This window comes from Thermobia domestica, chromosome 8 (genome assembly GCF_964235325.1).
Source record: "Thermobia domestica chromosome 8, izTheDome1.hap1.1, whole genome shotgun sequence".
Taxonomy (NCBI): domain Eukaryota; kingdom Metazoa; phylum Arthropoda; class Insecta; order Zygentoma; family Lepismatidae; genus Thermobia; species Thermobia domestica.
The window spans coordinates 213,561,834-213,706,012 of record NC_137461.1 but is presented as its reverse complement, the minus strand read 5'-3'; the positions used below and the strand labels follow the sequence as shown (position 1 = coordinate 213,706,012).

The following is a 144,179-nucleotide window of genomic DNA, read 5'->3' as shown; positions in this document are numbered from 1 at the left end:
ATAGTATAGGAATCAACTTGACAGAAGTGCTCTCCTTTTCGTGTTTAAGGGAAAATCATGTAACAATTTGACATCCGATATTTTTTGAATCTATACCCATCACTGATCACAAAAATGACGAATGCCAGAAAAAATACCTCACCTGAGGGGAGGGGAAGGGCTGAAACCCGAAATTTTAGCCGTTTCTATTATTCACTATATCTCCGTAATTATTGTAGTTAGAGCATCACACCTTTTTTTAATTTTGTTTGCCTAATTATATTCTACAATTTCATTCTAGTGCAATTTTGAGCTCAATATAATAGTTTTCTTCTTATTTTCATTTGCACTCAATATTGGTTGCGCGCGACGTAAGATTTTTAGCCACAGATTCTTTACAAGATCGAATTCGAAAAAAATGTTTCCTCTAAACATTTTTTGACATTTTATACTCTTTCAAAAAAAATGTATACTTATATTAGCGTGGGACTAATAGTGCCTGAGTTATAAGCAAACTTTATTCTGTCGTGTGCGGAACTGATCACAACCCGTCAAAAGAGTTACCTTCCCACAAAGGTAGATATTAGTAGCTGATGATGATTAATATATATGAAATCTTGTCTGCCTGCAAGTGTATAATTCTGATGATTAAGTCTGTCTATAATCTAAATAAAAATATACATTTATAATATCAATTGAGGGGCTTTTCGGAAAATAACCCTTGTCAAAACACAAAATTTCTCGAAGAACGAAAAGAGAGCTTTCTCCAGTACACACTATGAGAAACTCCGCAAATCTGTCTCTTTACACGTGTTTGTAATATCTTCTAAACCATGCACAAGCATGCAGCTTTCTACTCATTTTTCTAAAAAAAATCTTGTTTTCACAAGAGTTTTTTTTTTTTTTTGCTACAAGTTTTTTCTATTTATGTACTACAATGGTAGTGAGCGAAATAAAGCAGGAAAGAGATTTCAAAATTACCTTGAAGAGAGAATCATGAACAATTTGCCTCCACGTTTTTTTATATATTACCACCTTTCCCTCTTAATAATTACTGTAATGGTAAGAAAAAAGCAAATAAAGGGAAAAAAAGATATGCCTAACGTACTTAATAAATGATCTGTTTTTAAACTGTTAAATCTTATTTACAGAAGAAGCACTTGCCTAAAATTGTTTACACTTGCTAGAATACAATAAATCTATAATAAGCATCGTAATACAAGGAAACCATATACTTAAGAAATCTCTACACAAGTGAACAATTTTTTTATTTCTTTAATTAGTTCTCGGTAATGTTATGGTACTCTTATATATTATGAAGATAAAGAAATTTGTGATGTCTTTAATGCATCAATTAGTCTTCATCATTCTGTTCATTAACTGATATTGAATTTTTATGCTCTCTCGGACAACTACACATTGGAGTGTGCAAGAAACAGCGATCACTACATTTGCATTTCAAACTTACATACTTAAATTTCTGACATTTACATACGGTAATCTCTAAACATGCCTTGGGAATATATTCGAGTGTTTTCAAAACTAGTCTTAGAATTTGGTCCTTAAAATATCATACGGAGTCTTCCTGCCTTGGTAGATAGATCTCACACTTATCAGCGTTTTCCAAGTTGCTGTTTAATAATGAGTATCTCTTTAAATGTTGTTTCAGAGCATCAGTAGTTGGAGGTAATTTCTCCAGGCTGCATTTTCCTGAAAATAGGAGCCTAGCTCCAGTACAGATCTTCACATTAACCTTGAGGAGCTTTGTGAAAAACAGTTCTGCAGATTCAATAGAGTTTGCTGATAAAGGAAACTGCTCTAGGGAAAATAAACGGTCACAGTTCTCTGAGTAAGTAGGGCATAAGTGGATTATCGCCTGCATTGCTGAAATTATCACCTTATCCCTTTGTTGTTATTTCTGATAAGTTTAAAGATCAGAAGACTGTTAAGTCAAACTTCGAGATCGATGCTCAAAATCTTGAAGGAAAGCATGAAGAATGAGATTCTGGAATGATACTTCATGCTGTGAATCACAATTCCGAAAGAGTTGTTGTGAAGAGTAGAGCCACCAATGTTTTCGTGCTTTTAATACACCCTTATGATAGATTCTTTTTGGTAAATAATTGTATATGATGGCGGGATTTCAAAGACAAGAAGGTTTATTACAGTTCACCACCTCTGCTACCAGTCATCTGAGAATGAGAAGATAGGAAATTGCTTGATATGCTCCACTTGGATGAGACATAACGTCATATCCAGTTGGAAGATAACAGATCAAGAACTGTCTCCTTCCTCATGTCAGAGAACTGTGACCTTTTTTATTTTCCTTAGGACAGATTCCTTTATCAGCAAACGCTAATGACAATAACTGTTTTCACATAACTCCTAAGATTAATGCAAAGATCTGTGATGAAGCTAGGCTCCTACGTTTAGGAAAATGCAGCCTGGAGAAAATTATCTCCAACTAGTGATGCTCTGAAACAACATATAAAGAGATCCCATTACCAAACAGCAATTTGGGAAATGCTGAAAGACTGAGATTGATCTACCAAGGCCAGAAGACTCCGGATGGTACTTGGAGGATCAAATTCTGAAGCTAGGTTTGGAAACACTCGAAGATATTCCCAAGGCTTGTTTAGAGATTACTGTGTACCTGTTGGAAACTTGAGTGTGTAAGTTTGAAATGCAAATGTAAGAATCGCATTTTTTGTGCAATCCAATCTGCAGTTGTTCCAGCGAATATAAAAATTTAATATCAGTTAATAATCAGAGTGATGAAGAAGACTAAGTGGCACATTAAATACATCACTTCTTTTTATCTTTTTCGAAATATAAAGGTGACCAAGAAACTTCTGTAGTTTTTTGTGGAGGTCTGTATTCAATTGGCTCTCACACCGTGAGTTGATTGCGAATGGAGATAAGGCGAAGTTCAGTTGTTGGTGTGGACATATCCAACATACTACCTGGTTGTGGCAGTGCAGTTACACCGTGTACTTGCGTAAGAACAGAGTGAACATGGGAACTCCATAGAGAGTCATAAGAGCGTGTATTCTCTACGAGTTCAATCTGGTGAGGGTGTCATGACTTCGCGGACAGTGCAGCGGTGGTTTAACAAGTTTAAGAACGGTGACGAAACACTCGAAGACGTTCAACGTGCCGGAAGACCAACACATGCACAAAGCAAATATCTTCAGGCAGCAATTGAGGCAAATAGTGGCCAAAGTTTGTGAGAAATTGGCACTACAATTCAGCGAGATTGGGAAACCATTTGGCAACATCTCCATCAACTTGGGAAGCACTACAAGGTGGGTCGATGGGTCCCACATGATTTGACTCCGGGCCAGAAAGCAAGTCAAGCAGACACCTGTTTCTTTGCTGTCTCGTCTGAGGAAGGAGCAATTTCAGAACAGGTTGTTGACATGTAATGAGAAGTAGGGCCTGCACGAAACTCCACGGGGCCGTCAACATTGCTTACCATCCCATAAACTGGTTCCAAACTAGCACTGCACTAGAAAAGGTCCTTTTGTGTTTTTGGTGGACTGCTCGCAGCATTTTGCATCGGGAACTGCTACCAGCTGGTCAGAACATCAATGCTACTTTGTACTGTCAGCAGTCGAGCTTTGTTTAAGAAAAACTCAAAACTCTGAAGCCATCACTTCTGAATCGCAAAGAGGTCCTTCTGTTACAGGAAAGCACTACGCCCCACGTGGCTAGGATGGTCCAGGACATCATTCTACGTCTTAGATGGAAAACACTATTCCATCCGCCATACTTCTCAGATAATTGCACCGTCCGGTTATGACTTGTTCCATTCCTTGGATAATCACCTTAGAGGACGCCAGTTCAAATCTCTAGTAAATGTGCAAAATGCACTTGATATTTTCCGTTTCACGACCCACGAAGTTCTACCGCGATGGAATCTCTGGCCTTCCAGAATGTTAGCAAACGGTCATCGATGTTGTTGGAAAATATTTTTGATCTTTCAGGTACGTCCTAGGAAACATATCGATGTTCGAAAGTGACAGAACTTTCTTGGTTACCTTTATAAAAGAATGACATAACATTATTGAAAACTAGCTTTTGAGATCAAATAATTTGTTCTCTTGTCTAGTGATTTCTTAAGTATATGATTTCCTTGCATTACGTTAATTATTATAAATTTTTATAGCAACTGTATTCAATCTTAATAATAGGCAAGTGCTTCTTCTGCTAATAAGATTTGTATTACTGACCATTTATAAAATGTGTTAGGCATATATTTTTTGCTTTCTTTCTTACCGTTACAGTAAGTATTAAGATGGAATGGTGGTAACAAGATTTTGTTTTAAAAAAATTCAATAGAAACCTGCATGTTTGTGCATGGTTTAGAACATATCACAGACACGTATAAAGAGACAGATTTACAGAGTTTCTCATAGTGTGTACTAGAGGAAGCTCTCTTTTCATTCTTTAGATTAATTTTGTGTTTTGACAAGGGTTATTTTTTTTTTTTGAAAATCCCCTCAATTGATATTAAAAATGTATATTTTTAATTAGATTATAGACAGACTTAATCATCAGGATTATGCACTTGCAGGCAGACAATATTATATATACAGTATATATATATATATATATATATATATATATATATATATATATATATATATATATATATCATCATAAGCTGCCATTATCTACCGTTTGTGGGAAGATACTCCTGGGCCGCGCTATGATCAGTTTCGCACACTGAAGAATAAAGTCGCTTATAACCCTTGCACTGTTAGTCCTACACTAATATAAGTATACATTTTTTGAAAGAGTATAAAATGACTAAAAACTTTTAGAGGAAGCATTTTTCCGACTTCGATCTTCTAAAAAATCTGTGGCTAATAAAACTTACTTCGCGCGCAACTAATATTGAGTGAAAATGAAAATAAGAAGATAACTATTATATTGGGATCAAAATTGCACTAGAATGAAATTGTAGAATATAATTAGGCAAACAAAATGAAAAAAATTGGATGTTCTATCAACAATAGTTACGGAGATATAGTGAATAATAGAAAGGGCTAAAATTTCGGCTTTCTGTCCCTACCCCTCTCCTCGCCTGAGGTATTTTTTCTGGCATCCGGCATTTTGGTGATCAGTGATTGGTTTATATTGAAAAAAATATCGTATGCCAAATTGTGACATGATTTGCCCTTAGAACTCAATTTTTAAGCTCCAATGCCCAGACTAATACAGGAATAACGACATATAATACTAGAAGATGCATTTTCTGACTATCGTTTTACGAACGTGTTAATATTGAAAAAGAAACAATCAGTTAGCATGTAATGTACACCAAGCAACGTACTAATCGTAAACTCAAATATTTTTTTCCTAAAGAATTGACCAAATATAAATTCAATGTTTTGATTATTTTTAACAAATTTATACATTTAGTTTCTTAATATATAGTACTATATTGTCATGAATTTACTTTCTCCTTTCACGTATCTTAATTTTAGTTTTGTCTCTATATTTCTTTAAAATATTCAGAACTTTAACATAATTATTGATTATGTTATAGGACATGTATAATATGGTAACAAAATGAAAATAACGTCTATTATTTGTTCTTTGCAAACAAAGCACTCATTAGACTTGTACTGTTTCAAAACTTTCTTGTAGTTTATTGTATTAAATTTGCAATAATAATAATATACTAAAATTATAACCATATTTATTTTCTATTTAAAGTTTATGACTGTGTCGTACCAGAAAGGACCTACATACAGAGCTCTCCAAATCAATTCGAGATATAATACAAGCTACTGGTATGCCTTTGACTATTATCAACCTCAGTATTCAGAACCTAACAAGTATAACATCGCAGGTAAGATACTAAAATGTAAACAGTGAGTAAAGAATAAAGTAACGACAGTTTATTACTAAACAATTCGTAATGTAAAGAATCAAAGAGAAATGAGGGAATCAAATTCAGAAACAACTGTTTTCTTCGTATTATTTCATTAAAACAAGAACGCACGATTTATCAAATATACTATATTATCGTTTATTAGAGCCTGGCCAGATGAAAGTACGCTACTGATGAATTGGTAGTGAGCTCTATTAGACTCAAGGGAGTGAGTGTACCTAGGTATATAAATTTACAATTTTAATATTGTTTTGCATTTAGTTGAACATTGTTATGATAAATACGTACTAAAATCAAAGTACTGGCCAATGCACTCACCTTTTCCGTTTCAATTCCTTAAACTAAATCATGATACGTTTTCAGAATACTTCACCCAGAGAAAACTTACTCCCAAAAGAAAACTACCCCTGGTTTTTTTCCATAAAAGTGACTTATGTAATATGTTAGGGTTATTGATGATATATTTGTTTTTAAAACATCAAGAAAATCGCATATATCGTATTTCATAAAAGTATATAAAATTTCGCTCTCAAGAATAAACTACTCTTCGTTGATATTATTTTGGAAGTGATTTACACAAAACATTATAGAGATAATAATGGAATATTTACTTATGAAATATGAACAAAATCTTCTTAGTTGTTTTGGAGAAAATGATCTAAAAAGAAAGCCACCCCCGAGAATTTGACGTTCTTTCGTAAGAAGTAATTTACACAACGTTAGATAATTATTCATGAAATGTTTATTTATGACGTATAAACAAAATTGCCTGAATCATTTCTGAGAAATAGTTCGAGAGAAAGTCACTCGAAGAAAAAACTCATTCCAGACATTTTCAGGACAAATGAGTTATGCCATATTGTCAGGTTATTATTGAAATATTCATTTGAGAAATATTAACAAAATTGAGTTAGTCTTTTTGAGAAAATTCTTCTGAAAAATCATCCGAAGAATAATCTTTCGTAGGCTCTTTCTGGCCAAACGAATCACACCATATTGTAAAGTTATTACTAAAATATTTATTTATAAAACTTGAACAAAATCGTCTTAATCGCTTCGAGAAAATCATCCCAAAATAACTCACCACAAGAATAAATTGCCCTTCCCTATTTTTGCCACATAAATGACTTGTACCATAATATGGGGTTCTTAATGTAATACCGACTTATTATCTATAATCAAAACCTTTACAGCCGTTTTGAAGAAAATATTGAAAATATTAAATTTTTATTTTCACTCTTTAGTACAGCGTTTCCCAACCTTTTTCAACTTGCGGCACACTACGGGTGTAAGCTGAATTCTCGCGGCACACTCATAGATATTATTATTTATAAATATAAAATACCGTGGTATTTTTTTTTCTGTGATTAATGGTCTTTCTCACAGAGAAGTAAGATCACTGGTTTTTCCCCGTGGTCAAGGGCGCCCAAAAGGTGGGCAAGGGGGGGGGCGATCGCCCCCTTGAAGAAATTGTACTTCGGAATATCGGAAACTCAATTCAATTTTTAGAAAACAATTCAATGAAATATTGGACTCAGGTTTGCAAAGCTACGCTTTCTTTTTCGAAAACTGTATCCAACCGTTCACTAAGAAGATAGATCACTAAATAACGAACGGACAAACAAATCTCTTTTACTTTTAAAACACAAATCTAGGTAATTTGTATTCACATTTGCTTTGTCGAAAGTATTGAATGATATTTTAAAATTTCAGGTTACGAAATAGTCTGCAACAATAAAGGAGCAACAAAGGTCATAACAATGATAACAAATACTTTTTTCAACATTAAAATCGTACACGGTATGAAACTTAAAATTGTAGATTCATAGTAGAGGTTCATAGTAATGTGAAATACAAATATACATTTTCCCTTATGTCTTGCAATCTGATTGTTGTAGAATTAATAATTTTGTTTCGATTTCCCCCGCGGCACACCAGCGGCCCATTCACGGCACACCAGTGTGCCGCGGCACACCGGTTGGGAAACGCTGCTTTAGTAAAATATCCTTACGTTTAGGGGTAGGAAGAAAATTCCAAAAGAAAGTTGGAAAATCACATAAAACTTTATGTTTAAAATTTAGTCCAGATTCGATGCCCCTAGACAATTTACATAAGATAGAGTGGTAGAGCAAATAGTTGTGGAAAAATAACTTTTCCGGTATCTTTGGGCATGAAACATGCAAATCCGTTGAAATTTCCAATTTGATTTTTTCGGTATCATTATACATGCCTTTCGTTATTTGAAAGTAATGAACAGTACAAAGTTGTAAATACGAAAGACGAAATTAATTTCGCTGTAAACACACATGTAAACCTTGAAACTAATTATTGGGTTAGATTTGGTGCAATGATGTAAATGAATATTATATTGGAGTTTTAACGTATAAACATTATGTGTCAAATTTAGAAATACATTGTTGGAAAATATAATTTCAACTATTAATCATAATCTGCAAGACAGTTTTCGTATTGCATATTTATAAATATAATACCAAAATTATAATAATTTGAAAATTAACGCAAATAATATTAACAAATGATTATTCTAGACGAATCTATTGTTCTAGAGAACCTTGAATGTATTTGTCGAGAAGCTTAATTAAACATAAAATATATTTTATTATGATAAGAAATTACTTATATGTTCTCTTATAACATTATATAATTACTTCATACTGAATGATCATTAGATAATACTTTTGTTTCATATATTTTAATAAAAAAACTGTTGTTTGGATATCTTTCTAAGGTGTTCCTCATTCTGCGGAGTTGAAATACCTTTATCCTAGAGATGAAAGAGGTGAACCACTGGACGATGAAGGACAACAACTGTCCCGTAGATTAGTTAGATTATTTGCCAATTTTGCTATATATGGGTAAGCATATATGGGGTTATTAGTACTGTATGTTACATTGTTCTTTTGCCGTTAATTTTTAAACAAATTCATTATCATGTTTTTCAGAATATATGAGAAACTTTTGAGTATTAAACTCGGCGATAGTTTATAATATCATACAAATGAATCACAGAAGCCTTTAAGACTTCATCTGCTTTCTGAAAGTACTGGTCAATATGAGATAATCGTCGAGAACAATTCTACTCTGTAACAACTAGCAATGTCTCTTGTACACAACGTGAAAGAGTTTGGTTTGTCTGTCGTGATATTTCTTTAATTAATATTGAAACAGGAAGTGGTAACAGGCTTCTGCAACATCCAGTTTTAATGGAGAGATTAGAGTAGAGATTGAATTTATTCCTGGGACGCTCAATTTATCGCAGAAAACTCCTGCCTTACGTAACCGTTTTTATTCTGTAACAATCAATGTTGAAACCGGGAGGGTTTAATTTCTACCCCTCCCAGTTTAAAACATATCCATGAAACGCTTAATTGATTACCGAAAACCTCTTCTCTCTATACGGAGTGTTTCAAAACAACACCGACAACGTTTGGGAGGTTCTTCTTGACACCAATATAAGACAATAATTATAGACCAACCTTGCTCAAATGCTTCCTTTCGCAGTTTTAAGCTGTCGTAAACTCTAAAGAAAATGAACGTTAAAGATCTATAGTTCTAAAGCTGTAGGGTCTACCGTAATTGGGTCAAGACTTCACTCAGGAACTAGTATGAGTCCTATCCAAAAATACATGTTACAGAATCCTGCAATACTTCTGCAACAATTTTTATAGTGGTAGTTGATGAGTACTTGAAGTTATATGACGGTAGAAAAACACCCTCTATAAAAATTGTTGCGTGAGTACCTTAGGATTTTGGAACATGTATTTTTGTATAGTGCACACATTAGTTCCTAAGTGAAGTTTTGATCCGACTACGGTAGACTCCACAGTTGTGGAGCTATGGACCTTTAAATTTCATTTTTTCATATTTTCGGCAGCCTACAACTCCGAAAGGAAGCATTTGTGCACCCAGGTTGGTCTATACGTTTCGTCTTATCTTGGTGTCCTGAATCATCTCACGTCTCATGTTGTCGGTGTTGTTTTGAAACACCCTGCATATGAAGGTTTTCATTCTATAGTAATCATAATTACGAGAAGTTATTGATTTTCTTCGAGTTTCGGTTTAGTAGAGAGATTAGAGTCGAGATGGAATATATTCTTGAAACCCTTAAATAATTGCAGCAAACCATTTTTCTCTATCTACTATTGTATTTGTTCTATAGCGGCCAATGTAAAAACAGGAAACAGACAATTTCTACCCCCTTCCGGTTTCTGAATCGCTCCATCAACTAATAACTTTCATTTCTTTTGATCCTCTACATTCTGAACAAATTTGTTTAGTAGTGACTCATTAGGTAGTTCTTTAAGATATTTCGTCACACGGGTGGGTGAATAGGATAAAGTTTTGTTTAAACCAAAATTTTCAAAGATTATTATACAATTTAAGAATCCGATTTGATATGTACGTTTTAACGAATGATTACATTAGTTGGGTCTGGTGTGGCTTAGTGGCATTGCTAACCTCTGAGATGTGGGTCTCCGTTTCGATCACAGCTACCGCCTATCGGGCTTTGTGCTAAGTAAGCACAGTGTGATTGGATTTCTTTCGTTATTCTACAATCATCACTAATCCTACCGTCGCCATATTCCTTAGACTAGTTTTATAATCATGGGACGTGAAACTCTAGAGAATAAAGAAGTTATTTACTTGGCCGAGAACACAAAAAGAGTCTGACGAAGAATGTGTTAAAAAATAATGAGTGACTTTCACATACGTATTGCCTTAATGAGTTTTATCGTGTTAATTCATTCGATAAGAAAACATATTAATATTAAATTTTTCTCTGTATCGTAGTATATATTTTTTATTTATTTATTTATTTCTAGATACAATAGAGTATATAGGCTACATTACCCAATTACAGTGTCCGTTACATATATTAAACAACTATAAAATCTTCATACATTCATATTATTATACACTTATAATATGGTTGCAATATTATTAATGTTCTTTCATCTACAATTATTTCTTATTACGTCACAAAGAACTGCCTTGAATTGACTTACGCTGTTAATATTAATATCCAAATCTATTGTATATAGGTGTGTAAAATTGGCCTACTCAAATTAGCTTACCCACTTTTATCTACGTGAGCCGTTAGTTCCTTGTTAGTTCCCGTTAGTTCCGCGATTTTAAAGAAATTATACACAAAAAGCCATGAGTAGGCCAACTTCATATGTAAAGTTGGCATACCCAACGACCTTTGCCACACTTTTCGGCATAAATCGATAGTTCCTCGTTAGTTCCCGTTAGTTCTGACAAAAGTTCGTTAGTTCCGCGATTTTATACAAATTAGAGAATTAATAAAAATGTTGTGTGGGCTAACATCACATGTGAAGTTGGCGTACGCAACAAGCTCTCTCAGATTGTTCGACTTCAATCGTTAGTTCCTCGTTTGTTCACGTTAGTTCTTACTAAAGTTTCGTTAGTTCCTTGATTTTATACAAATTAAAGCATAAATAAAAATGTGTGGGTAGGTTTACTTCACATGTGAAGTTGGCGTACCCAACAAGCGTTCCCACATTTTTCAACATGAATCTTTGGTTCATTCTTACATCCCGGTAGTTCTTACAAAAGCTCCATTAGTTCTGTGATTTTATACAACTTAGAGCATAAATATAATTTATGCATAGGCTAACTTCACATGGGAAGTTTGGGTCAAAACGTTTTCTCAGATGTTTCGACATGAGTCGTTAGTTTCTCCTTATGATACGTTAGTTTTCACAAACGTTCCGTCTATTTCGCTATTTTATACAAATTAGAGTATAAGTAAAGTGGGTGGGTAGGCTGACTTGAAATGTTAATGTGGCGTGCTCAAGCAGCTTAAACACATTTTACTACTTGATTCCTTAGCTCTTCTATAATTCCCTTTAGTTCTTATCAAAGTTCCGTTAGTTCCGCGATTGTATACATATTAAAGTATAAATAAACATTGGTTTGTACGCTTCCGCGATTGTATACATATTAAAGTATAAATAAACATTGGTTTGTACGCTAACTTCACATGTTGGCGTACCAAAAAAACCTACGCAGGTTTCTCGATATGAGTCTCTAGTTCTCCGTTAGATCTTATTCAAGTTACGTTAGTTCCGCGATTTTATACAAATTCTATGTAAATAAAAATGAACCCTTTGCGTTCCAGATGCCATTTTCGTATGTGCATGCTATAGCATTTCATGACATGCACGTGGACGACAATGGAAGTCAAAGGGTTCATGGGTACGCTAACTTTACATGTAAACATGGCACACCGAATAAGTTTACATGAATCGTTAGTCATTTTTAGTTCCCGTTAGTTCTTACAAAAGTTACGTTAGCGGAACTTTCTGTAACAACTAACGAGGAACTAGCGATTCACGTCGAAAAATCTGGGAAAACTTGCTGACCCGAACTTCACGTGTCAAGTTAACCTATTCATAAATTATATTTTTGCTTTAATTTGTATAAAATCGCGGAACTAACGGATCACTTTTAAGAACTAATGAGAATTAACTAGGAACTAACGACTTGTGTCTAAAAATATGGCAAAGCTTGATGGTTACGTCAAATTCACATGTGAAATTGCCCTACCCTTTGGTTTTTGTGTATAATTTCTTTAAAATCGCGGAACTAACCTAACGTTTGTAGATAAAACAGCTCAAGTAGATAAAACTGGGTAAGCTAATCTGGGTAGGCCAACTTCGCAGACCTATTGTATAATTTGTTAAACTATTGTAGTCTGTACTCTATTTCTATACTGGTGACTTCTTGTTTGAGTTCGTGTGTAATCTGTCGCAGTGAAAGAAATTGAAATTTTCGAGGCGAGCTACATTCGTATGAGTGCGTATTTTAAATTCTTGCAGTAAGTTGGTGCAGTCGATTTTATTCTTAAAAAACGTATGTAGAAACAACATATCTTGCGTTTTTCGTCGCTGTCCTAAACTTAATGTATTAAAGTTTAAATTTAAAGATTGACTATTATATGTTTTCGGATATACTTGTGTCTCCCTATATGTCAAGTACCTTAGATATTTATTCTGAACTTTTTTCTATATTAATTATATATATTTTTTGTTTGTCTGTTTGCGGGTTCCATATATTGGCTGTGTATTTGAGTTTTGTATGAACGGAGTGCTCATATAGCTGTCGGATAGCGGTAATACTACTAAACTCTTTACTGATCTTGATTATGAATACAACGTTACTGTACGTCTGGTCAATCATGTTGTTTATGTGATTGTAAAATGTGAAATTTCTGTCATATACGATCCCTAAGTCCCTGACAGCATCAGAGGTTGGTAAAGTGATGCTATTCATCTTATAGGAAAATTTCTGAAGAGTTCTACGATTTGTAAAGGACATTACATTGCATTGGCTAGTGTTCACGTTTATAATGTTCTCTTTGGACCATTCTATCAGTTCATACAGGTCATTTTGAAGCATGTTACAGCCATTTAATGTTCCTATTGCCATTAATGTTTTAACATCATCTGCAAATATAAACGTGTGAGAGCTTTGTATACTTCGCGGTAGATCATTGATAAACAGTAGAAACAACAATGACCCTAAATTTGACCCCTGTGGCACCTCTGACATTTGTACATACTCCTGACAATTACAACCTTTGTACACGACGAATTGGTTTCTGTTTTCCAAGTAAGATTTAAATAGATCAATTATTTCTGCCAATCCTCAATCCTCAATTTATGTTCCTTTCTGTCATCCGCATTCAACACCAAAAGTGTATGACTCACGCACTTACGATTTTACATGGATTCCGAGTATATAGAAAATCACCAGAAAGCGAACTTTGTTCTCTTCTCTAGTCAAGTGGGTAATTCATATTATCCTGTGTTCAGTTCGTGGTAGGATTACTTCCTTTAAATAGAACCTGAGTTGTTGTCGTGGTCCCACATAAAACGTAGACTTCATCTCATATAGTCTTGGCGCTATAAAGCTTGTTTTACATTAAGAGAAAGTTAATTTCTAACATTTTCTTACAGAAACCCAACAGCACCAGAAAATCCTGTTGATGGAGTTCCAGACTGGCCTCCTTACACATCAGGAGAAGAGGAGTATTTGAGGATTGACAAGGAATTTGCCATTCTTCGGAATTTTAAGAACGAGTTTACTATTTCGATTCAAGAAGGTCTACCACAACCACAAGAAACACAAAATTAATGTTATAGTTTTCTAAATATGGAAACATATTAAATTTAAGATAATTTGAAATCTAATTTGGATAAAGTATCCACAGAGTACATTGTTTTAAATAGAAGATAACGATGTTGAAAGTTTTATTTGTAAAATTTAAACACAATGGCAAACATATATTTTTCAAAGTTCTTTACTGATTATTATTACACAGTAATTGCAAATTATTACACTTCATAAGCAGAGAAAAACATATAAATACATGTCTATAATATGTGAGAGTATTCTACATACGTACATTATTTACGAAAATAAATGATCATCAAAAACCACGAGAACACATTTTTATTTAACAAAATAAAAGTATACATGCAATTTATTTTTACCCTTTAAATGTTATTGATCATTAATTTATGAGTTTGCATGTTACGGATTATAGGAACTGGGAAGTTAAATTTCTATAAGTGTTCGATTTCAGTTAAAAGATATTAAGTCTGCTTGAAAGTGTGAATTGTTCTATAGGATTTCAGTTAAGTTTTCAGCTCATTTTAAACTCTCGATCGTAATATACACGCTGCTACGGTTATTGTATTATTTAAGTATTTAGGAAACGAATTATTAAACATGTCGAAAGATATCATCTTATTTTTGTTTCAGTAAACAGAACAACTAACTTGATTTTGTCGCTGTCTCTAACGCAAAATCAAATATTCCCAAAATTAAGTAACTTCGTGCATCTTGCTCAAATAATGCCGTGAGAAAAAAATACTATATGTACTAAATCTTCATAATTGATTTATTAATGTAATAAAAATAATACGGAAATCAACAACAAATCAATAATTCGATCTACCAAACAAGGAGCATTGTTTCACATTATGGAATTACGGCAGACTTCTAAACTATAGGGTTCTAATATTCTAACAACAAATTATAGATTCATCAGTTTCCGTTTCAATGAGTGCATATGGGGAAAAGATGAAACCTATTGTTGGAATGCTAAATCTACTGTGTTTCGCAACGTATAACACGCACTTTTATTTTGAGACAGGAACTTTAGAAAAAAGTTGAAAAATTACAATGCGTGCCATACATATAAAGTTGTTGAATCAAGTTTTATTCATCATCGAAATACTATAATACTTATCAGTATGAACATTTTTCTCATCACATCGAAACTCACATCGGTTAGCTTGTTTTCATCTGTGCCTGAAGACGAGTCATTGTTCTCACATATTACTTCATCTTAGTTCTAAGACATTTGAAATGTCATACTTCTTAAATGACCTAGCCTTAACATTATCCCAGGATCTTTCCACATAGATACAATCTTCTTCTATGGTTGTTTTCTCACTCTTTGTACTGATATCAAATTGTCTCCAGAACACTTTATTAATTGAGTCTATTCTCCTCTTGGCACAGCTTTGAAGCATGTGATGGAAGCTCGCATGTCAAGCTTCCAAGTATAACGGCAAGTTTTGTCTTTTGCTCTCAGCAATCTTCTTTGTGTTTTCTTTTATGTGCGTGTTTTGAACTGATCAAGTATCGATAATGCAGGTTTGCGTAAGAGTGCATCTCTGGTGTTCTGCTACAAACTTTACCAAAGCAGATATTCATACCATCTTCATCTATCCAACCATTGATATGAACATAGAAATGTTTTTAAATCAGCGTTGGAGGAAGCTTGGTTTCATCTGCACAAGAAGCTAGAATGACTACGTAAAGGCTTATTTTTATGACCATTTGTCTTCACTTTTACTGTTTTCACTCTCTTCTTGTCAATAGTGCTGTTACTTGGGACATGAAATTGAACGGAGATTTCTTCCACATTAGTGAAACTGATGTGCCCGATGCAGTGTGGAACTCATGCTGGATGGCAGATGCATTTGACGCAAACGCGGAATACCAGTCGTTTCAACTCTCTCCGGTCCCCATCGCACTCTCCAGTTCCTCGTTTCCACACTGCGTCGGGCAAATAAGTTTCACTGAACATTGACGAAACTGCATGCAGTTGCTTTCCATGCTAGAGCAGCTGCGCACAAGTCACACACCACTCCAACGAACTAAGCCAGGAGATTGGCATGATATAAGACCGATCGAAATTGGATCCTAGACCAATGTAAACATGTGTTATGGAGTGATGAACGCTACACGTGTTCGATGTCATATTTTCAGGTGTTCGTTGGTGACACCCCGGGGAACGCTTCGTACCAGACTGCATTGTACCAACAGTGAAACTTGATGGTGGTGGTGTAATGGTGTTGGGTGTATTGGTTTGGCATAGACCCGATTGTTGTTATGCCTGGTATCATGACGTGTGCAAATTATCTGGACATTTTGGACAATTCAGTGCTTCCCACATTCTGTAAATTATTTGGAATGGACCCATGTTACTATCAGGATGATAATGCCCTTTTCCATAAAGCTGCCAATGTTATGTGGTGGTATGGGTAGAACAATGTGAAACGACTTCAGGGGCTTGATGTGAACCCCGTGGAATATCTGTAGGCTGAATCGGAGTGGCGTTTATGGTCAAGAAGAACTTGGACCAAATCCCAAGGAACTAAGGCGCAAATTCAGTAGCCGCACTTCGAACCGTCTTGCAGGAGGAGGGGCTGTCATCCCACCTGATACCTACCAACAACTGATGGAAAGCCTTCATCGGAGGATACATACTATAATTCAGGCCAAAGAAGGCCCTACCTGATATTAGGTAGCCATGATTGGCTACATTCCGAAAGTTGTGTGGATCTGTGGGATAACCGGTGAATTGTTTGGTAGAATATATATATATATATATAATCAGAAAAAGGGTTTATCCTTGACCTGCTGAATCCATAGAAAAACGTTTCTAGTTTTTAGAGTATTTCCTCGATTGTGAATAACAATGAAACCGTAAATAATACATATCAACTACTTCCGATTGGAATAAAAACCTAAGAACAAAGAGGAAACTTATTTTTTGGATACTAAATCTGTATTAAAAAACTGCTTCCAGCAATCTCTTACCGTATCCGTCTTATATTTGTCCATAGACGGATGTAGCCGCATTGAAAGACTGCCATTAGTTATACACATCATAGTTCCGAAATTTGAAAGCTGTTTTCATGCGTCTATTCAATCATGATAATTTCACAATTTTACCTATCTGTTTCCACTTTAGCGTTAATCTATTTTTAAAGGCTTAAATATCAATTTTATTCAATTTGCTTAGTTTTCTGCAATTTTGTTCATACGTTATATAATTTTATCTGGTTGCTATTAAAATTATTATTTTAAATGTTTCTGACTTTTCTTTTCCAATCAAAATTAACCTACGTTTTTCCATAACCATCCTAGAAAAAGAAAAATACACCACAGGGTGAGTCAAAAGTCATTGTACACCTGCATAAGTTTGAAAATCGACGGGAAAAGTAAAACGTGATGATGGTAACAGAGGTTTGATGAGGAGCTGCAACGTTTGGAGTGTGTGTTATTCATGGCCGTCATCTTGAAATCCGCCATTTTGGATTCAAGTCAATTTTTTTAAATGAAAAGGGGGGTGTATGACACATCAAATAACACTCACTTGAGCTCAGAAATTTAGTGATGTAATTTGTTTATTTTTCTATCTTGTACAGTTTAGAAGTTATTAATGTTCAAAGGTGGGAAATTACCTTGATACTGACCCAGTTCTCTCTTTGTTCCAGGCGATCTAAAATGGGTCTGACACGTGAACAGAAGACCGAAATCATCCTTATATCAGGGGAACGCAGCTACCGAACAATAGAAGCTGACCACAACAGACGGCACCCAGACAGGGAACTGGTATCGCACAGCACGGTGGCTCACGTGATCACAAAATTCTGGCAGACGGGCTCTGTTCAAGATAGGGCACGTAGTGGGCGACCAAAGACTGCCACCAATGAGGAAACTGCAACGGCGGTTGTTGAGTCGTTTGTGAAAAGTTCTAAAGGAAGTACCCGTCGTGCGTCCCTAGCATGTGCAATAAGCCAATCCTACGTTGTCCGGATATTGCACGCCAATCAGTGGCATCCTTACAAGCTGCACACGCAACATAAACTGAACGAGGATGACCCTGATCGCCGGTTGGAGTTCTGCATGTGGGCTACTGAACAACACGAACTGGATCCTGTGTTCGCCAAGGGTATACTGTTCAGCGACGAGGCGTATTTCACTTTGAACGGGGAGGTTAATCGACATAATTGTCGATACTGGTGTGACGCAAATCCGAACTGGGTTGACCTGAGTCGAGAACATAGTCCAGTGAAGGTGATGGTGTGGTGTGGCATATGGGACACCCGCATCATTGAGCCATTTTTCATTTACAACACTTTAACTGCACCATAGTATCTGATGCTGCTGCAGGACCTTGTGTTCCCTACCACACTGAACGCTGACGGCATTTTCCCATCTTATTTTCAACATGATGGAGCCCATCCACACTATGGACTTGGTGTCCGTGAATGTTTGGATGAACAACTGTCAGGGAAGTGGATTGGTCGCCGTGGTAACGTGGAGTGGCTGCCCAGGTCCCCTGACTTAACGTCCCTTCATTTTTATCTATGGGGACATCTTAAGCAGATACTGTATGCTGAAACAATCCGTGATTTGAGACACCTGGATGAAAGCATCCAACAAGTCTGTGACCAAATTTCAGGAGACATTCTTCTCCGTGTGCAGTCAGAGTGGTTGTGGCGACTACAGTTGTGCATTGCACGGGATGGACAACACGTACAACATGTGTTGTAGCATTCAGTATCAAGGTAATTGCCCACCTTTGAACATTAATAACTTCTAAACTGTACAAGACAAGAAAAAACAAACAAAAAAAAAAAAAAACAAATTACACCACTATATTCCTGAGCTTAAGCTAGTGTTATTTGATGTGCCATACATCCCCTTTCCATTTAAAAAATGACTTGAATCCAAAATGGCGGATTTTAAGATGGCGGCCATGAGTGACATACACTCCAAAAGTTGCGGCTCCTCATCAAACCTCTGTTTTCATCATCATTTTTTTTTTACTTTTCCCGTCGATTTTCAAACTTATGCAGATGCTCAAGGACTTTTGACTCACCGTGTATATAAAAATAATTACTAGTGAGACAGGATATCAATTAAACAGAAGAAAAAAACATTGCTAAGAAGAGCATGACAACAAAAATACATTTAATTAAAAACTTTGGTATACGCTTATACCAAACAAGTCAGATTTTGGTTAAATTAAAATTGTTTCATATTATATCTATTCCTGTAGATACATTAAGCTTATAACTAAATGAGAAAGCTCTCCTTTTTCCGCACAATTTTAACTGAGTTTTTGACCATAATACTGAATTTAATCATGCAAATGGTTTTCGTAAATCTAGTGTTTCTTCTCATGATGTTATTTTAAGTATATAATTAAATTTTAATATTCAAACTTGTGGATCTGTCGAATAGTTTTTGCCTTTTCCTCTGGAAAAAAGCAAAGAAACAGTGAGGGATGTAAACATGAAAGTTTTGTCGCTTATTGCAAAACGCTGCAAATGGAATTATCTTGTGATTAATGCTGTTCTTTTTATGCTTGAAGTACTAATGTTGGAAGGTGAAGCAAATTTCACAACGTTTAATGTCGAAACATCACGAAACTTTTGTTTCTCTAGGAGAAGTTTAAAACGGCATTCACACTAATATGTCACAAACAGTCGGAATGTTTCGGTTACATATCACATATGTACTAACAAGCAGGCTAACAGGAATTTATTTCGGAAAGAGTTTTAATTCTATATGAGGATAAATTATATATAAATTTGTAAACTTAACTCTAAAATTAGTCTAAATTTACAGAAAAGTCGGGATTTCGAGCGACTTTTACCAGCAGGAACAACCCCTGGTTGGTGAAATGTGTGAACAGTGATTAAGACAAAGTATGAGTTTAAACATCCAAGGCAGTCGATGAATAGATGTTACTCCCGTTCTTGCGACCAAAGTAGCTTCACGCTCAGAAAACAGCAAAGAAGTTCATGAATTTAATTTTCGGTGACCAAGACGGTATTCCGTTTGTGGATTATCTATCTTGGGACTCTAGAATGGCCGCTCAGTGTTACACCTTCCTGTTGGACAACCTCCACGAGGGTTTTAGAAAAAAATGAAACAGAAATATATACTCGCAAAAGGAATTCTTTTTTTAGCTTGGTAATTGCTCAACGTAGTAGCACGGTAGCATACGCATTCTGCACTGTTGTTGCTAAATTCAATGTCCTGTGATTCCAATCGATCCACCATCACCTTTATTCGCCTGATGTTGCTCCCAGGCCCGTGCTGGCCCACCGGGACACCGGGACGTGTCCCGGTGCGCCCTTCGAAGTATCACAGTATAAATAAAGGTACAAGTTTTTAGTAATACATTCTTACAGTTTTATTGGTAAAGAACCCGCGAAAGGTGCAGTGCGCCCTTTACATTAGGCGCCTTTCCGAGACCACATAAAAGAAGAACGATTTTATTTACTCTTCTGGTATAGCACAGTTCTGTACAATAAATACATACAGTTACTCTTGGCGAAGAACCCGTGAAAGGCACAGTGCGCCCTTTACATAAGGCGCCCTACGAAACATCACATTATAGATAAGTGGTTTTAGTTATCCTGTATACTAGCTTTGTTTAATAAATTCAAATACTGACTGGTAGTACAGAACCTGTGAAGAATACAAGGCGCCCTTTACATAAGATGCCCTGCGAAATATCATTTTTTTAAAAAAAATATATATTTCATTCTTCTGTATTTCAGTTTTGTATTATAAATTCGTACAGTTGCTATTGATAGAGAACAGGTAAACAGTATAATCACTTACAAAAATATTATAAAGTTATATAGCTATAAAACGAAACAATGTGATACATCAAGAATAGTTCGGATAGTCAAATGTACGATGCATTTATGTAATACTACACTGACACCAGTCTCTAATTTACGATTTTTACGGCATCGAAGCTTTCACAGTCTTAATATGCATCCATATATCCAAGCATATTGATTGTTTCTGTGTGTTTTAAAGCAGTGTTTGAATAATCAGTACCTGTTGTATTTCTGAAATATAGCTGTATTAATTTCCGTAAAATGTGGTCTTCCTGTCACCACAGCACGGCGCGTCCTCAGGTTGTGGATCGAGGATATAGAGGTCGAAGGCCTCTGGGATATAGAGGTTGCTGCGAATATACTGAGTAAGCAGTCGCGGACAGACAAGGGGTGATAATCCAGCTTGAGAATTTGGTGTGAGGCTAACAACCTCATTCTCAAAAAAAAAAGTTTGTTCAGATTGTTCTTGTTGGAAGTTCGCAGAATCTTCGGATCAGAACTCATAACTTGGCACGAACTCCGCAAAGTAAAATCGACATGAGATTTGGAACATGAAATATAAGAAGTCGCTATAGGGTAGGGGCGTTAAAATTTGTAAAAAAATGAGTTTAGAAATAGAGGTTGGACCTATTGGGATGAGAAGGAAATGGAGGAGTCAAGTCGGGAAATTTTACGTTCTTTTACGGAGAACAAATTAAAAATTACCAACTAGAAACAGGGCTTTCCCTTCACAAACGAATACGTAAAATCAGCAATTACATACGTTGAATTTGTAAATGATAGATTTTCTTTTACTTCTCATAAGGGTCGGTTGTGTAATATTATTGTTTTAAATGCACATGCCCCAACAGAAAATAAGAATGGCGATTACAAAAATACAATTTTTATGAAAGGATAGAACGGGTATTTGATCATCTTCTACAATACCATATGAAAATTCTGTTAGGCGGTTTCAATGCGAAGGTAGGACCAGAGGGTATTTTCAAACCGATTATAGGGAATAAATGTTTGCATAAGGAAGGTTGTGACAACGGCGTTAAACTCGTGAACTGTGCAATATCCAGAAACCTTATCGCGAAGATTATTAAATTCCAACATTGCGACATTCATAAATATAATTGGACTTCATCAGATGGAAAAACACATATTCAAACTGATCATATTTTAGTAGACAGAAAAGAACAGTGTAGCACAACTGATGTTCGATCGTTCAAGGAGTTGATTGTAATAGTAAGAGAGAGACTATCGTTGAATAAAGGAAATATTCAATATCTGAAAACGGAGCGTTTTTATTATTATTATTTAATAGAGGAGAGTCAGGTGAGAGGGGAACTAGATTCAAGTGTCGAATAGATTCTCGGTTTTAGAAGGTTCGGAGTGCACTAGTGTTCAAGATTCTTGGTTGAAATTATTTGCGGGAGCTCATGTGGTTCGGATTCCACGTTAATCAGTAGGTCCACGTCTCATATAGCCTCGCTGCTGAAAGGGACGCTAAACTAAAATCACCTCACCTTGGTTGAAATTAGAGATAACATTAAAATTTCAGCAGAAGAAATATTGGAGCACGCAGAAATACGTAGGAACAAACCATGGTTCAACCAGGAATGTACTAAAGTAGCAGAGAAGAGAAAACAGAAGAAACTGCGTTGGCTACAAAATCCGAACGAAATAACTACATAAAATTTCATTGTCATCTGGCAGGAAACTTCTAAAACTTTTAGAACAAAGAAACGCGACTTTTGAAAGTTGAAATTAATTAACTTGAAGATAATAGTGAAAACAAAAACATTCGGGACATGTATAAATGCATCAACGAACTTCAGAAAGGCTATCAACTTCGTGCTTATATATTAAAGAAACCTAAAGGAACAGTTCTCACTGATACAGATAGCATCTTAAATAGATGGAAAGATTTCTTTGACGATTTGCTTAACACATAGCCAAAAACTAATGCGCGTGTAGAAAATTAAATGCATGCAGCATAACCGTATATTCCAGAACCTAACCACGCAGAAATAGAAATCGCTATTTAAAAAAGTTAAACACACATCTCCGGATGTAGACGAAATTCTGGTTGACTTAATTTTAGCTGGAGGGGAAAAATTGTAGAACAAGATACACAAACTCATTTTCATTATCTGGAACAAGGAGGAATTACCACAAGAGTGAAGAGAATCAATCATTGTTCCAGTTCAGAAGATAAGAAACAAAGCAGATTTAATAATTATCGAGGCATTTCTCTTCTGTCAACATCCAATAAATCCTCTTAAACATTGTATTAGCAAGATTGACTCCATACACAGATGAAATTATTGGAGATTATCACAACGGATTTAGGTAAAATCGATCAACTATTGACCAGATATTTACCATTCGACTAATACTTGAAAAGAAATGAGAAAATACAACATCCTGGCATATCAATTGTTGACTTTAGACTCTGGTAGGAGGGCAACATTGTACAACATGCTTACAGAATTTCCAATACCGAAAAAGATAGATTAATTAAGATATGTTTAAATGAATTTCAAAGTAAGGTTCGAGTAGAGAAATCCTTGTTCACGAGCTTTCACGTTGAGAATGACCTGAAACAAGGAGATGCGTTGTCGTCATTATTATTCAACTTTGTTCTAGAGAACACGATAAGGAAAATCAAAGACAGCAATCAGGTCCTAGAGCTGAATTGTATTTGCCAGGTTATAGCGTATGCTGATGATGTAAATTTAATAGGTAATGATAGAATAATAGAAAGGAATGCAGAAATCTTAATTAACGCTTGCATGGATATAGGCTTAAAAGTAAATGCAGAGAAAACTAAATAAATGGAAGTTTGTCGGGATCGTAATACTCCATTTTATGGATGCGTTAAAATTCCAAATAATACTTTCTTTCGACAAAGTGGATACTTTCAAATATCTAGGATCATTATTAACAGACCAAACCCATAATCACTAAAAAATTTGATGACAACTGAAAGCAGGGATTTCGTGGTATTATTCAGTTAAAAATCTTTTGCTGTCACTAATTCTGTTGAGGAATTTGTAGCTCAAAATATAAAACGATAATCATGCCTGTTGTGCTGTATGGTTGCGAAACATGGTCACTGACTCTGAGGGAAAATCGCAGACTGAAAGTATTTGAAAACAAGATTCTTAAACCAATATTCGAACTCCGAAAGGAACGGGAATGGGGAAAGGCGGAAACTTCATAAGGAGGAACTGCATAATTTTATACCGTTTACCAAACATTGTTAGGGTCATCAAGTCTAGGAGGCTCAAATGGTCAGTTTATGTAGCCAGAATGGAAGAAATTAGAAACGCTTTCGAAGTTGTAACTGGAAATCCAAATAGGAAAATGACCGTTAGGAAGACCGAGGCGCAGATGGGAGGACAATATTAAAATGGTTCTCGCAGAGATTAAAATATAAAGTAGAAACTGGGATCAGTTTTCTAAGGACAGAAATCAAAGGAGAGCTTTTGTAAGCGCGGCAATGAGCCTCGTGCGTCCATAGGCGTGCGTGCTATATTAAGTTGTTGATACATTTAGCTTCTTTTTATTTGACAGAAATGTTATTACAGGAACTAAAAAGTTTTTCTGTAGTAAAGAGGATTTCGATTCGAGGTTAAAATGGCACCCATACTTTCTTTCAGTCTCTCTCTCTCTCGATATATATATATATATATATATATATATATATATTCCCGTTTGTATGGGCGCCCTTTTAGTAGACTTGTCCACCGCCCTCATTAGTATCCCAGCACGGCCCTGGTTGCTCCCAACGACTATCATCTGTTAACTTCAAGGAGAAACACTTCAACGTATCGTGGCGAACACAAGTCATTGATCAGGTAATGGAGACAGCTTTGAAACAAATGCAGAGTATGAGAATTAATAGTGTCATATCTGTAGTTTCGTGTGGAGAAGAAACAAACTTGTGAAACAAAGGTTTAAGAACGACTCAAGTTATTAATATAAACAATGCCGAACATTATTGACTTATATCATCATAAAAGAAATACAAAAGACGTTTTGAAACCAAGAAATATAAGATACAACTTCGGAAGCGAAGGCAAAGCAACCTAATGTAACCAGACTAAAGACGAATCGTGTACCACGTAGTGATCATGGTTTAGTGGTGAAGAAGCTCGACCACGGGCAAGTATTTTCCTCTTACTTTGGGATTTTTGATGGCGATTGATCAACGATGACATACGTCTTATTATATTAAGATATTTGAATATTCGGATGTTTCAATACTTGAACTATCAAATCTACAGGAATAATAATAGTAATAATAAACTAATAATAACAATAAATATCTCGCGAAGATTAAAAATTAGGAACTTATTATCGGTGAGATCAAACCATTACGAGCAAAAATGAGACATTTGACTAAAAAAATCGGTTTTGTTTAATGTTGCCCACGAGAAGAGAAATGTCTCATCTCGTTTCTAAAACAAACCAAACAAAATTGGGACAAGAATTAACATTTTACATTCGAGACGGGACAAGGCTAACTCAAATTCTCGTCTCGCTTTGGAGATAAGAATCGAGACGAGGCGAGAGGTATCGTAAAAATTTCTTGTCTCATCACTATTCTCGAAATAGTGTATGTCTACTCTTTAAGTAACAATTGTTCTTTAGACTGAATCTTATACGCTATTTTCAGAGCTCATTGAATTATGGTCTGTGTAGGTATTTTTGTAGCAGAGCTTTCATGACATGTGCATATCCTAAAAGTTAGTTTATTATACGTCTTACTGTTCAATGATATTCAGTTAGTCTTAATACAGTCAGGTTCCTTAAAACATACAGTAGAATACTTTAGTGGAAGAATACTACATGAAACTTTATTGGAATGCTTTTGTTTAAAATTTGAGTAATAGTAGAGGTGTGTCTTGGAGGTACGGACCATACTTCCCGAAATCCCTACTTTTAAGTAAATTTTGCCTTATTTTAGGGCAACTTTAAACTTTTAATACCGTTATTATTATTATTATTATTATTATTATTATTATTATTATTATTATTATTATTATTATTATTACCGAAGTGCTTTGAATTTAATGGTTCACCCTGTTCCACCCAGCTCCCGCCTAGTGGGCATTGTGCTGGACAAACACCGTGTTTGTATATTTTCTCCGGGTTCCGCTTTTTCCCACTTTCCTTATTCCAATATTACTTTGTAAGCTGTCGTCCCCATCAATACTCGATAGTTTGACAACATAAATGATCTCATCACTTGTGCATGACAAATCCGCTCGTGAGTTTGATTTCTTAAATTATCCATGCCATAATCAGGAAGTTGTGTCGAACTTGTCACAAAATCTGCAGGAAAAGTGTACGGACAAGAAAACTAATATGGTGACATTAGATCAACTTTGCTCTCAATACTCACAATGCCAAAATTAAATTTTAAAAAAATCTGAAATTAAGACAAAAATCCTTGATTAAATCAACATAATTTTGCACATCCTAATTGACTGGAGAGTTGTGTAAATTGTGAGTGGAACTCGAATTGCAGCCACCTAATCGTGATGAGTTCTTTGCCATTTTAAGGGAAAAACTTTGAGAAATGGGCGAAGAGCTGCAAAATCATTATGAAAGTAAAATGTATAAAATTACTCACATTAGCAAACTATTAACACACATGACCTCCCACAGCTAAAATAAAATACTTGGACGCTATTGAAATGACAAAAAGTAATCCATATATATCTTACTTAACGTAAATTTTAGTGTTTTTTGTCATTCTTTTCAACTTTAGGCCATTTGCACGAACTGAAGATCCATAGTGTGACTATCTTCGTTAATTTCCCATTAATTAGCACGCAAACACGCAAGTTTAGAGTTTGGTAATAGAAAATCTGAGTTTTTAGCACAAAGGTAAATTTTGGTGTTTTATGTCATTTTTTCAAACTTTAGGGAGTTTGTGCAAACTCAAGATAAAAATTGTGATTATTTTCGTTATTTTTCTGATCATTAGCACGCAAATACGCACCTTTGAGCCCTATTAGAATTCGATACTCAAAAATATGATTTTTTCGCATAAAGTTAAAATTTGGCGTTTTTTGTCATTTTTGTTTCAAATTGTAGGCCACTTGTGCAAACTGAAGATCCAAAGTATGTACTTTTTCGTTATTTTCTATTAATTCATGCGAATACGCAACTTTTGAGCCCCATTAAAAAATCGATATTCTAAAATTTCATTTTTTCGTTCCATCCTTATATATACAGGGTGGGCTATAAGTCCCTTACCACACCTTGTAAAATCCGTGTTCGTAGAAAATAGTAAACAACAACCATGTAGTAAAATAATAGGCTGAGAGGAAAGTGATGGTTACCAAGATGGCGGCCATCTTAAAAACCGCCATCTTGAATTCACGTCTAGATTTTTAATGGAAACATGTTCATGTGGCACATCATTTTAGGCTAGAAGTCAAAGAGAAACAGAAAAGTGCAATTGGTTTGTTGATATCTTAATGTGTTCAAAAGTTACATGCAATTCAATTTGCTAATTTTACCATTCTCTTTCTGTTGTTGCAGGTGAATAATTATGCCGCTAACGACAGCAGAGAGGAAGGAGTTGATCAGGGCATGGGGAGGAAGAAGTACAAGGGCTGTAGCACCTGAATTCAATACCAGGCACCTAGATCGATATACTTTGTCCCAATGCCTCACCAACTCTTCCAGAAGTTCATGGACACTGGTTCCATAGCAGATGAACCCAGGTGTGGAAGACCCACGACCGAAACAGATGAAGCCACATCAGTAGCAGTTCTGGCATCATTTGCTAGATCACCACACCGCAGTACCCGTCTTTTGTCCTTGGAATGTGGTGTCAGCCGTATATCCACCAGACGTATCTTATAGGAAAGCAAGTGGCATCCGTACAAATTGCAACTTCAACATAATCTATCTGAATATGACCCTGATCGTTGTGTGGAATTTTGCGACTGGGCCCTTGCACAATTGCAAACGGATCCCACATTCCACACACAAATTTTATTTTCCGATGAGGCCAATTTTTATGTCACAGGGGAAGTAAAAAAGAAAAACTGTCGCTGTTGGTCCCCGACAATTCCTCAGTGGGTTGACCCTTACAAAATGGTAGGTATAGGCAAATTAATGGTGTGGTGTGGTCTATGGGGCACCAAATTAATTGGTCCATTTACATTCCTGGTACCCTCACTGCTGAACGATCTCATCCTCCCTTCCATATCGTCCGAGGGCGGCACATTTCCACTGTTTTTCCAGCAGGATGGTGCTCCTCCGCATTACTGATTACAGGTCCACACCTATCTGGATGAACAATTTAATGGACTTTGGATTGGGCGCCGTAGTCTCATTGAATGGCCAGCACGATCACCTGATCTGTCGCCTTTGGATTTTTATCTGTGGGGCCATCTGAAGGCAAAGGTATACGCCGAAAAGATCCGGGATCTTGAACACCTGGAAAAACGCATATTTGCAGCCTGTGCCGATATTTCACCAGAAACTCTTTTGAGGGCCATGGACAATTGGGTTAAACGACTTAACTTGTGCATAACTCGGAATGGGGGCCACGTAGAGCACGTGCTTCGCCATGCGTGACAGATAAAGTTAGCAATTTGAAATGCCTGTAACTTTTGAATAAATTAAGATATCAACAAACCGATTTCACAATTGTGTTTGTCTTTAAATTCTAACCTAAAGTAATTTGCTGCATGACCATGTTTCCATTTAAAATCTTGACATGAATTCAAGATGGCGGCTTTCTTCGTGGTCGCCATCTTGGTCACTATCACAATCCGACTTCTCCCTCGGCCTACTATGTTACTACATGGTTGTTGTTCACTATTTTCCACGAACACGGATTTTTACAGGGGGTGGTAAGGGACTTATGGCCCACCCTGTATATTAGGGAGGGCCGAATTTCAGAATGTCAGATTTTTTTCAGAATTTTTAGTCAACGTCTTCATGTGCCGCATCGAGGTTTTATGAAAATGTATGCAATCCTCACTACACGGTACAATATTTCATGTTTTTGGCTGTGTGGAACTCATATATTCTCGTTTTTTTAAAAAGATTCAGCCATAGGAGCAGCTTGAACTATACCTAATTCACCTTCCCAAAGCCCACTTAGTTCTTCGCAATGCTGTTGTTCGCTTAAGTTGGCTAAATTTCAACGCTCAAGGCAAGAAGATTGAGTTTTTTATTTGTATGTACAAAAAATTGATTTGTTTTTGTTTAGCCTAAGAGTATAGTTTATTTAATTATTACTTTATATATTTATTTATCTTTTCCTCTAATGCAATTAATTATCAACATTCACGATCATTTATTCTTTGCCCAGAATAACACAGAACTCACCACGAGGAGCTGACAACACTTCGAGTTCCACCCATTTTTAGTTAAGCCTTGTCTAATTTTCTGCCATGGCCTTACTTGCGTCCTCACTTACTTCCCAGACAACACGTACCTGTACGGCACATGTGCCCTTTCCATGCATAAGCCGTACATGCGCACATGTTCATTTGTGTGGATGATGCATACATACATAACGCGTGCTTAAGCCGTACATGTGAATTTGCGTGGATGAAGCACAAATACAGAGCCCAGGCAAGCGCACATGTGCATTTGCGTGGATGAAGCACACGCACATAACCCGTGACTAAGTCGTACATGTGCACATGTGCAGTTGCATGGATGAAACACACATTTATATAACCTGTGCTTAAGCCGTTATCTGCACATGTGCATTTGCGTAGATGAAACACACGCACATAACCCGTGATTAAGAAGTACAGGTGCACGTGTGCATTTGCATGGATGAAACACACATTTATATAATTCATACATAAGCCGTTATATGCACATGTTCATTTGTGTGGATGCTGCACACGTACATAACCCGTGATTAAGCAGTGCAAGTGCACATGTGCATTTCCATGGATGAAACACACATTTATGTAACCCGTGCTTAAGCCGCTATATGCACGTGTGCATTTGCGTAGAATAGGCACACGTACATAATCAGTGATTAAGATGTGCACGTGCACATGTGCATTAACATGGATGAAGCACATATTTATATAACCCGTACCTAAGCCGTTATATGCACATGTTCATTTGTGTGGATGCTGCACACGTACATAACCCGTGATTAAGAAGTGCACGTGCACATGTGCATTTCCATGGATGAAAAACGCATTTATACAAGACGTGGTTAAGCCGTGATATGCACATGTGCATTTGGGTGGATGAAGCACACCCACATAACCCGTGATTAAGTCGTACATGTGCACATGTGCAGTTGCATGGACGAAACACACATTTATATAACCCGTGCTTAAGCCGTTATCTGCACATGTACATTCGCGTAGAATAGGCACACGTACATAACCAGTGATTAAGATGTGCACGTGCACATGTGCATTAACATGGATGAAGCACATATTTATATAACCCGTACCTAAGCCGTTATATGCACATGTTCATTTGTGTGGATGCTGCACACGTACATAACCCGTGATTAAGCAGTGCACGTGCACATGTGCATTTCCATGGATGAAACACACATTTATGTAACCCGTGCTTAAGCCGCTATATGCACGTGTGCATTTGCGTAGAATCGGCACACGTACATAATCAGTGATTAACAAGTGCATGTACACATATGCACTTGCATGGATGAAGCACACATTTATATAACCCGTGCTTAAGCCGTTATGTGCACATGTGCATTTGCTTAGATGAAACACACGCACATAACCCGTGATTAAGAAGTGCACGTGCACATGTGCATTTCGATGGATGAAAAACGCATTTATACAAGACGTGGTTAAGCCGTGATATGCACATGTGCATTTGCGTGAATGAAGCACACCCACATAACCCGCGATTAAGTCGTGCATGTGCACATATGCAGTTGCATGGATGAAACACACATTTATATAACCAGTGTTTAAGCCGTTATGTGCACATGTGCATTTGAGTAGATGAAACACACGCACATAACCCGTGATTAAATCATACATGTGCACATGTGCATTTGCATGGATGAAACACACATTTATATAACCCGTGCATAAGCCGTGATATGCACATGTGCATTTGTGTGGATGCTGCACACGTACATAACCCGTGATTAAGAAGTGCACGTGCACATGTGCATTTCTATGGATGAAAAACGCATTTATATAACACGTGCTTAAACCGCTATATGCACGTGTGCATTTTCGTAGAATAGGCACACGTACATAACCAGTGATTAACAAGTGCATGTGTGTACTTGCATGGATGAAGCACATATTTATATAACCCGTGCTTAAGCCGTTATGTGCACATGTGCATTTGCGTAGATGAAGCACACGCACATAACCCGTGATTAAAAAGTGCAAGTGCACATGTGCATTTCCATGGATGAAAAATGCATTAATATAACACGTGCTTAAGCCGTTATGTGCACATGTGCATTTGCGTAGATGAAGCACACGTACATAACCCGTGATTAAGACGTGCACGTGCACATGTGCATTAGCATTGATGAAGCACACATTTATATAACCCGTGCTTAAGCCGTTATGTGCACATGTGCATTTGCGTTAATGCAGCGCACGTACATAAACCGTGATAAAGAAGTGCACGTGCACATGTGCATTAGCATGGATAAAGCACGCATTAACATAGCACGTGCTTAAGCCGTTATTTGCATATGTGCATTTGCGTAGATGAAGCACACGCACATAATCCGTGATTAAGAAGTGCACGTCCACATGTGCATTAGCATGGATGAAGCACACATTTACATAACCCATACCTAAGTCGTTATGTGCACATGTGCATTTGCGTAGATGAAGCACACGCACATAAGCCGTGATAAAGAAGTGCACGTCCACATGTGCATTAGCATGGATGAAGCACACATTTATATAACCCGTGCTTAAGCCGTTATGTGCACATATGCAGTTGTGTGGATGATGCACACGCACATAACCCGTGATCAAGAAGTGAATGTGCACATGTGCATTAGCATGGATGAAGCACACATTTATATAACCTGTGCTTAAGCCGTTGTGTGCACATGTGCATTTGCAAAGCTACTGCACATGTGTATGACACATTCATAGTACCGTGCAAGTGTATTTAGTTTCATTTTCCTAATATTTACAACATTAAATATGGCTGTAGTATTTTTGATTGAAAGTTCAATTTTTTAAAAATTATTATATTACTCATTCTAAATAAACAATATAATGTAACCTGCATTTTTCGTAGGCTTAAGTACATTCGAATAAATATTCAATCAGATAAATCTACACGCTATAAATAGGCTCCCTCAGTAGCATAAAGAATGTGCAGTGTTCGATATAATAATCTTAATAAGATTATTATTGTTTGCAAGTAAAACATTATTTTTATCTATTCGTTATTAATTTAATTTTTATTTGGAATCGCGCATGCGCACTGGTTGGAGCTGTGCATTAGCCATGCGCGCTCATTTGTGTGGTCGGGTACGAGCTGTTGTGTGGTGGTGTTGGTTTCATGTGATTGAAGGCGAAGAATTCAACATTATTTGGTCTAGGAATTAATTCGTGCGGGTGGACAAGAGATGGCGCAACGAACGGAGCGTCCCACAGTTCCGTGTATCCACACATGTGTTGCAAACCCCTGTCATCGCGTATCGTTCGTAGTATAGGGCAGTGGATTAAAGCGTCAACAACACCAGTTTGTAGTTAAGTGAACATGGCGCAATTTGTGCCTGATAAAGTGTTTTTGCGGGGTGTCCTGCTGCATTACTTTAACATGCAGAAAAGTGTGACTGAAAGTCATCGTATTTTGGTGGAAGTGTATGGTGACCATGCTCTAGCTGAGCGAACGTGTCAGAAGTGGTTTGCACGGTTTAGAAGTGGTGATTTCGGCTTGGCAGACCAAGAGCGAGCTGGACAGCCAAAAAAAATTTCAAGACGAAGAATTGACAGAATTGCTCGAGCAGGATTCGTGTCAAACGCAGGAACAACTTGCAGCAGCATTAGGCGTTGATCAAACAACAGTCTCCAAACGCTTGAAAGCCATGGGAATGATTCAAAACATGTCACATTGGGTTCCACATGAATTGAAACACAGAGACGTTGAAAGACGAAAAACCATTTGCGAATTGCTGCTTCAACGACAGAGCAGAAAGGGGTTTCTGCATCGAATTATTACGGGTGATGAGAAGTGGATCCATTACGAGAACCCTAAACGAAAAAAGGCCTGGGTGAAACCAGGTGAACCAGGTCCATCACAACCAAAACGAGATATTCACTGTGCAAAGGTTATGCTGTGCGTATGGTGGGATATGAAAGGTGTGGTGTACTATGAGCTGCTGCAACCGGGTGAAACTATGAATGGAGAACGTTATCGACGACAATTAATGCGTTTGAAGCAAGCTCTGGCCAGAACACGACCAGAATGGGAGAACAGACATGATAAACTTATTGTTCAACATGATAACGCTCGCCCACATGTCGCAAAACCGGTCAAAACCTATTTAGAAAATGTCGGATGGGAAGTTTTACCCCACCCGCCGTATTCACCAAACGGAGCTCCTTCGGACTACTACTTGTTCGATTGCATGAACAACGATTTGATTGGACAGCGGTTTACTTCTTCAGAAGATATCGAAACATGGGTCTCTGACTGGATCGCTTCCAAGGATGAGGACTTCTTTCGCCACGGAATCCGTACATTGCCTGACAGATGGGCGAAAGTGGTGGCTAGCGATGGACAATATTTTTCTTAAGGTATTTATGTATTTTGTGTTTGTACTACAGCTTCAATGTGTGCGTACCAACCGCACGAATTAATTCCTAGACCAAATATATTATAATCAGGTGAGTGATGAAATTAATTTTAGTTTGAATTTGTAAAATTTAATAAAGCACCAGTTTAAATAATAAAACAGGCGTTAATGTTGCCGTATACACATGCATCCTGTTCTTCACAAGCAGTATTTATTAGTTGACATTTTATGTTTTTGGAGGGGACAGATGAATAGAATAGAATAGAATAAAACATTTTTATTGTCGTTAAACAACATTTGTTGCAATAGATAACGTCAAGAGAGTATACAAAATATATACATTGAATATATAGGTATATAGCTAGTCACTTTTTATTTTTTAATTCTTTCTCAAATTCTAAAACGCTTACACAGCTGTTTGAATGAGCCGATATTTACAGTGTTTCTCAGTTTCTATTACACATACCACGAATTTCTGTAGGTAGAAGATTATACATCTTCATCGCAGTATATTTATAACTCTTTTGTGTTTTACTTAACCTGAAATATGATGTATCGAGGTCATCCCGTATCTTGTGTTATAACAATGAATTTTATTTCGGGTACTGATAATTTCCAAGTTTTCTTTAATATACATGAGACAGCTATGGACAGTGGCGAAGGGAAGGGGGCAGAGGGGCCGCCCCCCCAAAGAGGTCCGACAATGTACTTTGGTACTTTGATGTTTGTAATTTTTTAAAAATATTTTATGTGTATATATTTTTTGTTTTTAATTACTCATATGTACCTATAACAGCACTTGCCCCCCCCCAAACACACATCCTGGCTACGCTACTGGCTATGGATATACATTGAACGCACTGTCATGATTTGCATCTCTTTAAAGAAAGGTCTGCAAGAGTCATTATCACGTAGTCCCTTTAACATTAAATAATATATGCATACATAACCCTACATTTGAAGGGAGGTAGTGTTCCAACGGCAGAGCCTCCGAGATAATTTACAATCACAAGCAAGGTATGCAAGTATCATTACCAAATCCAGAATGGGAATTAGGGGTAATAGTTAAAATAGAACCTGATAGTATGCATGTATTTTTCTTGAGCCATATTTTAAGAAAGGTATAAAGGCATTACTCGAGCAGACAGTTCTACCAAATTTACACGCATTTATTGCATTTTTCCGGTTTCTTTTTGCAGAACATGCACTAAATGAGGAGCTAGTGCATAAACCACGAACCAACTTGTCTAGGTGGCCACTAAAAAGCACGAATGCTATCTAACCGAATCAGGGCAGGAGCGCAGCAGGAGGCCCGAGCGGAGCAAAGGGGTGCGTCCGTAGGGAGCAGGCGGGTCAGCAACAAGGGCATACGCATAAACGAGGATAGTGGAAATTTATATTAAATATCTGCAATAATTTTTACCTTCAAAAGCACTTATATAATAGTAGTAATTCTTAACTTCAAAATGTCTTCACTGCTTTCCCGCGTACAAATGGTCTGCTGCGAGGAGAAATTCGTCTGCTCTGAATTTTTACTTTTCTACACTTCGCACAGTTGATTGTAGGTTTCAACGTACCATGACGCTTGAAAAACTATAATAAGACGCTCTTTATCACACAATTCTTCGTAATAAAATCGTATGCTTACATTACATCTATCGCAGTCGTCCATTGCTAACACGAACGGAACATTCCCGCCGTTTATATTCACCTTCTTTGCATTCTTGTATTCTTCCGCTTCAGTAAATAGTTACATGTAGAATACGTTCACTACCATTGAAAATGTGTTTCAATACGATATCCACTGACAGAAATTACTTATATTTACACTCTGCTTCTTTTACGAAAAGTATTTCACATCGTATTTTACCTATAAATTTTGTTTTCGGTAGAACCGTCTGCTCGAGTGAACCCATACAAGCATTTGAAGATCTTATTGCAACATGCAATACTTAAAAAGAATATCTGAATATAGCTCGAATTGATTCAGGATATGGCTTAAGGGCAACTCTTTACTGTAGGTCACACATGTCACATCTCCACTGTGACTTACTTCACAAAATATAACTCTGCGAGGCAGGGTTAGCTGGTTTAAACCAAGGTGGTTTAAACAAAAAAAACAACCAAAAAAAAAAAAAAGTTGTTTAAATCGTGTGAACTTCATGGTGACGTTTCCACATATCAAACTCCGCATTACGTTTATCTACTTTTCACCTTTTAATCGAGGGGTCCCGTGTTCAATTCTCGGTCGAACCCATCTTTCAAGTGTAAACCAAGTAGCAATTCGAGGTGTCTCTTTAAGCGAAAGTCTTCTCCGTGATAACGTTGGTATTTCGTAAGGAATTTAAGCCTAAACATACGAAATGAAACCAAATTATATATTTCTACTTGTTTTGTAAAGAAGCCAAGGTTGCTTAAACATATTGATAAAAATTGGCAAAATTTATCAACTGCCTACGTAGCTTCCAACATCAGCTTGGATTTCACTTTGTTTTAATTTTATTGAATATCTACATACCCAATTTTTAATTTAATACCTCAGTTTTAGCGTAGTGATTATGATACGTTGACCTTCAAATTTTACACACAAATACATTTAAATAACAGGATTTTCCCAATGGCTAAGGCGGGAGTTTCCCGATTTATATATATATAATTCTGTATAATGTTTTTACTTGTGTAACTGTTTGTCTTTTAGTCCTTCTGAAATGACTCTTGACAATTATAGCTATTAACAAGCAGGCCTATGTAAAGATCAGTACAACGTATTTTTATCAAGAGTCCTTCGTGAGTGAGTCGGCAATCACATTTGTGACCAATTAGCCCCGGTTTCGTGTCCAAATGGACAATTTCTCTTGGATGTAAGCCGAGAAGCGGTTTGGATTCCGCTTTAAGCTTATGTGACCCCTTCCAGCTTAACCTTGTTGTTACATAATAACACCAAGGCGAAACAAACTAATTTCTGTCCATATCTAATATAAATACATAGAGTAAATTATTTAAACAAAAAAAAATGGTTTAAACCCAAAAAAAGGGTTTAAACCAAAAAACCTGTTTTGTTTTTTTTAAATAAAAACCATGGTTTTTGCCAACCCTGCTGCGAGGGAAGGGGGTTAGAAGACTTATGGTAACTCTTTACTTTGGGTCGCTAGTAGTAGGGCTGGTCAGAAGCCCCGCAGGGCTTGTTATGTTCTGTTCTCGAAATTAGTACAAGAAATAGTAGTAGTAATAGTAGGGCGGGTTAGACGCGACTGAAGTCACTCTGTGACCCGAAGTAAATTTTCTTCTTACAGGGCTCATTGTCGTCTACCTTGGCATTTATGTTAACCCAATTTCAGCAATCTTCAATACAGAGAGGCAGTGGGAGGTGGGGGGGAAACCGGAGCATAAACTTCTCTGTACGCTGTATGCGAAATAGTTTTTCTTTATCTGTTCCGTATAAAAATTGCGTGAAGTATTATACTCTCGTAAATACAGCAAATATCATCTCATTACCAAGGTATCATTCAAACGGAAAAGAATTGCATATCAAAATTGTTGTTAGGGTTTCTCTTTCTCACTTTTGATGTTCTTATTTTAGGATTTAAATTTACTAATGAATGTATAACTTCATATATATCAACATAGTCATATGTACATTTTTTTCTAGCATCTGCAAAGAAATTATATCCTGAGTGTTCGGAGGAGCAAATCAGGGAAGCGATAAGCGATTGGCTGCACCACGCCAAAACAAGAAGGTCACGAAAGTACGTATCACCTCTGATGTTTGGTTTTCATGTATTCGTAAGCCTTTATTTTAACATTTACATACAATTTTGCAGCAGTTTTCAAAATAAGAACGGATAACAAGTGGTCTCCAAGCTTTAAATTCTCACTATGATCTACATCAGAAGTCGGCAGCAGGGCAGACATTTTTGCATACTTCGGACCTAGCGGGCAAGAAGGTGCGGAACTGTGCATTTACTCTGAAGTATGTGCGAGTAGCTAACGGAGTGTAAAATGTGTTTGCTCTCGTAGGTAATTTATAAGCAGTTAAAAAAAAAATCCTTTGACGTAGTCATTCTTTCAACTTTATTCTCTATAATTTATACGCACCTATTCTCAACGTGTATATTAACGCTCTCCAGCGGCGTTCTCATTTCCAAAGGAGACACTAGAACAAAACTGGGCCATTCGGGGGTGTTTGAGATTTCATGATCTTTAAAACTTTTTTCTTATTGTGCGAAAACGATTATGTATTTTACAAACTATTAGAAATTTTTAGACTTTTTAGTAAGTTATATTATGACACAAACACTTTTTTCTTTCTTTTTTTTAAAAGGTTAATATCGATGGAAAAGAGAGGAACATTTCATTTTTTTTTTCGTCTTGTACAGTGTTCAACATAAATATCGCAACTCGACTACAGTCTTAAGATTTTATTTTATGCAACACATTTGAAATCAATGTTCTGCAGGTTGCTACATAATCAATCTAACCTAAAACTAACGCCTGGTAGGCAGGTAACCAGCGAAATATTGATTTCAAATGCATAAAATAAAGTATTGTACTATTATAGAGTTGCGATATTTATGTGGAACACTGTACCACCTAATGATAAAAAGAAATTGACTCATTGATAGTAACAGAAATGTTTCTTAAGAATCTTACTAGTATTGTCCCGTCGTTACTAGTATTGGGTGATATCAATAACAATAAGTCACTACTCCTGAGAAGTCCAGCTCGTGAATCGGAGTAACTACAGCTGGAGTAATCTCCTCCCTCAATTTCGTATCAATAAAAGAAGCCACTACTCAGGTCTAGACTGCTCCAGATTTATGAACGTTCACTCGCGTTTCTTCTGCGCGTAGTAGTGAGTCGTATCAATAAAAGAAGTGATTACTCATTTCTCCCATCCGTCGCGCGTCATTTCGTTGTTTTTAACCTATGACGTAGTATCTTAAAAGCCATGAAACGGGCAAGTAGCAATGACAGCTTCAATCAAAGTGCATTTGTGGATATTATAAAAGAGTTTCCAGTGGTACTTTCAAAGTCACAGCTACCAGAAAGTAAACGAAGGAAAGCCGAAACTTTGAAGGTAGTTACAGTGAAATGCAACGAAATATCAAATACATCTACGACTGAGACACAAATTCAAAAGAGAATCTTTAATATTCGAGCGAGAATAAAACAAAAATGAAAAAGAAGAAAAAAATTTAAAAAAACGGGAAAGAAGAAAGTAATACTGAAACCATGGGAATGAACCTATTTGAGCTGATGGATGTTGATTTGAATCCAGCAATATCAAGATTAACATGACAAGCGCATATCACGTGTTGTCCAAGGTCTTTGTAGATTGTTTGGCTTTAAGAACCAAATCAGACACTTGACTCCTTTGTTTTCTTTTTTAAAAAAGTCCAGCCACTCACGTCATAAAGCACGTCCATCTGATTGCGTTTTCCGCACCATACGTGTCCCCTTTCGCCTTGACATAAACAAAATACATTCTCATGTATACACCGTTTCTATCAACGCTGAGTTGAGTTGATTATTAGTTTAACGTCCTTTTCAGTAGCGTGCCTATATGAGACGGAACCCACTGTCTAACGTGGAATCCGAACCACATGAGCTCCTGCCGGGAATCGAACGCGGGTCTCCTATGCCAAAGGCACGTACGCTAACCGCTTAGCCACGAAATAGCTCTTCCTATTAACGTATTACTCTCCAAAATACTAGATTTCTTTAATGCCACTTGTGTATAGTCAAGTGCTCCGATAGCACCCGGAAATGTATATTGTTCTTGCCACTCTGCCTTTGATGTTTGCATATTACGCACACTTCCGGAAACAATCCATTTTCAGGTAGTCATAGACACAGTACTTTGAGCCACACCAGAATCCCCTGACATTCCGACCTGGAATCTCGGATCACTCACGTAACGCAAGAAAACCAAGGGCACCGATTTCTCTGTTAATTTGAAGGGGAGCATTCAGATGCAGAGGTATATATATCAGGATTTTAAGACAAATTGCACTCTAATTATGCCAAATATTGTATATTCATAAATACAATAGGGGGCCCCACATGAGCTTTGGAGGGGCCCTTGCCCCCTGGCCCCCACAGGATCGGCGCCCTTGAAGAAAACCCGCATCTTTTCATCATTACGTAGTGCACCACCCCGAATTTCGGTTGATTCTCCTTAAAAATGTTGTGCTAACCACTCTACATTTTCTTTCATAAACTTATAATGCTTTTTGTAATCTCCATTTCCAACATTTCTATGCAGTTTATAAGTTTTTCTGCGTAGTAAAACAATCATATACTCTGCCATATTTCGCACGGAGTCACCTATTTAGCTTGCTCCACAAATTTGGAGAAGTTAGTAGCATCACAGAGGAGTCTTTGATTTTTATTGATATCAAACGCGGAGTAGTTACTCGTCTCGAGAATAGAGGTGTGGTTTCTCCAAAAGGGCGGGGCTTCTCCGAGGTCAGCCGAGATGAGTAGTAGTCAGTTCTCTTTTTATTGATACCAATGCGAGTAACTACTACAAAATAGGGAATAATGAGTAACTTCTCCGTTTTATTGATATCACCCATTGTTTAAATTCAAAATTTACATTATGTTAGTTAAGAAAAAATACGTCAGAATTGCAACGCTGAGTTAGGAAGGAGGATAATCCGATGTCCCGTCATTGCACTATGCCAGTGATGGGCAAAACGATTCATTTCGGAGAATCGATTCATTTACTTTGATTCACTAAAATGATTCGATCATTTAATTCGTTCATATGAATTGGTCGTCCGCGCATTCCTTTCGCGCAAGTGAATTGGTTGGGAATGATTCGATCATTGAATCAGTTAGGTTTTTGCGCATCTCTTTTGCGCAAATGAGTTATTCGATCATATGAATTGAGTGGGAATTATTCGATCATATGAATCGCTTGGACTACTGCACTTCTTTTCTGCGCTTCATAAATTCCCTGTGAGGAAATGCAATCTCGTGTATCATCTTTGCCGCATGACACGGACTGCGTTGTATTGGTGTGAGTGGAGTGGCTCGGGAACTCGTAAGCCTTCCTTCTACCTCCAACGAGGTTTTTTTTTTTTCCCTTAAAGGCACAGATCTTGCATCCTTGATTGCCTATATCCTGAAATTGAGATTATAAAATTTAGTATTAAGTAGGATGTTGCAATCTCCACGTTTTTCTGCCAACTGAAGTTTTTCGAGGAAATATTTTGTTGAAATATACTTCATAAGATTTTCACGGGATACGAGCAGTTATAAAAATTTATTTTCAAGCTCTTACCTCAGGTGCGTGTGGTCCCTGGTTTGATCCACTGCTAAGTTAGTTTGTAATGTACATCATGATGTTCGTGGGTTTGTTGGGGTACTCCCGTTTCCTCCCACACTCTCATTCCACCTATTCTTCTATAATCATTTACTTGCATTAATCATTCGTTTTCCTTACGCTAATGGACATAAACGTGGAACGTTAAACTGCAAGATTTCTGTTTTATTCTATTATATTCTAAAATATGTTCCAATTTATTCTTGACTGGAAAAGATACTGATCTTCGAGATAAAGAAAAAGAGGGAGTTGACACATCAACATATATTTAATACTATTGTGATCATTTTAAAAGGTTTAGCTCGAGGAGACTTTGAATAAACGCGAAATGATATGAAATCTTAAAGTTTTACGTTCCATTATTTTTTCATCGTGTAAACTAAAGGAAACGATAATGTTGAGAATGAATGAAATGGTGAAATGAAGTGAGCGAAAACAAGAGAACCCCGAGAAAAACCCAGCATATGGTGTCTGTCCACCATAAATCCCATTTGGCGCAAATAGAAGAAAGCCAGGGACAGGGGCGTCATTTCATACTTTGCTTGAGAGGGGCAAAGTAGAGTAATCTTCGTTTCTCTACCACTTTCAATTAGTGTTTCTACCTTTTTAAATTAGTTTCAGTACATACTCTAGGTACTCTATGTACATATTGTCGTTGAAGTAATAAATTGAAGTACAAAGGTTCAATTGAACTTGAATTATTATGGCTTTTTTACCAGTATTTTAGGAACAATTACTGACATGTAATTATGCTGTACCGGACTGTAGTCTCATTACTTCGCGTATGTAACATTGAAACTACTTAGTTTTTGTACTTATACTCATTACCTGTAACTAGTATTACCTATGTGTACTTACTGTATTGCCCTTTGAACATATGTAACCTCCAAAGTACTTACACTTTCATTACCTGTATGCAACTTACCTTTTCACGTATGTAGTTTCATTGCCGAACTGTAATTGAAGTTCATAAGTACCCGTAATGTACCTTTTATTTGAATTAAACTTGTGGTAGCATGCTAATTACTAACCTTTTGCCATTAATATTAACATACGGCTCAAGGACAATTACTCACCCTTCATACTCACCCTTCCAGGACAGCAGGAAGCATTCTTTCTTCTTTGAAGACCATTAACTTCCAAGGTCAAAACCGGGTCGGTTTAACTGCTTCGTACTCTCTTATATTCATATACGGAGCTGATTTGTATGTAAGAAATATAATTAGTGATCTTTTGTAATTGTTTGGTAGGGATTATCATATTTCTACTTTTACATAAGTTCAGAATAATTTTGTTGCGTGTAATGACAATATTTAAGTACATAGGGTTATGTATAAAGAATTAGTAATAAATTAATTTAATATTTAATTGTATTACATGGATGTGATACAGCATAGTAATTCTCTTTACTTGGTTGAAAGAGAGGGAAAAAAACGTGAATGAATTCTTTAGCGATTAGCACGCGGAAAGACGGAACAGAAAAAAAAGGATGAAAATCATTTTTTTTTTCTTTGGCGCAACTGAATAAGGTCGCCGAGGGTTTATGTTAATTTATTTTTTGTTTTGTATTGTCTGAGAGAAAACTTACATCTTTGAATTGTCTGCAGAATGTAATTTATATGAATTCATGTCATTGTACCACCATAGTCGCTTAGTTATATTTACTAAGAAAACGATTATACAGGTACAATAGCAGGGACAGCTGATTGGGTTTTTGTAACAGGTAGCAACGGTCTTATTTCTGTTTTCACTTTCTCTCTTTCTCTCTCTTTCTTCCTCTTTGTATATGTGTGTGTGTGTGTGTTTGACCTTCAGAACTCTCACACAAAGGATTTTTTTTTTTACCCGTTAGGAAATATATGTTGTATATTAGCTGGAGTAGTTGGGATATTTTGATTAAAATATATTTCATTATTTAACTGTACATAAACGCACAAATAGTTAATAAGACATATGAAGAAGAATGAAAACACACTTATTTCTTACTGATTGTGTATTAATGTTTGACGTAAAGATATGTACGTGTTTGTATTTTGAAAGTAAAATGAAATATTTGAAGTTTTACGTTTAACGAATATACTGGCTAGACTAAAGGAGACGGTGATGAGAAATTAATGAATATGGTGGAATGAAGAAAGTGGGAAGAAGTAGGAGAACTACGAGAAAACCCACGCACATAGTGTTTGTGCACCAAAAAGCTAACTGGAAACAAGCTGGGATCGAACCAAAGACCCCATGCACCAGAGGTTAACGCTGTATTGCGTACCCACCATAGCTTTTTCTATGTATTATATTTTGGATAAAGTACGCATTTATAAGTTGGTGGAACGAGAATGTAGGAGGACATGGGAGAACTATTGGCACAATATTTTGTATTAGAAATACACTCGAAATAAACGAAAGCATTTCGTTTCAGAAGTGACTTAGTTTATGGACAGTACTATTAACTGCTTACGAAGTTTTGGTACCAAACATTTTATAAGGAAAGAAACGTATTGTAGGTAAATAATGTTGCAAGCGTAATATGGCACAGTTAGCGGATAAAATTCTGAATATGGAATTAGATTTTTATGTATCTGTATACATAATACAGTAAGTTCAAGGAAATGGATTGAAAATAATAAATTGTGTTATATTATTGAAGTTGAATTGAATTTCAGTTTAGCGTCCGTTTTAACAGCGAGGCTATATGAGACGTAGACCTACTGATTAACGTGGAATTTGAACCACATGAGCCCACCGGGAATCGAATTCGGGCTTTGTATGCTTACCGCTTAGCCACGGAAGAGCTTATTATTGAAGTTGATTCCTTGACTGAAGGATATTGCTCTTAACACTGAAAACATACAATTATTTTCCACTGAGAGTTCAATAGCGACTATATGTATAAAAAAAATATAGATTAGTAAAGGAAATATATGTAATGCACGTTAGGACAACTTTGGTATCATCTAATCAGTGTAGGTAGCGACATTAATAGTGTGTTTGTTTTTATTAGGATTAGCTTTGTATACAAATTGAAATATTCAATTTACAATAAGGGATACCACTTGGAACACTATAGTTTAGTGAAATTGTTTTACAGCGTCAGGTAGAAGGCAAACAGCAGCACAATTGACGACAACTATTAGCGTGACTAAATTATAGGATATAGTGTGAATGAGAGACCGGGATGCCTTGTGTATGTAATAATAATAATAATAATTATAGTTAATGTTTACACCTAGAAAATTATGCAATTAGCATTTCATAACTGTTTGGAGGGTTGCATATGATATTCACAGACAGCCTGATACGTTTTTAGTTTAGAAGTGTGCTTAAGTATTGAATGTGTTATATTTTTTTTTCGTGCTTTTGAATTAAGAATAGAATATGTTAGATAAATTAGAAATATTTTCACCCATTGCTATGCTGTTGGATTGAAATGTTGAATTTAATTATTTTAGGAAATTGTTGAGTTACTGTTTTTACTGGTTCTTTGAATGACTAAAATTTAAGATCAAGGCTACATGAGAAGGGTACTGTTGTTTAAAGTGGAATTTGAACTATTACTGTGATTTATAACCGAGGAACGTAGTCCATTTAGAAATAGGAAGAGGTGGACTTAATTCCAAGCAAATGAGAAGTGGCTTGTTTGAAGATAGTACTGGATAAAGCATACCCTTTAACTGGCCAACACACCATCTACATGATGTAACTAGCTTTATTAAGAGTTAGGATGGGTTGCATTTTAGATATAACGAAAGCTTTACGCAGTATACTTAACATCTATGCTATGTAAAAATAACGTATTTTTAAATAATGTTTCATAAGTTTTTTTTTTGTAAGTTTGTAATTTTTGTGATAAAAATTTGCATCAGGAACTGTGCTGCAATCTATTTTGTATTTATATAATTATTACTATAATTATATTTGATATACTTCAAACAAAATTGAGACTTAGGCCTAATAAATGGCTGCTTAATATTTTTAACAAAACATATTGCATTTAAATTGCTTTGTTTGAAATATAATTGTGTTCTTATATTTGATATTGAGGAATTTCCGGCTGTACTATGATCATAAGACTTCTAAGAAGGAAGTGAAGAATAGCAAGCAAAACGAAAATGGCCCCAAATGTGTGTAAATCAGCAATTCACAATTTTTAATGCAAGTTGGCTACTAGTATGTAACTGACAGATTGTTAGAATTTAGCAGATGCTCGCTTGCTGCTAACTTAGAGATCAGAAAACTTTTTAAAGTTTCGCAAGTCTAGTGCAAGTGAAGCGCAAACTTATGCTATGTAGGTTGTAACATACTCTGCAATGAAGCAGAAACGGAACTGGTGGGTCACATACCTAGAACAGATAGACGATGGACGAGAAATAACATACACTGGATTTTCTAGAGATAAGAAGCGATGTACATAGAAGACAATCGAATACAAAATGTATAGATATAACCTGTCGTTTAGCAGAAACTGTACAAATGGAAAAGATTAGCTGATGGAAACATGTAGAAGAAAATGATGGAGACCTTCGTTCACCAGATGATTGATATCATCTGAATACATATGAAAGTTACACTTTTATATTTAAGCTGAACGTTACAATTTTTCTACAGCGATAGGAAAATGATCTATCAGTTGGCAACACTGAAAAAAACGTTAGAAGCACCAACGGTGAATGGTTTAAATTATTTATTTTTACGTCCTAATAGTTTTTAGTCTCACATACATTAATTGTATTTTCGTTTCTTTATTATAAACATGAACATGCAAAGAATTTTGTTTATACGGTTAGTTTTAATTATTTGGTATTTGATACTGTACTGATTGGTATATTATTTCAATTACTAGAAGATACTTGAAAAGTTTTGTGTAGCTAGACGACTATGGAAACCTTAGAGTATTGTGATATGAACATGTTTTAAGTTACAGAAGAAGGGTGAAACAGAATTATGATGAAAATTTGTAGAAGGAGAATGTGTAAGGAAATAAGAGATTCGTGAATTTAGAGAGACAATTGAAATCATATTTAGTTATTGAACTAAAATATTGATAAAGATTTTTAAAATTTTCTATAATTTTATCTGACATATCGTTAAAAATGCGCTCGTTATTCACAAGTAATGTAGTTAGACACATATTTGAAGACATTTAGTGGTACTTTGATACATTTTTAAAGATATTTCTGAATATTATTTTAACGATATATAATTGTTTGACTACATAGCTGAAAATCAATCATACTGATATGTATTTTGGTTATATGTTTTGTTTTCCAAGGCCCTAATACGTGATATAAGCTATTCAGAATTTTATGAACTTATTTTGTGCATCCACTACTAAATTACATCCATCAGTTGCACATTTAAATCAGTAAATTTTTAACTTATGAACCAACTAGTTATTAGTGTGAAGAATACGTTACATCATAGTAAATTATAATTGACCAAATCAATTATTTGTAAGTCTTTAGTAGTGGAGGTTCAGATGTTAACTATCTCAATTGTTCAAAATTGGATTCCAATTGTAAGTGCACTTGTTATGATTACTTTTGATATTTTAGATTCATATATAAGTTTGTTTGTTTATTATCTATAGAAGTAAATGTTTGTATTCATACTATTTAAAAGTTCCTATAACAAATTTTCAACGAAAGAAAACTTTTCGGCATTTTAGTTTATCCGGAGAAACAATATGTAGTGTATTCCCCTGCAAGAGAAATGTTTCTGAAATTCAGTTTAACAGAAAAAGTTGGTAACAAAATATGTTAATAAAAAAATTTAGTGCAAAAGTTAATGTATATTGTAACCAAAACGTTTCTACATTTTAGTTTCTCAGAAGTTAGAAAAAAAAATGTTGTGTCAATTTTCTGCAAGAAAAGTTTCTGGAATTTAGTTTAACAACAAAAAATAAAGGTTTGTAACGAAATGTTAGTAAAACATTTTTAGTGCAAAATTTATTTGTATAGTGTTATAACAAAAAAGTTACCGAAAAGTTTATCTATTTTTAGTATTTCAGAAAAGTTAAAAAAGAATATATAGTGTAATTTTCTGCAAGAAAAGTTTCTGGAACTTCGTTTAACAAAACAGTTTGTAACAAAATATGGTAATAAAAAATTTTAGTGCAAAAAGTTAATGTTAACGTTGTAACAATAAACATTCTGCATTCTAGTTTATCAGAAGCGTTAGAAACAATATGTGGTGTAATTGTCTGCAAGAAAAGTTTCTGAAATACAGTTTATCAGAAAAAGTTTGTAACAAAATATGTTAATAAAAATTTTTTAGTGCAAAAAGTTAATGTTAACGTTGTAACAATAAACATTCTGCATTTTAGTTTATCAGAAACGTTAGAAACAATATGTGGTGTAATTGTTTGCAAGAAAAGTTTCTGAAATACAATTTATCAGAAAAGAGTTAGTAACAAAATATGTTAATAAAAATTTTTAGTGCAAAAAGTTAATGTTAACGTTGTAACAATAAACATTCTGCATTCTAGTTTATCAGAAACGTTAGAAACAATATGTGGTGTAATTGCAAGAAAAGTTTCTGGAACTTCGTTTAACAAAAGAGTTAGTAACATTATGTTAGTAAAACACTTTTAGTGCAAAATTTATCTGTATAATGTTGTTGCAATAAACATTCTTCATTTTAGTTTATCCGAAGAAACATTATGTAGTGTAATTTTCTGCAAGAAAAGTTTTCTGGAACTTCGTTTAACAAAAGAGTTAGTAACATAATGTTTAGTAAAACACTTTTAGTGCAAAAGTTAATGTTGTAACAATAAACATTCTGCATTCTAGTTTATCAGTAATGTTAGAAACAATATGTGGTGTAATTGTCTGCAAGAAAAGTTTCTGGAACTTCGTTTAACCAAGCAGTTAGTGACAAAGTATGTTAGTAAAAAAAAATTAGTGCAAAATTTACTTGTATAGTGTTGTAACAATAAACATTCTGCATTTTAGTTTATAAGAAATGTTACAAACAATATGCACTCGAATGTTTTGCAAGAAAAGTTTTCTGGAATTTCGTTTAACAAAAAAGTTAGAAACATAATGTTAGTAATACCCTTTTAGTGTATCGTATCCACGAAGTAAAATTTCTCGAGTTGCTAGTCGCCAAATTTCACAAGTTTCGTGGATACGATACACTGCTTCATTGCAGAGTATGTCACAACCTACATAGCATAAGTTTGCGCTTCACTTGCACTAGACTTGCGAAACTTTAAAAAGTTTTCTGATCTCTAAGTTAGCAGCAAGCGAGCATCTGCTAAATTCTAACAATCTGTCAGTTACATACTAGTAGCCAACTTGCATTAAAAATTGTGAATTGCTGATTTACACACATTTGGGGCCATTTTCGTTTTGCTTGCTATTCTTCACTTCCTTCTTAGAAGTCTTATGATCATAGTACAGCCAGAAATTCCTCAATATCAAATATAAGAACACAATTATATTTCAAACAAAGCAATTTAAATGCAATATGTTTTGTTAAAAATATTAAGCAGCCATTTATTAGGCCTAAGTCTCAATTTTGTTTGAAGTATACCAAATATAATTATAGTAATAATTATATAAATACAAAATAGATTGCAGCACAGTTCCTGATGCAAATTTTTATCACAAAAATTACAAACTTACAAAAAAAACTTATGAAACATTATTTAAAAATACGTTATTTTTACATAGCATAGATGTTAAGTATACTGCGTAAAGCTTTCGTTATATCTAAAATGCAACCCATCCTAACTCTTAATAAAGCTAGTTACATCATGTAGATGGTGTGTTGGCCAGTTAAAGGGTATGCTTTATCCAGTACTATCTTCAAACAAGCCACTTCTCATTTGCTTGGAATTAAGTCCACCTCTTCCTATTTCTAAATGGACTACGTTCCTCGGTTATAAATCACAGTAATAGTTCAAATTCCACTTTAAACAACAGTACCCTTCTCATGTAGCCTTGATCTTAAATTTTAGTCATTCAAAGAACCAGTAAAAACAGTAACTCAACAATTTCCTAAAATAATTAAATTCAACATTTCAATCCAACAGCATAGCAATGGGTGAAAATATTTCTAATTTATCTAACATATTCTATTCTTAATTCAAAAGCACGAAAAAAAATATAACACATTCAATACTTAAGCACACTTCTAAACTAAAAACGTATCAGGCTGTCTGTGAATATCATATGCAACCCTCCAAACAGTTATGAAATGCTAATTGCATAATTTTCTAGGTGTAAAAATTAACCATAATTATTATTATTATTATTACATACACAAGGCATCCCGGTCTCTTATTCACACTATATCCTATAATTTAGCCACGCTAATAGTTGTCGTCAATTGTGCTGCTGTTTGCCTTCTACCTGACGCTGTAAAACAATTTCACTAAACTATAGTGTCCCAAGTGGTATCCCTTATTGTAAATTGAATATTTCAATTTGTATACAAAGCTAATCCTAATAAAAACAAACACACTATTAATGTCGCTACCTACACTGATTAGATGATACCAAAGTTGTCCTAACGTGCATTACATATATTTCCTTTACTAATCTATATTTTTTTATACATATAGTCGCTATTGAACTCTCAGTGGAAAATGATTGTATGTTTTCAGTGTTAAGAGCAATATCCTTCAGTCAAGGAATCAACTTCAATAATAAGCTCTTCCGTGGCTAAGCGGTAAGCATACAAAACCCGGATTCGATTCCCGGTGGGCTCATGTGGTTCAAATTCCACGTTAATCAGTAGGTCTACGTCTCATATAGCCTCGCTGTTAAAACGGACGCTAAACTGAAATTCAATTCAACTTCAATAATATAACACAATTTATTATTTTCAATCCATTTCCTTGAACTTACTGTATTATGTATACAGATACATAAAAATCTAATTCCATATTCAGAATTTTATCCGCTAACTGTGCCATATTACGCTTGCAACATTATTTACCTACAATACGTTTCTTTCCTTATAAAATGTTTGGTACCAAAACTTCGTAAGCAGTTAATAGTACTGTCCATAAACTAAGTCACTTCTGAAACGAAATGCTTTCGTTTATTTCGAGTGTATTTCTAATACAAAATATTGTGCCAATAGTTCTCCCATGTCCTCCTACATTCTCGTTCCACCAACTTATAAATGCGTACTTTATCCAAAATATAATACATAGAAAAAGCTATGGTGGGTACGCAATACAGCGTTAACCTCTGGTGCATGGGGTCTTTGGTTCGATCCCAGCTTGTTTCCAGTTAGCTTTTTGGTGCACAAACACTATGTGCGTGGGTTTTCTCGTAGTTCTCCTACTTCTTCCCACTTTCTTCATTCCACCATATTCATTAATTTCTCATCACCGTCTCCTTTAGTCTAGCCAGTATATTCGTTAAACGTAAAACTTCAAATATTTCATTTTACTTTCAAAATACAAACACGTACATATCTTTACGTCAAACATTAATACACAATCAGTAAGAAATAAGTGTGTTTTCATTCTTCTTCATATGTCTTATTAACTATTTGTGCGTTTATGTACAGTTAAATAATGAAATATATTTTAATCAAAATATCCCAACTACTCCAGCTAATATACAACATATATTTCCTAACGGGTAAAAAAAAAAATCCTTTGTGTGAGAGTTCTGAAGGTCAAACACACACACACACACATATACAAAGAGGAATAAAGAGAGAGAAAGAGAGAAAGTGAAAACAGAAATAAGACCGTTGCTACCTGTTACAAAAACCCAATCAGCTGTCCCTGCTATTGTACCTGTATAATCGTTTTCTTAGTAAATATAACTAAGCGACTATGGTGGTACAATGACATGAATTCATATAAATTACATTCTGCAGACAATTCAAAGATGTAAGTTTTCTCTCAGACAATACAAAACAAAAAATAAATTAACATAAACCCTCGGCGACCTTATTCAGTTGCGCCAAAGAAAAAAAAAAAAGATTTTTCATCCTTTTTTTTCTGTTCCGTCTTTCCGCGTGCTAATCGCTAAAGAATTCATTCACGTTTTTTTCCCTCTCTTCCAACCAAGTAAAGAGAATTACTATGCTGTATCACATCCATGTAATACAATTAAATATTAAATTAATTTATTACTAATTCTTTATACATAACCCTATGTACTTAAATATTGTCATTACACGCAACAAAATTATTCTGAACTTATGTAAAAGTAGAAATATGATAATCCCTACCAAACAATTACAAAAGATCACTAATTATATTTCTTACATACAAATCAGCTCCGTATATGAATATAAGAGAGTACGAAGCAGTTAAACCGACCCGGTTTTGACCTTGGAAGTTAATGGTCTTCAAAGAAGAAAGAATGCTTCCTGCTGTCCTGGAAGGGTGAGTATGGAGGGTGAGTAATTGTCCTTTAGCCGTATGTTAATATTAATGGCAAAAGGTTAGTAATTAGCATGCTACCACAAGTTTAATTCAAATAAAAGGTACATTACGGGTACTTATGAACTTCAATTACAGTTCGGCAATGAAACTACATACGTGAAAAGGTAAGTTGCATACAGGTAATGAAAGTGTAAGTACTTTGGAGGTTACATATGTTCAAAGGGCAATACAGTAAGTACACATAGGTAATACTAGTTACAGGTAATGAGTATAAGTACAAAAACTAAGTAGTTTCAATGTTACATACGCGAAGTAATGAGACTACAGTCCGGTACAGCATAATTACATGTCAGTAATTGTTCCTAAAATACTGGTAAAAAAGCCATAATAATTCAAGTTCAATTGAACCTTTGTACTTCAATTTATTACTTCAACGACAATATGTACATAGAGTACCTAGAGTATGTACTGAAACTAATTAAAAAAGGTAGAAACACTAATTGAAAGTGGTAGAGAAACGAAGATTAGTCTACTGGGCAAGAGCACCACCAACATAAGACTTTCACGTTTTATAGTAGTATAGTAGTACACAATTGATATAAAGTATATGTATTTTTCAAACTCTTGGATTGCCCCCTCCTGCCTCCCTAAATGACGCCCCTAGCCAAGGACCCCATCCAAAAGAAGTGAATGCTTTCCCACTGAGCCACCACTACTTCAATAAGCAAGAGGTGAACATATATTTGCGAAAATACTGGTAACCCCAGTTGAGCCCAATCTGAGAAATGCCCCGGGGGGACTTCTTAACTCGGCGGATTTTCTCCAAAGCCACCCCTGAAATCATCAGTGTTTGTCTACATTCCTAAGAGAAAACCATTAGTCAGTTAAATTTCAGTTGAGTTCATTTTCAGTTTAACGTCCCGTTCAGCAGCGAGGCTATATGAGGCGTGGACCTACTGATTAACATGGAATCCGAACCACATGAGCTAACGCCGGGAATCGATCCCGGGTCTCCCACATCTCTTTGTCCACATGGAAGCTCAGAAAACCATTTGTATCTTCATGTCTGTTTCAATAGAAGTAAAGCGAAAAGTAGGTACCACTAAACTTTGTTCCATGTGGACAAGTGTTTCTACTGAAAGATGCAATACATTATCTTCCCAGAAAGATCTTTGTTCGTCTTTCTATACACACACACATATATATACATTTTTAAAATCAATTATGTACAGTACAAATAATTTACAGTGCACTTTTTCTGTGTATTTACATTGAAAATAATATAGTACTTTGAGTTAATTATGAAACATTAGAAGTGACCTTTTTGGCTAGTGTACTTCAAAGTGAGGAAAATAATTTTATCCAATGCACATATAGTATCTCAATAAAATGGATAAATGCTCATCAAGAGTATGTTGATATTAACTACGAAACCGTATTGTACCTAATTGAGCAACACTGTCAGTACTTCACGACAAGAAGCAAGCAACAAGAAAGTTTATTCTGAAAGTAATCTGTTTCTAATAACGCGGCTTCCTTTCTTCGTAGGAAGCAAGCCTGCCACAGAGGAAGAAAAAACGCACGAATCTACGAAAGCAGAAAAAAAGCACGCGTGTGGTTTTCATTGTTTTTTCACTCCCCGTGGATTGCAAGCGCATTTCCAGAGCAACCCTACCAACTCTCTCACACAAGTAGGCAGTTTGTGATTCTCAATTCATTTCGATCACGGCAAGCAATTCATGAAAAGTACAAATGATTCATTAGAAGAATCGGTTCATTTGTGAAGAGAATCATAATTCATTTGATTCACGCCATGATTCGTTCATAATGATCGAATCGTTCATGATCGACACAACACTACACTATGCGATTTGCAGGCACCCAGACAGAGAATATGGATTTTGCCGATAGCTTATCTAGGATATAGGATGTTTTTTTCTAACACAAATTTGCCACGGTGTTTTTGCATATTTTGGGTTAAATTTTAAGCAGTACTTAGTCTTCCAGTGTCTCAGTATCTAGTAACATGACTTGAAATGTGAATATCTAAATAAATTTATTAATAATGCCATTGTACTTGATAGCATTAAGATGTATAAACTTGTTTCACTGTGAGTCATATAAGTCACGGGCGCACTGACAGGAAGTCCGTCGGATCTGAACGCCTATAACGTTTAATTTTTATGAAAATGAATATAATTTCAAGGGCAGATACGTAACTTATTTGCATTTCGTACTCTAAACCATCCTCGGCCGCTCGCAGAGAGGAATACAGAGTGCACTACTGTATATACTTCTGCCTATCTTGCATAACGTGGTAGAGATCAGCCAGTTATATACAATTGATAATATGGAAAAGGCAACGTTTTTTATTGGTTGTTCATGCCACAAAAATAAATCCTTTTTCAGCTTGTTTGCTTCTCAGAATATTGTTTCTTACTTTCAACCCACTTCCGCTAGCATAGGTAACATAAAACTTCCATTTGTGCTAGATTTTTTCGTTATGCGTTGCCTCACAGCTTTCGTCTTCATTTTGAACTTTTCAGAAGGCATTCGAAGTGTAGTGTTTCGATCATCCGTGAACATTCACCTCAATTTCTCTACCAAATTCACTTCTCATAGTTCTTACTGCATCCAGTCTTCAGTTTATTCTCATCCTTCACTGTCCGTACGAATGAGCACGGGGTGAACAAGCGTGCTCATACATTTACTCCTGTTGTAATAACTCAGTTTTACGTGTACTTAAACCCACACTTGTCAATGTCATTCAAGGTCAGTGCATTTAGTATCATTTACTCATGAGATATTCTACCCGTGTTTTCAACACACGTTTGCACAGGATTGCCACCTGTCGATAAAAAGTCAGCCTCGTTTTCAAATTGCTAATTTAAATAGGCTACTCTTACTGGAATTAATTCAATACGCTAAGAAATCTTATTTCAGAGATGCTGATGGTGGTGATTTATTGAGGTTAAATGATAGTCTTTAGCTTTGTTTCTGGAGAAAATGGTATGGCATGTATAATTTGGATGCAGCATATTTAAATTCTTAATCTCAAACTATGCTAAGAATATTACTGTGATTTAGTTTAAATAGATTGATTTAGTGTCTGCACTTACTGTATTACTTTTAAAACTTCTCTTTACAGGATGCAGAGGACTGAGGCCAAGGAATTATCGGAGAAAGTAAATTAAAAGAAAAAAACTACAACCATCTTGTAGATTACTTTTTATATTTAATAAGAAATAAATGTATAGATATATATATATAATCAGTTGTTATCAATGTTGTAATACCTACTATTTCCATAAAATTACAGCGGAGTTGCACCAAGTTACGGTTATAAACATTTTTGCACTTCGATGTTTTTAAAATCTAATTTAACTTGTGATTGAGTTGACGCCACTTTGCTTTATCATGCATATATTTTAAATCTGAAATAGCTCCATGATGGCTTTTGATAAAATCATACTATGTAAAAGCTATGTTGACAAACAAAGCACTGTATTAAAAGAAAGAAAAAATATATGCAAACTACAACTGTTTATAAGTTCAGAACCTAATTATTCAGGCAAGTATGAGTTTTTTCTTTCTTAATATTTTCAGTATCATATATAGGGCTCGGAAGTTAAAGACAGCTTTTCCCAAGTGCCCGAAGGTAAGGAACACCATAATATATGTTCATTTTGGGTCATTTTAGGCCAGGAAATGCTTAGTTTTAAGTCATATTTGGCTTATTGGTCCCCATTACCCTTTAAGTCTTAACAGGTGGTTTTGGTACTTGACCTTTTTTCAACTACAGTTTTGCTGCCCATTCTCAATTAGAAACTCTTAAACATAGTTTTCTGTAGTAATCTAAATAAATTTGATTTATCTCTGACAATAGTAACCCTTGAATGACTGAAGCAGGTATAGTATGTATGACCAAACAGTAGATGCTTGCGAGGATTGAAGTCCAAAGTAGTTCAAAATGAACAGCAGAAACAGGGTGATGAAAATACAAATTAAAAGTTTTTTTTTTTTGCTGTGCAACATATCGCCAGAATTGTGGATTATTTAAATATTATACACATTAAGTGTATCATTATTGATTTTATCACATTTTAAGTATTTTTTTTTCAAATTTTAGGTCATTTTCTTAATATGTTTAGACTTTTTAAATATGTTTTTAGGTAAGGTCTTCAACTTCCAGGCCCTAATGGTACGATACTCAATATGCTGCATAGCAAAACGAAAAGTCTATAATAATAGATGTGTAGCAACAAAGAAAAATATTGTCTAAATGCTCGTGACAGTGGTTTGTTAATATACTGATAAACAAAGTTTCGACAGAGTACCATATTGTCTCGTCTTCAGGTGACGAGAATATGCTGTAGCTGCCTTTTGAGGGGGGGATTGAAATCTAGAACTTTGAGATTACTGGCCTGGAACGTTAACGGTGCGGTAGAGTACTGCACGAGTCAGTAATTTTGGGTAAGTATATAATTGCTTTTTCGTTACATGTAACTCTAAGTTACTTTTCAAGAAGACGTTTACAATGTTGTATTTGAACTGCGTAAGGCACCAAATATATAATTTTTTTTCGTTACATCTCTAATATGCTTTTACATCGCCTCTACACTACGAGGAAATCACCTGTGTCCTACATGTAAGTCATCTGGGTACTGAGTGTAAATCATCTCTGTCCTACATGTAAAAAAAAACCTGGCTACTGCGTGTAAATCAGCTCCGTCCTACATGTAAAATAATCTGGCTACTGCGTGTAAATCAACTGTGTGGAAGGTGGAAATCATTTGTGCAGGACGGGTGCACTGCACATGTACTGTGCACGTGAAGATGTTGAATAGGACCTGTTATGCTTATGTGCATCACATGTACAGACGTGCATTTATACAGATGATGCACATGTTGCATCCGTGCAATTGTACATGTACCACGTGTAAACCACTTCTGTCCTACATGTAAATCGAATACGTGCTACGTGTAAATCAACTGTGCGGAAGGTGTCAATCACTTTTGCAGGACGGGTGCACTGCACATGTACTGTGCACGTGAAGATGTTGAATAGGACCTGTGACGCTTATGTGCATCACATGTACAAGCGTGCATTTAGACAGATGATGCACATGTTGCATCCGTGCAATTGTACATTTGCTACGTGTAAATCACCTGTGTGCTACGTGTAAATAATCCTCTGTACTACATGTAAATCGAATACGTGCTACATGTAAATCAACTGTGCGGAAGGTGTAAATCACTTGTGCAGGACGGGTGCACTGCACATGTACTGTGCACGTGAAGATGTTGAATAGGACCTGTGACGTTTATGTGCATCACATGTACAGGCGTGCATTTATACAGATGATGCACATGTTGCATCCGTGCAATTGTACATGTACCACGTGTAAATCACCTCTGTCCTACATGTAAATCGAATACGTGCTACGTGTAAATCAACTGTGCGGAAGGTGGAAATCACTTGTGCAGGACGGGTGCACTGCACATGTACTGTGCACGTGAAGATGTTGAATAGGACCTGTGACGCTTATGTGCATCACATGTACAGGCGTGCATGTTGCATCCGTGCAATTGTACATTTACTACATGTAAATCACCTGTGTGCTACGTGTAAATCACCTCTGTCCTACATGTAAATCGAATACGTGCTACGTTGAAATCAACTGTGCGGAAGGTGTAAATCACTTTTGCAGGACGTGTACACTGCACATGTACTATGCACGTGAAGATGTTGAATAGGACGTGTGACGCTTATGTGCATCACATGTACAAGCGTGCATTTATACAGATGATGCACATGTTGCATCCGTGCAATTGTACATTTACTACGTGTAAATCACCTGTGTGCTACGTGTAAATCACCTCTGTCCTACATGAAAATAATCTGGGTACTGCGTGTAAATCATCTCTGTCCTACATGTAAATCACCTGTGTGCTACGTGTAAATCACCGCTGTCCTACATGTAAATCACCTGTGCACTACATATAAATCGAATACATGGTACTTGTAAATCACCTGCGCGGTAGGTGTATATGACTTGTGCAGGACGTGTACGTGTGCATTGCACATGTCCTGTGCACGTGAAGATGTTGAATAGGACTTGTGATGTATATGTGCAACACATGTACAGGCGTGCATTTATACAGATGATGCACATGTTGCATCCGTGCAATTGTACATGTACTATACGGATACTGTACTTGCATTGTGCTGTCTGGGTTGCTTTACTGTCCAGACTTACGACGAAATTACTGAAAATATGTTTTATTTCTGTAATTGTTCCTGGATTGTATCTTTTTCCTTTATTAGTGGGCACTAATTTCTCTCTAGGCCGTCGAATAAGTCAATTTCGTTGTGTACTTTGGTTCGTTTCAAAGATCAGGGCTAAAGTAAGTAATATTTGGCTTGTAACTTCAGGTGGCATGAAAGTGTAGGGGTAACGTAATGGCCTTATGAATATTAGAGCTGTCGAACGCAGGTTCAAATCCTGTTTACGCCAAAGTTGAATTTTTACAAAGTGATTGTGAAGAATAGACTCATTATACTAGACAAGCAATACATAAGAATGTTGAAGCAAATACCTGTATCTTGATAGAAACGATTTACGAATGCTGGTTGGGAAAGGGCAAGGGAATTACCAGGATATTCCAAATTACCAGGATATTCCTTTTCTTGTTATCGTTCTCAGAAAGAAACACTACACCATTTGTTAAACAAAGTTTGGCTAAAGCAATTGCTGTTGTAGCGGTAAAGTGCCAGACTTCCAAATGGAAAATCTAGGTTCGATTCCAAAACAGCTAGTATGGTTTTTTTCGCATAAAATAATGACTGTAGAGATTTATCTTCTGATGGAGAACTTACAAGGTATCACTGGCGATAATTCAAATAAACAGTGTTTGCGTTCTATATCATACACTGTAATAAGTATGTTTCATATGTATATTCATCCCCATCTCTCTCTGCCTTGACATTTCCCTACCCTGTCTTTGCATCTTTCACTTCTCCCCCCCTCTCTCTCTCACACACACACTTCACTCTCCTCCGTTCCAAAGTTAAAACGGAGCAAGAGCCCGATATACCTGTTCTCGAGAATCTAATTAATTGTTAACTTCGGCGTCGTGTTTTTCATAATCTGGGGAAAACATCTCCAGTCCTAGTCATCTCTGACAGAAATACTGTTTAAACTCAAGCGAATAAGTTAAATCTCTTTTCTATCCCCTGAGTTACCGAGTCTCAGTCGAATTACCGGGTCACTACGGATTAGAATCCTCGACCCAGTGGTGGTCTATAATCTAACCGACATCATCCGACTGACACGATCATCCGTTTGAGCTTTTGCGTGTTCATTGTATCTGTGCAAATTACGTTATATTCGGAAGAGATTAAATCAATACTGGATGTTCGGAACAGATAAATCTTCGGAACAGACTAGAAAATGGTAACTCTGGTTATTTGAAAACATTTTATTTATACTATTTCGACACAAAATACGTTTCCATCCTATAATTCAATGTTTTTTTCGCTTTGAAATTTGAAACATGCTACATCTATGAGGAATATAAACTTTTCCTTTCAAAATGTGTAACTTTTCATTACGATACAGTTTGGGCTTTTAATATAGGGTATTTCTGATAGAAATTTAATAGTAAAATAAAACTGTCTTCTATTTTCTCTTTCTTTCTCTTTTCCTTTGTTTTCATTTAGTTTTTTTTCTGTTTTGTTCAGTTTGCATTAGTAGTCTGAAGTGGAGGATATGATCAATGCTATATACAGGGTATATTAGAATGTATTTTGGAACAGTACGTCCAATGAACACTGCCGAATTTGAAATCGAACCACGCGGAAGCAAGGTATATGTGTTACACTTTTGACATTATCCCAGATGTGTCTCGGAGATATACAGTTCTACTTGAAATTGAGTATGCTATCCACTATGAAAGTGACATAATGAATGTTTAAAGCATCCTCTATATATTCGAATAGTTCTGAACAAATATGTAAAAACAAACGTTATTTCTATATTACTGTTGGATTTCTGGAACCGGAACTTTATAATGTTAGGTTCTTTTCTTACTACGTTTGAATTCAACAGTTTTATTTGTTCTCCCTTTTCTTTTTCTTCTTCTCTCCTTTTCTCTCTCTCTCTCTCTGCCTCATTTATGAATCTCTGTGTAATAGACATCCATTGGTTTCAATTTTTCATTGTGTGTGTTTCAGTTTCTCCCTACATCAACCTATGAATCTTGTTTCGTCTCGGTTTTGTTATTTCATTTTATCGAAACTAATACATGTGTAGTTTGAAATAAGAATTGCGCTCATGTTGTTAGCTAACTTTAGTATAGGTGAATAGAAAGGAGAATAGAGAGGGGTTCTCTTTACCCGGCACGATTATGGGATAAGAAGGTGTATATTGGGTGGCCTAACTGCAGGGCGTTAGGTGTCGCAATTTTTTTTATGCGGAGTGTACCACAGAATAAGTATTTGTAACAATTGAGGACCTGAGTTGCATAACATCCCAAGTGCAATCTACTTCTTCGTATTTTACGTTTTTTTATGTTAGCATCTATGTTTTAAGTGGTATTCACTTGTATAATACGTCCAAATCAAAACCTTTAAAAATACCAAAATAATTTCAGCTAAACAGAATAGCATGCCAAGTATAGTGTTCTTGTATTTCTTCTAAAATCACAAAAGTACTCCGGTGGACTTGGGATGTTATGCAATTCAGGACTTTAATTGTTGATCTAAGATTGAGGTACAAGCATCTTGCCTCTATATAGGACGAGTTGATCATAGTTTCTCGAAAAGACATACTTTTAGTAATATGATTGTCATCGAGCATTACAATGATTGTAGTAGTGTATACTAATCCGTTCTGTGGAAGGATTTGGATTTGGGTCTGCAATGTCAGTACGGAACAGGACCAGATTGATACAGGTACTCATCTGAAAATCTAAAGCAAATAAAAGCTTGTAATTATAATTGGTGATCATCAGTGCTCAAGACAACATCCTGGGAAATTGTGTCATAATTCCACAATATAAAGAAAAACTGAAAACACGGAAAGAGATGTTTGATTGAAATCTTTCAGATACCAAAACCGACAGAAAAAAATGGCTACGCCCACCATAACTTTTTGTTCTCCAGAAGGGTTAAGTAATGAACTATGGAGATCCATTACCAGGAATTGTTTATAGAGAAATAGTAAGGATATAAAACGTTGATAAAGAATAATATCATGCAACAAAGAGTGTATAAAAATTTGAGAATACCTTTTTCTAAAAAGTAATGAGCTGTGTTGTGCATAAATGATTCATTAATAGAAATAAAGTCACAATTGAGTAGATGAGGATTTTGTAAAGACAGAAATATACAAAATAGATGCAAACGAAATTTGGTGCTTTTCTGGTTGTACGCTTTCATCTTATAACACAAGCGTCCATAAAATTTGAACCTTTTATAAAATAAATATAAACGTTTTATGGCTATGAATTTTTACGTGAGGAGAGTTACGCGAACATTTGTTTATGTAACTCGATGCTACACCACATTTTGAAACTCCATAAGAATTCTCCAGAATGATGAATTGGACACGGAGATCACACCAAATCCTTACCACGAAGTTTATATCTTAACACATGTGATTATTTACTATGGGATAAGCAAGAGAAATTCTAAATGTTAAAGTCTCTTTTCATCACTGAGGCTATAAGAGGCATGCACCTATAGTTTAATGTGGATTCTGAACCACCACAATGCGTCCAAATGTTAGTGCTCTCCCAGCAGAAATCGAACCGAAACTACGAACACAAGTGACACACTTGCTAGCATTTATACAAGTTATTTTATGGTATGAAATAGTTTAGAAAAGCTAATTATGTTACTTTAGATTTAGACTGATAACTATACACCCTAAAGATTTTTTTCTTTAGCAATGACTTAAATCAAAATAAAATGTAATTAGGAAGAAGAAGAATAAATGTTATACAATTCCCTGTGTTAAAAGTATATCATAAGATAAGCTTTCGTAAAAACAAGAGAAGATAATATATTTATTAGTTTTATCTTGAACTTGAAGATATTGAATTTTATCAAGATTGACCTACAAAATATACACGCAAATGGGTTTCTAAATGTAATCGCTGATAAAGTTTAATCACCTGTATTGACTTGATTGTATTGATACATACGTTACTAAGAGGAGTGTCTGGCAAAAGTATAATCATTTCTGTTATCTTACGATACGAACTTGATTTTTCATGATTGAATTATGTCATAGATTGGTTACATTTAAAAACTTTATATAAGAGGAACGATTTGCTTTTACAACGAAAGCAAGGTAACAGTTTGTTCGTAAAGATGATTCAGCAGTGGATAGTTTTAGCTATTGCTCTGGTTGTATATGCCCAAGATGCACCGGTGGTGGATCTTCCAGGCTTAGGGACGTTGAGAGGAACAAACCTTGTAACAAGAGGGAACAGAACTGTACAATCCTTTTTGGCCATTCCTTATGCTAAGCCACCAAGCGGGGACAGAAGGTTTCTGGTACGTACATGGCATGCTTCTGAAAGAGTGAAGAATTCTAGCATATACCTCAAATAAAGCGCATTATTGAAAACTTGTAAATATTATTAATTATACTTATATACTATTATAATTACGAAAATTTTTAATTACTTGAATACAAACTTAATCAATTTTTTCAAGCATTTACTTCATGAAAGCAGCGATAACTAGGATATTCGCAATGCTCAATCGTTAAACACAAATTTGCATTTTTAGTTCTGTCTACACATTGTTTATTTTACTACAGATACATGGATATTTTTGATTTTACGAAGGATTTTCATTCTTATCCCTTACTCTTTTTTGTTTCAATTAATAAAATAATAATAGAGAAGTGATAATTGAAGCAGATAGTTTATTAGGTTATATATTTAATGGATGTCTGTTACTTGATGGATAACTTTTTAAATACCCAACTTTTTTCCATTAACATCTGACGTTCCAGGTGTCATTTTACTATTTACATATTACAACCAGGTTTTCATTAACTGTTGAAAGACTGTCTAGATCATTATATAGGGCATAGTTATTGTGCATACGCGAGGAAGGCATTCATATTACTGATAAAAGAAATGTTTGCATTGTGGAACATTTGGAAAAGAAAAGGGAAATTTTGATGTTCTGAAGGAATTTTATTCTGTTTCAGGTTGGTATCACTTTGACTCAAATACAGTTTTTTTCTTTCGTTTTTCCTATCTCGGAAAACGATCTTAAACTTGCTAATTATTTATCGTCAAAACAAAGACATATGTGTCATAATTGTATGCTTCTTAGGCGTGTCATCTACGGAGACAATATTTTGTTGTTTATCGTTGCTTTTTTGTCAGTGATGCCGCCACCTAAGGAGAAATAATAGAACTAAATCGTGTCTTGCATTAACTAAAGAAATCATCATCTTCAGGATTAATACAACTCTTAATAAAGAATAAGTTTTCATGACATCCTCTGGATGTCACTGGTATTTTGAAACATCCCCATGGAAACGGTGTATTTTAAAACATCCCCATGGATGTCACTGGTACTCAATAGGTCAATTTCAGAGTATACACAAAAGTTTAAGAAATCAATGTATAGTTAAATTATCAGCACACTAAGATAGTTTCCTTAGTTTTATTACTCCTAAAGTTCCACAATTCCCCTTTCCAAGTATATATAGGCTCGATCGTTTATCTCGGAACTTCTTCGAACTAATAAATAAAATACACTAAAATTTTGTACGAGGGAAATGACAGAATGGGACATTATGAAATATACGCCAATACGACCATATTAACTGGTTTCCAACTCAATATAAAGATGTATACGGCTTTAAAATGATATATGTCGAAAAGTATTACAACAATGCATTTGTGCTACAGTTGCAAGAAAATAACACTTTTGAAAGTTTAATTTCTGGTAATATTTCTGCAAAATATATTAACTTTTAGAAAAAAATCACTGAAAAAGAAGCGATAATAAATGCCTCCTGCTCTACCTTACGACAGCGGTAAAAGAGGAAGGTAAATAAAATACAGTTTTATTTATATATATTAGGGTGGTTCTTAAATAACTACAAAAAAATGTTGTCCCAGTCTTTGGGGCATCTTGCCATTTTGATTTGTCATATAAACGAGAGTTACTGTAATATTTTAGATTTTTAGACTAATGTTTAAAGTTCGCTACCACCTTGTAAAGTTTTCATTAAAAAACTCATAATAATTCATTAAAATTTAGTTACAAGAGAAGTTAAATTTTTTTTAGCAAACCCTTAAATCGCTTAAGCAGCAAAATGACAGTCCCTAATGAAGCTCCAATCGACTTACTAACAACTTCCCCAAGCATAATTTCCAGGATATGATGTCGGAAAGCCAAATAAAGTAATTCTTTTTTAATCTTTTGCTCTAGAAGGATTCATGCTCCACTACGTAACCCAGTATATGCTGATGTAGTATCAAAACATATAAATTTCACTTGGTCTGTAACTCTCCAGGATTCCAAGGTTTCATTAATAGCACACGCTATTACTTCCCCTGTTTTTAATTGAAGTTTTCTAACAGCTAGTAACTGCTCAATGACGTTTCCTGAAACAACAATTGCTAATCTATCAACCATTTCAATACCTGAAATATCTTCTTAGAGTTTTCCAGTTAATTACAGTGAACGGTCAAACGCACATTAGCTGTAAATTCACTCTTTAAGTCTTGAGCTTTCTTTTCTCTGCCTCTGATTCTAAGATGGCGAATAGAAGATTTCTTCACATTATACTCGGAAGGGCCCATCCCTCACTTTTTAGTGTATTAGTCAAAACAACAGCTGATTTTCTGTCATTTAACGCTTCAAGGCTTGCAGCTACGTTACTGTCTAAAATATTCTTTCTACCTCATTTATTTTGGCAGGATCACAAGATGAAACCACTTCTTCATGTATTGAACTACTTTCACTTTCAGTTTAACTGCTTTGTTCACATGCATCTAAAGGAATTAATTTTCGTTTAAAAAGTAATCATTTATTTTCTTTTTCATTCTTTTTCATTTTTAACAAACGTGCTTTCCTCCCTCTTGAATTTGCTTCTATCTTTACAAATTTCATATCAACATTTTCCATTTTGATCTTGAAGTTTTGCTGCCGTGAACTATGAATCCAATGTTGTCGGGATTGCTGCCAGAGAGAATGTTGCTGTGCTGAGCTTTCGTTACCATACAGCGGTAATATCTTCAGAGCTATGGGTTGGAGTGTGATGGTTGTACAATTTATATTGTAGTATTAGGGAATTGTTGTGTTTCTATTGGTTGTTATTATTGGCCAATAGCGTGCTCTAATGTTGCCGGTGGAAACCGTTCTCTGATTGGCTGATGGTTTTTCGTATGAGAAGCTGAAGCCAGGTATCAGGTATATGATAACCTTCGTCTCTGTTGATGGAGGGCTGTGTGTACGAATGAATAGAGTTTCATGTATTTTCATGTCCCAGAACTGTTTGCTTTTCTTTAGAAATTCAGTTTGTTCCCACATCGCCGTATGATTGTATTGTATGCAGTGTTCGGCTATTGCAGACTTTCCAGTTGTTCTTTCATTCTGTCTTCAATATTCCTTCCCGTTTCACCTATGTAAGTGGCGTTACATTCACATGTGATCCTATAGATACCCGTTGTCTTTAATCCCAATGGATCTTTTTGAGGTTTGTAGTAAACTGTTTATCTTCTGTGGCGGGCAGTGTACCGTCTTGATGTTGAATTTCTTCAGTAATCTTGCTAGTTGATTGGACGTTCTTTCCATGTATGGGATGGAATATTTCCCATTTTACCTGATTATCCTTTTCGTCTCTGAGCGATCAGAAAATCTTTATCTTCTGTTTAATCATGTTGAGGGCATTAGGGTGGACAATATCAAAAAGATCTCCCAGAGCCATTTTCTAATAATGTTCTTTCTTCTTCAAACTTTCTAAGCGCTTGTTTTTTGTTTTCTTTGTTCTTTTCCAGTATTTGCTACTCCTCGAACAGATTTTCAATTTTATTAACCAGATGTTATTTTAAACTTGCAGGAATGTTAGTCCAAATCTGAATCACATCACTAGCAGCACAATGAGCTGAGTCCCTTAAATTTAATTCCTTTTGTGTAATCGAAGAAACCACTAAGAACTACTTTTTTAGATGGTAACTTTGCATGATTCAGTGATGGAGATTTGACTAACAATCCAAATATTTGTAGATGCTCTAATTGCAATGGTCTTACTACTACTTGCCATTCTTAAATATCTCAAAGTGCAATCACCAAAGAGCGAGAAATAGTTCCAAACTCACATACTTAACAAAATAGTCAATGTACTTTTGTCCTAAGGCTTACAACTCTCTTCGGCTAATAACTTAAACTAGTTTTTGATAAACTTCAGTGTACTAAACTAGGCTAAAGTAAATGAGATAAAGTCGACTTTAACAAGTTACTGTGAACTGGAATAATATGTTTTTGCAAACAATTTAATGTATTGTCTTTAAGAATAACATAGAAGAGAATATTTTTCTAAAAAAAATGCACGAACACTCTTCAAACTACAGTAGCTAATAAGGAACTGAGCTCTCAGGTCGGGCCTGTATAGCACTTCGAAGCGGGCCGGACATGAAATACTTCTGTCTGTCTCAACATGAACGCTAGTGGGACTATCCAATCATTCCCAACGTTAATAATTATTTTTTTGTAGAGTGGTAGGTTTATGTTATTAACCTTTGTTGACAATACTGAAAATTTGCCATTGTTTAAAACAAGAATGCCAACGTTAAACTTTTGAAGGAAAATTTTCCTTGTGTCATAAGGAGCACAATACTGCGTATACATCTTCATTGGTCTATGCCTCACTGCCTCAGTGTTCTTGTATGGCTTTAATTTAAGCAGAATTACTGAGTAAAAGTAAACTGAAACACAAAATTAAAGGTTACGTTCGAATTATTGCAAGCTGTAAAGTATTACAAAACTGAACGTGTCCACATGTATTTTGCACCGGTACGTACTTACGTTTATGCGCCCTGGGCTTATTTAATTAACGAAGTATTAGTTAATAAGTACTGTTTTAATGTTTACGACATTCCTTTGCACTCCAACTCCGTAGGCATACGACCTGTACGATCCATGAGTGACTGCTGATTGGTTGAGATGAAAGTAGGGGGCAATGCACTGTCCTAATTTAGTAATTTGATTGGTAATCAATGTCATTTTAGTGTTTACCAGTGTCAATAATTTTAATAGAAATTTCATTAAGAAAGAAAACTCGATTATGTTGAAATTTCAAAACATGGTAGCGACCCCTAAAACATTTTTTAAAAATCTGAAAATTTTATGTAAGTCTTTTTCTAAATAATAGATCGAAATAACAGGGTGTCCCAGGTAAATTTTAAGAGTTAGATTTTAAGGACTACCTAATATACTATATATATATATATATATATATATATATATATATATATATATATAGATGTGCATATGTGAATTAATGTGTATGCAAAGCATATTAACACTAATTATGGACGGAAATCCTTTATTATGTGTAAACTGATAATCAAATTGGTAATATACGTAAGCATTACTGGTCCTCTCACCTTCAATACATTTGTCAATAAAATAAATAAAAAATAAACATTCCTAAATTAGATTAAGGCTTCATATTGCAGCTCAAGTTTTCTTTTCAAAGTAGTGTCTATGCAACAGAAAGCATTCTGTGTTTTGGAAATGAGAAATGTTTTTGAATTGATACAATACAGTATGCATTCCGTAGATATTTATCAAGTACATCATCGGAAAAAATCTGAGATCCCATTGAAAGTTTAAGGACACTAGTTGATTGTGTAGAGTAGAAAGCACAATACGAACAAGCATTTCTGATGAATCAGGTGCGTAAGTTAGAATGAGTTCCGTACTTATCTTACAGAAGTCAACATGACACGCCAGTCGGGAACTAACCAACTGTTTGAAAGATTTTGCGTGTTCTGTTGCAACTGAAGCCGTTCCGCAGATGGTTATCAAAAATTTTATAACTGAATGACCTTGTCAAATTCTGTGAATTTTGTAATTTTATGCAGGACGCTACGAAGGACGATTGTTTTTCTTGAACTATTCTATTTAGTAACTATATGACATTCAATTTGAGTGGAAGGTCTAAAGTTAATTGTCATAATGGTCTTATCTGGGCTATTGAACAATCAAACTAGAGTATAACATAAACAAGATTCTTTAAAAGTAAATGTATTTGCCACAGTATTTAAATCAAAGCTGTACCATTCGTTTGTCTTAACCTTGAACACTGTGGGACACGTCATTCGTCGAAATGCTACAGCTGTAATTGCTTTCACAAATAAATGAGATTCCAATAACTTAATATTCCGATTCAATAGTGCAATGCCCGATTTGCATGTTGGAATTCATCGCTACTTGAATGAAGTACTACCACGCCGTTGGATTGGGCAGTATATTGAAGATGATTTATATTTTTTCCTTGGCCTCTAGTTCTCCCGATCTGAAGGTTCTAGATTTTTCCATTGGGCATGTAAAAGACACAGTATACATTTCTCCAGTACCAAGAAATTTTGTTGAGCTTCAGGATAACACAACAACTGCATTTACGACTGTTAGTAGGGATATGGTAGATTACATGTGAGTCTAACTAGACTACCGCATATATATATGTCGTTTGAAGAAAGGAAATCACATCGAACATTTGCAATAGTATGTTTCAAATAGGCGAGCTAATATAACTTATTAGAAACAATGGCAGTCAGTACCTTCGCTTATCAAATCGGAAGCTTTATGCCAGCTTATAGAACTTCGAGAGAAGAAGCATCTGACCCACTGGGCGTAGTTTGCCCATCATTGGTATAGTCAATCATATAGCTGTCCTCTCAAACTTTTATCTGACCTAACTGAAACAAAATAAAATGGAATTTACCAACCACTATATTGGACGGTTATTGATGTTGTATTGAATAACTGATTAAGAAATTATTGAAGTAATAAAATTAGACCTACATTGTCTCTAAGAGTGAATCAACCTTTATTATATTTTTAAAGAAAAACAAAACTGTAGAATCTGCAATTTAAATAAACTTTAAATACATGTCTAAATATTGAAAACCATAAGCTGATGAACAAATTGAAGAATGAAAATAAAGTAGTATTTGCAATATTATTTTAATGATCTTTGGCAATTATTGCTTAAATCATAGTAATAGAGTAACGTTCTTCCTGTTATTTTTAAACACTTTATTTTTGGTCTATTCACCTGCTAATGTTTTAGAAATCATCTGTAAATGTAGAATGTGTTTTTTGTCATATTTTACAGCCGCCAGTAGATATTGATCCCTGGGAAGGAGAACTAGAAGTATCGCAAGAAGGAAGAAAATGTCCACAAAGCGGCATTACAGATACAGAGGGAGATATTGAGGATTGTTTAACATTAGATATATACACACGTGAGGTAATAGTAAATCATTTTAATTCAAAGCTTTATAATAATTTTTCAACTTTTAATACTATACGTAATACTTATGAGAACACTTCAAGCAAATTATAAGTATTCAGGCAATGATATAGTTTTAAAATCTATACTTCAACAATCAGTGAACTTGATTAAGACATACTGTGTCAAACCTTACTTTGCTCTACATTAAACTAATGAATTTGTGCGAAAATTAAATATAAATTTTAAGAATAAATTAATTGTTAATAGTTTGTAAAACATTTTCGATTTTTTGAAGTGACTATATATATTCTATATACATGTATATAGGGTAGGTAGGAGGAAATAGGATCACCTTTCCAGAAAACGTCAAATTGGAAGTTTAGTATGCTTCCATTTAAACGAAAAGTACATGTATACTAAGTGAATCTTCATCTAATAGACTATAATGAAAAGTTTTTAAAACTTACAGTTCTTACCCCCAAAATTTCAGATAAATATTTCTACCCGATTTGCCCCATCGTTGTGGGGTAAATGGGACCAGTGTTGGGAAAATCGGATCGCAATGATTGTGATATGCAAATGCAGCAAATAAACTTTTTTAACCAAAAGCATTAACACAACATTAGTAGAACCATGCCTTACAAGTCCAAACTGTATCTAGTTTTCCACCTTGTGGCTTTTTTTTTTTTCGTGATAATAGGATATACAGCAAAATCCACAACTCCATACCATACTTCATTACCTGCTGTCGTATTTGACGATGCAACGATTTTCTCTTCGGTAACTCTGTCTCTTTTCTTTCATTCTGTCGTTTAAAGCATAAATATGTGAATTTGATGTCAGATACAGAGAAGATGTAGGGTGTCTTCGTTTTTGCTCAGTTGGTGTGTTTTTAACCGGAGAAGCCTTAATTCTTCTATTTGAATGTATGGTGTTCGTAGAAGGAATGGCTGAATTGGTTTCAGAGGAGTGAGACTCTAATGTTAACGAAGGTGATTTACAAATTTGTGTTTATTTATTTTATTTATTTATTTCTTATTAAAATGGCGGAGTTAAGGCATAACCTTTTCTTCCACTCAGCCATTTACATTTTTCTTGTACAGTCGGATCTCATCATGTGTTCTGATATAGCTGATGGACTGGATGGATATATACCTGTAACCTTAAATCCTTTTACACCATTACCAACAGTAGCTACCAAATCCCACGCCTGTTTGAATACGCAGCTAACCTTAACTTTGATATTGTCCTTCCACGATTTTGATGAAGTCAAGATGTTGTCTGGTAGTTGAAATATGCCTTTAATGGCTTATAAACACAAACATCAAGCAGCTGCATAACATGTATTGTTTGAGGTGGCAACAACAACACTTCTACATAATACTTGCCGTGTGGACTTTGTGGTGGACAAACACCGTGCACATCGGTTTTCTCGGGGTTCTCCTGTTTCCTCCCACTTTCTTCATTACACCATTTCACTCATCTCATTATCACCGTCTCCTTTAGCCTAACCGGCATAACTGTGGGACGTAAAACTTATAGATTTCATTTCATTTTTCTACATAATACTTTTCACACATGTCTACTACAGACAGGGATATGTGTGAACAATGTCCATCCATAACTAAAATAACTGTACCAGGACTTCGTTGTTTGTGGAAATGTTCCACCATTTCATGAGAGTCCCCTCGTTTACCCATCCTGATTCCATCATACTTACTTCGGGTCCCGGGCATGTTCAAATTTCAGTCTCTTGCCCTTGAAAATAACAAACGGTGGAATGTAAACTCCTGTTGCTGACACACAAGTGAGTACAGTCATGTTCTCTCCACGTTCCACATTTGTCAACGACGCATCACGAGACCCATTAGCAGCAACAATCTTGAGTGGCTTATTGTTTAACGTGAAACCCGTTTCGTCTTGATTGTATATACACTCCGGTTTATATCTCATTTACACTCAAGAATGAGGTTTTTCAACTGTGCGCAGAACTCAGAGACATTTTCTCCTTTAACCCTATTCATTCTTGCTCAGGAAAGTCCTTCAGCTCTCCTGATGGATATTTCCGGATGCCGTTTCATAAATCCTTAAAACCAATAAACAACAGCCGTTTCGGTTTCCTCCTTGAAATTATACGAAGCGCCTCGGTCAGGCACATATTTGTAGACATACTTACGTACACTATTCGGTGTTAAGCTGAAACCTGTTTTTGTCATGTAAATCAAATGCACTGCCAAAGCTGCTTCAATGTCTGGTGGTAGCACTGGTTTACGTCCAACATCACCCAAAGGTGAATCGTACGGAGCTGCAGTTCTTTTTTGAAGAGATGTAAATGGAAAACCAAATACTTCTCCGGCCTTCCTTATAGAATATTGTCCTACTCAAACAGCAGCAACAGTTTCTTCCACAGCAACTACTGAGCAGGAAGCATTAGGGCCATGAGCAGTTTTACGAACATAGTTTCGAGGCATCTGAAACGACTAAAACAAAGTTTCAAAAATGCATACATGTATAAATATATCAAATGTATTACAGCATATTTTTTTAAAAAAAGAAATGAAACATTTTGTTTAACATCTCACAATTATGCAAGTTAAGTGGTCAAGAAGACGGATGAAATTCCACATGAACGTTAACGAAAGAGTTCGTGAAATGATAAAGTGAGAGCAAACTGAAGAATTCCGAGAGAACCCACGACGATCTAGTCCACCACGAACTCACTTGTCCTGGGATCGAACCAGGGATTTCTGGAACAACAGGTGAACGCTCTACCACTGAGTCACAGTGTCCCCTATGATCATATCAACATCATATAAGAGAGTTTTTTTTTAAATAAAATTATATGTGTAGAGAATGGTAGATTCAATTCTTCCCCAATCTTCCTACAAACATATAATGCAAATTATAAATTCAGTGATCTGATTTACCCCAAACTGCACTTTTCTTCTTCTTCTCTTTTTACACATCATGTTTATGCGCAACTTGTTGTACAGCGGGGGACACTTCAAAATGGTACACCTTAGCCGTAAATCTCCATATAGCTGTACCATTTAGAAGTGTCTCCCGCTGTACAACCTAATGATGCATACATCAGTCAATGAAACAATAGCATTGAAAACCAAATATAATTCTAACACCGTTAGAAAAAGCTTATTTTGCAACAATGAAAACTTACATTTGCTATTTTTTGCTACTCAAAAACCACACGTCCTAAAAGGAAACCTTGTTTGTAAGTATTCTGGCGCCAATACCCATTTCTTCAGAGAGATGGTGCTACAATGCGCCTCACGTCGACGCTAAGAATATTTTTTTAATATCCAATCACAAAGGTTATTTTTCGACAGATCCAATTTCCCCCTATCTACTATATATATATATACAACAAACTATATTAATTTATTTGCAATATGTCTTGGTGCCACAGATTTTGGAATTGAGAGAAATAGGTAATAGAGTTTAATACAATATAGGGTAACTTCGGCAAATAACGCCACCAATTCAACACATTGTTCTGGTGTTAAAGTGTTTTTTTATATCTAGAACTCTGCAAATTACATTTAAGATGGAGTGAACCCTGCGCTATAATGCAGTGAGAAAACAAAGATCCTACACATAAAATGTCGACCACAATGCACTGAGAATTGGAGTGAGTATGAGATGGCGTTGTTACCAGACGTGTCGGCAAATAACGCCACTTGCTTTACAGCAACGGAAAGGTGTTGGAATCGTAATGAAATACATTTTGAACACAACAATGTTCTTGGCAATGTGCTACCTGCTTTTCTGGTACACAAAACTCATAGTCATCGTACATGTCGTTAACCGGTAACTCTTGTGATGATTGCTAACCTCTTAACATAACAGCTGCAGTCATATAGAGCACTACTCGTCGGAGCCAGACAACAATGCGCAACCAGCGTCACAAAATGTTCAGAAGCCACATTTACCAATGCTGTCAGAATCACATAATTCATGAAACCAAATCTTGCATTCAATACTTTGAATCCACGTTTTAAGACCCCTGAGATCATAGTAATATCCTCGACAGTTCCCACGGAGCATATTTCCATCCTTCGTCTTTCCAGAGGATGTTTGTTTCTTCGTGCCGGAAGAAGTGAAAGGGCCAACTCTTGTGAATAGGTCTAGTGCTACCAATACTCCTCTGGCAGTAAGAGAAATTCCCCTGGGATGTGATTTGCTCCTAGTTATTTTAGCGGTAGGCAGAAGCTCATGGATGGAGAGAGCACTCGGTGGTGTTGAAGGAGAGATGGAGGCTGGAGGTGTTGGTGGAGGTTGCTGCTGTTGGAGGTGGAGGTTTTGTTAAAATGATGCCCTGTAGCGCTGAAGCCTGAAATTGTGGTCTGAGGTGTTGCAAAATGGAAACGTGCCTGTGAAAACAGTTTCGGAAACTGTAGCTTCCCGAGTGTTATTCTGGGATGCGTTCGTCGATAACTGTCAACTGCTTCAGAGCAGTACAATTTTAACAATTTGAAGAAGCTCTTGTCGAGCGGTTGAAATTCATGGGTGCAATGTACAGGCAAGCACAGCAATTTAATATACATGGTCTCAGCAGCATTTAAAATGGTAATATCAAGATAACTGCGATGGCAATCTACAATAAGCAGTGCTCGGCCAGGGATCCGATGTCTGTTGAAATGTTCCAGAAATGGTCGGAATTATCCCTTTGTAACATAGCCTTTAGGTGTCATTGCATACGTGTTACCTGGAGGAAAATCATCACCAAACTATTTTTTAATACTTTCCCTTGTATAACACAATCGGAGGGAACTAATTTGAACCTGATACATTAGTGCACGCAATAACACTCACAGTTTCACCTTTTTCGCCATGTGTGGCATTAAGTACTCGCTTGCTCCCTTTCTGTGACAAACTTTTTGGGCTACTGTTGTAAGTTAGTTATAGTCCTGCATTTAATCTGCATTGTAAATAAGTTCAGGATTGTCACAAAAGGTTCATAGCATCAAGGTATTTCCCAATAGCGTATACAATTCGTTCACATAGTTCTGTTGAAACACATGAGTTTACCATAGCTCAAATTCTCCGCCTTTCTGCACACGATATTCGAGTGTCTTGCCATGAAAGCATAAAACTAGACCTTTCCGGCTTTACAACTACGACAAAGAAAAACAAACTTTTAACACTAGTATTAGTTTCGATTAGCGATTAGATAGAGTGGCGTTATTTCCAGATGCGATAGTGGCGTTATTTTCAGAATAACTTTGTTTAGGCCATTATTTCTATACCAAGAATAGCGGTCCTGCATATTTCATCTATATCGTAATATTTGCAAGTACGGCCCTATCAACGCATACTTTAGTAATAGTAAAATCTCACTTTTACCCAAACAATTCTTCTACCTCGTTTGACTCACTAAAAATTTGCGAGCTATTTCCTCTGCTCCGCGGCTGTCACGTTAACATTTGTTCACCAGTTTCTCTTTACTGACGCCTGGATGACCTTTAGTCTTTGTGTCTACAAAGACAACAGGCATCACAGTTTATCACACACTCATAAGCGGTCACCTAGCGAACAATGTGTTTATACTAGCACTGTGGAAAGATTTAAATGGCATTATTACCCGACCGGCGTTATTTGTCGAAGTTACCCTACATAAAACATTTAAAACATGAGAAAAATATAGAAAATACTTCAAGCGTTTAGCATTAATAATGGTTTTATAATATTCCTTACACTTTGCCGAATTTCTTATTTCGTATTCTAAGAAAATGACACCGAAATTATATTGATCTTTTCAACGTGTTAAAATTCTACCTAATCAGAAGGAACTATGGACATTTAAATGAGATTTCGTTCCCGTTTTGCAGAAACACCAGCTACTACAAGACATATGTCCTATTAATCCTGAGTAAGAGCAAATACGTTAGAGATTGATGAATTTTAAGTCAAGTCTTTATTTTGAGCATTTTTAGTACTAAACTTGACCAATTATATACTACTTTTTCCCCAGAATATTAGTGGTTGTAAGTTATTCGGAATTGTGTGATTTTTCAAGCGTGTTCTTCATCGCTGAAAAAAGATTCTATTACAAAATCGTGTTTTGTCTTACAGAGTCCTTCTAGGGTTAATCTGACCGTCTGGCAGCCTTATACAACCATGAAATGGAAACCAACTAGTTTAAATGTTGTAGCGTGTACTGTTATTGTTTTAGACACACGTCGATACCGGTCGAAGATACTAACGTTCCACTCACTTGTAGAGCAGAAATTAGTCTTGGTTCAAACATTTATTTAATGATGAGTAGTATCACGAGATACAGTACTTTTTAAAAGCTACTATAAGCAGAAATACTCTCAAATTTACACTGAAATTCTTGGTACTATATATTCTTCAAAGGCTAAATGAGAAAAATGTACCAAAATGCCACTATATATATATATATATATATAATGTTCGGATTTATAGGCTGCCGAAAACATGAGAAAATGAACATTAAAGACCCATAGCTCCAAAACCATAGGACCTCCCGTAGTCGGATTAAGACTTCACTTAGAGGGTAATATGTGCTCTATCCAAAAGTACATATTTCAGAATCCTAAGGTACTTGCGCAACAATTTTTGTAGAGGGAGTTGAGCTACGAACATATAATTTTAAGTACTAACCTACTACCTCTATAAAAATTGTTGCAGAAGTACAGCAGGATTCTGAAAAACGGATAATTTTTACTTTGTATGTATAACTATAATAATTATGATTTTAACCGGAATTCGCATTATACAAATTTCAGTGGAACCGTAAGAATATGACAAAATTGAAAGCTTTGAATGAAACAAAGCCATAAATTTAACTCACTTTGGACCACCGATTTGTACACTTTACATAAATTTAATGCATTTAACCGAACCATTCCAAGCATGGAACTGACAATCAGAGGAAGCAATCATAACTTTAAATTCGTTTTTATGATAATCTATCAAATCCTGTTTGATTTATACCCTATGCTTTATCTTTAGTGAACATATTCAATTTTGAAATAAACTGATAATGTGTCAATTTGTTTCCGTATGTCATATTAATTACTGTATGTCGTACTAATTACTGTATGTGTATTAATTACTGTATGTATCTAATCTTTCGATACATTCTATAGGCTGTTAGTGATGCAAACAAACCTGTATTGCTGTTTATCCATGGAGGTGGCTGGACGTTTGGTTCAAGCAAAACAGAAATGAAGCATGATTTTTTCTTGGATGAAGATATTGTATTAGTTAGTATTCAGTATCGCCTTGGACTTCTAGGTAAAACTACAGTTTTTTCGGATTAATCTTATTAAAACAATTAGGTTCAATCTTGATTGTAGTTCTACACTATTTAGTAAAAGAGTAACAGAATTGAGCTGAAGTCAGAATTTTTACCTCCTGGGGATTGGTGATGCAATAGACTGCTAAGAGATAGCAGAGATTAAATCCGTGTGATAGGTCTGGAAGCAAAAAACATTGGAACTCAGTATCTCGAATCGTGTCGCAACAGGAACATTAGTCCCACGCGCAACTTCCATGAACACGAACAAGTTGAGCAAGTTTCGTGTTCAGATGATCCTTTAAATTCGATACTTTATCATAGGCTCAAACATGGGGCAGAGAGTACACAGGAAATTCTATGGGAGACTCAGCAAATCTGTTGCAAACGCTTCTCAAATGATGCAGCATGTATCTGGAAGGAAGGTCTTGATTTTAACTTAGTGTTTCAAATAGTGCATTTTAAGAGATTCTGAACATCACTAGAAAGCTACAGGAAGTAAGAGAAACTCAATATTTATTAGCAAGAAAGAATAAGGCCCTACATTCAATGATCCTCGGAGAACCACCAAGGGTATTGCTGAAATAGTAAATGTTTTATTCGGAATTCTGAAATACAACGAGCTCCTCTGTGACTATATGGTTATCGTATTTGCTTTTGATGTGAAGGAACCGAACTTGATTCCAGATGGGAGCTCGTGTGGTTTTAATCCTACATTAAACTGTATATCTGGGTCCCTTAAAGCCTCGATACTGGAAAGGGCTGATAAACTAAAAAAATGCCAACTGAAGGCAAATCGAAAATTTTTGCCACGTTTCACGGCAATGTTCCTATCTTTCTGAGGGAGATATTTGGGAGAAACGACGTGCTCTATTATCAAATTTAGACCTATAATCTTTCTTAATCTTTCCGAAGAATTTTACAAGGTAGACGGTGGTGCTTGAAGTGGATAAGATTGAGAGAAGATCGCAAAGATCTTTCATAGAAAGTGGAAAATATAACTTCCAATAGTTTCCACAAATTCGCTGAAATGAATGTATCCCGTTAAAAGTTGCTTTTTTGAAGTAAATAAAATTCTTATTAACCGAGTAAATTATAATGCATATCATTTAATGTAACAACTTTCGGATATAACATTGTAGGTTTAATTGTAATAACAATAAGGAGCTACGTTGTGTAGTAAATTCACAATTGAAGATATTGGATTGATATTTGCTTATTCCCTTCAATGATGTTAAGAATAAGTATTCTTAACATATGTAAAAGAACGTGGTTATGAGGTGATACGGAACAGTTTTAAATGTTAGGTGAAGTGCTTTGTCCAGCTAGTCCAGACAATACAGTATTATATACTTTAATAATAATACTTATTTCTTGAAACAGAAAAAAATGTAACAAGAAATAAATATCAATTGTTGTAGGTACGAGTTGTTCTTAAAATTAATTTCGATTATAGACCTATGCTTTATAATTAAAAGATAACTTCCTAATTAGAAAACGACATTTGTGTGGCTTTATATACTATCTTACTCGTATTATATAAACATTGTGTTATTTACTTATTTGAAAGGTTTCCTCTCACTGCAAACCGACGATATTCCTGGTAATGCAGGATTACTAGATCAACTGAAAGCTATTCAGTGGGTGAATAAGAACATTCAATATTTTGGTGGTGATCCTAATCGTATTACTATATGGGGACAAAGCGCGGGCTCATGGAGTGTTCATTTACACTTGATCAGCCCTTTGTCTGCAAGTAAGTATTGATACTTTTTCTATATAACAAAGTATTTAATTATTTTTAAAACGTATAAAACATTTCATTATTTACTTCCAAAATATTTTCCGTGGATTTCTCGATACCATTGAGTCAATAAAACCTTGAAAGAAATAAATATTACATTTTTACAAAACATCTCAATTACGTTATTCTGGGAATTTGGTTATATAGTAAAAGTTATTAGGAAGTCAACTAAGGAATAAAATGTGGTGGAAATAAAAGAATGAAATGGATGAACATCTTGATTTGTATCTCTGTACAGGAAACCCATTGTGAAAATTCATTATTGTTATACATAAATGGAATTGAATTGTTTTCCTAGAAGAACACACACACGGGTGATCTGACGAAAGAAAAGTTAAGCTAATGGAATTAGAATAGAGTAACATTTCATGATGGATAAAGTCACGCGTATATTTTCTTGAAAATTAGAACTATAGGGAGAAATTTAAATTACAAAACACATTTTAATATTTTAAAAATATAATATTATTGTGCACAAATTGTTTCAATAATCTATGCTCTTAAAAGTGATATAGCAGGTGAAACTTACATCCATTTTTAAGTTTTGCACATTAGAGTAATTAGACACCGGATGTTACGTAAATGCCTATTTCTTATTGCTACTTGCCTGTTTCTCATTGCTAGAATGTATAACAAATGAAGGTTTTAAAGTGCGTGTCATCTATAATTTAACAGTAACGAATTCGTCCTAAACGACGTAATTGATATGGTATTTCCTCAAATCCTAAAAGGTAAAATAATATTCCAACAAATTTGTTTGAATATTTATTTATTTCACCCTTCAAGATTTTAGGAAAGATTGTACTTCAAATATCAGTATAAGAATTAGACTTAATTCAGTTTATATAGTATATTAGTGCAGTCAATCCACAGAAATTCATTTGAACGATTGGACAGCAAAGATATTTGTACATAATTGAAACATTTTTCTAATTTAAACAGGCTTTTTCATGATGATAAGGCCGCGTGTGTTTAAATGTTCTCTGCTTAAATGAATATTTCGAAACAGCTTAGAAAATACATACAATAACGGTATTTGCACTAATGACCTAACAGATACTAACTTAGAGGAACTCAACACTATAAAGTGTATTTTATACACTTAGTCTTTCAACGTGGAGTATGACATATTGTTAAATTCTTCAAAAAACTGAAAACAATAATAGATATTTAGTATACTACTTAGGATAGTGAATTTGAAAATATACAGAGTATTCTCCTATATACACAGAAAATACACGAAACAATAACAGAAAAGCATGTGATAGCCGAAAAACGAAAAAGAATAACAGGAAATACAGGAAACAATAATGTCAAAATACATATGATGATCTCTACAATTGCATTTTAATGCTTCATTTTATATTAATATTTTATAACAATAACAACAATGAAATTTAAACATGATTTCTAAGGAACAAAAGCAATTTGAATAAATATTATGTTACAGGTGGATGGATCAACATTTAAAGTTTAAACCTAAAATACTGCTAATTTCTCTGAATTTTTACTGTTATTTTTATTCATATAATACATCAACCTGGATCTCTAAAATATTTTTAACAATATCTGTTTATAAAGAGAGGTATTTTAGGTTAGTAAGCAAGAATTCTAGAATAACATTTAGTTAGCGTTTCTTCGTTTATCCTATGAAAAATTTTAATTTGAAATAAGAAATAATGTAGTAGGTTAAATTGTTGATGAATATAAATGTTGATGAATTGTTATAAATAATCGTTAATTAGCAACCATTTTTTAAAGATCTGTTTCACCAAGCAATTCTTGAAAGTGGATCAATTCTTACTGCTGGGTCAGTGGACAGAGATCCTCGAGCAACAGCCTTTGAAATAGCGGAAATACTGGGTTGCTCCCTGGACAACTTGACCACTGTCACTGCTTGCTTCCAATCTACTCCTGCCCTGGACTTAGTTTCAGCTCTTGGAGAATATCAGGTAATTAGAAGAAAATAGCCTTCTATTAATGCACTTCTGCTATGAATTTCTATATAGTCAATCCTACAATCAGTACGTTTTGGGTAATAATCTGTAACATGAAAGGTAAGTCTATATAATATCACTCTGTTGCTAATACAAGGGAATGAGTCGAGAGAACTGGTAGGTAATTGACAGATTGCATATATGCGTACATGCTATATTGTGGAAAATTTATCTCTGATATAATTTGAGACCAAAGTTCCTTGTTCCAGATGCATGGTGCGGGTTGAGGAATTCGACAATTACTATCGCCTCAGTGCCATACAAAGCGAGTTGAAGAATAATGCTGGAAACTGATTCCGAACAGAGCATACAGTGCTCCCAAGTCCACAAGAGAAAACCACATCAGTACAAGTTAATGTCACGTTATGCTTGAAGAGAATAAATGAATACTGTTCAATTTATTGCTTTAATTTCAGTTTCTCAGTTAGTCGTCAAAACCATTCTATTAGATACTCACTGATACGTATACTTCTTAAGCAACATAATTTGAAACTGAAACTAATAACGAAGAAATAAAAGTGTACCAACTCCATTTGTTATGAAATAATTCTTAAAACATGTAGACATACTTTTATGGCACACTGAATTCAAATGCGTACTCGATTTCTATTCTTTCTAAAGCAAATGGGAATTTCATTTGATCATTCAGACATGAAAAACCAGCTCGATTTGAATGACATGCTCCTGGAAGGAAGCAAATCCTGTTGTCCTATGTGGGACATGCTTGTTCTAATTACATATCTACATGGAAACTCGAAGAAATGTGTGATCTCTGCGACGGAGTTCAAAGTTACTGAAGAACCGTGAGCATCTTACATGATTTAAACCTTCCTTACATAAATTGACAACTTACTCAAATCTACGGTAATTATGACCTTCAGGCTAGTAATACAGTAAGAAATTCATGTTTGTCATTTCTTTGTATTATTAAAGCTGTAGTATAAGGAAGTTTGCTATTCTTTACCTATTGGCTTTTTTTTATAAACATTGATTTTAATTACATATACAATACTTACATATTGTGTATAATTTCACACGCTTGATTTCAAAATAACTTAGTGTTCAGTCAATTGAAAATATAATTCAAGAGTTATTCAGTCTTTCGTTGAATGCTTGCAAAAAAGAAAAAAGATGCATAATCATACATCAAGTGTTATTAAATACCGATACTGTAAACTGCATTTAACGAATATTATTTCTTTCATAATAATTTTTACTTTCTTTATATGGATGTTTAGCAAATGGAATCAATAATTTATAATTAACTGATTTCTTAGGTACATGTTTGTCTACTACAGAACACAGTGACTTATATAAAGAGTCAGTAGCCTCATTGACACTAGTACAGGAATCACTTATTACATTCATTGCCTTAATGTGATAATACGTATGTGCCTAAAAATCTGCTTGTTTGAAATTATAAGTGTGAAATTGTGAAGCGGAATTATATTCACTTTTGTATAGGATATTCCATTCAAACACTAAATTGGAATTGAAACAATCAAGTTTGGTCAATAATGGTGCGTCATTAATAATAATAATAATAATAATAATAATAATAATAATAATAATAATAATAATACCTTTCTCAAGTGACATAGATGTGCGGTTTGTGCAAAGTAAGATATGTGCCCTAAACTTACAGGTTCTTCCTTAACACATTGGCATATTTCCTTTGCAAAATTATTAGAGTTGTATACTCTGTTCTAGAGAATAGTTCCCTTGTTACTATATGGTTACTTATCTTCGGCGAGGGAAAACCGGTCTTGATTAAGAGAGAGAGTTTACCTGATTTAGATCTCACGTTAAGCTATACATAAATGACTTGTATAGTGTCGCTTTTAAAAGAATTTAATCCAATCACAATAAACTTCCACACTAACTAACTAACTCTATGCCCTATGGAACCCGAACGTTCAGTGCTGCATTCACCAGTTTTTCATTGACTTCTCTCCATAGCCAACTGAATCCAGTTTCTACTTTGTATTTCTATTTCTGCGAGATCCATCTAAACATTTCCCTGTCATCTGCGCCTAGGTCTTGCCAATGGCCTTTTCCAGTTAAAATTTGGGAAAACGTTTTTACTTTTTTTCATTCCGGATACATGATCTCATCTGACCTACCTAGACCTAATAACTCTAAAACTGTTAAGTGAATTGTATAAATTATGCTCGTTATGTTCATCGTTATGAAAATTCTGCCGCTTCTAATTACTGTGTCTTGGGTCCGAATACTCGTCATAGGATTTTTTTCAAAAACTTTCACTTTCACGGCAGTCTGCATTAAAAAAATGAAAAGAAAAAGGAAGAAAGAAAGAAGGATAAAATTGAATGAGTGCTATTTTACTGGTAAATTTTTATCAGAAATATCCTATATTAAAAGTCCAAACTGTGTCATATTGAAAAGTTACAAACGTTCAAATGGAAAATTGGATGGTCCTTATAGATGTAGCATACCTTGCATGTTTCAAATTTCAACATGATTAAATCACATTGAATTATAGGATGAAAAAAAAATTGTGTCGAACTATTATAAATAAATAATAAGAAAACAATGAAATGAAAAAGGAAAAAGAAAAAAAGATAAAATTGAACGAGTGCTATTTTACTGGTAAATGTTTATCAGAAATATCCTATATTAAAAGTCCAAACTGTGTCATAATGAAAAGTAACAAACGTTCAAATGGAAAATTGGATGTTCCTTATAGATGTAGCAGACCTTGCATGTTTCAAATTTCAACATGATTAACTCACATTGAATTATAGGATGGAAACAAATTTTTGTCGAACTAGTATAAATAAAATTTTGTTTTCAAATAACCAAACAGGTTGCCATTTTCTAGTCTTTTCCAAAGATTTATCGGTTCCGAACATCCAGCATCACTTTCATCTCTTGCGGATAAAACGTTGTAACTTGCACAGATAAAATGAACACGCTAGACCTCAAACGGATCAAAGTGTCAGTCGGATGATGTTGGTTAGCTTATGGACTACTACTTGGTCGATGTTTCAAAGCCGTAGTGACCCGGTAATTCGACTGAGACTCGGTAACCCAGATGATAAAAAAGATACTTTGCTTATTCTTTTGCGTTTAAACAGTATTTCTTTCAGAGATGACCAGGACTGGAGATGTTTACACCAGAGCAGAAAAACTCAACGCTAAAGTTGACAGTTAATTACATTTTGCAGACCAGGTCTATCGGTCTCTTGCTCAGTTTTAACTTTGGAACAGGCACACGCACATGAAGTGCGTGTGTACGTGAGAGAGAGGGAAGAGAAGTGAAAGATGCTAAGACAGGATAAGGAAAAGTAAAAAGAGAGAGAGACAAATATAAATATGAAACATACTGATTATTACAGTGTATCATGAAGAAGACACACACTGTTTATTCGAATTCTTGCCAGTGATGCTATGTAAGTTCTCCAACAGAAGATAGATCTCTGTTTGCAGCCATTATTTTATGCGAAAAAGTTATATTACTTGGCGGGGGACGAACCTAGATGTTTCGCTTGGAACTCTGGTATTTTACCACTACACCAATGATTGTTTTACCCAAACTGTGTCCACCAAATGCCGTAATATTTCTTTCTGATACGATAACACGAAAAGTGTATACTGCAGATCAATGAAGTGTTTCGAATATCTTGGTAAATCCATTGCCCATTCTGAAACAACATTCGTAAATCATCTCTATCATGATAAAGGTGTTTGCTTACACATTCTTAAGAATCGCATGTTAATATGACAAATCAATTCTTCACTATCACTTTGTAAAAAATGCAAGCTTGGCGTGAACAGGATTCGAACCTACGCTGCACAGCTGTATTAGTCATAACCATATTACCTTACCGCTACACTATCAGTTTTATTATTACCTTCTTGGTAAATACAAAATGGATTCAACTAGCCGAGTCTATACAAGAAAATCACTAGACATACAATAAAAATTACCAATTCTGGATCTACAACTACAAATGCATAGAACTATAAAAGATAAATACATATCAGAAAAAAAAACGAGAGAAGAACTTTTATTTCATGACAAAATCACTTCTAAAAACCTACTAAAAGAAAGCCTTTTCTGCTCCGGAGAATAACATTTCCGGCGTGTACGTTAAAGAAAATCAAAATAAGTGCGTGCATCCAGTAACGTGATATGCCGCTGGAAATATAGTAAAGTGCTTCCAATCAGGAAAAGCACGGTACGATGCTTAGTGGGGGAAAAATTAATGTCCGGTAGGAGCATATGATCAATTTGAAACTTTGCACTCGGACGACGAGTGATACGACCCATCATCACCTGCAAGGCGTTCCATATCACTGGCGCTCCCTCACATGTTGTAAACCGGTGAGCCAAAGTGATCTCAGAACTACATATATTACACAAGGCATCTGGTGCTCGATGTATTGCATAAAGACGCGCACGTGTCGGAATAAGTTGATGGACTACTTGAAACCATAACTCTTGCATATAGGAAGGTAAGATTGAGTTCCAAATGTTAGCCCACACTTGCTGCCACTCTATATGTGGAAACTGATGTACCACTCGTAACTGAGTCGGCTGAGAGGACAATGTGAAGAGGACAGAATATAATGAGCGAGCATTGTGCGGCTGAGGGACCAGAGTCACCCCGGCATAAGTCCAATATCGAATAAAGATCAAGACATATTTCGGACACTGATCGGCAAATTGAATAAAAGGGGGATTAACAGGGTGACCGTACTCCGGCCAAAAACAACTAAACCAATGGTTCGTAATAGAGTCAATGGATGAAAGACCCACGAAGGAATCTGCCATGAAGAGAGTTTGACATTTGAGACGGATATGAACTAAACCTAGACCACCTCGGGAACGTGGGAGGTAAATGGCATTTCTGGGAATGCAAAAATAGTAACCCCGCCATATATGCCAAAGGAACAGGGATTCTAATCTTTTTGCGTAAATCTCAGGGAGGGGAAATACCCGAGCCCTATACCACAACTTAGATGCCACGTATATATTGATAAATTGGATGCGATGCAGTAAATGAAATCGACGAAAACGGAGGGAGAATAATGACCCACGACTTTGCGTGAGGATAGGTTGCCAAACTTCGTCATAATGGGGAGTGGGAAGTGACGTGAATGAAATGCCTAAAATAATTAAGGATGTAACATGCGGAATAGTCTGCGTACCTGGGGTAGGAGTGGGTAACTGAAAGCCGTGAAATTGTAACAGCTGAGTTCTCTTTTCATTAAACTTAAGGCCAGAGCAACTAGAGAATCGCTTGAGAACCGGAAAGACTCCCTGAAGAGCAACCGCGTCGACCCCTGTGATAGTCAGATCATCAGCAAAACAATAGATGTTTTGACAACTAAAGAGGGTAGGGCCTGGGGGACACACAAGCGCCAATCGGTAGAGGAGAGGGTCTATAACTAAAGAAAACAAAATAGAGCTTAAACTACAGCCCTGGCTTAAACCTCGCTTTAAGAGTATGGGGTCAGATAGATGTCTATTAATTTTTAGACGAAACCTGGCGGTGGCGTATAAATTTGAAATTACATGAGAGAAAGCTGCGGGAAAACCCCAAGCGTCTAGCGTGAGACGAAGGAAGATGTGATCTACACTATCATAAGCCTTCTCTAAGTCGTCTGCTAAAGCTCCTGCTGGAACGCTGCGAAACTGAACGTATGCAAATAGATCTCTAAGAGTACGTAGGGTGAATTGAATGTTATGCGATTCGTGCAGGGCTGCTTGATATGGACTGATAATTTTCTGTATGATAGGTCGTAATCGGGCTGTAAGAACTTGAGTAAATAATCTCAAATCAACTGGCAATAAGGAGATGGGTCGATAATCAGCCACAACCTTCGCCTTGGACGATTTGGGTATAAGTGCAACAACAGCTGTATTAGAATTAAAGGGTTCATTAGACAACCAGGAATTAAAAAGTGTCACAAGTGTACCACGAAGAATAGGCCAGTAATGACGGTAAAAAGATGCAGTCAAGCCATCTATGCCGGGAGAACTACGTCCCTTAGATTTGTTGAGAACTGCAAAGATCACGACAGCAGTGATAGGGTGCAACAAAGCCTGCCAATTGTCCTCTGTCAACCGCTGGGGAAGGGCTGATAGAAACTGGTTTGTGTGGTTTGAAATTAGAATTGCGTTCATGTTGTTAGCTAATTTTAGTTATGGAGAGAAGAAAGGAGAGGGAGGGAATCTCTTTACCAGACACGATTATGGGATAAGATGGTGTATATTGGGTGGCCTAGCTGCAGGGCGTTAGGTGTCGCAATTTTTTTGAAGCGGAGTGTACATGGTTTTAATTTGTTAATATTATTTCTACGCAGTTATTTGGAAGTATGTACTTTGTCGAAAGTATTATTTTACTTTTTAACGAATGTATAATTTTGCAGTACTATGGCACTGCAAATTTCCATGTATTTATTTTTCTCTGTATTTCCTTCCAAACTCTTCTTTCTAGAGGCGTTTAATAAAATCACTCTATTTCTTTCTATTATCCTCATATCTATCAAGCAATCACTTGGTGGTGTAATTAAGCTCTAGACCCTGGTTGTTATCTTTGATTTTCCTTAAAAAGTATTCTAGAACAGCCAAACATATTGGCTCAGTGGTACAGTTCTTACCTCTGTGGCATGGGGCCCTGGTTCGATCGCCGACCTAGTATGTTTATGGTGGACAACATTGTGTGTGTGTGTTGTTTTCGGGATACTCCCGTTTCCTCGCACGTTCTCGTTCCACTGATTATTGCATCATCATCATTTGCTTTAATCATCAGTGTTATTTACGCTAAAGGGCACAATCATGGAAAGTTAAACTTAAAGATTTAATTTCATATTTTGTAGGACAGTATTGAATAATAATGGAGAGAAGTAGGTTCGTTTTTATGATTATTATTGACGTGAAAGCTCATGGACAAATATTTTCTTACTCAGACTTACATTTTTCTTTTTTCTTTTTAATTTAATGCTATCCCTAATTTTAGCTCAAGAATCTTCAACTCTAGTGCATTCCGAACTTTCTAAAACCGAGAATCCTTTCGACACTTCAGTCTGGTAGTCTCTTCTTCCCTCACCTTCCTCTAATTTCTTTAAATTAAATTTTTCCCCTTTTAGATGAAGATTTGCTTTTCAGAACGATAATCTCTCTCTTACAATCACTGCTAGGATGATGGCCTCTTCGCAATTAGCTTCTCTAAACGCCCAATTATCAATTATACATGCTTCCATAAATCTTATGATTTTTAAATAACATATCTCCGTAGTAGCAATTGGGAAGGATATTTTTTTCTGACTTTATCGTAAGATCGCTCATGGACTAGCAAGTAATAATGCTGTGATAAGGGAGACTTTGTAGCAATGCTCCAAAAATTATAGAAATTTTTGTTTTTCTCTTAATCACCTTACCATCATTTCTAGTTGTTTTCTACCTGTTAATTTTTTAGTTCATTTTAGTTCAATTTTTTGTGAAATGTTGTAGTATATTATTTTAGTTGTGTGAGTTCCAGCTTTATTTTCTCTAATGCACTCTGAGAACATATTATCCAATTTGAAGTAAAAGTGGACTTTAAAATTTTTGAAAGGCTCCGCATCCAACTGATGCATATTCAACTGGGTATTAAGTGAATATTTCACAGATTCAAAATGGGATAATTGCGTGCTCTTATGAGCTTAATTTAACTATTACTTTTAAAAGTAATCCAAGTGGATTTTCAGTTGCCTCATGATGGGAGTCAGTTGCTAGAATGCTGTGCCTCCTCTGAGAATAGAAGACGTGAGCTTATGTTTATCGTGTTAACCAATTATTAACAAGGTGATAAAGAATGATCAATTTACATGCTCTAAAAGTGAAGAGTTGGTCATTACTTCCTTGTAAAGCTTGAACTTGTCAGTCAATTTTGCTAAACCTTATTAAAATACTTCACGAATAATTTTGTATTTTTTATATTTTTATAGTTTTCTTGATTATCTGTAATATTATTATAAATAATTACAAGTAAATAAAGTCTTTCCTGAGAGGGAATATTCACAAATCCAGTGACCGTCAGCGAATGCCATATATTCGTGGTCATACGCATATGGTGCGTTCAGGGCGCAAGGGAATCAAGCCCACTGTTTGGTCATTTTTACATATTTCATTTTTATTATCTCTAACTGAAGCTCCTTTCGTAGCTTAGAAGATTCATATCCAGGTATTGAAAATAACTCTTATAATGTAAAAAGGTAAATAGAAAATAAAATAAATCAGAGTTACTTTTTCATGCAGTTTAGTGCAACTTTCATATCTGTATTTCTTACAATTTTGGTAATAGGACCTGCTTCCCTTGCGCTCTGAATACTTGATATATACACAATAATCCTTGACTTTATATGACCTATTGATTAATCGTGAGGTATTTTTTAATAGGACCACTTTAACTGATCTTGCGTGATTATTGTCAAGCTGTCATTGTATTGTGACTCAAGTTTGAATACCATTTCATTATGGAAAGATTTAATTGGAAACAGCGTTTCGAAATTGTGATGCTGTATTACGAAAACGTTTCGTGCAATGAGAGAAAATTACGATTGGAATAATTTATCTACCCACTATTGCCTATTACATCAGAACTATCCGAAAAGAATTAACATTATTGGATAGTTAGCTACCGAATAAATCAATTTCAGCACATAACTAAGAGAATATAGCAATGCTAGCTGCAAGTATGCGCCTTGACGGTGAACAATACATCCGATGTCATTCTCTACAGCTTCGTTTGTCATATGAAACAACTTACCTTATTTTAGGAAGGACTTCAGTTTAAAAGTAGGTAAAATCCAACTTGTGCAAGTGCCATTTGTGTCGGGTTTTTCGTGAATGGGCTCTGAACACCAAATGAAGATCCGCTGGTTTTTTGCAGAATTTTGTTCAGTAATAGACCCATTTTTAACTAAATGAATACGTTAATAAGGGACACTGTCATATTTTGAGTGGTGAATAACACGAAGAATATATAGAGCTGGAGTTACGACCAGATAATTGCACAGTTTGGTGTGGTTTATGAGTTGGCTGAATAATCGGTCCATATTTGAAGAAGAATCAGCATTGCCTGAAAGTAACTATCAATAGCATCCACTATCGCGTTATGATTACGGGCAGTTTGCTTCCTAAAATTCAAGCCAGTGATGTTGGTATTATCTGGTTTCAACTGGACCTGGCCTTACTCCACACGATAACTCTTGAACGAAAGGGTATTATTAAATTTAATTAATTAATTATTATTTTTTGGCAATACACATCCAAAGAGATTATTTCGGCAGAGTTCGTTAATTGAGTAGATCCGTGAATATATTAACAGTGGATATTCATACGCCATAAATGGGGGCATGATGGCTCAGTAAGTGAAATTGGACTTATTGGGAAATCGGCGATGTACTGGAAGTCAAGATCACGTGATATTACATCTCTGGACTGTTTTCTTTCGGATTACGTGAAGTCTACGCGGAAAGGTAAGCTTTTATTGAGGCCTTGGATGCAAACATTACTATCGTTATTCGCGAGATTTTGGTCGTTATACTTAATCAAGTGGTTATAATTCAGACACTTAAAATGGATCATTCAAAGCGTAGCTATAGTCAATTGAGTGAAATAGTATTCAAAATTTAAATTGTATTAATTGTTCTTTAAGATTGAAAACAGAGTTATTATCATCATATGCAATTTTATATTTTATTTCAAAATATTTTACTGAATCTCACGATAAATCATCTGTATATCCATCTGATATACATCATGAATAAATTTGATTAGAAACTGAAACTTTGTAGACTAGTGTAGCTATGTCACACATCTGAAAAATTCATCAGCTCCTCCATGGAGTCTGTCAAGTTTCTTTGTCTATTTGAATCTAGAACAATCTACAAAGACCATTGTATATGTAGTTTTACTAGTTTAAACTCTCAAATAATTTCTACGCTACTGATCTAAACTGAACAATTACATATCCATAATTACTAGGGAAGATATAGTCGACTTGGTTTGAGTTCATCTTCGCCAAGAGTTGTCATACAAACTGCTGGAGACATTCGATTTATGGAGCAGGATCCAGTAGAGTTGTATACATCTGGAAATTTCAACCACGTTCCATTGATGTCAGGAACTACCAAAAACGAAGCTTTTGGCAGTTTCTTTGGTAAGATATTATACTTTTATTATGTTCTCTTTCTAGTAAATTCAGGTTGAAACTATCCCCTGAAATAGATGTATTATTTCTTTTTATTGTTGGTATAATATAGAACTCTGGAAGAAATTTTCTTTGATGTTTTTTACATGATTTAATCGCCGGATATCCAAAACATTTTTAACTTCAAATTCCCAAGAACGCTCCAGGGATACACTATTGTTTTGCAATTTGAAACATCTTTATGTGCGGCATTGAAAATATGAGTATGTTAGTGTAGGTAAGGTATATTATATACCGTAATGTTGGTTTTGTTACATTAGATTAGTTTGCGTTTGTTTTAGATTGTTTTTGTAGGTTGTGTTAAAAAAGGGAAAAATTGTTTATGAACTATAGAATTGTGTTAGTATTAATACGTGTTCTTTTTTGAGTTTTGTTTTCCATCATTTTCAACTTAGAACGTTTATAATAATTCTATACATTTACAGCTTTATTATACATTGTTACAACAGTTTTCAGGGAATTTATTTAATTATAATTATGTAATTACATTATAATTATGTATGATAGTGCATTCTTCATTTCCCACGATAATATCAACTACGTTCATATTGTAAGACAGCAACAATTATGCTTTATAACACTTTTTACTCGTATTTAACTTTTTTCTCTCTTGACTTGATGTAAGTCAATTATTTTGCACAGCTATATTTTAAACATATTTGCCTGCGCCCGGAATGATCCACTCATGAAACGGTTTTACATCTACGCGTATTTGTCTTCATTTTCTGTACTTGTTTCTTGGTCAAATGTATACTCTTCTGAACTCATATTACATGTAAAGTTCCTGCGCTTACATTCATAGTTTGGAAAAATTAACTTTGTATAATTTACTCTTCGAGTGTGCAGACCAACGGGGTTCGATGTCCTTCTTACAATATGGATTCTTATCACTTTTTCAAGTTCCGTTAGTCAGTTATGTCAAAACATTCAAAGTTTAGGCACTATGAAGCGTAATAGTTAATGATTGCTATATTTAATAGATGCTCAAAGATGATCACAGGCTAGCGGCAAGTAGTATGTTAGCTAGTGTACCCTTTTGTCATTTTATCAACTGTATCAACTGGTCTTTTTGTTGCATTATAACGCAAAACTACATCTGGCTTCTTCCCCTCATCATTCCAGAAATTGATTATGATGTTCTGTAGATAATAAGAAGACAGCCTTTTATTTAGCAGAAACCTCTTATACCAGGGTAGTATTTTGTGGAAATAAGAACATTTCCTCTCTAGGCCTATTTGATAAATGTAAACTGGTATCTTTATGCTTCTCTAAATTGTTTTTATGAATAGTCTCCTGAAGCTTATTCTGTAATAGCTTAGTATTAAATTAGCTTCTTCTGTAATAGCTTAGTGGCTAATGATAATCTGCTAAAAATATCAGTACTTAAGCTGTGCCATTCCAATATGTTTTTTGCAAGTTCACAAACAACATGTTTATCACTTTTATGACTTTAAGATCACCATATAAAATCATCAAACCTCATAGAAAGTGACAATTGCCGAAATCCCTCCCTTAAGATTGCTGCTGAATAAATGGGTAGACAGTATAAAAAATCGATGCTCCAAGGCATTTAATTGGTTCTTTCGCAACTTTTAACGTAGAATCAGCAACCCTATATAGGGCAAAATTTGATAGAAATATGTGCGGCAATTACTTGAGTTTGCCATTAGGGAATGTCTCAAAAAGCAAACGAAATTTTGCCGCCAAAGCGATCAGTCAGTACACAACAAGTTGAAGGAATTATGAAGATGCCCTTTGATTCTCAACATTGCTAGACAACTTAGAAACCATATTTCCAGATTTTTTCACTAATTTACTGAGAAGCTCCTATCAGGAACTACTTAATCAATTTTATAAAACATGGTCACTTCTACCTTGAGACCATCTATTATTTCAAGTAGTGTATCATGAACTCCCCCCAATGCCTGCGTTACAAATTAAATATAATATATACAACGTTTATATGCTTGTGTGTGGTGAATCGTTCCCCTGTCGTTCACTTGTACCTGTAAAGAAACACGCACAGTTATAGTGAGGAAGCAGGAAGTATATTCAGGCACATATTATAATAGTGAGCTATATAATCAGCAGGTTCAGATAGTACAAGTATAAAATTATAAATTAAAAATATCTTCTTTGTTCTAATAAGCAGAATACTGCAAAACAAAATTACATTCTTGTGTTCTGTGCACACACAAATACACACTCCCATATATATATATCAGTGTCCCTTATATAAGGCAATTTCGCGTTACCATACGCACACCCGCGAAATGCATTCTATATGGCAGTAAATACATATTAGTGAAATAGCAGCTCCCTATGAGAACGTTAACCCGTGCCGATTTGAGAACAGCCATGAAATGACGTTTCCACATTAAAATATAATTTAGAATGACAAACCATGATAAGGAAGGAAGCGAAAGAGACAGAGGAACGAAACTGTGCACGAAACAACTAGAGAAAGAAGATTACCTGTCTATGTATTGACGAATATCACTGGATGAATAGTGTTGCCAACCAAACAGAAAGTTATTTTTTTTTAAAATCGAACAGCCTAAATTGGATATCATCATTGGAAGCAACAACAATGGAAACAATGTTTGGAAAGAGAGAAAACACAATACTGTTATACAATCATTGATATAAAGTAAATCTAAGTTTTTTTTCTTTCTTTATGTGTACCCACTCGTGAGAACCGAAATTTTGAGCAGGAATGTTAAGAATATCTGTCAGAAAATTTTCATTCCGCAATCGGAATCAATATTCTACCCATTCTGGAATCTGGGAAATTCACCCGAAATTTCAGAACTTGAGATTTCCAAATTACGGCTTTTCAGAATTTTTAATTCTGAAATTCAAGGAATATCCGGAACTATGGACATTATGAATTCTGAAATTGAAATCGCAATTCTGAAGACCCTATTAGCAACCATACTGCTGTACGAAGAGAAACTTGAGCCTACGACGTTTGTGTTGGCAATAATGGGTTTAAATCTTTAAAATTAGCATTTTAATTCGAAGACAAAGATAATTTCATAATTTAGTCTTACATTATTTTGTATTATAACGTAATTTATCTATTATAACAAACGAGGAAAGTATTAAACAGTGATACAAACTTTACTACGGTTATAGTTTTGTCAGAGATTCAATACCACGTATCTCCAATTTTGATGAACTTGAGTTTTTGATAACATTAGAACCGTATAGGATGGCGCACAATGTGATTAACCCTTCAGCACTCGCGCACAGACCGTCACGCGAGAACTCGCACGCGGTTGAAACGACCGCGCTGTAAAATTTGACGTTAAGGAATGAATTACATAATTTTAAATGAATTGTATACTTTTTAATAGTTAAATAAAACATTTTTCACACAAAATGTGTTACAGTACATAGTATCATGTACCTCCATGTTCACGGCGTAGTACCTGATTGGCAGATTCCTCTTTCTTTACACTCAGAAGCAATTTTTCAATTCTTTCTTGTTCTTTCGAATCCATATTTCATTCAAATCATAACTAGAACACTCACTAAAATACTAAGTTAATCGTATATTTACAGTATATCTCAAAAAAATATGAATAAACAAATTTGAAAGAAAAATATTAAGATTAAAAAAATGAAATACGTGAGCACTCGCGCGCGGAAGAAATGACCGCAATAAGCCTAAAGGTGCAGTTGACAGAGCACACAAGGCACTGGGCACCAACTAACGCCAAAAGCGGTAGTGTGTTGCAAAAATACAGTCTGGGGAAGGATTAGAGTGGGGGTGAGGGGAAGTTTGCTCAAAGTCACTAAACAAAATCAACGAATATTTATAGGTGCGGTAGAAAAGACCACGCTGCGAGTTCTCGAGGGTTAAATAGTACACCTATATCACGATAGGTGGCTCTGTTATTTCCTCAAAATAATACCGCGTATACTGAGGTTGAAATTAGTTTTTAAACACTTTTTTGTCTCTCCTGTAAAATTGGCGAAATATTACACTGCGGTGCTGAATCTCAGACGTTGTGGGGTTTCTATAATTTACCTTCAAAAGTTTTATTTCAACTCATACATGTTTGTTTCTTACTTAGGTTTTGTATACAATTACCTAGAACCAAACAACTTTACAACAGATGCTGATCTTAGAAGGGATGGTTTAGTAGAAGCAATACTAAGGCAAAACGGTAAGGATTGCACTTTATTCAATTATATTCAATAAATTGATGTGAGCATGGGACCAACAATGGGAACGGGTCATCCCAAGAATTTTATGTAAAAGAGAAGTGAATAACGACTGAATGTATTTTTATGAGAGATAAAGAAATTGGAGAAACACATAAATGGTATATTTATTGTTAAGTAATATTAGTAATGTCGTAATATTAGTAATATTAGTAGTGTGTGAAACTGTCTTCTGAGTGCCATGATATGTTGTAAGTAAAACGAGAGAGGTAGAGAAAGATTACAAATAATAAAGGCGTAGAATGCCAATCATAAGAAGAAAAAGCGCAAAATTTGACAGATCAGAATCTCGGACCGAGGTGGGATCATACTTAAGAAGTAGAAAATAACAAATTATACACTCTAAATTTTAAGATGGGGAAGTAAGAACACATTTGTTTGAAATTTCGAAGTAAAGTAGAAAAGTTGAGTGAAGGCAATTACAAGAACTAACTACTTGTACGAGCATTTTGAACTTTGGAAATATCATAAAGTTAGGACAGTTAAGAAACATGAGTTAAAGAAGAAACCTTGGAAAATTAGAAACAGAAAAATATGGGGAAATATTCTATTGAAGAGCTTAATATACTGTGTAGAAAGATGAACTTCGAACTTAAAAGGAAAATGATTAAGGCGGGGAAATATACAACAGACTTAAAAGTAAAAAGAGGAAGGATGGAGAAATTTATATAATGTATACATATTTAAATTCGTATGTGTATGTACGTAAATTGAAAGGTAGCAAGGTAGAAAGGTAAATAGAAAGGTAGGATGGTTAAAAATAGAAATGAGTGTTTAACGAATAAAATTTATCTTTATACAATGGAAAGAATACATTTAGTTGTATGACTAAAAGAATAAACTATACATTTTGGGCATTAAAATAGAAAACGGAAATGACACTAACGGACAAGTTCCAGAATATTTAGCGAAATTAAACAGAAGAGGTAGGTACTGTTGCGTTTCTGAATAATATAAAAGAAGAGAAACAAGAAATATTAGTGATTTGTAATCAAACGAAAAATGAGTCGTCATAAGACTTATTACAAAGAGAGAGCACTTCATTAATTAAAAGCTCGAATAATATATATGAGAACAATCATTTTTGGAACCGCGTTTAATAATAAACAGGAATTCACGGATCTGACTTAAAGGTGGAATACAAGAAAGTAATGGTAGGTTGTATTGTTCCCAACATGGCACCGTTACACATCCTGAGCGTGCTATACTACTCACCTCAATAGAACGTGTAACTACCCCAGGCAAATGCACAACTGTTCGATCGCGTAGTAGGTCAGATACTGTAGGGTATGCATGTCTTGAGAGAACTTTGTTTTCAGAATCAGCTAGTGATCAAGCACCGTGACATCTGCCCCATACGGCAAAGCGTAAGTAAGGAGAAGTAGCATGCTTGTTAGACGGCGTTTATCTTGTAGAGCACAAGGTATGTTCGTGGTATGAATATGCACAATATGCTACCGTAAGAGGAGGTCCCAGAAAGTGTTCAGATAAGGCCAAAGTACATGATTAAAATTATAAAAGCGCTTCGTATTAATTATATTCTTTTGAATGAAGAATATAGTTTGATATATAGCTCAGCTGGATATATAGCTTATTTTTTCTCACGTTTAAAACATTAAACAGTGTATTGTGGGTGCTATATAACTAATAAGAAGACATTGTTTACCACTTCTCACCTGCAAGTTTAGATAGACTTACAGTACCATCTCTCTGTCTAACATATGAACTACACTTGTTGCTGAATACCACTACCCTCAATTCATTTAGCAATATAGTCTGTTCCGATAACTCGGAAAAAGATTTTGCGATGATCAGGTGTCAACAGAATCGTGCCAAACTAACGCAGAGAGGTAGATCAATATTCAATAGTTGATTTCTTAGTGTTCAGTGAAAGAAGGTAGCTCTGATTCCGTTGCTAGCCAATCTTGCAGTTAAGACTACTCGAATCATCCCTCTTTCCAGGGGCATGTCAGGGAGGTTTTAAAGAGGGCTTGTCTGATATGGGAAATCTCTGCCTCCCTGGGTACATCACCGATTGACCACTGACAAATGACAAGAGAGCGACTATTCAGTGGGTCTACAATCTGACCTCACACTACTTTAGTACATGACTATGCTTGAAGACTAGATATTCTATGAAGTCATCCTGAAAATGATCGAATCTTATCTACACTCGTCTAGTTGCCCACAGCTTGTATACTAGTACGAGGGTCGTTCCGAAATTAATGGCTCCTATTTTTTGTGTTGACTTTGTATGTCCGTTACAGGTGTCGTTGGTGTAGTGATAATGCATGAACCTTCCTTTTTTATTTGCAGCTGGTCCCGTTGTTCTGCGGTAGTTGGCGCAAGCATAAGAGTGTTCCAAAATGGAGCCTGATATAGGCCTATACGTGCGTATAAAACAACGATGTGTGATTGAATTCCTCACTGCTGAAGGACTTGCGCCGATTGAAATCCATCAAAATTTATGAGACCTTATGAGACTTTGGTAAAGATTTATGAAGACGATACAATAGACGTGAGCAATGTGAGGCGATGGGTACGGCATTTTCAAGCTGGTGAAAAGGGTGTTCATTATAAGCCACGGCCCGGTCGACCCTGTATAGCTGTCATACCTCGCAATGAACAGCGTCTTGACCAAATCATCCGTGCTGGTCGCCGGATAACGACCAGAGAATTGTGTACAAAGCTGAACGTCGGCATAAATGCCTTGGAAAAACTGCTGGAACATCTTGGTTATCACAAGGTCTGAGCGAGATGGGTGCCGCGGATGCTTAAAGAAGAATACAAACGTCAGAGAATGGAAATTTGTTGGGACCTGCTGGACCAGTACGAAGCTGAACGTGACAATTTTCTGAAAGACGGACTACTTGGCGAACCTTTTCAAGACTCGGAAGCTGTTGTGAAAGCTGCACGGAAGGAGTTAGTCTCTGATGGTTCCGATTCTTACAAGCGCGGAATGCAGGCTCTGGTTCATGCTTGGCAAAAGTGCATAACGAATGGTTGGAGCTATGGGAAAAATGACAGTCTATAGCTGAAATATTGTTGTATCTCCATTAGTTTCCATGGAAAAAGATAGGATGCATTACTTTCGAAACGACTCTCATAGCAATCCTCTACAGATACTACAATCAGTCTGCCATTTATGATGGACGCGTACTGGGACCTTTCAAACTAATATCAACATGCCATCAACAGACACATTCTTTAACTTTTTTTTTTCAAATTCTATAACACCAGTGTCTTAGTTTCACTTGCACGCAGCCAAAATGCAGTTTGAATATGAAATAGATTATATTGAGAAAGAAACAAGTAAGTTGAAGAGTAATCATTTGGTAGGATTAATGACACAAATGTACAATTAATTTTCATTAAATAAAGTAGATGGAAGTTTTTGTGACAAAGGAAAGGAAGGCTTTAAACATATACGTTAAAAAGTATTTTAACTGTTTGACCACAATCATCTAAAAGACGCTTAGAATGAACTGAAAGTTCAAACTTGGGAGAAGCTGACATATGAACAAATCGTTAAAAGTGAAATGCAAGAAATGATATAGGATAGTGAAGTTGGAAGCTAGGTCCAACAAAATGTTTGACTTTTGGTGACAATATTTACTATCAAAAAGTAGTTAAGGAGACCTTGATTAAAGAAGAAATTAATTTTATAGGATCTAGAAAGACTTGTATATTTGCTTTACAGACTATATATCTGCTGATGCGGTATCTGCATCTAAAATTAACATAGTTTGAGATTTAATCAAATGTATTGATAATTTAAGTAGTGGTAGATGATGATTGAGGCCACGTACAGTTATAGAAGTCTGAATGATGAAAGAATATCTGACTAGTTTTCTTTATTTAGGTTTAAGTATTATCGAAGATACGAAATTAAAACTATCAATGAAAATGAATCTGAGAAATTACAAAATATTTTAAAATTGATTGTGGTGATGATAATGAAATGTATACTATATGAGATACTAAATGAAGAGTTACGAAAAAGAAAGAAATGCTAAGTATTGAATTGTACTCAGCTGAAACGTGGACATAACGGAAAGACGACAGTAATATTGGACTTAAATTCTTTGAAATTTGTATGCTGATGAGAATGAAAAACTAACTGATTGTAACGGTAAACGGATTAGAAGAATTAGGAATAATAGGAGTAAAAGAATATAATATGAAATAATTAAAATATGTTAAGATGTTGTTGGGAGGAAACGGTGCTTCGATTGACGTGGTAGAAGATATGATGGATGTAAAATAACGATGGTAAAGAAATATGGAATTAATGGATAGTATCAATGCTATAATTCCTACATCAACACGATGTATCCTACCCATCATAGTACACCCTGTTTCAAAAAGAATATACCTATTTCGAATGCATATATTTATTAAACTTTAAGACACACATATTTACGAACCTCTCAAGTTCAATTTACAGTTCAAAGTTCAAATTAAAGATGTTAAATATTCCATCCATCAGCGACACGAACAATATCACATCGATACTCAAAGTCCTCCCATACTCGGGCAAGCATGTCCTGCGTCACTGATGTTATGGCAGTACGGATCCGGTTCTTCAACTCTTCCAGGTCCTGTGGGAGTTGTGGTACATAAACGTTGTCTTTAACGAAACCCCACAGGAAGAAGTCACAGGGTCACAAATCCGGTGACCGTGGAGGCCAGCTGAGACATGCTAAGCGCCAGCTCCTTGACGACCAAACCAACGGTACGGTAGAGTTTCATTCAGATATTCATGCACTTGGCGACTCCAGTGAAGGGGTGTCCCGTCTTGTTGAAAAAAGAAGTTGTCTTCGTGCAGCCTCGGAATCAACCAGTTTTGTAACATAGCGAGATACTGCTGACTGTTAACCGTGTTTCCATTAAAGAAGAATGAGCCGTAAACAGATGATCGGGATATCGCACAAAACACATTGACTTTGGGCGAATCTCGTACATGTTCAATGACTGCATGTTGGTTCTGTAGGCTCCAAATTCGAACATTTTATTTGTTTACCTGACCACTAACACGGAAAGTCGCTTCATCACTGAATACGATGCGTTGTGCAAAAGTTTTATCATTGTCAATAGCATCCAGAATCTCGTTACAAAATGCCACACGTTTGCGTTTGTCATAAGGACGCAGAGCTTGTAACAGCTGTAACTTGTACGGCCTTGTTGTTGTCACTTGTAACTCTAGACTGGCACGACGAGTTGATTTTGAAGGACTACGTTGGAAAGCAGTTTGAATTCGTGCAACATTATCTTCAGGAACACGAGGGCGGCCAGGACTCTCTCCTTTACATACACATTCTGTATCTAGAAACTGTCCATACCATCTGCGAATGTTCCACCCATTCCGAGGATCAATTTGGTACCTCACCTGAAACGTCTTTTTATTGCAATCACGGAATTGCGCTTTACAAACTCGAGAACACAAAATAATTTCTGCTGCGGAGTAGCCATTTTAAACATATGACGGTTACCAAGCAAAATAGAAGACAACTGACATCTAGCGGCTATTAATATAAACTAGACTATGTATTCTTTTCTCCAATAGCCGAGCCGACTATTTTATGATTAATTATATTGGTAGAGGTAGCAACTCGACACACTAGGTCAAGTGAGTTCCCATTTAGAAGTATGTAATCGTTCTTGTAGTCATTTCCCTCAACTCTTGTGTGCCATGGACGCCCGTCCATGTGAGTGAAACTATAGACGTGTCTTCACGTATTTTAACTAATACAGACGATGATAAATAGCAAAAAAATATAACATAATGAATACAAAGGAGAAAAGAAAGTGGTCAATTTTGTAGTGGAATAATAGTTGCAATAATGTACTACTTCTTGTGTATCATGTATATTGAGAATAACAGAGTCGTCACAAACTCGGATTGAAAAAGATACGAACGAAAGAAGCGAAAGATAAAAAATGAAAAAATTAGAAGCTTGAAGTAAACCGACAACAACTATGTATCTTTCCTTCACTGTTTATTAAATCAACATTTTATATTTCTGCTTTTTAATTAGGTATCATTTTCTAAATTTTGCAATGATAATAAAGGTAATTTCAAAACATTAAGAATTTAACTGTTTATCTACCTTTACGTTTGGATTACATTCTATTTAAATTGTGTTTTAGAATATTTTTTCCTTAAGAGCGCGATCATCTTTCAGGAATCTTGGATCCTGGTCATGTCGTGGTTGATGCTGTTCAAGAAAAATATTTAGGCTACGCCAACATGGACAACTTTACTGAACTAATACCAGGCATTGTTGATGTAAGTATCATATACATACAATTTTAAGATTCACTATCCTACATAGATGCCCGTTATCCCTTTCCGGACGTACCCGCGCGAGTACCAACTATAATCGCTAATAATTATGTATTTCATTTTATTTTATCGGACGAGGACAGCTCTCTACAATTTTGCGGTTACATGAGTTGTACAAATGTGTCAATCCCATACAAGCGTGCCTACTTCTTTTTTATTTTTCGGTTGAAGTTTGGTGGGAATTTATAAATATGTTAAACATTTTCCCGTCCCGAGAGGGATACTGACTTTAGCATTTATAACTATAAAATCATATTTCATTTATAACAATTATATTATCATTTACTTTATTATGGCTGAAAGTACAATTTAAAATGTTTGTCCCAAGTAGTTTTGTTGTAACTTGCAACTAGTGATTTTTTGTTGAAAATTAATCGAACAAGTAAGACTAAGACTTAAGATCCATAACTCAGGAGCAATAGGTCTACACATGAAAATATATGGCATTCATACCTAACATGTAAATTCTATCTCTTTGTTGAGTTTCATCAAGATTGGATGATTTCTGAGGATCTTCCTTGCAACAGGATATTCACAGAAAATAAACAGTTGTATATTATGATAAGATTGACAATTTCTAGTACAAATGCATTGTGTTTTTCATCTCGATTTTTACATTAATTACGACTTCATATCTGATACCACTTTAAAAATGTCAATTTGTTGCATATCTTTCTCGTATTTCCAACATCAGTATATGTTACGATCATTGTGTAGAGGTTATCTTTGAAACTACTTTCTTAATCTGTTAAATATTTGATTTTATGACTTTCTGGTATGGTTATCTTCCCCGAACTTGTTATTCGTAATGTTATTCTAAATAATGCGATTTATTATTTTCAGTTAATGAGTTTGTTGTTTATGAGAGGACATACGTACAGAGCTCTTCAAATTAACTCCAGATACAATACAAGCTACTGGTATGCTTTTGACTATTATCAACCACAATATTCTGGACCTAATGAATATAATGTTGCGGGTAAGATATTAAAATATCAATAATTTACACACATTAAATATTATTCATGGAAATTAATGACATGAGTTTTACATTTCAAACTCAAATTCTGAAAGCTTTGTTTAGTAATCTACTAAGAACGAACAAATGCTTATTTTTTTTAAAAAAGAGAAATAATGTATGCAATATAATAATAAAAATATTTAACTCGAACATTTCATCACAATGTTTTCCTTGCCTTCCTCATAAAATTAAAAGTTAGGTCTCTATTGAAGGCCTCCTCATGACATTTTTCATGCCCGTTTAATTCCAAAAGAGAGGTCGTTTAAAACAAAATGTTCTTTTCTTGTTGAACATATTGTCAGTATGATTGGAACCTACATTTTAATTTTAAATATTTACTTATTTCTGAAGAAATTATATCTAAAAAGATGATTTAATGGATTGATCAAACATGATACATTTTCGCTGGCACTTCCGGCATTATTTGTTACTATTGAACTTTAAAGAAACATTGTATAATGGTTAGGTTTCTTGATGACCTAACCATAAAAGTAATACATATTAGTTTCTGTGTAGTTAGAGATAAATATTTAAACATATATCATAGTTAACTTTTAATGTCCGAATTCTGTAGACAAATAACCAAACCAGATGCAGGAGAGCAGAAATAAACTGAATTCCATTAGTTGCAAAACTCAATAACGTAACAACAATAGTTATCTTACATCAATCTTGTAACCTAGTTCCTCTCATGCATTTTATAAAGTCTGTTGGAAAATCATATAAACTGTAGCCACGATCCTTTATGTCATAAGTAGGAATTATATCACATACAAGTGTGAAAACATTTTGATTCACGATATTGAAAGACGAAAACATATGATATGTGATCTTGATGACGATATAGAATAGAAGAATTATTATCATAAGGGATTCCAATCCAAAATTCTGCTCGTTTGAAAGCACAATGTCAACACAATTCGAAAATTTTCTGAACATCTAACAAGCTAATCTGTCAGAAGATGATGTTTTTAAGAACCAGTATGCACTTATTTTTGAAAATATTTAAGCGCTTTCTCTACATCGTTATCCTCCTAATTTCTTTGCTTTCTTCTGGCATATAAACAATGCAATTATGCTATGTCGGATTGTTTTCTTGTTACATAATATCCTAACTATATATAATACTACATGAACTGACATAAAATCAAGAAATACTTCCGGTTGACGTGGAAAGTTGAAATTTAGCATAGTTGTAGTTTTCCGAGACTAACCGACAAGGAAATTGTCAAAAGTAAATATTTTAAATTTTTACGGGGTCTAAAGGGGGAATGAAGAAATTTCCCATGTTATGTAAATGAACATTTTTTGGGCCTACAAACTCATGTTTCAGGTACTTGGAATTGGAATAAAAACTTGAAATTCGGTATGCTTGTACGTTTTTGTTAGTGGTACTTAAGTAAATTACTAAAAATAAAAGTTTCCAACTTTAGAGTGGTTTTATGGAGAACTGAAAAATCTTCTCTCTGCTATTTATATGGAACAATTTCACCCCAAAATTATTGGGCACTTCCTGTAGGGATACAATGATTAAATTTGAGATGATTGTAGCTTTTCAAGACTAAACCACAGGAAAATTGCCAAAAGTGAATATTTTTAATTTTTATGGGATATGAAAATATTTCCCATGTTATTTAAATGGGCATTTTTCGGATTTATAATATCATGTTTCAAACTCTTGGAATGGTAATAAAAACTTCAAATTCGGTATGCTTGTACGTATTCTTTAGCGTTAACTAAGTAAAGCACCAGAAATAAAAAAATCAACTGTAGAGTGGTTTCATGGGAAACTTAAAAATCTTTCACATGTTATTTCTATGAGACATCTTCTACACCCCAAAATGTTTAGACATTTCTCTCAGAATTAGAATGCTGAAATTTGGCATTATAGTAGCCTTTTGAGACTAACCCACGGAAAAGTTGCCAAAAATGAATATTTATAGTTTCTAAGTGGTCTAAAGGGGGCTGAAGAAATTTGAATGCTATTTAAATGAGTGTTTTCGTGGGATACAAAATCTTATCTTCTAGATAGTTGAAATACGAAAAGAAACTTGAAATTTGATAGAATTGCTGGTTAAGAGCTTCGATGCCTTAGGCCGAGTAAACGCGAGGGTCAGCAGGCGAAGCTCGCAATTGGGCCAAATTCAGGAAGTGTAATTAAAGAGTAAATGCACGAAATTCTTGCATAATACATAAGACATGCTTAGGCCGAGCCAACACGTGGGTCTGTGGGCTAGCTCCCAGGTAGCCAAAAGCTAGTTTACTAATAAAATCGTTAGAGAGTTAAGGGATAATGTTTGTTTTGTTGTAAAGAGCAATTAATGGCATTGCGTTTGGAAAATAAAATCGTTCAAATATCTCCGTTTGCTTTGTAGGTGGAATGGACTTAGGAAGTCCACTTTGGTACCACTTTGAGCTGTAAAATTGTAATAAAGCCTTCAACGTTCCCTTTCAGTTTACGAATTGTTCGTGACTTATTCTCATAAATCTGAAACTTGGCACACTATGTAGCAAACAATCAGGAGGAAGTGATATCTTAATCTAGATGGCCAGTAATGTTATTATTTTTCTACAAAACAGTTTGTTCCAAGAGACTTTTTGAGCAAAGGCTGACGAGATGGCCTTCAAGTTGCGCCATCACGTTAAGAAAATCTGTGTGTCAGGTTTGGTAAGATACTATTGCACACAGCTTCAGTTTAATCTTGCCAGTGCTGTCGGCGTTGCCACGAAACGATTTCAAAGTTCTGACTATCAGTAAATATTAGTAAATCTTATATATATACAAATACGATATACGTACACACACACACACACACACACACACACACACACACACACATATATATATATATATATATATATATATATATATATATATATATATATATATATATATATATAAACGTAGTAAGTTTTATTATGATTTAATTGATTTGGTGGGTCTCACAAGTAAACCACTTAATAAATACGGCAGGTTTTTCTTAATTATTTTGGCTGTTTTATCGGAAACTATGGCTTTACGTGAGTATGTTTGATGATTTTTGCAGAAAGCTCACTCCCTTTGTAGAAGACTAATTTAATCAAGTTGTGTTAATAGTTTTGTTTTTAATTATGAAATTCTTTTCTTCTTGCAGTAAACTAGTAACGTAATTTTAGTTTAATTTATTACAATTTAATAAAAATTGTATAAAATCATATTCATAGTCAAATTAGTCTGTAATACGAGACCGTTCTATTTCTTTTAGGTGTTGATCATTCTGCAGAATTGAAATACCTCTATCCTAGAGATGAAAGAGGTGAACCACTGGACGAGGAAGGAGAACAGCTTTCCCGTAGATTAGTTAGATTATTTGCCAACTTTGCGATATATGGGTAAGTGTTTTTTTTATATATATATACACATTCCAAAATAACATTTACGTTACATTTCTTTGTTTTGTACGTTCCAGAAATAACTTAAACATGCATATCATGTTATATGTTTTGTATATCATTGTCCGTAAAAGATTATAATAATAGTAATAATTTTGTTTTGCTATTATATATGTACCTAGGTACATATTTTGAGTAATAAAAATTAACAATGAATATTAAGTAGGGAAAATGTAGAAATATATTGAAAAAGTACTATCTTTCTAAAAGTTATAATTATTATGGTGCATACCATTCTTGAAATCTTGAATTGTTATTTTAAGGAACGTGGAGTATTACAGTATGTATAGGAATATCATAATGAAATAGTAGTAAGTTTATGGTAATTACATTAATGGCACGGTGCGATCGCGTATCAAAGCTTTGTGTAATACTAAACCATCTTTGATTATGCAGCTTGGAGGAAGTCATGAATGACGAACGGTGTGATAAGAATGTGAAAGATTTGGAAACCCTACTGATCGTAATCGACTCTGCAGGTCTTTGCCAAACGCAGGTTATAGAAATATAAACTCTGAAGAAAATATATCTCACACGATACGTCGTAAAGTGTAGCGCAGTTATTCTCTGAAAAATATTTTGTCTTCAATATATTCTTTGTGAGGTAGTTTGATTGAGATTCAATTCTGATTAAAATAAGGTTGAAAAACTGAGAGAACAAAGTGTGAGTTAAGTCATGCCCGTGTGGTAAGTCATGCTTGTGTGAGAGGTCCTTATATTTTGAGAACGAATATAATGACACTGCCACAGTCATCACTGAGCGGTACAAAATAATGGCATGAACATGCTTGAAATGAGACGGCTTGGCCCAAGAGACATGTGGGTGCAGCAAGATGATTCCACACATCATACGGCAGTAGTTTTATATAGTCTTTCGACGACACTTCCCTAGACACCTCATCTCCAGATTCGATGATACCCATTGACGCACCACACAATCTCCTACCATCAATGAACTGAAATACAGTATTCAAAGCGAAATAGCACTCATCCCCGCCAATGTCTTGCGGCAAACTATGCTGAACATAATTATTAGAGAATATTTTCGTTCAGTTGGTGCCCACCTAAGGGATGTAATCTTCAAACACTGAACATAGTGCAAAACTCCCGTCATTTGTCAATGTGTTCTACATAGTTGATAATAAATGATGTATTCAACATGCTCCACAAATGCACTGTATCCCATCAAAATGGCATAATGTGTAATTTAAGAGAGAAATGTCCGAAGATATATATACTAGTATATAGATCTCATCAAGGTAAACAAGATTATATGAATGGATATAAATCCTGATTAGCAGGTTTTCAGAAAATCGGCAAAAATAAATAATATTCTATAAGTTATGTTGTACAATAAGCATGAAATGTATGGAGGTAAAATTTATAATGAAGCGTTCTCTCAATAAGCTTTTCATTATGACACCAACACAGGAATAGTACACGATATTATTCTTAAATATAACACAAAATTATGGTTAATACTAACATTTTATTTTTTCAAACTATAATATTTTGAAAAGTAAGGCACACATAAATTGATATATTTCATTGGCTGAACAAAATGAATGCTTGCGGATAAATAATCAAGTGTAGTTTTCGAGAAAATAAAGGGAAAACTAATTTTTGTGACATGGCAAGTATTTTATTCGTACCTAATCATAATTTTAAGTTGTTACTCAGTTGAAAGAAATTATTTATTTATTTACTAAATGCATATGGGAAGATACCACTGTTAAATAATAGATTGTGTCAGTTGTTGTTTATCTTCTCCTAGGGTGATACATTCGAATTCCTAATAAAGAAGTAATACTACCTCTATATCCCGCCCCAGCGGTTCTAAATCGGCCGTTTTGTAGATCTGATCAAACACTTCACGTATATACTGACGCCGTACTTAATTCTTACATCTTTTTTTCATTATTTCAGTTGTGATTGGAATTAATATATTTCTTATTATTCTTTGCAGAAATCCTACAGCTGCAGACAATCCCGTGGATAGCGTCCCTGAATGGCCTCCTTATACTTCAGAAGATGAACACTATTTGAAGATTGACAAAGAATTTGTTATTCTTCAGAATTTTAAAAACGAATTTACGATTTCCGCACAAGAAGGATTACCCCAACCTGAGCAGACCTTACATTAAATGTACATTATTATAAACGAGAAAATATTGTTTTCCTCACTATGAAGTTTTAAAATTTTTATCATTAATAAAATTTTATTCAATGTTACATTTACGATGTTCAGTGTTTAAACTATAATATGGATGACAAATCTTCCACTTCCATTCTTTTTTCTTTACAAGTAATAAATAATTACGACATATGTTTGAGTTGACCATATTCCAAATAACCAATGAAAATAGCTAATTTAAATACTAACGTTAATAAATAAGAAAAAGCCTTTCCACAGTTATTTTGTATGAGAAATTTTGTGTTTCTCAGTTTTTAGTTCATTACTGATTTAATTACATTCAGATTTAATTACATTCATAAAGTTTTGACACATTATGGTACGCTCTACTTTTCCTATACTAGTATATGACCAAAGGGAAAACGAGTCGCAAAGAAGAAACCAGAACCCCGAAGAAATTATAAAGGGAAGAGAATCGTGGAAGAGAGAATAGTTCTGCCGAATTATTTGTAGGGCTTTTGGTTAGAGTAACATTTAGCGATAAAAATGTAAGTTAAAATATACAATAGAGTTAGCAATAACTATAAATAGTAATGGCGTCGCCTGATCTTAATTTTGTGCCTCTGAGATCCTGGTTCAAGGGCCACAGTTCCTGTTCAGAAGTGATGGACCACGAGTGCATAGGACCACCTCCAGGGGTGCATAGGAATATCCATGGAACATAGGGTCACCTTAGGTATATATACTCTTCTCAGGAAGGATGGTATCTTTCGTCTAGAAGTTTGAAGATTCATCTCGTTCCCTTTTTATGGGTGTATAATTATCAAAAATATAAATTTTGAACTTTTGACTCTGAACTCAATGCTCCACTACTAGGTTCGAACCTAGGTCTCTGACATTAATCAACCATTTAAATAAGCTAATAGCATTCATTAAAGTATGATAGTCATTTCGTCTCTAAATACAGCGAGCTAAACAATAAGGCTATGTTTATGTCATTCTTTACTCGTTTAAATCAAGCTAGCAAAATGCTTAGCATTGCGTTAAAGAAATGTCAGCAAAAATAAGAACGATTTCCTTCAATGTCAAACAAAAAGATGTGAAATGATTCATTTGAAAGTCCTACAAGGAAAACAAAACTAAGTAATAAAAGAAGATGCCTAAATATGTTAATATAGGTAAAAAAAACATCGAAAAACCTAAAAGAAATTAATTATTACGTTCTTTTCAACACCATAGCTATACGAGACATGAACATATTGTGAGAAATGTCCACATAGGAAATCGGACTAGAACTCCTAAAAAAGTAACACCAAAAATTGAAGTAAATAACTTTATTATTTGTGTCCTTTACATATCTGTTAAAATAGAAAATGACCTTGACCTTACATACTATGATCCTCTTATCACACCAAAATTTAAAATTTTGTACCGAAATTGTCAAAATTTAAGGGCCAACCTATACACACCTCCAAATCACATTAACATATCCATGTCCGTAAGTAATAAATCATCATTCAAGAGGGTCTTTAAGGTCAATAGCCTAGCATTTTAGCAATTTTATGCAACAATACTAATCACGAAGTACTTATACTACCATACCAAAAATTAAAATTTCGCAATTTCTAAAATTTATGGGAGTGATCCTAAAATTTATGGGAGTGATCCGTCCGTACTGTACCCAAATTTTAAGACGCAACTATCAATGTTCCCATGCCTCATGTAAAGAAACGGACCCCATATAATCATATTATTTAATATGACCTGATCAAAAGGATAACATAGGTCACAAACCTCCGAAATTTTTATTTTTCATAATTTTATAGCAATAAAAATGAACGAGAAAATTTAAGGTGAGCTTATACATATTCCTTCACCGGGAACATTAATGTACTGATGTCCTGGACCTTTGTACTCAACCATGTAACGATATAAACGCATAAACCTCATCAAAGGTGTTAACATTGGTCAAAACTTTAAAATTTGTATTTTTAATAATTTTATATCCATAAAAAGGAACGAGAGGAATTTGCAAATTTCTTAAGTTTCTGTACGAACCTTCCTGAGCAGGGACTCTGGTTCCTAAACCAGGAACCTAGGGACAAGAAATTGAGATCATTTAACGCTTTTACTACTCTGTAGTCAAAATAATAGAAGTTTCCAACGAAATTATCATTTACAGTTATGGATGAACTAATGTTTTACATGCTGTATTTTAAAATTAAGTTCTTTCAATAGAGAATTTGAATCTCACAGTGTTCCACAAACAGGCAGCGAAATGTAAGCGTAATTTTATACTAAAACACACCTTTTTCATATTCACGGTTACGTTTTATTGTCTTCCAGTTTAAATATGGAGAATCTGAAACACAAATATGAAAAAAGGTGTAACTTTCAGGTGCTGATAAGACGATTAAATGTACAGAGAAACAACAGTTACACGTTGAGTTTCGTTCGAATTTTGAGTTTTTTTTTAAATTCGTGTTTTGAAGTTAAAAGCGTACGCTTATGACTTTGATGTATATTGTGCTTGACTGTGAGCATATTAGCGGCATTTATTTTTACGACCGATATTGTAGAAGATCTCCACAGTTACCGTGATTTAATGGAAGGTTCGTAGATCTCGGTGTGCTATAAAACTTATATACAATGATTGATAGATGTACTCTTCTCAAAATGTAATCCAATAAAAGTTTGTAATTAAGAATTGACGATTATCAGTAATTAAGAGGACATGACAGGCCATAAATTCACAATATGAACAAAAACTGAAAACAATGAAAGAGGTGTTTGATTAACCTATTGATATCTTTTTAATACACATAATAAACAGAAGAGGAAAGTGTAGATAGTCTGCTATAGCTTCTTGTTCCCCAGAAGAGTTATATGTATCAACCATGGATGTCTCGTTACCAAGAATTGATTCTAGAGAAATGTGATAAGGATGTGTAGTGATGTGAAAGGATGGTAGTATGCTACGAAGGGCTTGTCAAATGTTGATATAGTTTTTAACGTGTTTCAATTTTTAAGTAATGAACTTGTAATGAACATAACATTCATAGAAATTACAGTTACAATTAAGCAGACTGGATTTTACAAAGACAGAAATAGATAAAGGAGATCGAGAATGAAATATGGTGATCTTCTACTTGTACGCTTTTAATATATATCCTACAAGCTTCAATAAACGCTGAATATTTTAGAGAAATACTAATTCGGGTAAACTAAGAAAAACAGTAATATGTTCCGTTAGTCAGTCACTTTTTAGTATTACTAAAGCGCTCCCTGATATAGGTAATTTACGTTGATTTTTATGTTTCTCTCCACTCCTCTCCGATATTGCGTGGCGGAATTTAGATATAAATGGCATCGGAAATGTCACTGTTCTTCACAACTGAACTATGGATTTGTCACTAATATCGATCATTTTCTGTGATGCCTATGCAACTCCCCACCCGGCGTTTCGGGTCACGGCACCGGAAGTGAAATTGTTCATCTCAGTGACTCAGAAAACCATGAATTCGAAACTTATATCGGACACTTTCGATTATTTTATATATTTCTCCTTCCTCCTACCCCAGGTTACGGCACTGAATTTGGATTTATACAGCAACAGAAATGTCATTATTCATTTCAGTAATCTCTAAAATCATGGTTCGGCACTACTATCTGTCATTTTTGATCGTTGGACATTGTAAATGTCACTCTTCATCTCAGTGACGATGAAAACCATGGATTCGACACTTATAATGGTCATATTTGATCCTTCACACACACACACACACACACACACACACACACACACACACACACACACACATATATATATATATATATATATATATATATATATATATATATATATATATATATATATATATATATTCCCCCTTTCTCAAGTTGCGGTGCTGAATTTGGATTTAAACGTGATCGGAAGTGTTTGTGTTTGTCTTAGCGACCCCGAAAACTATGAATTCAACACTAATATTGGTCATTTTTGATCATTTTTATGTATCTCTTCCTACCCCCCAAGTTAACGGGACTGAATTTGGATTTAAACGAAATCACAAGTGCCACCGTTCAGCTTAGCGACCCCGAAAACAATGTATTAGGCACTAACATTCATCATTTTCGATCAGTTACACTGTAAAAAATGAGGTGTTGAAACAACACAAAATGAGTACCAATTTAGCGTGTTACTCGTGTGTTAATTCAGCACCAAGCATTTTTTTACGGTCTAGCCGTCTAAGGGGTTACGCCCTTTCTTCGGGGAAGGGCACCAAGCACTTTTTTAAAGCTAGCCAACGGCTAGCACCCTGTTAGAGGGTTACGCCCTCTTTTAGGTAAGGGAAATTGGAACAATTATTGGATTAAGGATAATGGTTGGTCTAAGGGGTGTTATGAAGTAGAAAATCTTTATTTATTTAACCATATCAACAAAACAGAGGACTTAAGGCCATTTGCGGCCTTAACATATGGGATGGAACAGGAAAAGAAAACAAAGAAACAAACAAACAAAATAAATACAATATATGCTGTGATACACAGAATCAGGAAATTACACAATATACATATTGAGAAAGAAACAAAGTATTATCATATTATGAAGCAAGGGTGATCGATGAAAGGAAAGTAATGATGATGTGAAAGTGAGGCTAGTGGCATATGTTTATATATAAGATATAGGCTGATATAGGTATAAGTCTTGTGATTATGGAGATGAGGAATGAGATGAGGTGCAAATCACGCCACAACACGCAGGTTATGTAAGAACACAGATGAAACCATCTTGTCTAGGGGCTACTCTAGGCTATAATGGAGACAGAGGGAAGCCCATGTTAGTTAAAGGGAATATCACTGTGCACTATATGATGGGAAGATGAGAGGGTGATGAAGGTGAGTATGAAAATCGTCAAGTAGAGTAAGATCAGGATGATTCGGTGGAAGTGTGTAACAGTATAGTGTGAATAATAGTGACAGGGGTGTGTGCAGAAAGCGAGAAGGTGCGGGGTGTACTGCTGAATAATGCATCGTATTCAACAAAAGAGGATGATAATCGTGGTAACGCCTAGTGATATAATTTACCCGGAGTTTCTCGATGTGGTACTGTAAGGTAGGAAATGTAATGAGACGGTATAGGTATTGTGTAGGACTGGGTAATTTAATCCGGTAAGCAATTCGGAAGGCATGTCTTTCAAGTATGAGTAGTTTCTGGTAAAAACTGTCTGGAGCAGATACCCAAGCTGTATGGCCATGTGTAAGGGTCGGACGCAAGAAGGCTTTGTAAGTATTGAGTACGGTGGCAGTTTTAAGCCCCAGGTTGTGCCAGTTAAACGCTTCAGAAGATTTAGGCGATTGTAAGCTTTACTAGTAAACGTAGTAAGGTGTTTCTTCCACGTAAGATGCCGATCGAAGGTTACACCTAGGTATGTTACTATCTTACTAGCTCGTATTGGAACGTCGTCTACCTGAAGCGTTAAGCGGTTTGGATTACGGCGTACTTTGGTTGACTTTTTTGGCGGTAGGAAGACGATGGCCTGAGTTTTAGAAGCGTTAATTAATAAATGTCATTTTTTGCACCACTGATAGAAATTATCTATGGCTGTTTGTAAAAGTGTATTGATTTCCTGGACTGTATTACAAAGGGCAAGGAATGCAGTGTCATCAGCGTACTGAAACATGTGCAGTTTGTCTGGAAGTTGAGGCATATCCGTAACAAAGAGGAGATATAAAAGAGGCGATAACGCAGAACCTTGAGGGACACCAGAAAGTATAAAGATTGGATGTGATAGATGATCATTTATGGAAACGTATGCAAGTCGGCCACTCAGAAAGTTGAAAATAAATCTGATATAAGGGATTGGAATATGAAGGCGAATAAGTTTGTGAATGAGAGCTAGATGCCAGACTTTGTCAAATGCTTTTTCTAAATCGAATAGTACCAGACAAGAGGGTTTGACGCTATTATAATGTGTGATGATCAGATTCGTAAGTCGAAGAAGTTGGTCGTTGATGGAGAAAGCAGGTCTGAAGCCGGCTTGATATACCGGAAGAATGTGATGATGAGCAAGATATGTATGAAGTCGTTTGACCAGTATCCGTTCGAGGATTTTACTAAAGGTGGCGGTAAGCTGAATTGGACGATATGATGAAACATCATCTAACGGTTTGTTCGGTTTAGGAAACATAAGTGTTTTCGAAGTTTTCCATGTTGTTGGGAAATATCCAGTGCGGAGAATGAAAGTATAAATAGTTGCTAAAAGTGTCAATAATGATAAAGGGCTTTCTTTGATATGGCGGTAAGTTACCTGATCAAAACCTGGGGCGGAATTACGTTTTCGGTTGACAACAGCTCTGAGTTCATCGACTGTAACTGGTGAAGTTAACGGTGTCTCAGGTAGAAGGGAATGGCAGGTATTGGGTTGTAAGGAGTAAGAATTCACATTAACTTTTTCGGCTGGATGTGAAGAATCGTCGGAAGGTAAAGGTGTGAAGATGCGTTGTAGATTGTTTGCAAAAGCATTTGCTTTGTCTATATCGTCCTGTGCTAGTGAGTTGTCGATTAAAATAGGATATGGAGTCCTTGTATATTTGCCACATAGAGCATTAAACCGCTTCCAATACTTTGAAGGATGACTTGTGTCTGAGAGTTTATTACATGTTTTAATCCAACATCGAAGTTTGTAAGCGCGAATATAATTGCGTACTGTGCGTTGTAACTGTTTATGATGGCGAAGGGCATCTGGATTATGCGTGCGAGTATATTCACGATACAGGTGTCGAGAACGTGTTACCATGGTGAGATAGTTTGGCGGCAAAGTAGGCTGATATGGGCGGGACGTACTTGCAGGTATGAAACGTGTACTAGCTTCATGGATTGCGACAGTTATAGTGTCTATTGCAGTGTAAAGCTCGTCTTCCGTTGTAGGTTCTGTGAGGTGACCTGTGCTGGTAGTGAGATGTGATCTGTAGTTATTCCAGTTTGCTTTATCGAAACGAAGGCTGGTGGAGAGAATTGGTTGCGACCAAGCACATAGCCATCCGAGAATATCAGAAATAACTCGTTACTACCTGAGAGATTTTTTATTCGTATTTATTGTTTAATATGAGCAAAGCTTTCAGAAATGCATTTGCCACTTATGCGAAGCAACGAATAATGTTCTATGTTTTCTGTAAACAGTCACAATAATATTTTATAAACCTGTGAATCTTCTGACAACAGTCACATAGGCAACAGTTCTGCCATCTTCTGTTCATACGTACTAAGACACAAGAATAATAGATAAAGACAACAGATGGAAGTACTGCTATCTGTGTAACTGTTGTCAGATAATTCACAGGCTCGCAACAATATTATTCTAACCGATTACAGAAAACATAGAATGGTATTAGTTACTTGCTATAAATGCGAAATTTATTTATCAACGCTTTGCTTATATCAAACAATAAAAAACAATACAAATACTCACAGCCAGTATCTAGATATTTCTGATATGCTCTGAAGGCGAAGTGCTTGGTGTTAAACACATCCTACAAAATATTGGCGCAAGTTCCATCAATTAACAGGTAGAGTCTCTCGTACGCCTTACCCCATTGTTTATAATCATCAAGCAGTCCTTACGGATGCAGAAAAGGCTAATATTTTTGCTTCCTATTTTCAAAATATCTTTACACCTCTACCCGGTTGGCATACACCAGGTCGCTTGCAATCAACTATAAACCGACATACCGATGCAGCTTCTCCTTTCTTTCGTCCGTCTGCTGATCATGATTTAGAACCAAATAATCCTCTAACCATGCCGATTCAACCCGAAACTATTAGTAATACACTTAAAGGTAAACGGAATACTGCACCAGGATTTGACTCTGTTACATATGTACTCATCAGACAGGCGCCTCACTCTTTTCTACTCTTTCTTAGCACCATTTATACCTTTATTCTGCGAACTGGATATATTCCACTCGACTGGAAATACTCAAAAGTGCTTCTTTTTCCTAAACCAAAGAAACCTCCATCAGAAGTCACATCATATCGTCGTATTCACCTCACTAGTTGCCTATGCAAAATCTTGGAAAGAATCCTTGTCCGTCGCATGCACGACCATCTTCACTCACATAATCTTCTTCCAATACACCAAGCTGGATTCCGGCCAAATTTTAGTACTCAAGATCTATTATTCCGTCTCACCACAGCTATTTACAATCAATATAATACAGGTTTTCCTTCTTGCCTTGTTACTTTTGATTTGGAAAAGGCTTTTGACAAAGTTTGGCACTCTGGCTTACTATATAAACTTCATAACTATCTTCTGCCAACTTCGTACATCCGCTTCATACACTCCTTCTTAATAGGACGATTAGCTTATATCTCAATTAATGGAACGCTCTCTCATCCCATCTTGCTGCAATCTGGTGTACCACAAGGCTCATCATTGTCTCCTTTATTATACTTACTGTACGTCGCTGATTTTGTTATTCCTAATAACACCACAATATTTCAGTTTGCTGATGACACTGCTTTTTTCACAACTGGCCGCACCGTACAATCTCTCAATAAAACCATGCAAGTAGCCATTGATGCATTTCTGCGATGGTGTCATATTTGGAGGTTAAATATTAACTCTTCCAAAACACAAACCATAGTTTTCTTACCACGTCGACGCCGTTCACGAGTACATCGAAATCCGAATCTACTTCGCCTTCAGGTTGATCTTACGCCTATTCCAGTTTCAAGTAGTATTACGTATCTCGGTGTCATTTTTGACACTCATATTACCTGGACTCCACATCTCACCAAACTCATAGGTCAAGCGCAAAATCGACTTAATCTTCTCAAACGATTAGTGGGCACAACCTGGGGATTAAGGGCACATACCGTTCTCAATACATATAAAACCTTCATGCGGAGTACATTAACCTATGGACATACAGCCTGGGCATCTGCGCCCCTAAAATTCTATCAAAAACTTGCTATACTAGAACGCCATGCTATAAGCCTAGCATACCGCATAAGCCTACCTCATCCAACACGTTTACTTTATGAGATGATCGATTTTCCGCCATTATTAACGCACCTCGAACAACTACGTATACGTTACATCAGCAAACGTATAGCACAGCCCCATCCTATGATACTTGATATACTCCGCTACGACCGTGACAACGATGCACCACCAACATTCATTGACACCCCTCTCCAACACTTCATGACATTATATCATTTACAGTTAGATGATGACATATTGGACCCCGAAATCTATACAATCTACCGACCGCATGAACTTTCATCTCATATCTATCCATCATATGCACAGTAATACCTATTAACAAGGGCCTCCTTCGTCTTCATCAGTTCCTGAATCGCCCCAGGAACAGAAGATAACTTCATTCGTCTGAACTAACATAACCTTGTGATGTGACGTCCAAAGCACTGCATTTCATCCATTCATTACAGTTGTTCATTTTCTTACTGCAGCCCTGAACTTTCTTTTCATCTCATAGTTTGTGTTTATGTAATAATAACTGCCAATATTCTCTTCTAACCATTAACCTATTAGTGTTTGTGTTATATATATATATTTTTTCTGTCCTGGAATCATTTCAAACCATGTCTGTTTCATATTAATGTGATGAATAAAGAAATAATAAACCTGGCAACCCTTAGACCACCTACATTTCCATAGAGACACTTGATCTACAGAACAACACTTACCCGAAGAAAGGGCACAACCCTTTAAACGGGACGACGAACAAAAAAAAATGCTTGGTGTTGAATTGACACACAAGTAACACGGTGAAGTGGTAATCGTTTTGTATTGTTTCAACACCTCATATTTTGCCGTATCTCTCTCTCTCTCTCTCTCTCTCTCTCTCTCTATATATATATATATATATATATATATATATATATATATATAAGAGAGATAGTTTAATTACTTATTTTGTAAATTACTTACAACTCATAAACTAGGCATTAGAACAATGCCTGGTTTTCTCAATAAAAGATGATATATTAGATTTTGTAAATGTTATTACAAAGTGGATAATGATTGGATGAAGAGATTAAATTATGGGAGACCTGAGGAATTTATATTTTCAGATTAAAGTCTGAAATCAATTGACGATCTACTCGTTGACCTAAAGGGTTTCAGTATTTCGTAAGTTCCATCAGCTAAAGGCCAGTGACTGGAAACTAAGAATTAAAGATGCCAATGCAAGGTTATTTTGTGGTTAATAGAGGTTTAGCTTTCTTTTCTCTCAAAAGAGAACCTTTAAATAATAGTAAGAAACGTTGTTGCTTATTCATATGCTTTGAGCCGGTGGCTGTTCACAGGTACAGAATCTGGCTAGACACTTTCACTAATTATCACGTTAACGACACACTTTTACGCTTGGAGAAGCTCGGTGCTGACCGCCGAAGTACTTGGATCGAACTGGAGATCCTGTTCCTTCTTCTCCGGGGACGCTTTCGTGCAGCCCTGAACTTCTGGTTACTGCTAAGCTCTGGACGCTGAAGTCCTGGGTTCGTTCCTGCTGGTGGCCGCCTCTGAAGTCTCAGCTCTTACGAGCTGGACTTGTACCAGAAGTTCCGCCTGGAGGTCGTCCCTGGATTAGACATCATCTGAGATTGTAACCTGGGTGAGCTGCGCTTTATGGGTCTTCGGGCGTCGAACTCAACATCAGTGATGATAGGCGTCTTGGTTCATTGGAGCCACGCTGCGCAGAGTGACGGCGATCGGCTTGAAACAGAGTGAGGAGCATTCAGTCAACATGAACCGACAAGCATGGTCAACTGAACTTTTTACCTACTAATTTTTATACGGAGTAGTTTCCCTGTTTACTAGGTTGTGGTACGATTATAACTAATAAGAGAGAGTATGTGGTGTAGTAGGAAATCCATGAATCTGTTTTTGAATTTAGACTTGTATTTTCTGAATAGCTCGTATATTCTGAAATAACAATACTGTCCGGTTGTTTTTCTCTTTCTCTTGAAGAAGTACCACTTTCTTGATAATAATATTATTCCCGTAAAACGTATAATTCAGCCTATTCTGGCATTAGGTTTGCTACAATGAATGACAGATATATATATATATATATATATATATATATATATATATATATATATATATATATATATATATATATATATATATATATGTATATATATACATATACCCAGTGGCGTAGCACACTTTTGCGGGCCCCCCTGCAAAGTATAGAGAAGGGGCCCTAGTTGTAAAGCCGATAGAAGTAATGTTGAGGTTCTACTTCTTTAAATCTTTATTCATCGCAAGACTTCGGGGGCCCCTATAACTCGGCTCCCCCGCACTGCGGGGGTTGCGGGGGCAGCTGCTACGCCACTGTATATACCCCTCCCCTAACAAAACTGCGGGGCTGAATTTTGGATTCAAACAACATCCGAAGTGTCATTGTTCACTTCAGTGACCCTGAAAATTATTGATTTGGCACTAATATCAGTCATATTCGATCACTTTTAAATGTCTCTCTCCCTCCCCCGCCCCTAACGTGCACTGTCAAAGTGTTTCTACAAAAACCTTGTCAGACCCCAACCTCATCGAAGTTGAAAATTTGATCGATATCGATTGAATATATATATATATATATGCACACACACACACACACACACACACATATATATATATATATATATATATATATATATATATATATATATATATATATATATATATATATATATACTGCACTCTCCTCCCCCAAACCTAGGTTCTACAATCAAAGTGAAATTTTATATATAAAACTTATATTTTTTATATATAAAACTTTGCAGTCCCGAACCTAGTCTGTGTTGAAAATTTGATTGAGATCTGTTGGGTAGTTCAAGAGTTATTAAGTCACAAACGTAGGCACTTTTATTTTCATATATATTGATTTTTGTATATCTCTCTCCTTCTTTTCCCTAGGTTGCTAAGTCAAAGTGAAAAGATGAAAAGATATCCCAGGTTTCCATCTCATCTATGTTAAAGATTTGATCGAGATTGATCGTTTGGTTTAACAGTAATTAAGTTTTATTTATTTTTTATAATTCCTCTTCCTTCCAACACTAAGGTTTACCGTCAAAGTGAAATGGTAAAAATACTCCCAGTCCAAAAACCATTTTGAAAATTTGATCAAGATCGGTCGAGTAGTTCAAGAGACTAGAACTCGCAAAAATAGTCACATTCGATTTTATAGTAGACTAGCCTTTGGCTAGCTCAGGGCTCCTCCCCCAGACCCCGCGTTTCCTCGGCTTACGGCCTCTAATCTATTACATATCAGCCTTTGCATCAACACTGAATGTCCTGCATTTGCTCTTCATATTTCCTGAATTTGACCAGCTGGGGTCTTCGCCCCCGCACCCCCGCCTTTGCTCGGCCTCCTGACTCTCACCTCTTTAACCCACAATTCTACTGAAGTTTCTTTCCCTATTTCAAGTATCTAAAAAATAAGATTTTGTATCCCAAGAAAACACCTATTTTAATAACATAGGGATATCTTCATCCCCCTTTAGACCCCTTAAAATTAAAAATATTCACTTTTCGCTTTTTTACTGTAGGTTAGTATCGGAAGGCTACAATCATGCCACATTTCATATTTCTAATAATGTCGGAAGTGCCTTTGGGACCTTTTGGGGTGTAGAAGACGTGCCATATAAATAACATGGGACAAAAATTTCAGTTCTTCATACAACCATGTAAAGTTGAAAATTTTTATTTTACTGATTTACTTACTTAACGATAACGAAAACGTAGAAGCATACCGAATTTCAAGTTTTCATTCCATTTCTAAGTACCTATAACCTGAGATTATAGGTCCAAAAAGTTCCATTTAAATTCTTCATCCCCCCTTTAGACCCCCTAAACATTAAAAATATTCACGTTTGGCAATTTTCTTGTCGCGGTTAGTCTCGGAAATAACATTCATGCTAAATATCAACTTTCCACGTCAAGCGAAAGGACCCCTTTAATTTATGCAGTGCATGTAGTTTAGTATATAGTTAGGATTACAAACGTTTTGTGGCTAGGAATTTCTACATGAGAGAAGTTACGTGAGCATTTATCCAAGTCGGTGCTACACTTCACTTTGTCAAACCTGTTAGAAACTCTGTAAGAATTCTCCAGAATGATTAATGGGACACCGATATCACACAAGATCTTTTCCACGAAGTCTAGATACTAAAACTTGTGGTCATTGAAATAGGTATGATCAGCGCCGTACTGCAGCTGAGGGGCCAACCATGAAGGTACTTTCTAGAGATCCCACTCATAGTACGTACTGCTCTCCTTCCCAAACAATAAAAGAGAGTACAGAAGTGTCAATCGGATCAAGAATGTTGAAAAGTCTTGAAGTATAGATTTAAAACTTTTTTCTTAGGCAGTAATTTCTCCCCTGACACTAATTGTAGGGATGGGCATGAGACGAGTCAAAGGTAAGTTTTTCGAGTCGAGTTCAGAGCCAAGTCACTGTTTTAGAAGTCGAGTTGCGAGTCGAGTCTATTTTAATAAATGGCTCGCTCGTTCAGCTCGTTTGAACTCGTCTTGAAATCGTGGCCTGATTAGATTGGAAAGCGACATTGCTCGAATCGAGTTGGGATAAATTTTTTAGCAGAGTTCTCGAGTCGAGCTCAAAAATTCTGTTTGGAGTCGAGTCGAGTTTCAAAGATAACTTGCTTGAACTCCCTCGTGTCAATCACTAACTGATTGATCTGACGTAACGCCTAATCCAACATTCTTCCCTTGCAATTGTATATATAATCAACAAGTGCATAACCTCCATTACTTCACATGTCCCCCTAAAAAATGGCTCGCCTGTACCATGAACCCATCATGAGCGCCCTGTTGCATATACAAACACATGTATGAAGCATCAGAAGTAATTTATAATTTATACAAATGTAACACTTCTCCATTGCCCTGTATTAACAGTAGATTCCTGACTTTGTAAAGATGATAGGACGAATGATATTCTGATGTTCTATCATCTCCAGAAGCAACACAACCTGAAAGTATGCACCTAGTATGAATCTAAACAGAGGATATCTCTCCCCCTATTTTCACACAACTTTCAATAAGCGAAATGAAATTGCTTTAAACACAAACCTTGTAAAAGATACCTCCATTAATCTGTTGTCTACAAAGTAACAAAATATTAAAATAACGCATTACTCAAAAAAATCTATATCAGTGACATTAAAATGAATATTTTTGACCATTTTTTTTTAAAAAATATATTTTTCTGTATAATTTATTTTACAGCATCTATTTGTACACATCTACGATGAAATACATTTTTTACAATGTACTATACCAATATTTGAGTTACATCATACTTTCATATAATAACATTATTGAAATACACGTAGAAGAGGCCCATTTAATAGAGGTATAAAAGAATGGATCCACAAAATGCTTATGCAGGCAGTATGCACAACTCAAAGCAAATATAGAGTATATTGCACTTATTTGGCACAAGCCAAGAGCATGAACTCACAAAGGACATATTCTACACTGAATTACACAGTCCTTAACGCATACGTAGGAAGATCATTTTAAAGTAAGGCTTGAACAAATGAATTTTATGTATTTCCTTTAAACATTTTTGGAGGAATGGAAAGAAAGCCGAATTAAATTTGCATCTACACAAGGCTCCTTATGATGCCTTTAACACGTGTTTAAAATACAGCGTGTCCACAAAGCCATGATGCACTTTTGACCGGTCACACGAAATCAATGAAAGAAGATGGAAATGTGAAATCTTCACCAAATGAAAGGAAAACTCTTTAAGTTTCATACCTATTCAGTGCACTTTGATGTGGCTTCCACTTGTTACCCTACACACATATAAACGATATTCAAGTTCTTCCCATACACCGTTAAGGACGTCTAGTGTAACAGAGTGAATAATGTCTGTGATTCTTTGTTTTAAACGATTAATGCCTTTCATATTCACTGTACACACGTTGCTTCATATAACTCCACAAGTAAAAGTTTAAGGGTGGCAGACCTGGGGATAGAGGTGGCCTTGGATTGCCACCCCTGCCTTCCCACTACTGGGATAATGTTGTATCTGGAAACTCACGAACAATGTCGGCGCAGTGTGAAGGAGCGCCGTCATGTTGAAAAAATGACACCTTCTTGAAATTGTGGCACAGCGCAAAATTCCAACATTTCAAGGTTGTTTGCCGTCACAGTCTGCTCCGCAAAGAAAAATGGGACTATTACTTTATCATGCATCAGGCCACACCACACTTCACATTAGGGGTGTTACGTTCGTACTCAACGTAGGAAAGAGGATATTTACCAGTCTATATTCGGACGTTATTGTGATTAATATATCCACATACGTGGAATGTCTCCTGATCGCTAAACACAATCTTCTGTATAAATCGTTCATCATTGTCGATCTCATGAAATAAATCTGTAGCGAATCGTTTGGGTCTTACCGCCGGTTTGATAGCGTCGAATAGCTGTACTTTGTAAACCGAAAAACGTAGACGTTTAAACAGCAGTCTTGCTTAGTGTAATTGTCCAGGAGACGCACGCACACATTATTTCGGGCTCTTTAGGTAGCTCCCCCGTATAGCCTTTACACACTCGTTACTCTACTGGGATACGTCCAACAAACAGCCGATATCCTTCAGCTGCTTTTCCCACCAAGTAATGTTACTCCTATGTGCTGGCACTTCGTTGTACACACGATGATATTCACGTTGCACTTTGATCACGGGTTCGAATTTATAAAACCGCAGAACACACTGTAAAGTCCACATGTCGACTGGGGTGGGCATGAGCTTCTGCGCAGTTCGTGGTGTTGCGTCATCACTTGCGTGCGCACTTCATACTACTGAAACTTGGAGAGCTTTCCCCATATGTGGTGAAGATTTCACATTTCTGTCTTCTTTTCTGCTTTGTTTTCCTGTTGCTTTCCTGTGACCGGTCAAAAATTGCGCCATGAATTGATATGGACAAAGTGTACATCGTTTCGAAAGTTACTTACCTGCAACAGTGATTGTTTGTGTGATTTTCCTCTAAAGATAAATATTTTCTCCTTTTTTTTTTTAAAAAAAAAAAGAGAAACATCGAGTTGAATTTTCATTTTTTTGTCCAGGACTCCGTAACCAAAGGGGCCCCCAAACTTTAAAAATGACTGAAAACATTTTCACCATAGAAGTTAAGAAAAAATATGACACGAGTAACTCCTATATCAAACATGATCCCTTTGGAACATGCTCGGAAAAGGCCCATTATAAAATTTTTTGATGGAGCTCCCTTGTAATTTCCCGCTCCAGGGCCCTTAATTGTGTTAATTTTCTATGTGGAAAACAACGGTGTTATGAAGTGTAAATTATTATTTAAGTTCACGTTATGCCGTCACTTGAGATTTCAATTTACCTGAATACTTCAATATTAGCAAAATTGTAAACCAGGGTAGGAAATCTGTAACCTTTCAAATGTTTAATTACGGGAAATGTGAAAATATTATGGGGCGACAATGCTGGTCTGGGATTAGCTGACTCGACGTGTTATCGTCCTCCGTTCCGTTACTCCCGTATGCGAGGAGTGCGTGACGTGTGCCCTTTTGTACACATACCGCTACTTACGATACAGGGTGGAGTCCCACTAAAAATTTACCGTCCAAGGTCAACGTGGCCCACACAAATTTCTCGGTTTCCTGCCTGGCCAGTACAGCGCTGCTTATTAGGTGATAAGCAAAAGAGCAGATGAATCGAAAAAAAACTTCAAAACTTTAAACAGAATCCAAGAAGTCAGATATAGCCGTTTACTAATGAACCTTTACTAGAAAATATACCTGTCCGTTTACTAGACGATATTTCTTTGCGTTACGAAAATAATTGAGAATGCCAGAGTCAACGTCGACATGCAATTTTAAAATAATTAGTGCAATTCAATAAACAAGTTGTTTAGAAAAAATCTATAATTCTAATTTATTTATTGTCGAAGATATAAACTTTAAAAAAAAAAATGTGTCAATGTCTCACTTTTAAGACACTAAATTATACCTTATGTTTATGGAAGATTTGTGACTTGCTTTCAAAGGCATAATTCAATCTTCTAAATGATTTCCATGCCATTTTAGAGCAACTTAGTTTCTACGTCACCCTTGAACTCGCCTTTGGATAGTTTTAGCTGTTCAAGGAAAGGATATTCGTTTCTGTTTCAATATTATTTCAGTGTATATTAATGAACTCCATGTTTGTTTTACGTTACCTTTGTATTGTTTGAAAGAAGGGAAGTTGGATATTCCCTTGATAGTACAATCCATGAACGTGTGTAGCATTTTAGTATACATTTTGTAATAACTAATTGCACAAATATTCGATTCTCTGACATTAATTACTTGAAGTACTACTCAATAAAGTAACCGTACTTTGAAAGCTTATGTATCCTAAATACAGCCGAAGTTTGTAGTTACTATTTCTTTTCATAAATTATTAGTATAAGGTACAAAATCCATTACAAAAACAGACCTATTTTTACTAACACGTTCCAATACAGATATCTTGATAGAACGTGCACCAGTGTACTTGTAAAACCTATAAGAGTTTCTCAGGTCTCAAGTTACATATATTGTGATGTATTTTCTAGTGCTTTAGATAGTTTTGTTTCTTCTGAGATGGCGCACCTTTGAGAATATAAATCATTTTATTACATTCCTATTTTAGATTGGTCTTTCTGTAGCTTTATTTTGAGTAAATCATGTTTTTTGAACAACTTTCATAACACCCTCAATCATTCCAATTTGGATGACATATGATTATAGGGAACACACTTGTGGCGATGGTTTATTTATTTATTTATTTAAGCTTAAGGTCCTTTAGCACTAACTCGTAAAAGACGGGCGTCTACAGTATAAAGTGAAATCTGAAACATTATAATAAATTAAAATTTAAGTGCTCTCCCAGCAGGAATCGAACCTGGGAGTACGTGAACAAATAACACACTCTTCATCATTTGTACCAGTGGGGAGGGTTTGTAGTAATGGTGATACATAAAATTGTAGAGTAAACCTAATTATTTTACTTTAGATTCACAGTGATAATTATACGACCTAAACATTTTTGAAAAATAATCTGAATCAAAATCAGAAGTAATTATAAAATAAAGATTATAAATATTATACAAGCCCTTACGTTGAAAGCTTATCTTTAGATAACCAATAGTAAAAAAAAACTAAGATGAAAACAAAATAAGATAGTTTTACCTTGAACTTGGACTTATTGAATATTATCAAGAGACTCCTCCAAATATATGCACAAGTAGTAACTGATAAATTTTAATCACCAGTAGGACTAGATGTAAGTATTGATACAGTCTTTAAAAAGGAGAGAGTCTGCCAAAAATATAATCATTTCTGTTATCTTATGATACGAACCTGATTTTTCATGATTGAAATACTTATCAGAAAATGATTATATTTAAAAACTTTACATAAGAGAAACTTTACATTTGTTTTCACAAGAAACAAGTGTGTTTGTTCGCAAAAATGATTCAGCAGTGGATAATTTTGGCTATTGCTCTCGTTGTGTATGCTCAAGATGCACCAGTGGTGGATCTTCCAGGATTAGGGATATTGAGGGGAACAACCCTTGTGACAAGAGGAAATAGAACTGTACAATCGTTTTTGGCTATTCCTTATGCTAAACCACCAAGCGGGGAGAGAAGGTTTCTGGTACGTACATGACATGTTAATGAAAGATTTTTTGCAAACACTTTAAATATAACTCATTAATAAAAAACTGTGGATATTGTTACTTTTACTTTTATGACCCTATTGTTACTAACATTTTTAATTACTCGAGTACAAACCTAGACTGTTTTTAAAGCTCTTACCGGTTGAAAGCAACGATAAGTGGAGTATTCGCAATGCTCAATCATTGAACACAATTTGTATTTTTATTTCTGTCTGCACATTTCTGATTTACTACAGATACATGGGTATATTTGATTCTCTGATATATATTAATTATTTTCCCGTATTTCCCTTAGTTTCAAATAATTCATAATAATACAGAAATGGCCATTACAGCGGATAATTCAAAAGGTTATTATGTCAAGGATGTCTCTTAGTTGATTGATCACTTTGTAAACACCCAACTTTCTCCTTTATTTTAGAATATTCACAAAAATTTAAGTGAGCAATGGATAGTTAAATGACTAGCATTAAAATACATTCTTTAGTGTTGTCATTTCTAAAGTTGTATCGTTCCCTTTCATGTATATACAGGGTGCATCATTTATCTTATACTCAATATAACATATTACATATTACTCAATATAAAGACTCATCTGGGTTTAAAGTAATATATATATATATATATATACGGGGTATCTTTAATGATTGGTCACCTTTCAAGAGATGATGGTGAAATCACAAAAGAAGTGATTTAAGATAAGAAGTTGTTATCTTAACGAGAACGAGTTTTTAGAGAACGAATTATCCGACGAAAATCGGGTCAAAGCTAATAGTACGTTATTTGACCTATAGTTTCGATTCATGTACAAGTCGATGAGAAACAATGGTGGTGCAAGAGAAGAATCACAGAAACATACTGTACTACTATCGGAGCATTGGGAAATGGGCCAGCGAGAATAGACAGTGATTCAAGATGCCACAATAAAACAGGAGACACGAAAGCGGTATAAATTGTGTTAGTTGACAGAGGTGTGGCAGAATGTGGGGTCTCAAAGCTCAGATATCACCAAGGTTGAGGGGAAGATAGGAATTAGGATCCTTGGAGCAAGAAATACGTACAGTATAAGCGACAACAGAGTGACGTGAAAGGTCGGGTATAACAATCGTACAGTACTTGTATGGTAATGGAGGACGACACATTCTAAGGCTGGACAAGACTGAAAATTATACTGATAGGATGAGCAAATGACTTACATTCAAAGCAGATGTCAAAATGGCGTCCCTGGTTTCGTGCTAATGATATCACAGGCAACTAGAATTCGTGTAAGAAGGGTTTCTTCGTTCTGTACAGGTGTGTCATAGACGGAAGATTTTACATAACTCCACAAGAAATCATTTTGGTTCAGATCAGGGGATCGTGCCGGCCAAGAATTCCAATTCCAATCTACCTGTGCGGGAAGTAATAGTCAAGGCACTGACGAACAGATGCTCCAAAGCCTACTGGGGTCCCGTCATGCTGAACCCACATACGCTGACGATCATCAAGAAGTACATCTTCTAATAATTCAGGGAGTGTTTCTTGTACGCGATGCGTACACTTTTGCAATGAAGCGAGGCGGCAAAAGATATGGTCCTATGAGCTTGTCACAGACGATGCCTGCCCAGATATTAACCTCAAATCTCTTATATCCATGCACAATGGTACCTTGGGGAACTTTGTCGGCTCACACATGACTATTCCGGCTATTGAATACACCCTCTCTCGTAAAACAGGCTTCATCTGTGAAGAGTATCTCTTCATGAAAACAGCGCTGCACGAGCTATTCACTAAAAACCACACGGGGTGCGAAATCTGTAGGATGCAGATCTTGAACTATCTGTAGATGATAGGGCTATAGTTGATGTTTACAGAGTACTCCCTAAACAGTACTGTGATCAACCCCCACTTCATGTTCTAATGGTCTAGTGCTTATCGAAGGTTGTTCTGTCACAATAAAGAACATCTTCTTCAATGTCTAAAGTCCTGGTTGTTCGTCTCCTTCCGGGTTCGTGACGTAATGGGCACAAGTATTCCGTTTTCCGTAAACGCTGCAATAGCCTTTGAATCATGGAGTACTTTGGATGTCGCTTGTACGGATACCTGTTGTGATATAACTTTCCAGTTTCACAACTGCTTCCGTTAGTTAGCCTATACAAAAACACCATATCTGTAGATTCTTCAAATGTGAACTCCATTTCTCTGCCACACTAATCCTGCTACCGACCAGGACCACAGACAACTCAACTCATAGGTACAGATACTGAGAGAGTATCCACGTAATAGAAGCACGCCTTCATCAGTTTAATGAACGAAACACTTCGCCTGCCAAACAATGATGGCCATCACTTCCGAGTATTGTAATACAGCTACAGAGGTGACGATAACGTAACATATCGTAACGTGATGTAACGTATGATATTCAAGCAAAAAGATGTGTCGAATGACGCTCTTAACAAGACAAAACGTTTCCTGTTGTTGGTTACTAAATAATGGTTTCAAGAAAAGGTTTATGCGAGATTGCGTGTGGAGCATTCTAGTTGCCACAGCGTTGCGAAATAGGAATAAAAGACAACTTAAGGCTATTGAAAGTCTGGTCTGCTGATATTTACAATAATTCGTGGAATACGGAACTGGGAAAAACCCAGAGACACCAGTACAACAATGTCTTCGAACACGAAACCTTACATGATTTGGGATCGACCCCAGGACTCCTAGATTCGGATCTGAGTGCTTTACCACTCAACCACGACGTATCAAGAATATATTAAAAGGCAGTGTTTATATATCAACAATGTTCGAGTTGTGGGGTACAGGAGCTCTGTTGTGGCTAGTGGTCGCCAAGTCTAGTAAATCACTTATGATGATGATAATTTACCTCCAATTGTACTATCGGTAGCTAGTGCAGACATGTCTTTTCCAAACAAATACCATTGTGTCATCCTGTATTAAGTTTTTCGTTCCCGAGATTTCAAACGGTTCTATGTACGATAATTACAACTCAGCTTCCACGTCGGATATTTGCCTCCGACACGAAGAGTATGTCCATTTCCTGACAACATATCCTTACGCCAGCACTGTTCCTTATCGATCTGTACATGAATTGAATCTCTAGGTCAAATAGTACACTATTTCTTTTGACCCGACCTTTCTCCGACAATTCGTTCTCTAGTTCTATTCATTTTTATTCAATTTTGGTACGTTTTCGTCGGGCTATAGGTGAGAACTGACACATTTACGGATAACTTCTTATCTTAAATCACTTCTTTTGTCATTCTTCACCATCTTTTGAAGTTTGATTGATCATTAAAGATACATCCTATATATAGGTATGTTTATGAGTGTTAATTTTTATATGAAGTATATTAAATGTAATTACGTACGAAAATTCATTAGTATGAGTGAACTGATATCTGGATTGATAATATAAGCATGAATAAGGTTCCTCGGACCTTCAATACTTTCATCATAAGTAAATAAATACACAAATTTTATTAATCTTGACTCAGGCTTCAGATTGTGGTATAAGCGTTTCTCAAAACTGGTGTCTATACACCAGAAAGCATTCTATGTTTTGAAATAGGACAATTAACTTACAGCATGCATTCTTTAGACAGTTATTAACTGCACTGACATGTCACAAAGCAATCTGGGATGGTATTGATACTGGCTCCTTGTGTAAAGGTGAAAGAACAGGTTAATCATATCGTTAGGAACACAAACTTTCATGCGACCCAACTGAAACCAAATAAGACAGAATTCATAACCACAATATTGAACGATTATGGATGTTCTAGTGAATAAGTGAATTACTCACTTGTATAATAAGGTTAATTGAGTTATAAAATTGGGCCTATTTGAATATGTATATCCTGTCATATTATAAATTCTAATACGTGGAAAAAATTAGTCTTTTCCTGGATGTAAATAATACAATACTTATTGTTGCTGGATAATGCTCTTCAATCAATGCTCTTCAACGAAGCATTGATTCATATTGTTTCTTATATGACCAAAATTGTCCTTAACGACCGTATGGACGTTGTGCCATATACGATCTAAACACGAATTTGGCCACAAGTTTGGAAATAAAAATATTTTTTTAAATCATGTTGATTGTTGATGTACACTCATGTCCAAAATTATTGCCGCATGTCTATAAACATGTTGTCGTATTAATATAATTTGATAACGAATTCGCCCGGTTTTTTTTATAATGTTAGCACGTGTATAATCGGCAAAGACATGTATGTGGCAAATTTCATGTCAAAAGAGCAATAAATAAGAACAATAAAACGAAAGTTAAACTTTCTTGTCCATTTAGCTACATTCTGTTTTACTCACTCTAATTTTCGTATTTATAATTCTTTTCCAATGGAATTTACTACAAATATATATTTCGCGATTACACAAACAGTATCAGTATTAAAAGTACCCTGCAAAATCATTACCGAATTACATTCTTACAAGAAGACAGTTATAGATATGCGACAATCATTTTGGACATGAGTGTACTTCCATCAGGGCAATTGAAATATATAGTTTTTATATATTTCTAAAAGAATCACGCAGAAAGAGGTAACAAAGTTGATTTTAGTGACGTTTGTATCTTAAAACATATCTCTAGTTGAGGATTCTTAAAATTTTCTGCATTTAGTATGTCCTGATTGGGTCCAATAGTAATTTGGCTGGCTAATTGGAACTTCATTGTAAGTCATATCAGGATGAATTATTCCGCACCCATATACTTTGGCCATGTGTTGCAAGGCCCGTCTAACTTGTGATATTATTCTTGTAAAGGTGTACAAAATTTTGATGTTTGTGATACTATTGCACCTTTAGTTTGCTACAATAAATAATAAATATGATATAGTAGGTTTTCATTAAATATGTAGCTTTGAAATATGTAATAATCTAATGTATTTTGTTTCAAAAAAATCTTAGTATAGTATTGTGAATAGTGGCAATCTGATGGTACTGCTAAGCACGGAAACAATCCTAATCCTAACCATATATAAAACTACATGAACTGACGTAAATTAAAGCAGTACTTCCGGTTGAAGTGGGAAGTTGAAATTTGGCATGATTGTAGCTCTCCGGGACTAACCGACAGGATAATTGCCAAAAGTGAATATTTTTAATTTTTAGGGGGTTTAAAGGGGAGATGAGTAAGTTCCCCATGTTGTTTAAATTGACCTTTTTGAATCTACAATCTCACATTTTAGGTACTTGCAAATGGAATAAAAACGAGAAATTCGGTATGCTTGTATGTTTTCGTTAGTGTTATTCAGTAAATCAGTAAAGCAAATCAGTAAAAATAAAATTTCCAATTTTAGAGTGGTTTTCTGGAAAACTGAAAAATCATTCCCATATTATTTATATGGGACGTCTTGTTCACCCCAAAATGTTTAGGCAATTCCGGCAGAACTAAAATCATTAAATTTGGCATGATTCTAAACTTTTGGGAGTAACAGACAGAAAAAATTGCCAAAATTGAATATTTTTAATTTTAAGGGGTCTGAAAGGGAATGAAAAACATCTCATGGTATTTTAATAGGCGTTTCCTTGGAATACAAAATCTTGTCGTTTATATAGTGAAAATAGGAAAATAAACTTGATTCTTGGTAAGATTGTGGGTATAAAAGGTGCGAGGCCGTAGGCCGAGCAAAGGTTTGGTTGTAGGGGCGAAGCCCCGAGCTGGATAAATTCAGGAAATATAAAGAAATGCAGGAAATTGACTGTTGATGCAAGGGCTAATACACAAGGGATGCGAGGCCGTAGGTTGAGCAAAGGAGGGAGTCTGGAGGCGGAGCCCCCAGTTAGCCAAAGGCTACTCCTTTACATTACGTAAACTTTCAGTGATTTTTATCTACTATTTTAAAGGTAACAAAGGTGTTTCAGGATAGGTGGACTACAATTTACATCATGGTCTATAAAACATACAACTAAAAATGTATTCAAAGTATATATTTAATAATTAGAAAAAACTAGAATTACAATTAAAAGTGAAATTGAATTTTTTCAATGCAAGTTCCCATAGTTATATTATAATCATAAATGGGAGTTATCATTTGTAATCTTCAGCAATTAATATAAAAGGCATTAAGCAACTTAAACAAAATCGTACTAATAGACGTATTCCAAATTTTAAATCTTACACTAAGTAAAATGCCAATCTAGCAATTATAAATAACTTTCGATTTTCCCTAATATACTCGTAATTATTAATATATTTCCCTCAGCTTTTAAAAAAATCAGATTATTGAGAATTTTACTTAGTATAGGCTTACGTCCAGACAATTGGACTAAGAAAGTTATAAATAAGGAAACAAGTAAGAGAAAGATACAGCTGTACTAATTATATTCAAGAAATAAACAGTAACAACAGTTGAAAATAGCTCATTTTATGAGTGTTTGTTAAAGGTTGTTCGAACATGTATTATGTGTTATAAAGAGTATCAAAATTTTATTTTTTTAAACAAAAAGTGAAGTATCTGCAATTTGAATTTACTTTAAATTCATGTTGAAATATGGGAAACTACAAACTGCTAAAACTATTTAACAAATTGATGAATGAAAGTAAAGTAGTCCTTACAACATTATGTTGGCTATTGTTACTTAAGTGAGACTAATAGAGTAAAACTTTGCCTGTCATCATTAGAACATTGTTCTGGCGTATTCACTTGCTTGTAGTTTGGAAACCTCTAAATGTAGAATATTGTTTTTGCATATTTTGCAGCCTCCTGTAGATATTGACCCATGGGATGGAGAACTGGACGTATCACAAGAAGGAAGAAAATGCCCACAGAGCGATATCACAGATACGGAGGGAGATATTGAAGATTGTCTAACATTGGACATATACACACATGAGGTAATAATAAATATTTTTGTTAATTTCAAAATTTAATAATAAATTTTCAACTTTTATTACTAAAAGTAATACTTACAAGAATAATTCAAGCAAATTATATATATTGAGCGAATATTACAACGACGAAATCGGCATTTTAAAGACCAATGGACTTGATTGAAACAAGCTGTGACAATGATTCCTTTTACTCTATTCGAAGATTTAAGAATATATTTCTGTAGATTGTTTGGAATACTCTCTTTTGATTACTTGAAGTATGCATATGTATACTGTTCAATTATATATATTAAATACATTGCGTACTATATTAACTATACTAATTTACATACAATATTCTTGATGACACTGAATTTCGAATTGAGAGAAACGGATAATAGAGTTTAAAATGACATACATAAAATACGTAAAATATGGGAAATAACAGAAAATATTTCATTCAAGCAGTTAGTATTAAAGATGCGTTTATTATGATCCCTAAATACTTAACCGTATTTTAGATTTCTACTCTTTTTCATATAAGAAAATGACATCGGAATTATATTGTTCTCTTCGGCGCGTTAAAATCCTACTTAATCAGAAGAAACTCTGAAAATTGAAATAATATAGTTCTTTCCTAACATAGAGACTCCTGATACTAAAGGAGCTCTGTTGTAATTATCCTGAGTAATAGCAAAAGAATTAGAATTTGACAAATTTTCTTTCATTATTTCATGTGAGCAATTTTAGCACTGAAATTGAATGATTATATATGATTTCCTCTCCATAATATCAGTTGAAGTGGATTATTCGTAATTATGTGATTTTGGAAGCGCATTCATTCATATCGAAGGGAAACATTCTTTTCCACCTTCGTACTTTTCTCTATAGAGTCTCTCTAGTGTTAAGATTACATTATGCCAGTTTCTAAAGCCGTGAAATGGTAAACAACTAACGTGGATGTTTTAGCGCGTGCGTGTTTTATACACACACCCCGATACCAACCGAATATAGGAACTTTTCTCCATTGTTAGTGAAGAAATTAATCTTTGTTCAAAAATTTCTATATGTTTTTAAGAATGAGAAGTTTTACAAAACATAATCTTTTTTAAATGCTAGTATGGGGCAATACTTTTAATTTTATGGTGAAATTATTTAATGTTATATTGTTATATGGTATAAATAAGAAACATTGTTTAGTGCTACTGAATGTTTATATTCCTTCCTTAATTCCATGGTTCAATACCATGGTAAACTTCAGTTTTGAAAAATATTTCTCAGAAGCCAACAGTATTCTGAATTAAACTTTAATAACTAACAAAATTGGTCATCCTTTTAATTTGTCAAATCCAGTGGTAAACTTGAGTAACTAGTTAACCATGAATGCGTTGTATATATATTGTTACATTTTGTATATGTAATTATAATTTTAACCTGCGTTAATCAGATATAATTTTCAGTGATAAACCGTAATATTATCATACAATTGATAGCTTTGGATTATATAAAGCCAGAAATTTAACTATATATGAGCCACCATTTTACATATACACTTTAGAGAAATTTAACGTTTTTGACCAAACCATTCTAAGCATGGAATTAATGATCAATGATAGCAATCGTAACTTCAAAAATATCTTTCTATGGTAGTCTATCAGCTTCTATTGGCTTAAGTATTCGCTACCAGTGAACATATCCTAATTTAAAATAAACTTATAGCATTTTAACTTGTTTTTGTATATATTATTAATTATTGAAGTCTGCTTGTGATGCTGATTTATTCTATAGGCTGCTAGTGATGCAAACAGGCCTGTGTTGCTGTTTATTCATGGAGGTGGATGGACGTTTGGTTCAAGCAAAACTGAAATGAAACATGACTTTTTTATGGATGAAGATATTGTATTAGTTAGTATTCAGTATCGCCTTGGACTTCTAGGTAAGACTGTGTTTTTTGTTGTATTAATATTATTGAAACAATTAGGTTCAATTTTGATTATAGTTGAATCTACACTATTAGAAGCAGTAAAATATTATTAATTTGAAATCAGAATTTTTACTTTGTTGAGATTATTGATGATGGTTATTGAGACATGTTAATAGATTACAGAGCTGAAATGTGTCAAAATGGTTGGAAGCAAGAAGTACTGGAAATCAGTATCCTGAATCGTGTCAAAATGGGAACATTAGCATCTGCGCAAGTTTAGTGTTGAAGTGGCGATTTAAATTCGATATTTTAGCATAGACTCAAGCATGGACAGAGAACACACATCAAGTTCTGCGTGAAACTCGTTGAATCTGGGGCGAAAGCTTCTGAAGTCTTACAGCATGTGTTTGAGAGAAAGGCCTTGATTTGAAATTAGCGTTTAGAGTAGCGCTATTGAAGAGGTGCACAACATCACTATAAAACTAAAGAAGGTCAGGGTAACCTTCAACCTACTCAATACTTCTAAACAAGAAAGAACTTGACTCCGCGTGCATGACGATCCTCGAAGAACCACAAAGAGTATTGCAGCAGTAGTGAGTGTTTAATCTTGATATACAACAATCTCCTCTGCGGTAATATGTTTACCGTAAGTGCTAATAACATTGGTGAACTAGACTTGATTCCAGATGGGGACTCAGTGGTCAATGGTAAATTGCCATGTAAAGTACCATGGTAAATTTCGTATGTTTTTCTATTAAGTATTAATGCTGAAAGCGGATAATAAAGTTAAAAAAAAGAACTGAAGACAAATTGATAGTTTTCGCTAAGTTTAACATCAATGTCCCTAGCATCCTGAGGAAGGAAATTTGCGAGAAACCAAGTTTGCTGTAGCATGGGCAATTGGATAATGCATGACGATAATTTATCCTAAACACTTAAATCTTGTAATGCACTGATTACTGTTGCAGAATAACATTTCCCAATTCCTCTTTCGCATTGCTTATCAAATTTGGACCTATAAAATTTCTTAATCATCGCGAAGAATTTGGAAGGGAAACAACCGTGCTTAGCATGAATGAAATACAACGAAAATCGCAATGACCTTTCGTACGATGTCAAAAACGTAACTTTCAATAGTACCTTGAAAGTGGCAACATCGCTGCATCGCTTCACGAAGGTGCCATTTTGAACTGAATAAAATATTTTTAATTTAACCTTGTCGATTACAATGATTAGACTCAGTCTCATAACCTTCGAATGTAACACTGTAGGTTTAATTATAATACAAATAACAGATTAGACTGTAGAGTATATTCACGGTTAAAGATATGGTATTGATATTTGCTCATTCCTCTTGGAACACCTTGGATTAAGTATTTTTGACAGAATGCGAAGCATTCAATGTGGTTATGAGCCGACACTGGATCATTTATAAAATCAGGTAAAGTCTCTAGTTTAATTAATTCAGAAAATACTATGTCCGTCAGTAAAAATACTTATTTCTTGAAACACAAAAGAAATGCTGCAAGCAATAATAAGAGTGAATTATTGTGGTTACAAATTATTCTTAGAATTGCTCTGAATTTTAAATAAATTTAGTTAATTTTCTAATTAGAAAATGGTATTTTAGTAATTGTGTATGCTAATTTAACAGTATTATACAAACAGTATTTTATTAATTTCTTTGAAAGGTTTCCTCTCATTGCAAACCGACGACATTCCTGGTAATGCAGGACTGTTAGATCAACTGAAAGCTATTCAGTGGGTCAATAAGAACATTCAATATTTTGGTGGTGATCCTAGTCGCATTACTATATGGGGACAAAGCGCCGGCTCACGGAGTGTTCATTTACACTTAATCAGTCCACTGTCTGCAAGTAAGTATGGACGTTTCTACTACATACCAAAATACTTAATTAATTAAAAAATGCAGAAAACATATTTTATTATTTACAAATATTGAATTTTTCTTAGGTACTATTGAGTAAATAGAAAGCTTTAAAGAAATAAATATTACATTTATGCAAAATATGTTAATTACCCTATTTGGTAACTTACAGGGTGAGTCATAAGTCTCCATACAAATGATGATAATACTACACTACAGTTATAAAATATGTTCCACATGTTTCCCTTGCATGTCGAGACAAAATGACAGGCGCTCTAACCAATTCCGACGAACATTTGCCAATGTTGCACTTGTTACTTGTTTGCAAGCTGCACTGAAACTTTGTTTAAGATGATACAAATCCCGAATTTTCTCCCAGTACACAATCGATTTCAGGTGACCCCACAAAAAAAACATGGGAGTGAGGTCTAGTGACCTTGGTGGCCACTCCACCGCACCACGTCGACCGATTCAATGCCCAGGGTACTGCTGGTCCAGATCGGCGCACTTCAATGCCGTAGTGGGGTGGTGCTTCATCCTGCTGAAAAAATGCAGGTAAGTCCCCACTCTCATCCAAGATTGATATGAAGATGTCATTTTTCAACATGTCAAGATAACCTTTGGCTTTAAGGTTTCCTTCCATGAAAAAAGGGCCAACAATCCTGTTATCCCATATCCCTCAGCACACCATGAATTTCGCTGCACCTTGCTGTTTGCACGCAGACATCCAATGTGGGTTGGTATCACACCAGTACCTCACATTTTGCCTGTTCCCCTCATCACCACGATCATAAAGATTTGCCTCATCTGCAAAAAAAGATGGTACGAACGAAATCATGATCACTATAGTCCAAGTTTAGTGCCCATTCACTGCCCTGTGATCAGGATCGTCTTCGGACAGCTTCTGCGACATTTGTAGCTTGAATGGGCGCCACTTGTTAGTATGCAAGATACGCATGACACTGCTTTGGCTGATACCAATTTCTGCAGAGAGGCGTCGGGTTCCCTTTTCCGAACTCTTGACAATCGCTGCCAGCACCATCGTTGACCTAACTTCATTTGTTGCCGTCTTTGGTCTTCCACATCGAGGTTCGTCGGCCACAGAACCTGTCCTCTTGAATTTCTGAATGAGTTTGGCCACTTTGTCATGGGTTATCTGCGTTCTGTGTGTTTCATTGAACGCACGTGCTACATGACGCGTGCTAGCATTACCAGCCAACAGATTGATGTCAATACGTTCCTCCTTCGTAAGTGGTATTCTTTTGCTTCTTTCACTTTGGTTCAATTATCTGGAAAATAAAAAATAAACATTAGTCATCTTGTATGGAGACTTACTCCCTGGATCGTACGTAAAATATAAACATTAGTCATCTTGTATTGAAATTTACTACCTGGAATACGAAAAATAAACATTAGTCATCTTGTATGGAGACTTACTACCTGGAAAATTAAATATAAACATTAGTCATCTTGTATGGAGAATTACTACCTGGAAAGTCAAAAATAAATATTAGTCATCTTGTATGGAGACATATGACTCACACTGTAGTTACAGAGTAAAAGTTACTGGGAACACAACTAACATACGGTGATAAATTATGGTGGTAATTTGGTAACCATCTCAATGTAATAATTTATGAATAACGTTTGTTGGATTTTCGAAGGAATTGCGCAAGAAATTTTGGAAATGGGAAGAATGACATACGTGTACAACGGGCAACATTTGATTCATATCTCTGAGAAAGAAATGAAAATTCATTGTTCTTGAATTTAAATGGGAATGAATTGATATCCTAAATTTAGAATATACACAAAAAAGTTAAGCTAATGGAATTAGGATAGAATAGCATTTGATGAAGGCCAAAATCATCCATACCTTTGCTTAATATTGTATAGGAAGATTTTAAAATTATAAGACACGGTTTAATTCTTAAAAGAATCCATTATACTCTTGTTCACAAATATTAGGTTACGATTGCCGCTATTTATATTTTGAGCCTAACAATGAAAAAACAGTAATTAGACATTGAAAATTCATTTATTGTTTTTCGAAATATTGTCCTTTGTGATCAATACAATTTTTGCATTCGTTCGAACCATTCGTCAAAGCATTTTTTTTTTAATTTTCTTGAGACACCTGAATAAAATGTTTTTTGAATGCATCAACGGCTTCTTGCGAAGACTAAAATCGTTGTTTACGCAATTTATTATTGGTATTCGGGAACAAGAAAAAGCCATTGAGAGGCAAATCAGGATTGTACGGCAGTTGACCCATCAATTCGATTGTTTGAGTGTTCAAATCTGTTGTGTGAGAGCACGCATTGTCTTGACGAAGAATGATGACGCTTGTTTGTTTTCCATATTTGGCCGAAGGCCCCAGACAAAAAATAATGTTATATACCATTCAGAGATGACCATTCTACGTTCCTCTAAAGGCACAGTTGTTACATGACCAGTTTTCTCGAGAACACAGGCGATCATTTGTTTCGATGTACTAATAGCGCGAGCAACTTTTTTTGAATTTGGTTCATCTTGAAACACCCATACAGTCGACTGCTGTTTACGTACCGGTTCATATGCATATAGCCTTGATTCGTCACCTGTTACAATCTTGTATACGTCCTTTGAAGCACAGTCATTGTATTTATTGAGCATTTGTGTGCATCAATCGACGCGAGCTTCTTTTTGAGTTTTTGTCAAATTATGTGGGAGCCAACGGGAAAGATAAATTATGGTGTAATATTTTATATATGCTGGTGGAACTAATGATTAGGGTTGCCTCAATCTCGCAGTATGTCACATGAAGATCTTGTGGTATTAAGTTTTGCACAGCATCAATGCTTTCTTGAGTAACAACTGGTTTTGGACGACCTTCGGGAATTTCGTCAGTGAGTGATTGGCGGCCACGAGTAAAATCGTTATTCCAGCCTTTCACAGTGGCAAAAGATGGGGCTTCATTGTCAAATGTGGAAGTAGGGTGATCCATGCACTCTTGTCTTGACAATCCATGTAGAAAATCATAATAAATCATCGCATGAAAATTTTCACATGTTAATTCCATTTTTTCTTGGCACGCAATCTTCATGTGAACGTAAACAGCACAAATCATGCTACGGACAAATATTTGAAGTACGATATTTTCAAAAGTGTCAAAAGTTTCTATGTAAACAATAAATTGCGCCTAACTATAATAAGTGTTGCCAAGGCTCAAAATATAAATAGTGGCCCTCGTATAGTTAGAGATTACGTTACAATATAAGTATTCAATATGTTACGTTTATCATATCCACGGATTACTCCTTTAAGGGTCTTCAATACAAACTTTCCTTCAAGAGCTTACTAAAAGTAAAGAATGTGATAATTTGGAAACTTAGGTTTGACCCTGTAAAATGCCATTAGATAGACTAATACCTAAGTAGTTAGTTCCAAAAGGTTTCATAAAATGGACAAATTTGAGTATTGATAATTACCACTAAGTTCCTGGATTTCTTCTTTAGGAGTTGGTCTGATGCAGTTAAAAAAAAATATGTTCCTAGTACAGTTATTCAATGTGGCCTACTTCATAAATGTGTACATGCATTACTCTTTTAGAGCATTTGCCAAAATAATAATGAAAAGGGTAAAGCATACCACAATGAAATAAATAAATGCTTTCTATGTGTATTAAGCGAAAGAGCTTTGCAAACGTGTTTCACATGTTAACTTACTCAATTACATTGAATTGATTACAAGAAAGGGATTCTTCTATTTATAACGTTGTTGGGAGATTTAAATTTGTAGGTTGGTCTTTTAAGTTTAAAACTAGAGAAAGTGCGTACAAGCGGTATAAATGATTAAAATCTTTTAAAGTATAATATAATACACTATCATCTACGTTGAGGATATTATCACAGGAAATCTTATGCCTACACATAAATTACACCAATATCCACCTTGTCACAACTAAGAGACATATGTATTTTAGAAAATGGCAAGTAAACAATAGAAGCAGTTGATCAAACCATAAAGAAGTCTTTCCGTCATATGAGGTGATGAAGACTTAAATGTTCAGCTGATGAACGGAAATATTTGTTGTAATACTTAAAGTAAGATGGCAACCTCATTACTATACTTAAAGTAATAATCCAAATTTCAAACATTATGACGCCTTATAGTTAAAGAAAAGAAGTTTTAAGTCTAGTTTGCTTATTCCAGGAAATGGATTAACAGAGTGGAAAATTTAAATAAAAAAATTCCATACTCTCAACTAGTTTATCTTTCATCATAAATTATAAGTGACATGATTAAGAAGTAACAACACGAATATTTACACAATCATTACTATATACAACAATTAACACCAAAGTAGTGTATTTTTTCTTTTGTCTGAATACAGTGCATTCTATCACACTTAACAATCTATAGTTCATTTTATTATATACAAGAGTTGTGTATGAGTATGTTTATTAGATTCTTCTAGTATTTTGTACCATCTATAATTAATCAGTATTATTGCTCTTAATGTTGTCTGTAGGACAAGAAATGCGTTTTCAAATATAATGATAGGAATTTTGATTAGAGCATGTTACTAACAATATTATGTGTGATAAACGTAAACCTTCATTTATCTAGAATACTTTCATAAATATCACAAATTACAAGGTGTCCTTAGAGAATGTATCACGATCTTTTGTTTGGCGTGGGACTTGTTTAGCGTCAGAATTAAAAAAAAATCAAATAATTAATCTGTTCTTATGAACGCAATTTTATACTCTTAGTAATAGGTTGTTCTTGCTTCTGTATATTTGTTTCTAACGAATTTTCGTAAATCTCTCTTATGCAATATAATATTATTTGTACATTTAGCTTTGAATTGAAAAAAGTAATTCTCATTCAACCTATGGATCCTTTACATTTTTATTTATAATTAACTAATTCCTTAGGTATATTAGGTCTTATGCAGAGTCGTTCTGACGCGTGATTAGTGCGATACTAAGGAGTTCGACCAACATATGTTTTCTGCAGTAGTCAGGCCTTTGGTATCACTCTAATTATGCGTCAAAACTACTCTGCCTAAGGCCAATTATGTCTAAAATATAGTATATTGAACTGTATAAAGAGTCAGTAGCTTCATTTTCTCTTGTATAGCAGGTACATTACATTCTTTTCCTTAATGTCATAATATATGCCTTAAAATCTGCTTGTGTGAAATTATACCTGTACAATTGTAAAGCGCATCGATTAATGGAGAATGGATGCGATCACTTTGATCAGTGATGCAGTATTTTACTTCTACTACTACTACAGCAACAACTACCGTTAATGCTACTTATATTGTTATTATTATTATTATCAATAATAATAATAATAATAATAATAATAATAATAATAATAATAATAATAATATAATTTTACAAGTCACATAAATGTGCAGTGTGCAAAAAAATCAAATACCTGCTCTAAACTCACAACTCCTTTCTTAAGGCAATTGTCGAATTTCTCATCCACAATGATATTAATATATAATATTAATTATTTATATTATATATAAATATTACTGTGTTACTGTGTTAAATATTTCGTGTTACATCTGCTCAAAGCAGCGCTGCTTTATACGATAGACAGTAAATGTCTATATTCAGATATTTTTCCATTACTTTGATCGCAGAGAAGCGAAATGTATTTATATTGGGAAACTAAAAGGAAGTAAACGTTCAAAGAAGAATTAGGTAAATCATACGTAGACTACTTAAATTTCAATGTTAAATCCATAGGAAAAATATAACATATCTATTAATATCTAGGTTACATGAATCGGTGCTTATAATAAAGTAATAATATTGTTTTGTATATATTTCTTATTAGAAATTAAACGTTTTTAAATAGTGTATTCAGTATGGGTGTTAAACAATTTATCTCATCAATACCGTATAGAATAAAGGGAATTATAATATTCATTCTCTTAAGTGAATAAAGGGAATTATAATATTCTGAGTTTTTGCGCTATATCATACATGCTGTATGCGTATTTAAAGTACTGCGCTAAATAATATTGTTCAAAGTTAAATTGCGCTTGAACACACCTTTATACACTACTAAGATTAAATATATTTTTCATGTATTTAGAAAACATGTTATAAACCCTTCTTCAAGTAGAAGAGGAATTTTCGAAAATGATGCGAAACATGTATAATGAATACTACTTTTAATGAGTAGTGTATATGCTGAGTTTCTCCTCCTTAAGTTCTGGATCAAACACTTCTTTTCCCTGGGAAGATTTGAGTATTCCTATCTTCATTTATGCGACGAATTTTATAAAAGTGACGTGATAAAATCTAAGTTCAAGGTAAGTATTGATTATACGTCTATTCAAAGAGAAAAAAGATAAAATTATAACGATTAGGTTGTATAGTAAGAAGATCGAAAGTCGATCAGAAGACATACAAATCCTTTACGTACAAAAATGTTACCAGATAGAACAATATTTAGATTTGTATTATAACCCTCTATACAGTATGTCAATTTATACACTGATGCACAAAACTTAAGGATAACATAGACGATGTAACATGAAATAAAACATGTCTTTGGAAATGAACGAAAACATGGCAGAACGTTCACAGAAGCCTCAAACACATGCACAAGAAGCAAGACGTTGAGTAGCTTGACAGTATAGATTTGACACCAACACGAAGCAGTTAAATGAAAGGGACGAGATAGTGTGTGCCAGTCAGAGAGCTGTTACGGTGCATTATGCTGATGTTACTCACAACATGTTCTAGAGGCAACATGTGGGTGACTTTACTTGTGTAAAAGTTATCGAAAAACTGGAAGAATTACGACTGAAATGTGTCGAGTGTGACCCAAGTGTTTGATATTGCCCATGCATGAAGTTCATTCCAAACAAAAAGCAATCGTGTTGAAATGACAGGTTGTGGTCGACTATGGTCAACTATAACAGCGAACGATCAGTGTGTAGTGAAACAGGCATGAAGCGATTGATGTCAAACACCGGGTGAAATTCGAAACATTTCTAAGAGAACTGCATGACGTCTGATCATGCGCTCTACAATGGCATATGGAGATGATCTCTTTATCTAAAGCCTCTACGTTGTATACTATCGACATTCACATATCTGCATTATCATTTTCAACTGTGCCATGAATACCAAAACTTTATAGAGAACTAGTGGTGTCGTGTTATTTACTTCAAAAAGAACAGATGCAGTATAAGTAGTGATTCTGGACACACAATAAACCCACGAACATTGTAGAACACAATAATTTTAGTTGTACAGTTTTCTTGTATAGTGCGGTAGAATATTGCTTGGGTATGACGACCTCCCAATTTTGGAACGCGGCACACGCATTGGTCAATGTTAAAATGACACTGTGATACTTCTCAGATGTGTTGTGGGGCCAAATTTCTTCGTTATGTTTGATTACGACTGCATCGTACAGCGCAAATAACTGAGCTCTTGGAACAAGAGGATATTCGGTAAATGGTTTTACTCGTCTTTTCC

The 144,179-nt window shown here is 35.2% G+C and overlaps 1 protein-coding gene across 1 annotated transcript; it reads left to right on the top strand.

Annotated features, from left to right (window-relative positions):
- The first annotated feature begins 61,620 nt into the window (after positions 1–61,620).
- Positions 61,621–107,395, top strand: LOC145693434 (carboxylesterase 1F-like). The gene is made up of 11 exons (XM_081769428.1): positions 61,621–61,891; positions 68,712–68,846; positions 75,962–76,109; positions 77,681–77,866; positions 79,676–79,866; positions 89,912–90,086; positions 94,220–94,312; positions 100,556–100,659; positions 101,560–101,695; positions 104,983–105,109; positions 107,136–107,395. Exons 1-11 carry the CDS (start codon positions 61,706–61,708, stop codon positions 107,311–107,313), a joined length of 1,659 nt encoding a protein of 552 aa, XP_081625554.1. The 5' UTR covers positions 61,621–61,705; the 3' UTR covers positions 107,314–107,395.
- The last annotated feature ends 36,784 nt before the right edge of the window (positions 107,396–144,179 follow it).

Bases quoted from the DNA above. Each gene is read 5' to 3' on its own strand.
- LOC145693434 (XM_081769428.1), top strand. From the start codon at position 61,706: ATGATTCAGCAGTGGATAGTTTTAGCTATTGCTCTGGTTGTATATGCC. The intron at 61,892-68,711 runs GTACGTACATGG...CATATTTTACAG, and splicing joins GCGGGGACAGAAGGTTTCTG to CCGCCAGTAGATATTGATCC. The intron at 76,110-77,680 runs GTAAAACTACAG...CTTATTTGAAAG, and splicing joins GTATCGCCTTGGACTTCTAG to GTTTCCTCTCACTGCAAACC.